General features: G+C 44.7%; 6 protein-coding genes, 1 long non-coding RNA gene and 4 pseudogenes across 17 annotated transcripts in view; 2 read left to right on the top strand and 9 right to left on the bottom strand.

The window, feature by feature from the left end:
- LOC139561881 (ephrin-B2-like) overlaps positions 1-19,822 on the bottom strand; it is a 103,813-nt gene extending 83,991 nt beyond the window's left edge. The window contains exon 1 of the mRNA XM_071379268.1: positions 18,216-19,822. Within this exon, the coding sequence (XP_071235369.1) occupies positions 18,216-18,364 (149 nt within the window). The 5' untranslated portion in view covers positions 18,365-19,822. The remainder of the gene's footprint in view (positions 1-18,215) is intronic.
- Positions 19,823-20,692: 870 nt separating this feature from the next.
- LOC139561248 (arginine and glutamate-rich protein 1) lies at positions 20,693-26,704 on the bottom strand. 2 transcript variants are annotated; one of them, XM_071378223.1, is made up of 6 exons: positions 26,322-26,689; positions 25,220-25,413; positions 23,905-24,150; positions 22,389-22,516; positions 21,662-21,731; positions 20,693-21,124 (listed from the first exon to the last, which is right to left on the bottom strand). In XM_071378223.1, the coding sequence occupies exons 1-6, from the start codon at positions 26,401-26,403 to the stop codon at positions 20,969-20,971; spliced, it is 876 nt and encodes a 291-aa protein (XP_071234324.1). In that variant the 5' UTR covers positions 26,404-26,689; the 3' UTR covers positions 20,693-20,968. The 2 variants fall into 2 exon arrangements, with proteins under 2 accessions (XP_071234324.1, XP_071234325.1); XM_071378224.1 differs by lacking the exon at positions 20,693-21,124 and adding an exon at positions 21,134-21,514 and having other exon boundaries at positions 26,322-26,704.
- Positions 26,705-27,362: 658 nt separating this feature from the next.
- Positions 27,363-39,441, bottom strand: LOC139561045 (telomerase Cajal body protein 1-like; annotated as a pseudogene).
- A 204-nt stretch (positions 39,442-39,645) lies between these two features.
- LOC139561890 (uncharacterized) lies at positions 39,646-46,046 on the bottom strand. The gene is made up of 2 exons (XR_011672238.1): positions 42,809-46,046; positions 39,646-42,628 (listed from the first exon to the last, which is right to left on the bottom strand). It is a non-coding gene; the product is annotated as an uncharacterized lncRNA (long non-coding RNA).
- A 119-nt stretch (positions 46,047-46,165) lies between these two features.
- On the bottom strand, positions 46,166-74,803 carry LOC139560974 (GRB10-interacting GYF protein 1-like). Of its 7 annotated transcripts, none has more exons than XM_071377737.1 (25): positions 74,663-74,803; positions 70,272-70,831; positions 70,022-70,085; positions 69,309-69,438; positions 64,759-64,854; positions 64,436-64,553; positions 62,210-62,321; positions 60,082-60,299; positions 59,732-59,943; positions 59,446-59,548; positions 59,075-59,287; positions 58,739-58,896; positions 58,331-58,490; positions 57,845-58,062; positions 57,288-57,391; positions 57,001-57,101; positions 55,260-55,333; positions 54,915-55,052; positions 54,524-54,721; positions 53,943-54,145; positions 52,929-53,095; positions 46,969-47,132; positions 46,822-46,869; positions 46,589-46,733; positions 46,166-46,328 (listed from the first exon to the last, which is right to left on the bottom strand). In XM_071377737.1, the coding sequence occupies exons 3-25, from the start codon at positions 70,054-70,056 to the stop codon at positions 46,261-46,263; spliced, it is 3,183 nt and encodes a 1,060-aa protein (XP_071233838.1). In that variant the 5' UTR covers positions 70,057-70,085; positions 70,272-70,831; positions 74,663-74,803; the 3' UTR covers positions 46,166-46,260. The 7 variants fall into 7 exon arrangements, with proteins under 7 accessions (XP_071233838.1, XP_071233839.1, XP_071233834.1 ...); XM_071377738.1 differs by having other exon boundaries at positions 70,272-70,828; positions 74,663-74,797; XM_071377733.1 differs by lacking the exons at positions 70,272-70,831; positions 74,663-74,803 and having other exon boundaries at positions 70,022-70,239.
- Positions 74,314-77,148, top strand: LOC139560976 (ribonuclease P protein subunit p20-like). Of its 3 annotated transcripts, none has more exons than XM_071377745.1 (2): positions 74,314-74,490; positions 75,857-77,148. In XM_071377745.1, the coding sequence occupies exons 1-2, from the start codon at positions 74,488-74,490 to the stop codon at positions 76,361-76,363; spliced, it is 510 nt and encodes a 169-aa protein (XP_071233846.1). In that variant the 5' UTR covers positions 74,314-74,487; the 3' UTR covers positions 76,364-77,148. The 3 variants fall into 3 exon arrangements, with proteins under 3 accessions (XP_071233846.1, XP_071233845.1, XP_071233844.1); XM_071377744.1 differs by lacking the exon at positions 74,314-74,490 and adding an exon at positions 74,800-74,913; XM_071377743.1 differs by lacking the exon at positions 74,314-74,490 and adding an exon at positions 75,324-75,440.
- A 383-nt stretch (positions 77,149-77,531) lies between these two features.
- Positions 77,532-87,606, bottom strand: LOC139560975 (erythropoietin-like). 2 transcript variants are annotated; one of them, XM_071377742.1, is made up of 5 exons: positions 87,489-87,606; positions 81,376-81,506; positions 80,764-80,850; positions 80,397-80,561; positions 77,532-78,953 (listed from the first exon to the last, which is right to left on the bottom strand). In XM_071377742.1, the coding sequence occupies exons 1-5, from the start codon at positions 87,502-87,504 to the stop codon at positions 78,810-78,812; spliced, it is 543 nt and encodes a 180-aa protein (XP_071233843.1). In that variant the 5' UTR covers positions 87,505-87,606; the 3' UTR covers positions 77,532-78,809. The 2 variants fall into 2 exon arrangements, with proteins under 2 accessions (XP_071233843.1, XP_071233842.1); XM_071377741.1 differs by lacking the exon at positions 87,489-87,606 and adding an exon at positions 87,016-87,428.
- A 16,285-nt stretch (positions 87,607-103,891) lies between these two features.
- Positions 103,892-105,828, bottom strand: LOC139561044 (endonuclease domain-containing 1 protein-like; annotated as a pseudogene).
- Positions 105,829-118,856: 13,028 nt separating this feature from the next.
- LOC139561043 (endonuclease domain-containing 1 protein-like) lies at positions 118,857-120,457 on the bottom strand (annotated as a pseudogene).
- Positions 120,458-122,807: 2,350 nt separating this feature from the next.
- LOC139561419 (perforin-1-like) lies at positions 122,808-128,106 on the top strand. Its single transcript, XM_071378487.1, has 7 exons — positions 122,808-122,938; positions 123,183-123,553; positions 125,107-125,270; positions 125,383-125,602; positions 125,718-125,857; positions 125,982-126,405; positions 127,000-128,106. Exons 1-7 carry the CDS (start codon positions 122,932-122,934, stop codon positions 127,465-127,467), a joined length of 1,794 nt encoding a protein of 597 aa, XP_071234588.1. The 5' UTR covers positions 122,808-122,931; the 3' UTR covers positions 127,468-128,106.
- Positions 128,107-129,074: 968 nt separating this feature from the next.
- Positions 129,075-135,928, bottom strand: LOC139561042 (uncharacterized; annotated as a pseudogene).
- Between the last annotated feature and the right edge of the window lie 3,141 nt (positions 135,929-139,069).

The following is a 139,069-nucleotide window of genomic DNA, read 5'->3' as shown; positions in this document are numbered from 1 at the left end:
AAAGCGGGACGGAGCGAGGGAGAGAGAGGGAGGTGGAGAATGAAGTAGCTGTAATTGGTAGGTTTTTGAAAAGGGAAGAGAAAGGAAAGACAGAATTAGTTTTCCATCTGCGGCCTCTCTGGGGAGTGCGTGTGTGTGTGTGTGTGTGTGTGTGTGTGTGTGTGTGTGTGTGTGTGTGTGTGTGTGTGTGTGTGTGTGTGTGTGTGTGAGGCCAAAGCGGGTCAGAATGACATGTTGGATTTTCTAAGGGTTCTACAGGTCACACTCATCTATCAATCAACAGGACTAGAGGGAGAGACCCACTCCATCACCCTGTCTCTCACACACACACACACACACACACACACACACACACACACACACACACACACACACACACACACACACACACACACACACACACACACACACACACACACACACACACACACACACACACACACACACACACACACACATCCAGACACAAACATACAGACACACACACACACATACAGACACAAACATACAGACACACACACATCCAGACACAAACATCCAGACACACACACATCCAGACACAAACATACAGACACACACACACATCCAGACACAAACATACAGACACACACACATCCAGACACAAACATACAGACACACACACATCCAGACACAAACATACAGACACACACACATCCAGACACAAACATACAGACACACACACATCCAGACACAAACATACAGACACACACACACATCCAGACACAAACATACAGACACACACACATCCAACCACAAACATACAGACACACACACACATCCAGACACAAACATACAGACACACACACATCCAGACACAAACATACAGACACACACATACAGACACAAACATACAGACACACACACATCCAGACACAAACATACAGACACACACACGTCCAGACACAAACATACAGACACACACACACATCCAGACACAAACATACAGACACACACACGTCCAGACACAAACATACAGACACACACACATCCAGACACAAACATACAGACACACACACACACACATCCAGACACAAACATACACACACACACACACACACACATCCAGACACAAACATACAGACACACACACATACAGACACACACACACATCCAGACACAAACATACAGACACACACACACACAACCAGACACACACATACACATCCAGACACACATCCACACACACACATCCAGACACACATCCACACACACACACACACGCACGCACGCACGCACGCACGCACGCACGCACGCACGCACGCACACGCACGCACGCACGCACTCACACACACACACACACACACACACACACACACACACACACACACACACACACACACACACACACACACACACACATACAGACACACACACATACAGACACACATCCAGACACACACACATCCAGACACACACACACATCCAGACACACACACACATCCAGACACACACACACATCTAGACACACACACACACACACACAGGCATGGGTTGGTGTGGGCTGGGCAGGTTGATTATAGTGTAGGTCGAGAGAACTGTGCAGGGATTAGGAAGAATGCCTATGGAGAGGTAGAGAGAGAGAGGTAGTGAGAGAGAGCGCGAGAGAGAGAGAGTGAGGGGAGAGAGAGAGAGTGGGGGGAGAGAGAGAGGCTGCACAAAGACGCACAGCCGGCGGCGTGATGTGATGCGGCACTATGAAACGGTTAACGACGTGGTTTACATACAGCGCGATGGATTATCTCTCCCTCTCCTCTTTTCATTCCCTCTCCCCCTCTCATTCTTTATCCCCCCTCCATTGTGACATTGTGTGTCGGACTATAGAACAGCAGTGTAGCGGATTGAATGGAATTCTTCCCTTCTTTCTGGAGAGAAAATTAATAATATAAAAACTCCCCCGATCCCCTTTCAGTCCTCCTTATCCCCTCCGTTTCCCTCATCCCTCATCCGCTCCTCATCCGCTCCCTTGTTCTTGGTGGAAGGAATGAAGAAGTGCACGGTGGTCAAGCTAGAGAGAAGAGTCTAGTTGAGCAAACTAAGAAAAGTGCCATCATTTACTTTAGTATTGTCCTCAAGGACTGGGAAGAGAACACAAGACAAGAAGATGGCGCATCATTGGTTGTGTAACAGAGGTGTAGGGAGAGAGAGAGAGAGAGAGAGAGAGAGAGAAAGAGAGAGAGAGAGGTTTGTGAGAGAACTAGGTGAGAAGAAGAGAGAGGGAGAGGGTGTGAAAGAGAGGTGTGAGATGGAGGGAGCGCTGTGGGGAAGGTTGAGGATGACAGCGGCAGGTTCTCTTTCTCTCTCTCGCCCTCGTGTATTCGTCTCTAACCTCGATCTCATTCTCTCCCCCATTTCTCCAGTCAGATGAGATTACCTCCCTAGATTTCTCCCAGAGATTGGAGCAGATTACCAGTAAGAAGAACCTGACCCACACATTTGATTCATTTAGCATATGCACGCACACAAACAGATGAACATTCTACATTAGAGACGGAGAGAAAGCGAGAGGAGGAGGAGATGAGCGGAGTGGTGGAAAACCAGTTAGAGGAGGGGAGTGATGACAGAAGAGAGAGAGAGAGAGATGGAGAGATGAAAGGAAAGGTAGACAGAGTCCTCCTAATTGAGAAGGATAGAAAAGGAGGGGTCGGACAACCACGTCTGTCAGTGTTACTGTGTGAAACAGAGGTGACAACAACAACCAGAGTATATTGGCTTAAAACACTGATGCTATCAAGGGATATACAGTATACACCAAATCTGTTTTAAGCATTTGATTTTGTGAGAGAAAATGTGTGTGTATGCAAATGATTGTGAATGTGTATGTGTGTGTTAGGTGATATCTCTGTGCACTGCAGGGACACGCCTTGGCTTCTCTCTCTGTCTCTCAGTGTGACATTGTCGGACGCCTGTCACTGGCGCCCTGGCACGGCACACTGGGGGACGAGCCACACACACACACACACACACACACACACACACACACACACACACACACACACACACACACACACACACACACACACACACACACACACACACACACACACACACACACACACACACACTATGACTCTCCTCCAGGAAGGAGAGAACACACGGGTTGGACAGAGAGATAGAGGAGGAGAGAGAGAAGGGTTTAGAGACCAGAAGGCGGAAACCCGGCTTATGGGGTGCTATAAAAGGAGGAGAGAGGGATGGAGAGGGGAAGATGAATTCAGCTATACTGAGCTTCTCTGAGACAGGAGGGTGAAAGATGAGGAATGAAAGTCAAGAAATGTCTGAACTTTGAGAAGGAAGGAACATGTAAGAAAGTAAGAGAGCGAAAAGAAGAGTTATGAGGGAATCAGTGGTAGAGAAGAGTTGGAGAGAGGAGATCTGGATAGAAAGTGTATGACAGAGCTACTAGAGAGAGAGAGAGAGCTACTAGAGAGAGAGACAGAGCTACTAGATAGAGAGAGCTACTAGATAGAGAGAGCTACTAGATAGAGAGAGAGAGAAAGAGAGCTACTAGAGAGAGAGAGAGCTACTAGAGAGAGAGAGCTACTAGAGAGAGAGCTACTAGAGAGAGAGAGAGAGAGAGAGAGAGAGAGAGAGAGAGAGAGAAAGAGAGCTACTAGAGAGAGAGCTACTAGACAGAAAGAGAGAGAGAGAGAGAGCTACTAGAGAGAGAGAGAGAGAAAGGAGAAGGAAGGAACATGTAAGAAAGTAAGAGAGCGAAAAGAAGAGTTATGAGGGAATCAGTGGTAGAGAAGAGTTGGAGAGAGGAGATCTGGATAGAAAGTGTATGACAGAGCTACTAGAGAGAGAGAGAGAGAGATACTAGAGAGAGAGAGAGCTACTAGAGCGAGAGCTACTAGAGAGAGAGAGCTACTAGAGAGAGAGAGCTACTAAATAGAGAGAGAGCTACTAGAGAGAGAGAGAGCTACTTGAGATAGAGAGAGCTACTAGAGAGAGAGAGAGCTACTAGAGAGAGAGAGAGCTACTAGAGAGAGAGAGAGCTACTAGAGAGAGAGAGAGCTACTAGAGAGAGAGAGAGAGCTACTAGAGAGAGAGAGCTACTAGAGAGAGAAAGAGAGCTACTAGATAAAGAGAGAGCTACTAGGTAGAGAGAGCGCTACTAGAGAGAGAGAGAGAGCTACTAGAGAGAGAGAGAGTTACTAGAGAGAGAGCTACTAGAGAGAGAGCAACTAGATATAGAGAGAGCTACTAGAGAGAGAGAGAGAGAGAGCTACTAGAGATAGAGAGAGCTACTAGAGTGAGAGCGAGAGCGAGAGCTACTAGAGAGAGCGAGAGAGAGAGCTACTAGAGAGAGAGCTACTAGATAGAGAGAGCTACTAGAGAGAGAGAGAGAGCTACTAGATAGAGAGAGAGCTACTAGAGAGAGAGCTACTAGAGAGAGAGAGAGAGCTACTAGAGAGAGAGAGAGCTACTAGAGAGAGAGAGCTACTAGAGAGAGAGAGAGCTACTAGAGAGAGAGCTACTAGAGACAGAGAGAGAGCTACTAGAGAGAGAGCGAGAGAGAGAGCTACTAGAGATAGAGAGCTACTAGATATAGAGAGAGCTACTAGAGATAGAGAGAGCTACTAGAGTGAGAGAGAGCGAGAGCTATTAGAGAGAGCGAGAGAGAGAGCTACTAAAGTGAGAGAGAGCGAGAGCTACTAGAGAGAGCGAGAGAGAGCTACTAGAGAGAGAGAGCTATAGATAGAGAGAGCTACTAGAGAGAGAGAGAGCTACTAGAGAGAGAGAGCTACTAGAGAGAGAGAGAGAGCTACTGGAGAGAGAGAGAGAGAGAGCTACTGGAAAGAGAGATACTAGATAGAGAGCGAGCTACTAGAGAGAGAGAGAGAGAGAGCTACTAGAGATAGAGAGCTACTAGAGAGAAAGAGAGAGAGAAAGAGAGAGAGCTACTAGAGAGAGAGCTACTAGAGAGAGAGAGCGAGTGCTACTAGAGAGAGAGAGAGAGCTACTAGAAAGAGAGAGCTACTAGAGAGAGAGAGCTACTAGAGAGAGAGAGAGCTACTAGAGAGAGAGAGCTACCAGAGAGAGAGAGAGCTACTAGAGAGAGATAGCTACTAGAGAGAGAGAGCTACTAGAGAGAGAGAGAGAGCTACTAGAGAGAGAGAGAGAGCTACTAGAGAGAGAGAGAGCTACTAGAGAGAGAGAGCTACTAGAGAGAGAGCTACTAGAGACAGAGACAGAGCTACTAGAGATAGAGAGCTACTAGAGAGAAAGAGAGAGAGAAAGAGAGAGAGCTACTAGAGAGAGAGAGACAGCTACTAGAGAGAGAGAGACAGCTACTAGAGTGAGAGAGAGCGAGAGCTACTAGAAAGAGCGAGAGAGAGAGCTACTAGAGAGAGAGAGCTACTAGAGAGAGAGAGACAGCTACTAGAGTGAGAGAGAGCGAGATCTACTAGAGAGAGCGAGAGAGAGAGCTACTAGAAAGAGAGAGAGTTGAAGAGAGAGACACATTTGTGAGAAGACATAGGGGCATAAAGAGTAGATGAGAGAGCTACTAGAGAGAAAGAGGACCAGAACTGGAGAGGAGGGTGGTGGTCTTTAATCCCCTTACAGACTGCTTTGTTGAGTGATTGACAGCTGAGCGTGCCACGTTTGAGGCGAAGTGGGGGGAGCCCGAGGATTATCCTCCCCTCTCTCACACCCCCCCTAAGACCAGGTCAAGTGTTACATGCTATTTTCTGTTATTTTCAACACTCTTTCACACTCCCCGAGAAAACAATCATTGTCTTGTTTTTATTGTTTTGTAAATAATGCTTAATATGACATGGGTAAATCTGGGCAACAGGCAGGGAAGCAAGGAGGCATGACATTCACACACACACACACACACACACACACACACACACACACACACACACACACACACACACACACACACACACACACACACACACACACACACACACACACACACACACACACACACACACACAGAGCAATAGAGGCCCTTCCATTCTCTTTCCAATGTGAAGGATTTTAAATAAAGGAATAACAGCACTCAGACTGTCAAAAAGACAGACAAGAGAAACTATTGTCTTTATTGTCAGTACTGTGACACTGACAAGTAGAAGGAGTTGACTGTACTGTCGCATGAATGATGGGTGATTGAATTGTGAGCAATTTAAAGTGAATAAACTAACTTTGTATAAAAGAGATAGGGTTGACATCCAATTGAATTACTGCACATTCTTCATCAGACACTTCTAGTTTAGATCAAATTAGATCTGAGTATGGGATTCAACCAAAGCTAACATAAGCACACAACTCTAAACTGAGAATACAAAATATCAGGAACACAATCATAATATTGAGTTGCACCCCCTTTTTTCCCTCAGAACAGCCTCAATTCGTCGGGGCATGGCCTCTACAAGGTGTGTTAAGCATTCCACAGGGATGCTGGCCGATGTTGACGCCAATGCTTCCCACAGTTGTGTCAAGTTGGCTGGTTGTCCTTTGGGTGGTGGACCATTCTTGATACACACAGGAAACTGTTGAGCGTGAGAAACCCAGGAGCATTGCAGTTCTTGAAACAAACCGGTGCGTCTGGCACCTACTACCATACCCCGTTCAAAGGCACTTAAAGAAGTATGTTCACCCTCTGAATGGCACACTTACACAATCCATGTATATTGTCTCAAGGCTTAAAAGTCCTTATTTAACCTGTCTCCTCCCCTTCATCTACACTGATTGAAGTGGTTTTAACAGGTGACATTTACATTTGACATGTTATTCATTTAGCAGATGCTCGTATCCAGAGCGACTTACAGTAGTGAGTCCATACATTTTCATACCTTTTCCCTTATTGACATCAATAAGGGACCATAGCATTCACCTGGTCAGTCTCTGTCATGGAAAGAGCAGGTGTTCATAATGTTTTGTACACTCAGTGCAGATCCTTGAATGTATGTGCACTGTTGAGCTGCGTACACACACACACACTGACGCACACAAACCAGTAGCAACACTACAGACCACATACATCTAGAGAGGTTACAGGGCTCAATCAATGACTATGATCCATATGCATACACCACACACACATCCATCAAGTAAACATTCTCAACGAGCTCCAGAGATGGAGAGGGGCTGGAGCGCTAAAGAAATACAGGAAAGGGATCTTTTGTCCCCCTTTCCCCCTCGCCTCTCCCCCAATGACTAGCATTCTTCTGGCCCTCTTTACTCTGCACACAGAGAGAGAGAGAGAGAGAGAGAGAGAGAGAGAGAGAGAGAGAGAGAGAGAGAGAGAGAGAGAGAGAGAGAGAGAGAGAAAGAGAGAGAGAGGGAAAGAGAGAGAGAGAGAGAGAAAGAGAGAGAGAGGGAAAGAGAGAGAGCGAGAGAGAGAGAAAGAGAGAAAGAGAGAGAGAGAGAGAGAGAGAGAGAGAGAGAGAGAGAGAGAGAGAGAGAGAGAGAGAGAGAGAGAGAGAGAGAGAGAGAGAGAGAGAGAGAGAGAGGAAAAGAGAGACCATTCCATCTGTTTTCTCTCCTGTGGTTCCTGTACTGCAGCTTGACTCCAGTGGAGGGAAAGAAAGAGGGACGGAGAGAGAGGGATGAAAGAATAGAACATCCCTCCTCCGTGTGTGTGTGTGTGTGTGTGTGTGTGTGTGTGTGTGTGTGTGTGTGTGTGTGTGTGTGTGTGTGTGTGTGGGTGTGTGGCCCTAGCACCAGATGCAGGACAGGTTCAGGTCTCTCTCGTTCTCAGGAAGTCCCAAATTGCTTTGACACCACTTTGATAGACAATCATGACTATTCATCCTGCCTTTTGAAATGTTTATTATTTACTAGAGGGAGGGGAGAATAAGGGGAAGAGAGAGAGAGAGATTGGCAAAAACCAGTTAAACCACCCACAAAGGGTGAGAGAGAGAACAAAGAAAAAGAACAGAGCAATTTAAAACGTATAAACCTTATCGGCTGCCAACTCCGTGTAACGTGATAGAGGGGAGGATATGGAAAGATGGACATTTCCACTGGCCTGGTGTGGTGGAGGAAGGGGGGAAGACAGACAGAAGGAAGAGGGAAGGAGAAGTGAAGGGGGAATAGTAAGTAGAGGCGGACTAATTTAGCAGAAGAGAGAGGTTAAGAATAAGTTATAAGTGTATGCGTGTGAGAAAGTGTGTTGGTCTGTGTGTGTGTGTGCGTGTGTGAGTGTGTGTGTCTGTGAGTGTGTGTGTGTGTGTGTGTGTGTGTGTGTGTGTGTGTGTGTGTGTGTGTGTGTGTGTGTGTGTGTGTGTGTGTGTGTGTGTGTGTGTGTGTGTGAGGCCTTTCAGCAAGGCACTGAAGGGGAGCTCTTTTGTTGATGAGGAGGGGGGGGGGGGGGAGAAGGGAAAGAAAGGAGGGAGTGAAAGGTAGAAAAAGAAGTGAGCGATACGCTACTGAAGGAGAGGGGTGCGCCTCCAAGGAAATGTAACTCCTCCAGTTGGACTTTGGCCAGCACTGGGAGCAATAAAAAAAATCATCTGTGTGTGTGTGTGTGTGTGTGTGTGTGTGTGTGTGTGTGTGTGTGTGTGTGTGTGTGTGTGTGTGTGTGTGTGTGTGTGTGTGTGTGTGTGTGTGTGTGTGTGTGTGTGTGTGTGTGTGTGTGTGTTAGTGCTTACCACAACACAGGCGGACAAAGAGAAAGAGAGAAAACGTCAAAAAAGAAAAACCAGCTCGCTCCATACCTCCAGGCATGCATAGTAAGATGTGGGTGTAAGTTTGTGCGTCTGTGTCTGCATGTGTGTGTGTGTGTGTGTGTGTAAGCAGCCAGAGGATCCGATTTAATCCTGTTGGTGGAGCAACCTCTATACAAGACGGATCTTGTTATGGAGTTGACGTGGACAACAAAGACTGTGTTCACAGTCTATGGCAATGTCTTCTTTTCCCATTCCAATGTGTTGTACACAGAGACCTAACATCCTGGTCACCGGCGCTACTATGCAGAGTGGAGAACCACTGTCCTTTCATTATTCTCTCCCTCTTTCACTCGATTATCTTCATAGCCGACTAACAACAACCGTGAGATAAGTGCTCTCTCTTTTCTCGTTCCCTACAACATTTTGTACACAGACACCTTGCATCCAGGGTCATATTCATTAGTGCACACCAAACAAAAATGTTTTGCAACAGAAAAAGGAAACACCTAGTCAGGTAGTTCAGATACCATAAAGCTTAAATTAATAGCCCAGCGTTTATTTTCTTAAATCACTGAACACAAAAGGTTCTCATGAGAGTCAGGCGTCCCTTTCCTTAATGCACACAGCCTTTGCTCATTTTCATAGTTAATTGTTAATTCCAGCATTCACTTCCAGCATTTTAATCAATTTCTTAATTTCCTGCACTAATGTGTTATCATTGATACACTGGCACCTTTTTTCTGTTTATGTATGCCTCTATAAAAAAAATAAGAAGAATTCCTTGACAATAATTATTCTCTTCTTTGACTGCATTTTCTGCTGTTCTTATTCCTTACCGCTCGCTAGAGGGCGAGCGGTCAATTTCTGGGGTTCTGTACTCCCGAAGTTGTTGACTTGTTTTGTGCTTGCCAGTTAGCTAGCAGTTCTCAGCTGTTAGACGCCAACGGCTAGCAGTGTCTTGCTAGCGATGAAAATGGATGATTGACATAATTTTTGTTGAGTAGTTACTGAATTATTTAAAGATGCACTATTCAGAAATTGCTCTGCCATTTCCTAATTTTAGTTTGTGACAAAACAAGCAAGTATAGTGTAGAGAATCATTTTACCATCTAAACCTTGGTGAAATATATTTTCCATAACCAACATGTTGTATTTTCAACTGTTTGTAGCTGATGCAAGATGCAAAAATTTAACTTAAAAACAGGAAGCATAGAAATAGTGCACATAGAACAGATCTACCACTTTTTAGATGTGCTTTCAATGAGAATGACAGATCTATTACTCACATTTCTATGTTACATACTGCCGCTTTAATGTAACAAATTAAACATTAAACCTCGTAAACAATTCATGTAGATTCATGATAACCTCGTAAACAATTCATTTAGGCTATTTGAGACTCCGTGCTTAATTGAAGTTTCATGGTAGTCCCTCCCTGTTTCAGTCTGTTTTCTTCTGTTTGGTGCCTAATGAACACAACCCTGATCACTAAGGATACTATACTGAGTGGAGTTTGTGTAGTCTAAGCTCTAAGAAATCGGCTAGCTAGCTAGACAAGGTCATGGTTTCCCTTCAAAGTGCTTTAGATGTGGTCTAATGGTCTGGCCAGATGGACTGAAGGGAACTGAATTCATACAGTCTGTTCTTATGGCTGACAGTGTTTTTGGGGGGGAGAAGGGAACTGAATTCATACAGGCTGTCTCTATGCCAGTGGGTTCTAGTTACGAACACACGGACACAGAGACAGTGGTATGAAGTAGTATTGAAGATGCAGTCCGGGATCTTAAGTAATTCGGAACATATCGTACAAACTGGAATCCGTAACATATCGTACAAACTGGAATCCGTAACATATCGTACAAACTGGAATCCGTAACATATCGTACAAACTGGAATCCGTAACATATCGTACAAACTGGAATCCGTAACATATCGTACAAACTGGAATCCGTAACATATCGTACAAACTGGAATCCGTAACATATCGTACAAACTGGAATCCGTAACATATCATACAAACTGGAATCCGTAACATATCGTACAAACTGGAATCCGTAACATATCGTACAAACTGGAATCCGTAACATATCGTACAAACTGGAATCCGTAACATATCGTACAAACTGGAATCCGTAACATATCGTACAAACTGGAATCCGTAACATATCGTACAAACTGGAATCCGTAACATATCATACAAACTGGAATCCGTAACATATCGTACAAACTGGAATCCGTAACATATCGTACAAACTGGAATCCGTAACATATCGTACAAACTGGAATCCGTAACATATCATACAAACTGGAATCCGTAACATATCGTACAAACTGGAATCCGTAACATATCATACAAACTGGAATCCGTAACATATCATACAAACTGGAATCCGTAACATATCATACAAACTGGAATCCGTAACATATCATACAAATTTGCAAAAAAAAACGTAGTGTACAATTGTTCACAATTTCCAGGGACCCGTTTGGGCTCGTGAGCACCACTTTGAAAACTACTGGCTGACATGATACAAAAGCCCTGGAGGATCACATGAACCTGTATGAATAGCAGTAAGTAGAGTATGAATCAGGAAGAAGTATTATGAGGGTTATAAGATAACAACAGTAATACCATAGAAGTATTGTATGAATGGTGAATAAAGGCATGAGAAGGTTGGGGTAGTATGGCCAAGCAGTATCATAGCCTCTTCTCATATTATAGCTGTGTGCTGTGGTCAACTCTGTGCGTGTGTGTGAGAGATATTGTGAAGAATGTGTCTTCGGCGGTGTTAATGGCACACAGGAAGAAGCTCTCAGGGTGATGATGATCAATTGGCCATCACTCACTATCTGGGTCACGACACATCAGACCACAGCCCCGTCACCCCTCTGCTAACTCTCCTCTACTCCCACTTTCTCCATCCCTTTCTCCCTCCCCAGTCAATCACCGGCCTCTCCTCCTCTCTCTCTCGCCATCAGTGCCAGACCTCATGTCATCATCCACCCCTCTCTCTCTCTCTCCCGCCTCCTCCTCCCCAAAGAGTCAGTAAGCACTGTCAGTTACTGTGTTACTGTGACATGATTCAGCTGGCTAGGTCAGGATAAACATTCCCATTGCTCTCTGACACACAAACGTGTGCGTGCACACACACACACACACACACACACACACACACACACACACACACACACACACACACACACACACACACACACACACACACACACACACACACACACACACACACACACACACACACACACACACACACACGCACACAGTTGCCAAAAGAGAAAAACATAAAACATGTTTGACTAAAACTGACATGAATAAACACAGAACTGAGCACTTCTGTTAGGAACAGACAAAGGTGTCTCTCAAATGGCACCCTATTCCCTATATAGTGAACAACAATTCCCTATGGGCCTTGGACAAAAGTAGTGCACTAAATAGGGAATAGGGTGCCATTTCAAACACACGCTAAGTTTGTCGGTGAAAAGAGACCATTTGACGCCACTAGCTCAAAGACAGACAGGAACTGTTTTGAATAGATCTAGTTTCTCAGGAATGGGAGATAACAGAATAACTGTGGCTTTATCCATTGCTTTGTGTTTATATGCTTTTATGCATAACGTTGAGCCAGGCATGCAAATGAAGGCCTCGCCTCACCAACCTGAGGGGGATAGGAACACCTTGGTTGGAACACACACACAAGCAGGTACTGATACACACACACACGGAGGTGATAATTGTAATCCAGGCCACAGGTCTGTGGGGCCAGGTCTGTGCATCTTAGCATCTGTAGGAGGAGGAAGAGCAAGAGGGAGGAGGAGAGGAAGGAGTAGGAGGAGACGGGTGAGGAGGAGTAGGAGGAGGATTGCCCTGTGAGGTCAATCCCAGACCAGCTCAGCCCAGCCGTGGTGAGACCAGGCCACTCATTAGCTTGGTTCACAGTCCCCTCTAAGCAGGATCATCCCCCCCTCACGGAGGCATTTGGTCTGGCCCAGAGAGGACCGGAGGACTGGGAGGCTGGGGTGGGGTTGACAGAGGGGCCACGTGCTGAGAGCGGATCCTAGATCAGAGGAAACCTGGGGGATTTGGGGGGCACCACCCCTTGCCCCTGTCTCCCCATCTCTCCTACACACACCCAGGCCAAGGCCGATTAGCTTTGTTTAACCAGTGGATCAGGAGGATGAGAATCACAGATCTCAGTGGGCCAGCCTGCTGATCTATAGGCCATGTGGATGGACATTATTGTGTTGCACCCCAGGGCACTGCTCTCATCCAGATGTACTGGAGAGCAGAGAGAGCCCCCATTGCTTTTCACTGTGTGTGTGTGTGAGCGCGCAGTCCACCAGTCCCCTATAAATGTAGAGAGACCATTCTGCCAGTCTGTTACAGGTGGAGATCTTCTCATATTGTGATTTTGACAGTTACTCAGCTATGTACCCGGGGACTGAAACCTATACAACTAGTGACCCTAAAGAACCACAAAGTATCAGACTACCATTCATTCCTGAAACCTCATGTGGTGTGTGTGTGTGTCTGGGCTTCTGACATGCTGTCTGGACATGGTGTGTGTTGGACTCTCACATCACACACAAAGTGACTGTGATATATGAAGCCCACACACTCACACGCTTCAAAGGGGTAGTTAAGTCAGGTCGTCTGAGTATTCAGTGTAACGCAGTGTGTGTGTGTGTTTTGTGCGTTTGTGTGTGTGAGAGACATGTCCATGTGTGTGTCTGTCTGCTTGATCTCATACCCCAGGGAGCAGAGAGACAGAAAAGGACACCCCACTACTACCCTGCCTACCTGCCCTCCCTGAGTGGCGACCCGCCTGGGTGGCTACCCGCCTGGCTGGCTACCTTACTAGTTTCTCCGTCAGTGAGCCAGCTGTGTAGTGTAGTGGCTAGCCTGTTCTTTTCTGCCACATCAGCTTAAAGCTCTATTCATATCTCCCGACGCTTTCGGCTCGTAAACTCTCTCTCACACACAACTTGGCCTTTTCAGTTAGAGGAGCAAAAACAAGTGCCTGCTGCTGAGGATGCTTCACCGTGCAGCTAGGAGACAAGAAGCTCCCCATACTCTCCCTATCTCTCTCTCTATCTCTCTCTCCCCCTCTCCCTATCTCTCTCTCTATCTCTCTCTCTATCCGTCTCTCCTCCCTCCAGTGCACTCCAAGCTCCTACTCTTTTCTTTATCCCCCTAATAAACTTAACAGTAGATATTCGCTAATCATTTTTGCCCCAGGATCCGTGTGACTAAGCTTACTGCTTCTCATACACTCCTATCCACACAACAGAAATCCCTCAATGGAAAATACATAATTCATATATAGGGAAACATAAGGGTGGATTTATGGTTGAATTAAGGTTTGATTGTACCCATACAAATAGTCACTAATTAACCATAAATTACACTGCATTAATAATATAACCTACAGTAACACCCCCCACCCCCCCCACCCCCCTCTTCTTCTCACCCTCCTCCCGATTACATTTTCATAACCTTTCTGTTTTGAGACCCTGTTGTGCTCTGTTTTGTTTTTATTTTTCTACTTGAAACACTTAGCCTAGTTAACCAGCCTTTTATCCGGCGTTAAATTAGCAGACGATTAATTCATTATTGAGAATCTGGAAGGGGTACAAGTCACCGCGAGCAGTCGAGGGGAGACACCCACCCACCCCCCACCCCCCCCCCCCACACACACACACGTTTACAATAACCTACACTCTTTGAAAAGGTTCCAAAAGGGGTCTTCGGCTGTCCCCAAAGGAGAACCTTTTTCAGTGCCAGGGAGAACCCTTTTTTTACACCCTCTGTTGAAATGGTTCTACATGGAACCCAAAAGGGTTTTACCTGGAACCAAAAAGGGTTCTGGTATGGGGACAGCTGAAGAACCCTTTTAGGTTAGAGAGACAGGGAGAGAGAGACAGGGAGAGAGAGACAGGGAGAGAGAGACAGGGAGAGAGAGACAAGGAGAGAGAGAGGGAGAGAGAGACAGGGAGAGAGAGACAAGGAGAGAGAGAGGGAGAGAGAGACAAGGAGAGAGAGACAGGGAGAGAGAGACAAGGAGAGAGAGAGGGAGAGAGAGACAAGGAGAGAGAGAGGGAGAGAGAGACATGGAGAGAGAGACAGGGAGAGAGAGACAAGGAGAGAGAGAGGGAGAGAGCAGACTTATTTAGGCTGATAGACCAGACCAGCTCGAGAGGCATGCAACCCTCAAACCCTTTAACAACTCCCAATCTGATCGTACACACTGGAGCATCCAAAACCCTAGCATAGGCTAAAATCATATCACATCTAATGAAGCCATTTATCTTCTACTGTGTGTGTGTGTGCCTGTGTGTGTGTGCCTGTGTGCGTGTGCGTGTGCGTGTGTGTGTGTGTGTGTGTGTGTGTGTGCAGACACATGCATCTCCAAGGGTGGTGCACTCTCTGTACAGAGACCCAGCCAATGTGACCCAACGCCATCGGCCTGATGTGTGTGTGCGTGTGTGTGTGTGTGTGTGTGTGTGTGTGTGTGTGTGTGTGTGTGTGTGTGTGTGTGTGTGTGTGTGTGTGTGTGTGTGTGTTGGCTGTACAGCATTAGCGACCAGCTTTCCTTCCAGTCCCCCTCCTAACTCACAGAGAGTAATAACAGATTCGATCTTTCATTAGCCCAGCGTGTAGTTGATAATGGGAGATGCTGAGATAACAATAAAGGTGTGTATGTGTGTATGTGTGTGTGTGTGTTAAGTGTGTCTGGGATAAGGATAATGTATGTCTCGGGGAGATTCTCCCAAGGTGATCGTTCTGGTTCAATTCCTGTTCCTTAAAGTATAACGTGTACTGGCACTTGTGTCTTAACGCGTATCGATTCACGTACATTTTGAGTCATTCCACCTTTAATCCTCCTGACTCCATCCTCCTCTCTGTTGTTCCCTCCACCTCTCATTCACTCACCCTTTTTCTGTCTCTAACCTTTCCCTATGTTCCATCCATCATATTCTTCCCCTTCCCTCACTCTCTTCTTTCACCTACCTTTTCCTATGTTGTAACCATTCCACCTTTTTCAATCCATCCATCCAGCACCCCTCCCTCTCTCTCTCCCTCATTCCCCAGCTCCTTTCTCTGACCTACCTTTAGTCACCGAGTGTCCCCTGCTGTGTAGCTGTATAATTAGCGCCTGAATGTGACACGTTTTTAATTTGCCACGTCTAGTCACTGCGCTCTGAGAGGAGTGAGAGAGCGAGACAGAGAATGACAGGAAGAGAGAGAGGCTTGAAAAAGTGTGAGAGGAGAGAGAGACAGAAGGTAAGAGGGAGAGCGGTGAGAGAGGAATGGACAAGAGGATGGAAATAGACAAGAGACTGGGAGAGAAAGAAAGAGGTAGAGAATGAGAGAGAGAGTGATAGGTGGAATGGTAGAGAGAGAGTGAGGCAGCGAGGGAGAGAGGCAACGAGTCCATGAAAAGTCCGTGAAAAAAACAGGCCAATGTAACTTGAAGAAGAGATTGACAAGTGGAGAGATGGAGGAGGGCAGCGAGGGAGTTGGATAATGTAGAGGTGAACACCCTAAACATCAAAGCAGCGAAATGAGGGATGGTCTTCAGGATAACTCCTCATCACAGTCACCAGTACATTTGCTACAAAGCCAAAATGTGGACCATGCATGCACTTCATGTGAATGTAATATTTTATTCAGGCTTTACATGGCAGTACGTGATCATTTTGACAGTATACAGGAAATATAGTGTGTGTGTTCGGAAAGTGGGGGTTCTTCTTCTCTTAAACACTTGTCAACGTGTAATAACTTGTGTAATCACCATGTTTCAAACATGTAACAACATGAGTTACAGAGCAATTATTTTGTGCGATGAAGTCAACCGTTGGGTCTATTTCTCCTGTGACTGTCTCTTTCCACTCCGTGGCACTTAAGGAAGTGTGAAAGGGTAGCGAGTGTGAACGTCGCCACGGTTTCCCATTACTTACATTTTACATTAGTTCTAGACATAGGCCTACTTACCTCACAAATGAAGGTAACAGAACTTAGAAGTGACAAGTCAATTAAATTAGAACCCAATCGCATACTGTTAATTAACCAAACATTAGGCCCACTCACAAAGTACTTCCATTGCTACCCCTCCACTCCTTCGGTGAAAACCACCCTCCATTGTCCAAGGCTGATGTACCCATCAGATTACTACGCCCACTGCGACGAAGACTCTGTGTGCATCTCAAGTGCCACCCTATTCCCTATGTAGTGGACTACAAAGTGAATAGGGAGATATTCGGGACGCAGTGCCTCATTAGGGGCTTCTGCCAAGAGCTACAACGGCAGAGCCGTGCAGAATTAGATCTCTCCTCGCTGTAGCATCTGTTGAAGGAAAAAGAGGCCCCGGAGTAGCCCAGTCCACGGACCACATGGACGCATTAAAAACCTATTCATCTTAAAAACAGCCCTCGGCATCTGTAGCTGGGCCTAATAGCCGCGCATAACCTACATTCCGTTCCAGACTGAGACCAGCTATGGAGTCTTTGAGTAGGCTACCTACCACACACGCCATCGCCACCGGGTGTCAATTCAGACGCACGGAAATTGGCGGAGGTGTGAGGAAACTGATGGAAGGTGGTCTCGGTTGTTAGGCAGAGTAGCTAATGGGAGGTGTTTAAAATGACATTTCTCACCTAATGGACTTTCCCTTTTCCAGAGGGAAAAATGCAAATGACTTGAATGTGTTCAGGGCAGGCAGCCTCTATTGTTAATCAATGTCAACTTGGCCTACAAGGCTGCACCATTTCTAGACCACTAAGATGAATATGGTTTTATTATTCAAAGTCTATTTATATAGCTATAGCCTATATAGTTGAATCTCACCCAGAAATGACATAGGCCTAGATGACAGTAGCCAAAAGAAACAAAGTTTATGCACATTAACTACAATGTAACAACCAAACAAATGCAACTAGATAATTGACACAGAATTTTGATTACAATGCCTGATTGCAATAGATAGGCTTGATCACAGTTTCCCAAACTTGGTCCTGGGGCTCTCCCTGGGTGCAAATTTAGGTTTTCGCCCTACCATTACACAGCTGATTAAAATAAACTCATCATCAATCTTTGATTATTTTAATCAGCTGTTTAGTGCTAGGGCAATAACCAAAACATGAACGCTATTGGGGAACCAGGACGGAGTTTAGGAAACACTGCTCTAGATGAGGGAAACGAATTTCATGCCTGGAAAGGGAAAATCGTTTTCGAAATGATGTCGTAAAATCCCTCAACACACACACACACACAATACAAACTGGCATTTACGAGCCTGGGCCACATAAAAGCCCATAACTTCTTTAGCCTTAGATAACTCGAGAGAGAGAGAGAGAGAGAGAGAGAGAGAGAGAGAGAGAGAGAGAGAGAGATACAGTTGTATAGGCCTGGAGTTATTGCACACCCTTCTCCAAACTTCGTTGAGAGCTTTAAACTTCCACATAATAAAGATAGGCCTGTAATTATCGTTTACAAAAGACTAGAAGGTAAACATCACATAGTCTGCACCGCAAGGCTTTACTTTCCACTCTTACCTTTTGTTCAATGAATTCCAATAGATAGGCTCCATGTTGCTCGCCGCCGTCCCCAGTAAATCCATTAAGATTATCAGCAGAAAGCCCAGTCTACTCCCACTTCTCCGACGCGCCATTGCAACCACACTAACCCGATTATTTACCCCCATTTAAAAAATAAATGTGATATTTTCTATGATGTTGGAGATGGGGGACTTTCAAAACAAAGACTATAGCCGTGAAGGCTATAGGTGAGTCACTCAATGCGTGAATATGAGATATCGTGCCTTGGGCAACCTCATGGATATAAACCGAAAATAGAACACAAAAACGCGTAATTGACACTGAACTATGACAGATAAAAGTTGCTCTATCCGTGACCGTTGGACGACAATATAGGCTGCGTCCTGCGTAAATCGACAATATTTTCTGTGCGTGTCCAGGAGAAATACTATGCAAATCCCATGACTTTCTGATTATTTTGTCATTAGTCCCTATTTTTTCTCCTCAATGCGATGTCCACTGGTTCGTGCACAACTCCCCTTCTTCCTCAAAAAGAAATCCCGTGGATCGATTTCTAGTGGTATTTATGTTGCGTGTTGGTCTTGGCTATAATTGTTTTTTCCCAAACAATGTTCCCTTGTTGTCTGCGCCGATTCTGTTCGGCTTCTCTCCCATTCCTTCTTTTTTTAACGGATTTTCCACCAATATAGAAAGGGTACTTTATTTATTTTTTTAAATCGAGATAGAAGCGCTAATGCTGTGTTTAAAAATGGAAGAGGATTTTCTCTCGTTTAGAACAGAAGCTCCATCCCCATAAAGACGCGTTGATGCTTGCTGGTCGGTGGATTTGTCATTGCGCGGTCTGGTCCCCACTCACTCCTTGTTCTTTCTCTTCTCTTCCAATTAGTAAATCCGAGATCCTATCCCAAATGATTTGTAAATGCGACTGGCAAATAAACCTCGGTTAATTTTGACATCCAAGAACCAACTTATCACAGAACAAATAAAAACACTTGACTAGAAAGAGAACTGAAGACAAGAACATCTCCAGCCTATTCAACTTCAACTAACCAGACGAATATGAACAAAATAAAACTTGGAATAATAAATATACGTTTAACATAGGCTATATCCTTATGTTATAGACTAGCCGGTCTGGTGTGGCGAGTCATTTGGAATATAAATAGCTTCCCTTCTCCGTCAATGTTTTCCATTCGATAGCCTATCTCCCCCGTCTCACTAGTTCAAATTCCCACTCGTTTGACTTGCCTAACGCTCGGAGCGTATTGACAGACTGCCTGCTTGTTTGGGAAAAGGGGAGGGCAAATGGGAGGTGTATGCTCGAATGAAAAAAAAGACCCATCTCCCGACTGGCAGGCGCACTAAAGGAGCGGAAAACTCCTTTCGTTTTTTTTTTTGGGGGGGGGGGGTCGAGTCGGTTTTACTCAATGTATATATCACCCTCCTTCCCCTCTCCTTGTGGGGGGGTGGCAGCCGCTCTGGACCCCGAGCCGAGACACGCAGGACGAACTCGGACTCCTCCAGTCTCTCCTTTCGGTCTTTTCTGCCTCTTTCAAAGAAAGCTTCCCCTTTCTCTGCTTCATCTGTTCGCAGACTCCAGCAAACAGTCGCTCACGCTGACCATCATGCACGACAAATGCTGCGATTCCTTGGTGAGCCAATTTGTTAAAGATTGGTGAAAGGCCTCGAGCGCCCCCAGTGTGTATTTCTTATTGTTCACAAAGTGGTAGCCTATTCTAGACATAGCCTATTTGGGATTTTATGAAAGAAAATGACAGGTCTCTCTCTAATTATTCATGTATAATAAATGTTCATTGACAGCCAAATTGGGAAAATGTGTTCAGAAACGTATTATGTTAGTTGAATGTCATTCTAATTCGGACAAGTGTCCCAAGGCCTATGACCCTGGTCTTTCCCCAGACTCCCAGCCATATTTCTCTCTCTCTCTTTGCTTTGACATTGTTGAAAAATTATAGCCTAAGCAATAACTTCCAATACTAACAGTTGAAAGAGCCGTTTGATTTGACGATGTGCAGAGCACTGCGGGCGACAGGCACCTCGGTGGCCGCACACTATTGTTTACAGTGGGGCCCTGCTCGCCAAGAGAACAGACGGGGCTACATGCCATCTGACTGTCAAGTAGGGACCAAAACCTTGCCTGCACTGCCGCCCCGTGGTTAGATATGTAACTGCATGACATTACTGTGGAATTACATGCACTTTTTAAAATGTAACTAAACAAGTTAAGAACAAAATGCTTATTTACAATGACGACCCACACCGGCCAAACCCTGACGACGCTCGGCCAATTGTGCGCCGCCCTATGGGACTCCCAATCACAGCCGGTTGTGATACAGCCTGGATGACGATATGAACATGATCTAACAAAAGGTATGCTGATTTCTTGGTTCTGAAATAAGCTTGCATACATTCTCCGTGCAGATTAAACTAAGATGATAAGATAAGACAGCATATTAAAATGGTATCAGTTTATTGCTGAATACATAGGGATATGACCTTCATACCCTATATGGACACATTCCTGATGATGACAGACCAGAGAGGCATCTGTGAGTTCAACTGGTAAGGAGTTGGATGAAGTTACTCCTAAACATTGATCTAATGTCAGTGTTGAATTCTTCCCCATAATAGTTAAGATCAGGATTGGGAAGAATAATCTGATCCTAGATCTGTGCACACAAGCAACAGCAATGTTGTAGCTGTAGTAGCAAGTAGATGTCTGTGCATCATCAGGTAAAGTCTTGTGTGTTGATGACATCATCCGTCTGGACCGCCACGTCTGTATAGCCAGGTTCTCTGCCCAGGCGACGGAGCTTCAACAGGTAGTCAGAGTGGAGGGAGGACTCGGTCAGATCCACAAACTGTCTGTAACTACACTGTAACCTCTGACAGAGAGAGAGAACGGGAGACGGAAAGAGGTAGAAAGAGATGGAGGGATAGAGAGAGCGAGTAGGAGAGAGCGTGAGAGTGAAAGATAGAGGGAGAGAGAGAGAGAGAGATGGTGAAAAAGAGACGGTAGGTGTTCAAATCTATGGTTTTATATTTTATATGAGAAGGTCAAACTGAGAAAAACTAGGGAGATCTAATGAGAGAACGGATGGCTTGAGATTCACAAATACAACCCAAAATGAACATAGTGGACGTGGTCACAATTAAAGGGCAAAGAGACAAAATGTTTAACACAAAACAAAAGTCAGGGGATGAGCTGGCACGGAACACAAAGCTTCTGCTCTGGCTCAGAGAGAGAGGGAAGGAGGGCTGGAGCTCACATGTGCCTGTTATGGATGGAGAGAGGGGAGAGTGTGTGAGAGAGAGAGAGAGAGAGAGAGAGGACTGCAGCTAGCTCATGTGGCCCATTATGGTTGTGGGTGGTAGTTTAGTGGTGTTCATTTATTCATGATGACCTCATTAAGTGTGCTGACCTTAAACTCTGTCTCATATCTCATCCTCTCCCCTGTGACTCTGGCCAGACCCTGCTCCAGCTGCCTGTACCTAACACCGCACACAGAGACAGACAGGGAGGGAAGGAGACAAGGCCAAACACATGAGAGGGAGTACACAGAGAGAGAGAGAGAGAGAGAGGAATAGAGAGAGACAGAGAGCGAGAGATACATTGCCAAAAACATGGACACACATACACACATTGCAAAACATGACGCAGACAAACACCGCAAGGCAAGACACACAACGGCACGCATACACACACATTCATATTACCAAGGCATGAGAAACACACAATAACAGACATCACAGGAGGTTGGTGGTACCTTAATTGGGGAGGACGGCTCATGGTAATGACTGGAGCGGAATGAGTGGAAAGGCATCAACAACATCAAACACAAGGTTTCCATCTGTTTGAAGCTATTCCATTTGTTCCGTTCCAGCCATTATTATGAGCCGTCCTCCCCTCAGCAGCCTCCACTGACACACTTACACAATGTGTGAAGAGAGGGCACGCAAGGGCATACACACTATGGAGAATGACAGAGAAGTAGTCATGTAGGCAGGTATGCAGGAGGGAGAGGAATGCATACAGGGAATGCAGAGAGATGGAGAGATAGGGATGGAGGAGGAGGAGGAGGAGGAGGAATGGCTCAGCGTCAGTGAGTCCCATGCACATTGTGTGTGTGTATGTGTAGACATTCTTGCCGGCTTTGCATGAGAGCGAGTTCCACGGTATGTCTGTCCTGGAGAATCTGTAGGTCCTTCTGTGCCTCTCTTTCACACTGCTGTCGCACACACACCTCTGTTTCCCGAACAAGCCTCTTCACATTCTCCTGAAAAAGAGAGAGAGAGAGAGAGACTGCATGCAGAATTCTGCAATAATATCCTCCGTGTACAAAGTAAAACACCAAACAATGCATGCAGAGCAGAATTAGGCCGATACCCACTAATTATCAAAATCCAGAAAAGAGCTGTTAAATTCTACAACCACCTAAAAGGAAGCGATTCCCAAACCTTCCATAACAAAGCCATCTCCTACAGAGATATGAACCTGGAGAAGAGTCCCCTAAGCAAGCTGGTCCTGGGGCTCCGTTCACAAACAGACCCCACAGAGGCCCAGGACAGCAACACAATTAGACCCAACCAAATCACGAGAAAACAAAAAGATAATTACTTGACACATTGGAAAGAATTAACAAAAAAAACTGAGTAAACTAGAATGCTATTTGGCCCTAAACAGAGAGTACACAGTGGCAGAATACATGACCACTGTGACTGAACAAAACTTAAGGAAAGCTTTGACTATGTACAGACTCAGTGAGCATAGCCTTGCTATTGAGAAAGGCCGCCATAGGCAGACCTGGCTCTCAAGAGAAGACAGGTTATGTACACAGTGCCCACAAAATGAGGTGGAAACTGAGCTGCACTTCCTAACCTCCTGCCAAATGTATGACCATATTAGAGAAACATATTTCCCTCAGATTACACAGATCCACAAAGAATTTGAAAACAAACCCAATTTTGATAAACTCTCATATCTACTGGGTGAAATACCAGTGTGCAATCACAGCAGCAAGATTTGTGACTTATTGCCACAAGAAAAGGGCAACCAGTGAAGAACAAACACCATTGTAAATACAACCCATATTTATGTTTATTTATTTTCCCTTTTGTACTTTCACTATTTGCACATCGTTACAACACTGTATATAGACATAATACGACATTTATAATGTCTTTATTCTTTTGGAATTTCTGTGAGTGTAATGTTTACTGTTCATTTTTATTGTTTCTTATTTCACTTTTGTATATTATCTACTTCACTTGCTTTGGCAATGTTAACATATGTTTCCCATGCCGATAAAGCCCCTTGAATTGAATTGAATTGAGAGAGAGGAGTGAAATATTACAAGCTGTAGTACAAACACACACACAGAGTCTGGACAACTAACCTTGTGGGGACACACAATTCAGTCCCATTCAAAATCCTATTTTCCCTAACCTTAACCCTAACCCTAGCTCCTAACCCTTAATGTAATTCTAACCCTAATACTAATTCTAACCTTAACCCCCTAGAAATAGCATTTGACCTCGTGGGGACTAACAAAATGTCCCCAGTTGGTCCAATTTTTGTTTGTTTACTATTCTTGTGTTGACTTCTGGTCCCCACAAGAATAGTTAAACAGGTCCACACACCCTCACACTTTTTGATATCTCCCACCTGTACTTTTGCCTCCATGGCCTCTACTTCTCTCCGTCTCTCCTCTTCCACCTCTCTCTGTATCTCAGCCCTCATCCTTCCGCAGGTCTCCTCCACCGCCAGCCTCATCTCCCTCTCGATCTCCTCTCGCAGCCCCACACAGCGCTCCTCAAACTGGGCCTGCTGCTCTACCCGCTCCCCCTGCCTCTCCTCGGCCTCCAGCCTCTCCCTTGCCAATAAGGCCTCTTTGAAGCACACCTGCAGACACTTGGGAGGGAATAAGGGAGAGGGAGGGAGAGAAGAAGGGAGGAAAATATAAAGCGATGGTGGTCAAAAGGAAGGAAAGGAGGAATGGAGTGAGGGAGGGAAAGAAAGATGAAAGGAGGAAGGGATGGATGGAGAGAGAGGGAAATAAAGAGAGACTGATGGTGGTCAGAATTGGCACTGTGCTCAGTGGTTTGTGGTAGTACGCCTCAGGGCTGGTGAGGAAGAGTGTGATCTTAGGGTTGGCTGCTGTACCTTTCCCTAAAGTGCAATTATAGAATCCATTACTCCAGCTAGGGCCTCTAAACTTCCAGCCATACGTCCTATCTGCCAGACCTCACCTGCATACAGGAGACTCCACAGCCACTTCAAAAGGCCCTGTTTATCATAACTATATATTGCCAGAGGGAATAGAGAGAGCGGGGAGCGGAGAGAGGGAGGGGGAATTTGGGGAGAGAGAGATGGGCAGAGGGAGGGGGAATTTGGGGATATGGGTAGAGAGGGAGGGGGAGATAGAGAGAGAGGGGGAGAGACTGAGGCAGAGAGAGGGAGAGAGGGAGGGGGAGATGAAGCGAAGCGCGCTGAATTACTTATTCTTTATGTATGAGAACATATTGGAAATTCAAATCTGGTGCAGTAGGATCCTGGTCTGAGTTAGTGTATGATGTAGTTTAATGTGTGGGTTATAGTGATCCCTTACATCTATACGGTATGTTAATCAAGGTGGGTGTTTCACAGGGATATCCAACACATCTGGATTGAATGAGGTGAGATCAGAGTAGTGCTGATGAGAGAGAAACCTTGTGTGTGTCATGTTTTCCTGGATTCTCACAGTGTATAGCAGGATATAGAGCTAACACGTGCCATTTACCCTCATCTCCAGTGTAAGCAAGAGGAAATGTGTACATCAATCATATCTAAAGCCTTGGACATGGAAGAAAGAGAGAGGAGAGAACATTTAGGTAGATGAAAAATGCCATTGAGGAGCTATGAAATGTGCTGTGCAAAGATGACTTGACCATTGAAACATTTATTTTTCAACTATGGTTTGTCTTCTTAGTGTGCTTTTCACCTCTTCCTGTTGTTTCAGTGACTTCTCTTTATCCTCCTCTGCCCTCTGCAGAAATACTGCCATCCAGGGGGACTCCCCCTGTGTGGCCCCCACCTCTGGCTGCTCGGAGTGGGGGGAGAACGAGGATGGCCCTGGGTCCTGGCTGGTGCTTGTGGAGGTAGAGGTGGAAGGAGGGAGAAAATACTCTCCCAGACCTGTTAGGACCAATAACCAACAGCAGTCTCAGTACTCCCATAGAACAAGGTCCGACAACTCCGGTCTGGCAGGGCCACTGTTAGTGCAGGGTGTTGTTCCAGCCCAGCATTAACACACCAAGCCTGTTAACATTACAACCCTCCAGGACCATATATCCCACCCCTGCCATTGAATCAAACTTGGATATTCTCAATCTGAGGAAAATTACTTTTAAATATGACATCAATGTCACAAGCCCTCAGTGACAGGAAATCTATTCCCTCCATTGCCCTGAAAACATGTTCCTTAAAAGAGAGGAGCAGAGCAATGAGAGAAACACCATACAAGTGTCGCTAGACATTTACAATTCCGCCTCCAGATATGCGTCAACCTCTTTCTCCATGTGGAATTACCCTGTGTCAAACTGAAGTGTATGTGTGTGTTCTCTGAGTACTTTCTACCTAGGATTAGCTGCTCCGACAGAGGGCGGCCATTTGAATAATTGTTTTCAAATGTCTTTCTCAACGTCAAAATGCCATTTCACATTACGTTGCTACTTGCCTGATATTCCCCACTTGGACGACAAGCGTTTCTGACTATAGACTGTGGAGGCAGGCAGAGTGGGGGGGAGTGCGAGAACAGATTTCTCAAAATCGGAACCAAAGCCTCGGTGTATTTGCAAATAAACTGACTGCTCTCAAGCAAATACACTAACAAAAGTGTCATGAAGGTAGAACATGTCCCTCATTGTTTGCACTGTTTTTATGGAGGCTGCCTAGAAGTGAAAGAGAAAGTGAGAGAAGAAATCAAGAAAGAGAGAGGAACAACACGTCTCATCTTGGACTGAAGTAGCCCATTTTACACTGTATTGTTAGTTGAGTGTTGCGTACATAAAGCATGGTTTGAGTGTTGCATTGCTGAGTCTCACCCAGGATGTGTGTGTGGAGGAGCCTCTGTGTGGAGAGGGTGGTCCGGTTCAGCATCCTCTGTAGAGGCCCCATGTCAGACATGCTCCTACCCCACTAACAAGAGCACAGACCCCTTAGACTGGATAGAAGCCTACCCCCTTCTTATTCACTACCTTTGGCTGGATAGATGAACATACCCTCCCTATTCACTGTTTGACTGCTACTGAAATACCCACTGTTCGACACTGAAGACCACAGATTCACTCCTCTCTTTCTGCACTAACGCCCGCTCACCATTTCTGTTTCACACTCTCTTTCTCTGTCTCGCACCCCACTTCTCTCGCTAGGCTCTTCCCTTATTCTAAAATGGTCGCTTAGCAACGCTCACAACAAAAAAGTGGCGCTCTTCAACTTGGCACTTAGCTCTACTTATACCCGAGGTTTTACTGTGCGCATTTGTAATGAGGGTATGCTCGAAAGGCATTTCACTAAGATCTTTTTCAGAAATGTAAAATCTATATAGTCTTCTCACTTTGCCAAAAGAGCTTACATTAAATACCTATGAAGAAAAATAAATAAAAAACATTTGAAGACATTAATTCAGCATAATACTGACAGAAGAAAAGGAACCATAATGAGACTGGTTGAGTGAACAGAACCTTATTCAATCCAATTCTTGGACAGACAGCAAATCCACCCGTAAGAGTCCGTTTGCCCTCTAGTGGCCTCTTCCTAAACTTGCAGACGAACTAGACAGCAACATGCAATGGATAACTTTAAAAAAAAAATACTATATCTATCAAATTAACTTATACAAACTTAAGTTGTGCTACAACACAAAAGCAGCATAGCAGGCATTCTACATATACAAATATTGTCGATAATTTTATCCACACTGCCACAAGAAATCACAGGACTGTAAAGGAACACCGGCCGTGCGCAGTAAATCCTCTACTGAGTGTCATGTTGAATCGCTGGGAAAATCAAATAAAAGGAACAATGTTGATGTGTCATCTCTCACGGACTTTGCATTCACTATAAAAAGACGATTGCAGTATCCATTTGTTTGTGGTTACAGCAATTATGCCAACTGCTTACCGATTTTAATACATTCAGAAACTAAATATTCATCATGGCTATAGAAAAATATACATTTACTTGGCACTTAGAACAATAAAAATAATATTCACAAATCAAAGCTCTGAATTGCACTTAAACTAGCTGTATTGGGTTATTCTGGGCAGGACTGTAGACAATAGCCTGATCCCAGATCTGTTTGATTGAAATGCTAAATATTGACCATAAAACAACACCGACATATCTGGGACAAGGCTATACAGACTAACACAAGGTAAACAACGGAACACTCCCGTGGAGAAACATGAGTGGAAAATAGACACAACACAATGTACACTGTGCTCCTCCAAAACAGTGGGCCTGGTCTGGCTGTGGTTTTACAATTACATGTAGTTTGAAATGGGGAAGAACTCAGTTAGCTTAGTAGCATGTTACCAAAAATTCCTAATAACACGTTAGCATTCACCATAGTTTGTACCTTGGCTTCGAGACCGGGGAAACTGTTGTTCGCTGAATCCAAGGGACTCAACACACTGGTTTGCATACTCAACAGAAAAAGTACTCCCAATATTGTAGTAAACTTTACTCAGTGGCAGTTTGAAGTTACATTTGGTTCAGTCCTGAGGAGAGGGGTTTGACTTGGGCTACTCCACCATCAATCAATCACCACCATAGGTGCTGGTTCCTCCTGCCCCTCCTCGCTGGCTGGGCTGAGTGGTCCGACCCACCACAGAGTCAGGGCGTTGTCCTGTCTGACCTCTGGGGTTGGTGATATCATAACATCACCCTCTGAACCCGAGTCGGAGGAGTCTCCGTCGCTACTGTCCCCCGGGTCGAGGAACTGGCGCTGCCCGCTGGTTGGCACCAGCAACGGCATGAAGGGGTGGACACTGGAGGAGAGAGAGAGCGAATGGGAGGGAGAGGGGGATGAAAGAGAAAGAAATGTAGTTAAATATCAGAAAGTGGCAAATATGACTAAAATACACTTCTGCAAAGTCAGAAGACAACCAAATAAATCATATGGGAGGCCCATCAACAACCATCTGGTATACCTGATGCCGTTGGTGCAGTCCCCATGAGCCTGGAACTGGAGGTGAGGCTGCAGTACCTCCTCATTCCCATCGGGGGGAGCTGTGAGGGTGTCCCACACTGACACCATCCCCCCTGTATCGCCACTCAACAGGTACCGGGCAGACCTACAGAGACAGCAATCACCATCAAATGAAAAGAGTGGAGTGAAGAAACCTTGTGCTTTTGGGACGCCCCAGTCTAGCACATAGTCAGTCTAGAAGGAACAGGTTTAGACTTACGCATCCAGGTCAAAGTTGATACGTTGGTTGGTGGCTACTTTCTCTTCAGAGAGAACAGAACCTTGCCCGGGTCTCTCAGATCCCAGCACAGAATCTCTGGGTCCTACACACACACACAATCATCATTCGAAACACCTCGACACATACAAGAGCAACAATAACACTGATCATGAATGTGGGCATGTGTTTGCATGTTGAGAACCACCACGTTCTCCACTGTGACACTGTGTTCCTCTTCCCCAATCTCTCTCTGTGAGCGGACAACTTTTTGAGGCCCGTGTCTCTCTTTGTGTTGTCCTACCTTGCGCCCGCCAGTGTACAGGTAGTGTCCGTCGGGTGAGAAGGCGAGGTGTGTGATGCCCCTGTGGTGCCTGGGTGGCAGCAGGGCCAGCAGAGAGCCGTCCTGGCAGGAGTAGAGGCCTGCGGTGCGGGAGTACGAGCCACAGGCGTACACAGACTGGCACGGGCTGAACGCCATGCAGGAGATGATGCCACACTGACCCTGCTTCTTCACTGGAGAGGAGGGAACACACTCAGCATCTATAGAATCGGGTTAGGGTTAAGAATAGGGTTAGGGGATAGTTAGTTGAGATTTAATAGCACTTCTATAAACCCTCTATCTCTATCTCCCCAAATAAAGATGTACCCAGTATCGTTTCTGTTGCTACTGGACTCTACTCCACACCTATAGTGGGCCTCTCCTCACGGTCCCGTCCAGGCCTGTCTGTGTAAAACACCCTGACAGTCTTGTCGAAGCCGCAGTAGACCTGTGACCCGTCTGGGGAGAAGCAGAGGGAGTGGGCTGTGGTCAGCTCATCCAGATGGTTGTAGGGTCTGAAGCTGGTCCCCGTTGAACGCATCCCAGATATGGACCGGGTTATCACGACTGCTGCCGGCTATACTGGTGGAGAGAGAGACAGCGGTGGTGAGAGACGGAGGGACAGAGGGAAGAAGGATGGAATATGATGCGAGGGAGGTTAGAGAAGGAAGGGAACGATGGAAGGAGAAAGGAATGGAAAGACAGTGAGGAAAGGGAAGGATGTAGAAAGGAGAGAGAAGGATGGAGAGTGGTGGTGACAACTGGAAGAGCAGTAATGGACACACACTCATTTCATCTCCGTTGAAAAATAACTGACACACACTGACACTGCTTTGTGCCAGATTCATCTGGCCTCATCAGTGAAACACCCCACTGAGGCCATTTCAGGACTTCACTATGCATTTCACTTTTAATATCATTCCTCCCCTCTATCTATTCAAAAACAAAGGCAGTTTGTTGTCGCATTGGGGTTTATAATGGACAAAAACGATCCATTAACAGACATGCCGCATGGCTATGGCTTTTCAACTAACATAATTGCAGGGGTCCACAGCCAAACAGCGAACCTAACAAACCAAACGCCGAAACATCACTGTCTGAACTGAAGCTCAATTAGCCAAGAGGAAATTAACCTGGGCGGCTCAGTGCTGTTATGGCACTGTGTCTTTGTTCTGGCTGTTGGGAATCACCCCATTATAATGGTACACCACAGCTAGCCTGGATGCCGGCCCAGAAAGCAATACAAAGGAGGAACACCAGCAACTATTCTACACTCTCTACAGGACAGTACAGCACATGGCTGTTGGCAGAGAGAGGGGGAGAGATGGAGAGAGGGGGAGAGATGGAGAGAAAGGGAAAGACAGGGAGAGAAAGAGTGAACATACAGAGTGTACAAAACATTAGGAACACCTGCTCTTTCCATGACATAGACTAACCAGGTGAATCCAGGTCAAAGCTATAATCCCTTATTGATGTCACCTGTTAAATCCACTTCAATCAGTGTAGATGAAGGGGGGAGACATGTTAAATAACGACTTTTAAGCCTTGAGACATGGATTGTGTAAGTGTGCCATTCAGAGGGTGAATTGGCAAGACAAAATATTAAAGTATCTTTGAATGGGGTATGGTAGTAGGTGCCAGGCGCACCGGTTTGAGTGTGTCAAGAATTGCAATGCTGCTGTTTTTTCCCCCACACAACCTTTTCCCGTGTGTATCAAGAATGGACCACCACCCAAAGGACATCCAGCCAACTTGACACAAGTGTGGGAAGCATTGGAGTCAACATGGGCCAGCATCCCTGTGGAATGCTTAACACCTTGTAGAGTCCATGCTCTGACAAATTGAGGCTGTTCTGAGGGAAAAAAGGGGTGCAACTCAATATTAGGAAGGTGTTCTTAATGTTTTGTACACTCAGTGTATATGTCCATGGTTCATTTGACGCCCTGAACTGATGTTTAGGAAACGCTAAGGCCACGTCATTCCACCTGACTCCACTCTGTAACCCTTAACACCAGGTGAACAGGTCCAAAACAACATTGTGCCGCCTGAACACGAACACAGATGAAGGATAACAGAGTTGACATGGGCTGTCAGCTCCGACTAGCCCCCTCATCCCTGGCTCCTCTCAGGGCCCAGCTCTCAAGTGGTTCATCCCTCAGATAAATCATCTCCTCGGGTTGTTTATGCTCTCATCCTCCACCCTGTTTGACTCCTGTCTCTCTCTCCCTCTTAAACTCCCTTTCTTTTTCCTTATTCCCCCTCTTTTCTTGCCATGGAGAGATATTTACATGTGGTTTATGGTTTGATCCTCCTGTATTGACTATGGTGTGCACCTCTCTCTCTTACACACACACACCCTTTTTATATTTTCTCATTCCCTTTCATCTAGAGATGTTGTTTCCCTCGCTCCGTGGGGTGGACCACGGCCCACGCTGGGCACTGATCAGAGAGGAACCATGGGAGGAGGGGGGTGCTGTTGTTAAGGAGGCCTCGTTAGTAGGCCCTACCAGCGTTGCCCGTAACAACGGCATTCTCCACAGTAACGGCTGGGCGCCATTGATCTCAGCTTCCCACAGCACAGACGTCTTAATAATTTCCGCGCTTTTGTACGGCTAGAAAAAAAACACGCAAAGACACACACACACATACACAGAGAGAGAGAGCCAGGAGAAAACCAAAAGTCTGGAAATCATGAGGCCCTTTAAAAAGCGTCTGGAGTTGTTAGTTCTTCTGTTCGTTCTGTTAAAGGGTGAGTCATCACCCAGAGCACCACAGGTCTCGGACAAACAAACAGACAGACAGCACTGGGGTTCAAGGGGAAAAGGCCAAGACTCCTCAAATAGAGAGAGAAATAATGATGATTTTACGGATTAGCAACTAGGTGCAAAACAACGACTCCATTTTCACTGTCAACAGTCTAATATGGAACTCAGTACAGCGCATACAATGTAGCATGGCTTAGTTAAGTCAGCAACCAAGGTTGTGGGTTCAATTACCGCAAGGTAGAAGTCTTCACGTGTCCAACAGACCTGAAATTCCGAAATCCAACCTGGGACCGTAGCGGGTCCGGGTCCCTAATTCTGACTTTGGTCTAGGATCGGAGTCGGGTCTGATAATTGCCACAGATCTCAGGTATGTGCAACTACAATTTATTTACCGATTGGACCGGTACTCTGTTAATTTAATGTGTGTGAGGATGAGAACTGTGCAAGCTTGTTATCTGTGTCAGCCAATTGCAACTCAATAAAATGTATAGCTTATGTCCAGCTGAAACTGGTTCTGGCAGCTCACCTCACGTACGCCTGCTGCTGAGGAGAGAGACAGAGCGAGAAAGGAGCCTTGGCCTAGTCTACTGTTGATTGACAAGATGGAGGCCTTTTTCATTGAAGTGACAACAAAAGTTAGAGGAGAAAGAGTGAAAAGAAGCCGACAAGGGGAATGTCCCCAGGGACAAGTTTTAATATTGTAGTGGACAAAGATGAGAGAAAAGTTGGTGCGGCCAAATGGACTGTGTGCAAATCGTTTTTGAGGTTTAATGCAACTTAAACGCATTTGTTTTTGTATTCATTATAATGTGTTTTATCATTATAGGCCTATTTAAGAAACCAAACCAGTTCTTTAAATAAGCAAGTTTGTTTATTGCATTTTCACTGGCTAATTTAAGATCGAACTGTCTTTTAAATTTTGTGCTACGTGTTTAGTTGAAGGTTAAAAGTTGGCCTGTTGTAAAATAAATATCATTAGCCTATTGCCGTCATTTGTTGGGTAGGCCTACAGTAGGCACTCACCTTTGTTGGTAGGCCTAATTGCTGCATTATCCTAGCCTGTTTTAAACTTTTGTGAAGGTTTAAACCAGTGCTTTAAAAAATGTCATTCTGTTGAGACATTTTCTTTGACCAAATTAAGTTCCAACTATAATGTTGTGTTTTCCGCAATATAATAGAATTACCGGTAGGACTACTATACGGCTACTCGCACTTAAACCATGAAAAGCAAAAACCAAAGGCGGTGAGATGCAAAACTTAATTTAATGCCTCAATATAAGAACATGTTCATATTTTCCCTATAAACAATGACTTGCCTTTATAATGGGAATATCAAAAGTAAGAAACTCTTGTGAAGGTTTGGTGTGGTATGGCTATTATTAGGCTTAGCTACTGCAGGCCTATGAAGTCAGTGGGCACCAGCACACCAACGGACTCCGACGGTTGAACTTGAGGTGAAGAACAATGTTTTAGGCCTGTCAGTTACTCCTTTAATCTAACAATATAATAATGCTTATCTTTCTAAAAAAAATGTCCTGATGGAAAATGTACATAGTAGCCTCCTGTACGCCAGTATCTGTATAGCAGTAGTAGCCTGACAAGTATAAAGAAATGCATTTCGGTGTTGGGAACATGACGCCGGCATATCTTCATCTTACTCTCCATCTCTCTAGGGCTAAGCTTCTTTTCCTTTATATAATGTTTTTAAATATTATTATCATACAGTGGGCTCATACTCATGCAATGCCCTAATGCATTTAGTGCTCAAATCTCTGACAGTAAAAAAAAATAATAATAATAAAACAATAGGCTATACAGTTTTGAATATGCTACACATCGAAATGTAACAAATCGTTTTTTTGGTCATTTTTATAGGCAGTTAACTGTGGATCATTTAGCCAATATCACTCGTTTATTGATGGAGCTGGCAGCGTTTCCTTCTCTCTCGGAGCTGAACTGGTCTCTCGTATCCGAACCAACACGGGCCTTTTCGTAACATGTCTGACTGGCCTCGGGTCCATTCAGAACAGGTCTCCGTTTCTTTAAAAAAAAGAATATCAAGTCAGGTGGGAAAGCCACGGATCCATTTCGGAATGGATCCAACTTTTCGGGAACCGTCAAAGACTGGGTCACATACTATAAACCGCTTTGATACAGGATATAGGGCGGCAGGTAGCCTAGCGGTTAGAGCGTTGGGCCTGTAACTGAAAGGTCACTGGTTTGATTCCATGAGCTGATAAGGCGCAGAAATCTGTCAAGGTGCCCTTGAGCAAGGCACTTAACCCTAATTTGCTCCAAGGGGCGCTATACTACTATGGTTGATCCTGTAAAACGACACATTTCCCTGTACCTGTAAAACGACACATTTCCCTGTACCTGTAAAATGACACATTTCCCTGTACTTGTAAAGTGACACATTTCCCTGTACCTGTAAAACGACACATTTCCCTGTACCTGTAAAATGACACATTTCCCTGTACCTGTAAAACGACACATTTCCCTGTACCTGTAAAACGACACATTTCCCTGTACCTGTAAAATGACACATTTCCCTGTACCTGTAAAATGACACATTTCCCTGTACTTGTAAAACGACACATTTCCCTGTACCTGTAAAACGACACATTTCCCTGTACCTGTAAAACGACACATTTCCCTGTACTTGTAAAGTGACACATTTCCCTGTACCTGTAAAACGACACATTTCCCTGTACCTGTAAAACGACACATTTCCCTGTACCTGTAAAACGACACATTTCCCTGTACCTGTAAAACGACACATTTCCCTGTACCTGTAAAATGACACATTTCCCTGTACCTGTAAAATGACACATTTCCCTGTACCTGTAAAACGACACATTTCCCTGTACCTGTAAAACGACACATTTCCCTGTACCTGTAAAATGACACATTTCCCTGTACCTGTAAAATGACACATTTCCCTGTACCTGTAAAACGACACATTTCCCTGTACCTGTTAAACGACACATTTCCCTGTACCTGTTAAACGACACATTTCCCTGTACCTGTAAAATGACACATTTCCCTGTACCTGTAAAACGACACATTTCCCTGTACCTGTTAAACGACACATTTCCCTGTACCTGTAAAACGACACATTTCCCTGTACCTGTTAAACGACACATTTCCCTGTACCTGTTAAAACACATTTCCCTGTACCTGTAAAATGACACATTTCCCTGTACCTGTCCGATGTACAGTATGTGACAATAAAACATCTCTTTATAAGCGAATGCTAAGTGGCATATCTCTGATATGAGTGGTGGTAGTAGTAGAGGAGGGCTGCTGAACTCACAAGCAGGAGTCTGGATCCAGAGAGCTCATCTTGGGATACCAGCAGTAGTCATAGATGGTTTCCCCCTCTGCCATCTTCAACACTGGACTCTGTAGGGCAGGGAGACCATTAGAGAGAGGAGGGGTCAAGTCCTCAATCTAGGTCTATACAGGATAGGACAGCTGATGTTGCTAGTTCAGTGCAGAAACGTGGTAATTAATTACAATGACCATAATCCATTGCACCCATTTTTTCTGTCTCAGACAGAGACAGATATACTTTTACGCCTGCTATGTTAGGTTAGATACACAAAGACCGAATCGACCGCAATGAGCGAGGAATGTACACAACACATCAACAAGAAGGATAGAAACAGTTCAAAGTATGCCTTATCTACTTTGAAGAATTAGTCAAATGACTTTGTCAGACAGCTCTGCAGCCTACTTAGGCAGGCTGGCCTAGCTAAATAGAATGACTAAAGACAGTACAGTATGGGAAGCACAGAGACAACGTTAGATGGTTAGGCTGGCTGGCTGCTACTACCTGAGCAGAGATGAGATGATGACTAAGGAATGAAAAATAACAAAGTTCTCAAATATAAACGAACATACACAACTGAAACATTGTATTATTTCGTAGTAATTAACGATTTTTCTATTGATGTCTACCCAATGTGGACCTGACAGAGACAATGGAATATTTTCAATGTTTTGGCAATTGATTGTTCAATATGTTTCCATTAAAAAGCTCTTATTCATTTTAATATCATAATTTCATAACGCATTTAATGTTTTTTTTTTAAATGATTGAAAACTAAATGGAGAATAGTGATTTTTTTTTTTTTTTAAATCAGACCGACATCAAAAAGCACTAATCGCTCAGCACTAACCAGGAGTGAAGATCAGTGATGTAGTGAGTTAGTGGCACCCTCTCCGTGAGCAGGTCCCAGTTGTAGCTGTAGATCTCAGGGGGGAGGTTGTAGACACGCAGCACGTTGTCTGCACTGTTGGTCAGGAAGCACGAGCCGTCTGGGGCCCTGGGAGAATTACAGTGCCTTCAGAATGTATTCATACCCCTTGATTTATTCCACATTTTGTTGTGTTACATCCTAAATTAAAACATGGCTAAAGCAAAAAAAGATACATTTTGCTAATTTATAGGAAATAAAACACTAAAAAATCAGATTTACATAAGTATTCACACCTCCGAGTCTATACATGTCAAAATCACCTTTGGCGGCGATTACAGCTGTGAGTCTTTCTGGGAAAGTCTAAGAGCGGATTGTACAATATTTGCACATAATTGTTGAAAAAAAATATTCAAGCTCTGTCAAGACAGCCATAGATATTCAAGCCAATTTAAGTCAAAACTGTAACCAGGCCCCTCAGAAACATTCAATGTCATCTTGGTAAGATACTCCAGTGTATATTTGGCCTTGTGTTTAGGTCATTGTCCTGCTGAAAGGTGAATTTGTCTCCCAGTGTCTGTTGGAAAGCAGACTGAACCAGGTTTTCCTCTAGGACTTTGCCTGTGCTTAGCTCTATTCCATTTATTTCCATCCTAAAAAAACTCCCTAGTCCTTGCCGATGACAAGCATACCCATATACCCATAACATGATGCAGACACCACCATGCTTGAAAATATGAAGAGTGGTACTCAGTGATGTGTTGTTTGATTTACTCCAAACATAACACTTTGTATTCAGGACATAGAGTTTGTTTTTGCCACATTTTGTGCAGTTTTACTTCAGTGCCTTATTACAAACATTATATATATTTTGGAATACTTTTATTCTGTACAGGCTTCCTTTTTCATTTAGGTTAGTATTGTGGAGTAACTACAATGTTGTTGCTCCATCCTCAGTTCTCTCCTATGACAGCCATTAAACTCTGTAACTGTTTTAAAGTCACCATTGGCCTAATGGTGAAATCCCTGAGCGGTTTCCTTCCTCTCCAGCAACTGAGTTAGGAAGGACTCCTGTATCTTTGTAGTGACTGGGTGTATTGATACACCATCCAAAGTGTAATTGATAACTTCACCATGTTCAAAGGGATATTCGATGTCTGCTTTTTTTATTTATTTGTACCCATCTACCAATAAGTACCCTTCTTTGCAAGGCATTGGAAAACCACCCTGGACTTTGTGGTAGAATATGTGTTAGAAATTCACTGCTCTACTGAGGGACCTTACAGATAATTGTATGTGTCAGTGACAGAGGTAGTCATAAAACAATTATGTTAAGACACTATGGCGTCAGCGCAACATATGTGTCAGAAAACGTACCTAGATGCAGGGATGGGATATACCACTGTACTCCAACTTTTACCTTTATCCACACTGATACTTCGAGAAGGTGAAATACTGTCCTTGTCATCCTCATGCTAGCTAGCAGTAGCCACCGCAGCAATTTTGGAATGGCAGACAATCAGCTCATTTGTTGTTCAAGCAATGTGCCATTCCACAATGGCTGATGTGGCCACTGCTAGCTTGTACGGGGACAAAAAGGGCATTTTTCCATTAAAACTGGTAGTATTTTTCATCTTCTCGATGGCGCAGTGTGGACAAAGGTAACATTTGGAGTACTGTACAGTGGCATATCCCATCCCTGCATTGGGGGTACGTTTTCCGACTAATATCTCACTCCTACTCCAGTGTCTAAATGTAACCATGATTGCCTTCCGATCCCAGGGCAGCTTAGTGTAAACAAGCGTAACGGTAGACAAGCTATCTAGCAAACTAACTACAAAACATGAGTTAACTACTGATGGACAGTTAGCTAGCAAGTTACCAATTTGGTCTGCCTCACGATTTCTCTATTAGGTTTTACCAGCCTCCTCCGCAAAGTAATCACTGTTCTTCGAATGACTAGAGGTCTGGTTACAACGTAGCCGTACACTGGAGTTTCTAGCAGCCGTCAAGAATTTAAGTCATGCTGCGAATTTGTAAACACGGGTGGCTGCCTTGAGGGGAACTATCGCGAGACTTCAGGCTATCCATAGCCCGCCCTCCTCCTTCTTCTTCGATGGGGTTTAACGGCGGTTGGCATCCAATGTTAATGGTGCATTACCGCCACCAGCTGTACGGGGTATTGAATGCCCCCCCTCCTCCAAACTAGGATGTTCATGTTGTTGTTCATGTTGTTGTTCATGGTGTTGTTCATGTTGTTATTCGTCTTCTATGGTATATTGGCGATTGCACAATTTAATGTGCATCCCACCATCCACTGTGCCGGATGGAAACAGGATTCCCAAAAAACGGAACAAACTACCAAAAAATGTATTCAATAAACAACTTTTCTGTAAAAAAATTAAACCAATCTGATCCCTACACAGGCTCTAGGGGAACCAGGGAGAACGGGTCCTCCGGCACCAGTCCAAAACTTTTTTGCCACAGCCACAATAATGCCAGTTTCTTAGAAGTCTTTGAGACTTGTACCATACACTTTATAACTGTGGCAATGAACGCCACAAAATCAAATCTTTCGACTGGCAGCAAACATTTACTACAGGCTGTGGTGCATCCACTACCATATCTTCACTAGCATCACTTGTTTTCTAAACTCTATTAATAGCCTTTGTTTGACCGCCCTAACTTTTACCACCTCAATCTCCTTCACCCTTACAGGGTACTCCAGGAACTCAGGATCATGATCCACACCACAGTTATGATCCCCACCGTCAGCCTCCTGTTCTTCAGCATGTGTCTGTCTGCACACACTTGAAACATGGCCAAACCCTTGACAATACTTACAGTGCAGTGGTTTGGGTACGAAAGCTCTTACAGCGTATATTGTGGCAACCCGGGGGCCAGCAGGGAGCTACAAAGAAAGGAGCAGGGCCTTGGTCAGCTCCAGAGGGCTAGAGAGCCAAGGTGAGGCAGCACCATGGACAGGCACCAACTGGGGCTGTTGATTCAACACAAATACTACTCAGTCCAGGTGCTGCAACCAATTGGCACCTGGAATTGGTCCCACCAAATGAGTATAAGTAGAGGTGTAGTCACTCGGGCAGACAGGCAGAGGGTACGCCTAGACTTCAGAAGAACCGGAGTGAGTATGATAAGCACCTCGATCAGACGCCAAAGAAGATACTAGGCAATGTTTGACTCACCTGTCTCCCTTTATTTGCCCCGAAAGGAAGAGGACCCATTCCCGTGCAGTACACTACCCGGCGCAAGTTGAGAACAAGTATTGAAAGACCGGAATCATCGCTCTCTCTCTTTTGTTGTTCATTACCCTAGGCGGTCCGAGGAGCTGCCACAGGACACCAAGTGACCCACCCGTTACCCGAGAGGCCTTTGTCGTATTCCTCCCCGTTCCCCCCAACCTTAAAGAACAACTTTTGTTTGAGCACCTCAAAATGGTCTCCCGCCATCTTATTTTGTGAGTTTCACCTCTGACTCCCCTGGGCTGCCACAATATGAACTGTAACTCAGTCAAATCTTTTGAATCGCTACATGTTGCTTTTATATTTTTGTTCAGTATAGTTAGGTATGTTCCATTTCATGAGTTTGTCTGAGTAAAATGAATGACAATTGATAGTAAAAATAGGAACATAGCAGAAACAGTCAGTCAAATCCATTGTTAAATGCATTTTATTTAATAATTATTTGTTCTCTTCAAACCAACAAAACCCAAACTATTTACACTTTAGGTTATTTTTCTGAATGCATTTGTTTTTATGTTACTTATCTCTAAAATATTCAAAAACTTTAAGGAATGGAACTGAGCCAACCATTTGGGTGAAAAAGAAAATGGATATAATTTGATCAAAATCTGTTTGTTGATGAATCATACATTTTTATGGAATTCATATATCAAAGGCATGGCAATCTCACCCAGGGTCATCACAGTGCCAAAACATTAATAACTTTGAACTTCAATGATTAACAGAAAGACAGAACAGAACCACTGTTCTCCTACAGGTGACCAACAATTACTCCAACAAAGACCATGCTAACTTTAAAAAATGAAACACCCAAATATAACTCAGAGAATAATCATTTAGAGATGGCTACATATTAACAGTTCACTGCAAACCAGCTTATGAACGGCATTCTTATCCCACACTGATGGAGTTGAAAGATTGAAGTCAAAATCCACAGTATTCATAAAATACTTCAGTGACATTTTAGATAATCCTCCAGTTGCATTAACTAATAGATCAACTGATCCAAACTATATCTCATATATATATATTTTTTCATTTAAAGTAGAGGGTCTCATCTCCCAAAGTTAATATTCGTTTGTCTGACCAACCGAAGCGGATTCTAAATAGGAAAACACTTACAAAACAATTAATCCATTCAACCTGACTGACAGTGTATGAATTGAGTTTCTCCATTGAAAACCTGGTTTCTATTAAAGAGACAGACAAAACCATTATCAACTGCATAGATGGCAGACATACAAGTAACATACACAGCCATTCAATAACGTCAGTAAGATGCTTCTAATATACGAGGACATCATCTGTACAATGGTCAGTAATCAAAGTGTCAAATAGACAATCTCCAAAGATAATCTACTCAGAGGACCACCAAGAAGAGGTACAGTGCCCTCTAATTATTGGAACAGTGAAGCATTTTTTGTTCTTATGGCTCTATACTCCAAAAGTTTGGATTTGAAATCGAACAATTACTACAAGGTTAAACTATACATTCTCAGATTTTATTTGAGGGTATTTGTGTACATATTGGTTTCACCATTTACAAATGACAACACTTTTTATACATCGTCCCCCCCATTTAAGTAGACCAAAATAATTGGGACAAATTCACTTACGTGTGTATTAAAGTAGTAAAAAGTGAAATATTTGGTCCCATATTCATAGCACACAATGGCTACATCAAGCTTGTGACTAAACAAAATAGTTGGATGCATTTGCTGTTTGTTTTGGTTGTGTTTCAGATTATTTTGTGCCCAAAAGAAATTCATGGTAAATGTGTTGGGTCATTTTAGAAATCACTTTTATTGTTAATAAGAATGTTTATAAACACTTAATGAATGTGGATGCTAACACGAATACCAATAATTCTGAATGAATCGTGAATAATGATGAGTGAGAAAGTTAAACGCACAAATATCGTACCTCCCAAAAATGCTAACCTCCTGTTATTGTAATGGTGAGCGTGTATTGGGGGTATGATCTCACTCATCATTATTCATGACTCATTCAGGATTATCTGTAATCATGGTAGCATCCACATTAATGTATAAGTGTTTAGAAACATATTCTATTCTTATTTACAATAAAAGTGATTCCAAATGACAACACATTTACCATTAATTTCTATCGGGCACAAATTAATCTGAAACAACCAAAACAAACAGCAAATGCATCCAACAAGTTTGTAGTCATATTGCTGATGTAGCCATCGCGTGCTATGAATATGGGACAAAATGTTTAACTTTTCACTACACATAGGTGAATTTGTCCCAATACTTTTGGTCCCTTGAAATGGGGGTGACTATGCATAAAGAGTGTTGTCGTTTCTAAATGGTGGAACCAATATGTACACAAATACCCTCAAATAAAAGCAGAGAACCTATGCTTTAACCTCAATTGTTTGATTTAAAATCAAAACTTGTGGAGTGCAGAGCCAAAATAAGAAAAAAATGCTTCAACGTCCCATTAACTACAGAGGGCACTGTATCCTTCATTTTAAAGGCCCTCAATAGGATCAAACACTTCTTTCAAATCAAGTCTCAAACTGTCAAAATCATTGGGTCAAAATCCATTGTCAAAAAATGACTACAGTGATGGGGTACACAGTAATATGTAGTGGGGCACCGTGTAGAACTGTAAAGGAACATATGGATTTATTTAACACACTCTTCCTGGTCAGCTCAGCTCCATAATACACAGGCTTCAGATTCCTCAGCCTGCATCTTCAGCTACATGTCTGGGCATTTAAAACTGGATAACAGAACAGTCACTCTTGCTTTGAAAAAAGGCAAACCATCAGTCTTAATCATCGTTGTCAGGGATTGCCTTCCGTTCTACTTTGTTGCCATAGATGCTGGACAGAAATAACGTAACATACAACAGTATTGTTCGCCAATAAGACGCCGTCCCAGTAGGTAGAACATTGACACCACCCCCCTTATTCAAATGCTATAGTCCTTATCAGGTTCTCCAACTGGCTTTCACTCTTACTGTTAATATATGTTTTAGAGTTTGCCATACAAAGGCGGATCTCCACAGTTAAGGCATGTTGAACAGAAAAAAGAAAATACTTTTATATTATTTACATAGCAGTCAGAACTCAAGTGTATGGTATTGAGCCTTTCTGCTTGTGTGTGTGTGTGTGTGTGAAATGTCGTCTTCAAGAATGTGGTTCTTGAAAAGAGAGTATTTGAGAATGCTGCATGGACATGTATGTAAAGCTCTGTGTGTGTGTGGTCAGTTTCTCCACTGTTCCAGGTCCTCTGCTACTGCAGCTGATGTGGTTCCTGCTCTTTCACCACCAGGGGTGCAGAGAGGAGTAGTGGAAGAAGAAAGGGCTGAGGAGCTTCTCCATCTCCTCTCCAGCAGAGGGCAGCTAAGAACAGTGAGGACCCTGTGGAATGAGAGACAGTGAGAATGATGGGAGATCGGGAGAGAGCAAGAGACAGAAGAGAGGAATGAAGATCTCCAAATGAAACAATACTGAAAACATAATTTCCATAAAGACAGTTCCCAACATTACACAGTCCATAGATTCACTATAAACATTAAATAGATAGAAATACACTCTTACCCATATGATGGTTGTCTTCTTGCAGTCAGCTCGTGATCGATCTCCAGGCAGTGGCTAGGTGACAGAAGGTTGGGGGGGGGCATCTGGGAAGCAGGTCCCCTGGTACATCCGCCTGACTCTCTCCCCTGCCTTCTCCATTGGTTGGTGCCAGTTGGTCAAACACTCTGGGCTGGGCTCTGCAGCAGCGATCATCATTCAGTCTTGGGAGTCCCTGCAGTCCCCAGCTCCAACCATGTTAAGTCTTTTCTTTCCCCATCCCTGAAGACATACAGGGCTACTGGCAAAGTTTGGGGAATTTCCAGGTAATTCATTTACCACAGGACTATTCACTCTGTAAATCAATGTCTCATGAATTTCCTTATTCTGTTAGTTTGTATATCAAGCCTTGCAGTTTTGTCCAAGTGATCTTCTTTAAAGTTAGGCCTAATACAAAAATATGGTTATGTACAGGAGGAAGAAGGCGTGTTCCTGTCTTTCGTTTCGAAAATCTTGTTTTCAGTGAGACGGTATTAACTCAGTCAAAGTTATTTTTAGTTTATTTTAAACCCTCCCTTTGTACTACAATATTTCTGTGCTCCTATCTCAAATGTGATGGCACCTCACAGTTTGAATGAACCAAAGTGCATAGTGAGAGTGGTTGGGGCAGCCCTCGTCAACAGTAAGTGTTGACGAGGGCTGATGGGTGTTCCCCAGAGATCAGTACTAGTATCCTTTCATTTCCCCTCATCGCAGGGTTAAAATACCCCCACTGCACACCCTGAGACCCCTTTTAAACAAAAAAGGAAAAAGAATTCTGCCTGCACACGGTCCAATTGAATGCAATGGTAGATTGAGGTCAATGTCATTTGTATGTACGGTTTTACAAAATCTTCTTACATTTCCTTTATTCTCAACCACTCCTCACGGGTTTGTCCATCTTTGTTTCATTTACATGTTCAAGGAGCAAAAAAAATGTACTCCATATTTTTACTCCAGGAGACTTATGTATTAAAGCGATGATATTGTTGTTTCCTTTATGCATGTTCTAAGTACCAAAAAGTCCTCTGCTGTTTCTCTTTTTGATTAAGCTTTCTACTCCACGAACAGAAACACTTAGTCCTTGAGTTCAAATACAGGCAGTAAAAAGAAGAAGACAATCTTAGATTTTTCACCTGCACTCCTTGATGATCAGTCAGTTACAAAAAAACACATCCACTAAAGGGTCACATTGTGATGTCCTCCTTCCTTCCCGCCAAAACAACGTAGGCCATTGAATGTCCATTTTGCAGAAGCGCACTTGCAAAACCCTGCCCTTACCCACTATCCACCCTAACCCCCAAAAAACTGCACCCACAGAAATCCGTGTGTTTTGTAAACAACCAAAACTCCAGTAAGGAATAGTAAAGAGTCTGTTCTTGATTTTTTCATAGTAATATTTTTTTGTACGAACAGGATTGCAGAGGCAGTGTGTTCAACTGTAGCCTTCCCGAGTTCTTCCTCTTTTGTGTAAAAAAAGAAAGAGTAAAGAACTCGCCGACCTCTTCAATCTTAGATTTTTAGTTTTTTTTTTAGATTCCATTTTTAGACATTTTGTGGAGCAAAAAAATCCTGTATCACATTTTTTTGACTTTTTTGGGAATACATTCAATGTTTTCTTAAGAAAGAAATAACAAACGCACTTCACATGGCAGTAATGCAACAAAAACTAAATTATGAAAATAAAAAAAAAGAGAAAAAATAGCAGTGCTCATAATCGTAGTCCAAATACTTTTTTTTTTTTTTTTTTACTTTGATTATTCATGTATGTATTTTCATTTATATTCCTAAAAAAGAAACGTCATCATCAACAATAGCAACAACAATGAGTAAGTAACACAAGAATATGCTAACATTTTGTGCACCATCCTGTACGTGAACAGTTTGATGCTAATTGTTTTGAGCAGAATCTGAAACCGCACACCTTTCACACGCAAGTTAAAGAGAACTGACAAGGCAACGTGATCACATCCCAGGAAAACTAAACTGGACTAACCTTCCAATCAATCATCATCCCCAGACTAAACCTGAAATATTAGGATATATGATTGACATACACAGGCTATACAGAGCGCTTAACATAACCATAACACACTCAAGAAGTAAATGTCTCAATGGCCATTGAACATTCCCTCCATCCCATTCACCCTTTCAGAGTTCTTAGGCACAAATGTGCATGCATGCATATGCGCACACACACACACACACACACACAAACACACACACACACACACACAGGCTCAGAGGCCGTGGCTGAGAGAAGACAGCGGGGAGGGGCACTGCTCCATCAGCCCGTACCCCAAAACACCCCAGAAACAAGTGGTGCTTTAACAACATATGAAGGAGCGCAAAGCCATAATCCCCCTCTACAAATGTCTGTCATTCTATTACGTTTCTCTGGGGATGAAGAGCTGGTGAGAAAGGATGTGTTGTGCCATTGCCCCCTTTCTGTCATACACATGCACACACACACGTAGATACAAAGAAAGTCCCTCTGTACAAGAGGACACATTCTACTCATGGAAAATACAACAACTCTTATTTGAACAAAATGACATAATGGCCTGGTATGTGTTCATACATCTTGGTAAGCAATGGAGAAAAAAATAACACAGACATTAGAAACATACTAGTCTGCACAATGCGCACGCACACGCACGCACACACACAGAGAAATATTAATCTCTAACCCCATTTGTTTTTCTATTTTTTTATCTTTGTTTTTTTAACACAAGTGCAAATCTTCAAGTTTTTTTAATGTATTTTTTTGTAATAGCTTTACTTTTCATATAAATGTATTGTAAAAAAAACAACAGTGTTTGTCTTTCAAGAAAGGATTTGTTTTTCTGATAAGGTTTCAAAATAAAAAGGTCCCCTCTATCTTTGAGTTCCCCCTCCCAGTGAATCTATCCCATCAACACCTCACCTTACCCTTCCAGTTCAGATTTTCACGTGTATACGTACAGCATCTTGTGTAGATTCAATACACACACACCGTACGTACACTGACAACAAAAACCATATTCAAATCCCCTCTTAATAATAAAGTGCATTAGTTCAGTTTAAGGTGCTTAGTCTTATAAGTGCCAAGGGATATTCCTCTTTCCCCCAACACATCACTCTCCCTACTAAAGTGAACGATTGAAAGCAGGGGAGCCTTTCTCTTTTCAAGGGAAGGGACATAGAACACAATCCTCTCCTCCTCTCCCCATACAAGTCCCCCCCCTTCTCTCTCACCCCCCCATTATCTCCATCCCCCTCTCTGACCCCACATCCCTCTCCCCCTTTCGGCCCCCCTCTCTGTTCCCCATTCCCCTCCCCCTCTTTCTCCCCCATCCCCCTCCCTCCCTTCAAGCAGTGCACATTCGTCATCAGATTTGTCTGATTAGTAGACAGAAGGCCTCAGGTAGTAGCTATTGCCGCTGATCAGATCTGGATCAGTAATCCTCCACCATCTCCATCTCATTCAGGCTCAGACGCTCGCCCGCGTTGTGGTATGAGTACCCTGGAGTCAGGAGGGGAGAGAGATGGAGGGAAAGAGAAAAGTAGGAGGATGGAAAAGGAGAGGGTAGAGATGGATGTGGGAAGGCATAGAGCAGTTCAATCAGTTAGAGCTATGACCAGCCTCCCAGCAGCCGATGAGAACATCCATCAGGTGTGCAGTTTCCCTGAGTTGGGTGGTCACAGGTCATATTCAGGTACATGTAAGGAAGTAATAAGTACACTATGTAACAGGTGTCAATAGGCTGAAGATGCCAGTCCTACCTAAGATGCTGGGGTCTGAGTGCAGCACCACAGGCTGTTTCTTCTTCTTCATAGCCCCCTGGGTGTCGTACAGCCCTCCCTTCCCCATCTGGGCGGCCTGGAACATGGACTGCAGGGTGCTGGGGCTCACTCCCCGCATGGAGTCCTGGAGACAGATGGGAGGAGGAGTTACGAGGGATCCACTAAGGTGAGTGTCACGCATAGCAGGGAGACTTGTGAGAAACAAGTCTTACCGGCAGAGGGAAGTTGTTCATGGCCAGCCCTGCTACTTCCTTTGATAGCTGGGTGAAGACGAGAGGACAGGGCGAACGGCAGATCATAATATGAACCAAGGCATCCTCAAAGCTATTAGTTCACACACACAAACACAGAATACGTACCTGCTGCTGCTGCCGCTGCAGGTTCTGTTTCTGTTTGGCACGGCGCTCCAGGAAGTGCTTGGCGAACTCTTTGGCTTCCATGGTGTCTCCCAGGTAGGAGCGGATAAAGTCATGGACCTCGTAGGGAGACTCCACCTCCTTCAGGTACGCCACGATGGTGGACACTGGACACACATGGTGATAAGATAAGCATAGATCCCATGGGGACAAGACAGACAGAAGAGAGGGAATGGAAAGCCTCAAATCTGGAAAGAAAAAAACTTAATGGGGCTATAGACAAGGGCCCGGTTTCCCAAAACATCTTAAGCAATGTTTCCTCTAAGCTCCGCGCAGGTGCGCAGTAGCCCAGAGACTGCCGCGCAGCTCTCCCGGGACGAGAAACACAGTATCAACCCATGGAGAGAAGCATAAGCTTGAACTTCAACTTTCTAGAGTTTTCCCTGTAAGTTAACACTATCAATGTTTCCCTTTACTGTGGCAATTGTGATCGAATCAAGGCAATATTAATAACCACTTTCAATGCAACATGCCGAAACAAAAACTAACTACGCAAGAGATTCTGTTGTAGGCAGAACGCATCAAAGTAGGATTCTGTTGCACTGACACGCTCGACACAGACTGGTGCGGCATAACCAATCAGAGCTGTAGATGGCCTATGAGCAGTCGTGAGTAGGTACGCTTGTTTTGAGATCAAAGCAAGAGGTGATTGTAGCCACGTGTGCACATTTTGTTCATATCCTTTGCTAGTTAGTGAGTTATTAGCCCAGTTATAGATCATTTGTAGTCAGTAAAAGGGAGTGATTACTTCCTACAAGAGCACAAAACGTATACATTTCTAGACATCTTTGAAAAGAGAGTCAGGTAAAGAGATTTCTTTGTCTTAAACGGGCAGTGTTGTATTTTGAGACAGGCTTGAATAAGCTTAGTAGCCAATGGGCAGAGGGTAGCATAATTTGTCTCACTATCTGTAATAAGGGCATGGGAATAATAGTGCTTTTTATTTTTCAATGTGGTTTCTTGCATCAAATAACATTTTCAGTTACCTCCTCTGAAGGGCAAGTGGATAAAAAAAACTAATGTCAAGCCCCGCATGTTTTTTTCAAAAGTCTCATGGAACGTAGGTCTACATTGAACATCACACATTGGCTGCTACTGTAGGCTGAATGATAGAACAGATATTTCCATGTTAACTTCTTATGGCTGCAGGGGCAGTATTGAGTAGCTTAAATGAAAGGTGCACAGAGGTGCCCATAGTAAACTGCCTGCTCCTCAGTCCCAGTTGCTAATATATGCATATTATTATTCGTATTGGATAGAAAACACTCTGAAGGTTCTAAAACGGTTTGAATTATGTCTGTGAGTATAACAGAACTCATATGGCAGGCAAAAACCTGAGAAGTTCCACTTCCTGTTTGGATATTTTCTGAGGTGGCAGATTTTCAACTAAGCTCTCATTGAAATTACAGCGAGATATGAGTTTTCACTTCCTACGGCTTCTACTAGATGTCAACAGTCAATAAAACTTTGTCTGATGACTCTAATGTGAAGGGGGGCCGAAGGAGACAGGAATTAGTCACCACTGCCACGAGCTGACCATGCTTTCACCATGCGCGTTCACAAAGTAACAGCCTTGGTTTCTCAAATGACTGTCTCGCCTGGTTCACCAACTACATCTCAGATAGAGTTCAGTGTGTTAAATCGGAGAGCCTGTTGTCCGGATCTCTGTCAGTCTCTATGGGGGTGCCACAGTGTTCAATCCTTGGGCTGACTCTTTTCTCTGTATATATATCAATGATGTCGCTCTTGCTGCTGGTGATTCTCTGATCCACCTCTACGCAGACGACACCATTCTGTATACATCTGGCCCTTCTTTGGACACTGTGTTAAAAAACCTCCAAACGAGCTTCAATGCCATACAACACTCCTTCCGTGGCCTCCAACTGCTCGTAAACGCTAGTAAAACTAAATGCATGCTTTTCAACCAATTTCTGCCCGCACCCGCCCGCCCGACTAGCATCACTACTCTGGACGGTTCGGACGTAGAATATGTGGACAACTACAAATACCTAGGTGTCTGGCTAGACTGTAAACTCTCCTTCCAGACTCATATTAAACATCTCCAAACCAAAATTAAATCTAGAATCGGCTTCCTATTTCGCAACAAAGCCTCCTTCACTCACGCCGCCAAACATACCCTTGTAAAACTGACTATCCTACCGATCCTCGACTTGGGCAATGTCATTTACAAAATAGCCTCCAACACTCTACTCAGCAAACTGGATGCAGTTTATAACAGTGCCATCCGTTTTGTCACCAAAGCCCCATATACCACCCACCACTGCGACCTGTATGCTCTTGTCGGCTGGACCTCGCTACATATTCGTCGCCAGACCCACTGGCTCCAGGTCATCGATAAGTCTTTGCTAGGTAAAGCTCCACCTTCTCAGCTCACTGGTCACCATAACAACACCCACCCGTAGCATGCGCTCCAGCAGGTATATCTCACTGGTCATCCCCAAATCCAACACCTCCTTTGGCCGCCTTTCTTTCCAGTTCTCTGCTGCCAATGACTGGAACGAATTGCAAAAAAAAGAAAAAATGCTGAAGTTGGAGACTTTATATCTCCCTCACTAACTTTAAACATCAGCTATCTGAGCAGCTAACCGATCGCTGCAGTTGTACACAGCCCATCTGTAAACAGCCCATCCAACCTACCTACCTCATCCCCATATTGTTTTTATTTACTTTTTTGCACCAGTATTTCAACTTGCACATCTATCACTCCAGTGTTAATTTGCTAAATTGTAATTACTTCGCTACAATGGCCAATTTATTGCCTTACCTCCACACGCCATTTGCAGACACTGTATATAGACTTTTTTTCTATTGTGTTATTGACTGTACGTTTGTTTATTCCATGTGTAACTCTGTGTTGTTTGTGTCACACTACTTTGCTTTATCTTGGCCAGGTCGCAGTTGTAAATGAGAACTTGTTCTCAACTTGCCTACCTACCTGGTTAAATATATATATATATTTTTTTATAAATAGACGGTCATTTCTCTTTGCTTATTTGAGCTGTTCTTGCCATAATATGGACTTGGTCTTTTTTTACCAAATAGGGCTATCTTCTGTATACCAACCCTACCTTATCACAACTTCTGATTGGCTCAAACAGATTAAGGAAAGAAATTCCACAAATTAACTTTTAACAAGGCACACCTGTTAATTGAAAAGCATTCCAGGTGACTAAGTCATGAAGCTGGTTGAGAGAATGCCAAGAGTGTGCAAAGCTGTCAAGGCAAAGGGTGGCTACTTTGAAGAATCTCAAATCTCAATGTTTTGTTTTGTTTAACACTTTAGGTTACTACATATGTTATTTCATAGTTATATGTCTTCACTATTATTCCACAATGTAGAAAATAGTAAAAAATTAAGAAAAACCCTGGAATAAGTAGGTGTGTCCAAACTTCGACTGGTACAGTATGTGCAATCGATAGACCTACAGTTGGAGTCAGAGGTTTACATACACCTTAGCCAAAAACATTTGAAAAACTGAGTTTAATTTTCCTGACAATTAAATCCAAGGAAAAATTCCCTGTCTTAGGTCAGTTAGGATCACCAGTTTATTTTAAGAATGTGAAATGTCAGAATAATAGTAGAGAGAATGATTTATTTCAACTTTTATTTATTTCATTACATCCCCAGTGGGTCAGAAGTTTACATGCACTCAATTAGTATTTGGTAGCATTGCCTTTAAATTGTTTAACTTGAGTCAAACGTTTTGGGTAGCCTTCCACAAGCTTCCCACAATAAGTTGGGTGAATTTTGGCCCACTCCTCCTGACAGAGCTGGTGTAACTGAGTCAGGCGTGTAGGCCTCCTTGCTCGCACACGCTTTTTCAGTTCTGCCCACAAATTTTCTATAGGATTGAGGTCAGGACTTTGTGATGGCCTCTCCAATACCTTGACTTTGTTGTCCTTAAGCCATTTTGCCACAACTTTGGAAGTATGCTTGGGGTCATTGTCCATTTGGAAGACCCATTTACGACCAAGCTTTAACTTCCTGACTGATGTCTTGAGATGTTGCTTCAATATATCCACATAATTTTCCCCTCCTCATGATGCCATCTATTTTGTGAAGTGCACCAGTCGATCCTGCAGCAAAGCACCCCCACAACTTGATGCTGCCACCCCCATGCTTCACGGTTAGGATGGTGTTCTTCGGTTTGCAAGCCTCCCAATTTTCCTCCAAACATAACAAGGGTCATTATGGCAAAACAGTTCTATTTTTGTTTCATTAGACCAGAGGACTTCTCTCCAAAAAGTACAATCTTTGTCCCCATGTGCAGTTGCAAATCGTAGTCTGACTTTTTTATGGCGGTTTTGGAGCAGTGGCTTCTTCCTTGCTGAGAGGCCTTTCAGGTTATGTCGATATAGGACTCGTTCTTCCTGTGGATATGGATACTTTTTTACCGGTTTCCTCCAGCATCTTCACACGGTCATTTGCTGTTATTCTGGGATTGATTTGCACTTTTCGCACCAAAGTACATTCATCTCAAGGAGACAGAACACGTCACCTTCCTGAGCGGTATGACGGCTGTGTGGTCCCATGGTGTTTATACTTGTGTACTATTGTTTAAACAGATGAAAGTGGTACCTTCAGGCATTGGAAATTGCTCCCAAGGATGAACCAGACTTGTGGAGGTCTACATTTTTTTTTCTGAGGTCTTGGCTGATTTCCCCATGATGTCAAGCAAAGAGGCACTGAGTGTGAAGGTAGGCCTTGAAATACATCCACAGGTACACCTCCAATTGACTCAAATGACGTCTATTAGCCTATAAGAAGCTTCTAAAGCCATGACATCATTTTCTGGAATTTTCCAAGGTGTTTAAAGGCACAGTCAGCTTAGTGTATGCAAACTTCTGACCCACTGGAATTGTGATACAGTGAATTACAAGTGAAATAATCTGTCTGTAAACAATTGTTGGAAAAATTACTTTTGTCATGCACAAAGTAAATGTCCTAACAGACTTGCCAAAACTATAGTTTGTCAACAAGAAATGTGTAGAGTGGTTGTAAAATTAGTTTTAATGACTCCAACCTAAGTGTATGTAAACTTCCGACTTCAACTGTACCTAGTATTAAGCCATTAGGCTACATCTGAGCCGCTTCAATATTCGTATCTATTAGGACAAAATTATTATCGTTTCACTGTAGCCTAACCAATAACCTGAAGGTCAACATATTAGGTCTATGGCAATGTCGCTTAACTTGCTCCTTCATGTTTAATAATTGTAATTATTTTAATAATTTAATTGTACTTGAAGCTCAATTCCAGCCTTCCATTAGGCTACAATGATTTGTTGTGCAATTACGAAAACCGTTGTCATCCTGTCCTAAATTTTAGGTCACGTTGATATTTTCTATAGTTTACACATAACGAAAGGAAATGCAGAACTTAGATAAACATTGCATGCACAATAGCATGAGAAGACACTTATGATCGTATCATGGCGAACATTAAAAACACAATAGGCTACAGAACACTTCTTCTCTCGAAAGGAAAAATGTATTGTGTAACAATTGTATTTTTTCCCCAAGATGACTTTGAAAAGCCATAAATCATTTAAGAGCTACAGTGAGCTCTTCATGGCTATATTCTGGAATCTTTTTCAGCACAAGGCAACTCCTGTAACAACACAGTTAAGTTTCACTTTGTAACAATTGCACTGCGTGGCGTTTTGGGAAAACAGGTGCGATGTCGTTGACCATTATTTACACGTTCAAAACGCTCGTAAGCGTACTTTCGATCGCTCATCGGGAAACCGGGCCCAGGGTGGGGGATTGAGTGATATAGGAGGAGCGCTGAACTATTGATTGTTCTATAGGGACAGCGGGTGTGGAGAAGGAAGCGAGTTAATATCCAGAGAGAGGAACTCTGACAAACAGCATAGACTACCGTCCAGTGGAGAAGAGGTGTTGTTGGCTTGGGTGTTGAGGGCGTGCAGCATCTGTTCACACCAGGTGGTGAACCCATCCTGAGGCGTCTTGATGCCCTGCAGCAGCTTCAGCAGCTTGTCCTCCTCATCCGTACGCTGCTTCCTACAGCTCAGCATATACTGCTCACTACAGGGAGGGAAGAGAGGGACACAAGACACAGAAAAGGGAGAGGTTTAACATTTAAATATACAGACACATACCTGGACACACACTCAACATGTACTGCTCACTGCAGTGAGAGGGAAAGGGGTACAGGTTAAATAAACACTTTACACAATAAGGGCGGGATCCCCTTGGACTAAAAAGCATTTTCAATAGAGAATCTCAACTGAGCAACCCTTTATGTAAACACACCAAGACCATTTACTGTTTATAGGGACAGGTGAGTGAACGTTTTACACTCAAAACCCACACACCTAATATGTAGCTAGTATAGACAGACAGAACACCAAACATTAGGAACACCTCGAGTTGCACCCCCTTCTGCCCTCAGAACAGCCTCCATTCGTCAGGGCATGTACTCTACAAGGTGTCAAAGCGTTCCTCAGGGATGCTGGCCCATGTTGACTCCAATGTTTCCTACAGTTGTGTCAAGTTGGCTCGATGTCCTTTGGGTGGTGGACCATTCTTGACACAAACAGGAAACTGGTGAGTGTGGGGGAAACCCAGCAGCTTTGCAGTTCTTGACACACTCAAACCGGTGCGCCATGCCTCGTTAAAAGGCACTTAAATCTGTTGCCAAGGCCATTCACCCTCTGAATGGCACATACACAATCCATGTCTCAATTGTCTCAAAGCTTAAAAGTCCTTATTTAACATATCTCCTCCCCTTCATCTACACTGATTAAAGTGGATTTAACAAGTGACATCAATAAGGGATCATAGCATTCACCTGGATTCCCGTGGTCAGTCTGTCATGGAAGGAGCAGGTGTTCTTAATGTTTCGTACAGTCAGTGTGTCTGTTGTCAGTACCTGAGTGAGGGGCTGCTGCGGCTGTTCTTCAGTCCCTGCATGCTGCTACTTCTGGTCTGGTTCTTCACCGCCTCGTCCCACAGACCCATGCCGCCCCCAGCCTTACCCTCCATCCCCCCTCCGCCTCCCCACAGGCCCCCCGTGACAGCACCTCCATCCCCCCACTGACCCATGGAGGAACCCCCCATTGACAGGCCTTGGTGCTGAGGAGAGAGAAAGGAGACGGAACATCAATATTAGAACAGAGTGGATAGGAAACCAACAGAGAATCATCAAATGTAATACACTAATGCATTGTATCGTGTCTACAAGCATTTTCACAGCCACTCACTGTGAGTGCTGCGTGGGAGTGTCAGCACTCTGTCTCATTTTCCCCCATTTGTGGATGACGTGTCTGTGCTCACACAGTCCCTCTCTTGCTATTTGAGTAGGCTTTCTTAGGCAGAGTGAACATGGGGAATCCCATAAATCCTGAAGAACACGTACATGTGTGTGTATGCTATTACGTATGCTATTTTGCCGTCTGTGTGTGTGTGTGTGTGTGTGTGTGTGTGCGTGCGTGTCTTTTAGTAACTACTTACACGTTCTCTCTGCTGCTGCTGGGCTCTCTGCTGCTGTTTAAGAAGCCTCTCTGCCTCCTGCATGTCAAGCAGACTGAGGCCCTTGGCCCCTGACTTGTTGAGACCCCCAGTGCCCCAGCCAGACCCAACCCCAGAGCCTGAGCCCTGCTGGGGGGCCTGCTGGAGCAGCTTCATGATCAGCTCCTGCTGCTGGCGACACTGGAGGAAGACGCACACAGTATGAGGGTACGGTACAACATAAGACGGAAACACACTTGCCATAACACACACACGTCAGATACACACAGCCAACACTCGCCGAGACAGCAATCAAACTACCGCCCCATCACAATTGCCCTTTGTGAGATAAATAAAGTTAGATAAAGTAATTTGCCTCCTCTGTCTCGCTCACCTGTTTGCGTCTGAAGATCTCCTCCTCCTCCCTCCTCTTCTGCTCCTCCTGCTGCCTCCTCTTCTCTTCCCTCCTCTTGCGCTGTTCCTCCTCCTCGCGCTTCGCCCTGAGTTCAGCTTCTCTCGTCTCCTGCTGGAGCTGCCCAGGGGTCAGGGGGCAAAGGTCATGGGGGTCAGGGTGGAATACAGATTGCTTTGTTTTCAAAGAGCGAGTTCAAAATGAAAAAGGGGCAAAAGGGATGTTTCGGGCTGTACTGTCCTTATGGGTTCTACTCTACTAGACAAGAGTTTATCCATTTTGACAAGCGCTACTAGTATCCCACAGCCAGAGGGTGCCAGCACTCACCTTCTGAAGCTGTTCGAGAGTTGGACCCTGAGTTGAAGAATTCATTGTTAAGTCCCATAAACTGGCTTCACCGCCTGATTGGACAGAAGAGAGTGTTACAGTCATTCCACACTATAGTGTAGCATATATAGTAGAGGTCGAACGATTATGATGCTAATTAATTACTTAAAAATCATACAATGTGATTTTCTGGATTTTTGTTTTAGATTCCGTCTCACACAGTTGAAGTGTACCTATGATAAAAATTACAGACCTCTACATGCTTTGTAAGTAGGAAAACCTGCAAAATCGGCAGTGTATCAAATACTTGTTCTCCCCACTGTGTATATATATATATAAATTATGACAATAACAACAATACTGAATGAACACCATTTTAACTTAATATAATATAGAAATAAAATCTATTTAGTCTCAAATAAATAATGAAACATGTTCAATTTGGTTTAAATAATACAAAAACAGAGTGTTGGAGAAGAAAGTAACAGTGCAATATGTGCCATGTAAAAAAGCTAACGTTTAAGTTCCTTGCTCAGAATATGAAAGCTGGTGGTTCAATATTCCCAGTTAAGAAGTTTTAGGTTGTAGATATTATAGGAATTATGACGCGTCGACTATTTCTCTCTATACCATTTGTATTTCATATACCTTTGACTATTGGATGTTCTTATAGGCACTTTAGTATTGCCAGCCTAATCTCAGGAGTTGATAGGCTTGAAGTCATAAATAGAGCTGTGCTACAAGCATTGCTAAGACCTCTGGCAAATGCAGTAAAGTGCTGTTTGAATGAATGCTTACGAGCATGCTGCTGCCTACCACCGCTCAGTCAGACTGCTCTATCAAATATCAAATAATAGACTTAATTATAATAAACACACAGAAATACGAGCCTTTAGTCATTAATATGGTCAAATCCGGAAACTATCATTTCGAAAACAAAATGTTTATTCTGTCAGTGAAATACGGAACCATTCCGTATCGTACAGGTGGCAACCCTAAGTCAAAATATTGCTGTTACATTGCACAACCTTCAATGTTATGTCATAATTATGTAAAATTCTGGCAAATTAATTACGGTCTTGTTAGGAAGAAACACAGTTCGCACCGAGCCAGGCGGCCCAAACTGCTGCATATACCCTGACTCTGCTTGCACTGAACGCAAGAGAAGTGACACAATTTCCCTAGTTAATATTGCCTGCTAACATGCATTTATTTTAACTAAATATGCAGGTTTAAAAAATATACTTCTGTGTATTGATTTTAAGAAAGGCATTGATGTTTATGGTGAGGTACATTTGTGCTTTTTTCGCAAATGCGCTTTTGTTAAATCACCACCCGTTTGGCGATGTTGAAGTAGGCTGTGATTCGATGATAAATTAACAGGCACTGCATTGATTATATGCAACGCAGGAAATGCTAGTTAACCTGGTAATATCATCAACCATGTGTAGTTAACTAGTGATTATGTGAAGATTGATTGTTTTTTATAAGATAAGTTTCATGCTAGCTAGCAACTTACCGTGGCTTCTTGAAGCCACAAGGTCCTTTTGACGCCTTACTCGCGTAACAGGTGGTCAGCCTGCCACGCAGTTTCCTCATGGATTGCAATGTAATCGGTCATACTCGGCGTCCAAAAAGACTGATTACCGATTGTTACGAAAACTTGAAATTGGCCCTAATTAAATCGGCCATGCTGATTTAAATCGGTCGACCTCTAATATATACGGGTGTGTGTGTGTACCTGATTGCTGTGAAGCTGAGGTATGCATGTCCCACATGGACCCTGTATCTGGCACTGACATCGACCTGTTCACCGAAGGCAAAATACCCTGCTCTCCGCACCTAGGACAGAAAAGCAAGAGACTTAAAAGACATGGAAACTTCTAGAAAAATAAAGAGAAAAGATGGAGGAGACATTCCTGTGCGCATAGATCAACCCAGCTCTCACGCAATCATTTTCACTTTTTTTGTTGTTGTTTCTTAGTTTCAAATTCCATCTTCCACACAAACTTCATGTGTAATTCACACCTGCTGATGAGCTGGAATAGCTGCTGCTGCTGCTGGAGCTGTTGATAGAGAACTGCTGCTGCCTGCTCCTGCTGCTTCTTCAGACGGTCCTGATCCATGCTACCCTGAGAGGAGAAGGTAAGGAACACACAGGATAAACACAGGGGCAATCACACACACGTAGGAGCTGCATACACAGATTGGAATTGAAAAACACACCAGCGTACGCAACAGTAAATCTCATACAACAAAACTAGAGCAAACCCTACAATTCTACACACACACACGCACAAGAACTGGCTTCCAGGTTCCACAGTTGCGTTTGAGGGCACTAGAGCATTGAGAACGCATGACTAAGTCGCTTTGGAGAAAAGCGTCTGCTGAAGGGCTTAGATTATTACTATAACAGCACTACTCTAAAAATAAACACGCAACTCATTCAAGGCAGTAAACCATCACTACTCTACATTCCACACTCCATAAACCACAACAACATTGTGTTTCCCCTCCAGCAAACGCCACATACACCCCCCCCCCCCCCCCCTCCACACCCCCCTATGTACAGCTCTTTCACTCACAGCAGACCCCCGGGGCGGTAGAGGCTGAGGGCGTGGCGGTGGAGGTCTCACCAGCAGGGGCGGCGGGGAGGGCCCGGGGGCGAAAGGCACGCGTCCCCACATCTTGATGACGTCACCCAGCGGCTGGAAGCCCTCGTCACAGCCCCTCTTCACCAGCAGAGACATGGAGAAGTAGCCTGCCTGGAACCACTCGCACATCTCCAGGGTGGTGAATGGACCTGGGGGGAGAGGTGGTGGGAGAGCCGGGGGAGTGGGGGGAGACGTAACAAAAAAAGAAAGTGAACGAAAGAAGATAAAGGAGAAAAAAAAGAGGGCGAGACAGAGGATGATGTGAGGAGAAAGAGGCTGAGAAGAGGTAGCAGAGTTGAGAGGTTGCATCTTGTTGCCTAGGTATGTGCCATTTCCTGTGTGTGTGGTTTTGTACGTGGCCATGTGATTGTGTGTCTGCCCACATGTAGACCTATGCATCTCTGTGTGTGTGTGTACCCTGGATCTCTGCCTGGGGGTCCTTGTAGAACCACTTCATGGCAGCGTCGTGGGAGAGGGGCAGGGCGGAGGCTGTGTTTCTGCTCTCCTGCAGCGTCTGAGTGAAACTCTCCTCCTCCAGAGACGTGTCCTGCAGGGACGCCACCATCTTCTCTGCCTCCTGCACACAGAGGAAGACACAGGATGGTTCATTAAACATCGGCAACACTTATCTAGGCTGTGCTCTTACCAAGGGTTCTTCCAAAACGACTAGCACCTTAACCAGAAATATTACTACGTACTGAGACTAGAGTGTTTCAGACCATCAATTGTCTTACACCAAACAAAAGAGGAGATTCTCAATTAGCATTTTAGTCCAGAGCTAGGCTTAACATGTGTCCAGGAAACCAGCCCCAGTACTGTTCGTACCTGTTGCAGGTGCTTCATGCCCTCGTCGTCCTCGGTGTCACCCCCCGGTGGCAGGGAGAGATGGTTAGCAGCAGAGGAGGGAGGGGGTGAAGGCAGACTGGAGGTGGTGCTGGGGCTCTGTTGGGTGGTGGAGGACCCTGCTGGAGAGCCCTCGAGAACTGCAACAAAATCAGAGCATGTCGGTGAAGAGCACTTGATGTGCTCACGGCTTATATATGCATCTGTATGGTTTTGGTTTTTTCATGTACTGCTAAAATAAATGTACATGTTACTTAAATTACATTTCATTAGAGATAGTCTTATGACTGTCTCTCTATCACAGTGTGTATGTAGTACCTTCACTTGGCATCTTGCTGGCCTTGACAGGGACAGGAACAGAGACAGGGTGGCTGTTGGCCATTTGAGAGGCCTCCAGCTCAGCCACGGTGAGGGACAGCTGGGGCATGGGGGGGTTGAGAGCCAGAGCTGGAGGGGCAGAGAGGGGGCCGGGGGGAGAGGAGGAGGAGGAGGAGGAAGAGGGACTGGTACCAGCGGATTCCTTTACATCGACTGGAGAGAGAGAAAAAGTCCAGTAAATATAATATGTTGTTTTTTTTTTTAAATTCTTTTCAGAAAGAATAGACATTAATATGTAAAAACAATCGTAAACCTTGATACCATGACGCGATTGAGTTAATTAAGGTAAGAAAGAGTGCAGTTCCCCTCACCTCTCTGTCCTCCATTCATGATCCTCTTCATGTCAGAAAGACTCTCCCCCCCTTCTTCCTCCTCTTCTATTCCCTGGAAGTCAAATTCATCCTCCTTTCCTCCCTTCCGACGGGGAAAGAGAGAGAGAAGACAGAGACACGGAGAGAGTGAGAGTTACGATTTTCTAAACAATCATTAGGTGTCAACGACCAACTGAATTCAGAGAATAACTAGATGACGGAGAAACAGAAAGATGGGCATATTTGTAGACAACAACCTTGCACGCATGCACTTAACACACACTACCTTGGATATGGGTAGGAAGGCTCCGGAAGCGTCGAAGGTGCCCATCTCTCCTTCTTCATCAGTGCACCACTCAGGCAGTCCGTCTCTGTCGTCCTCTAACCCCTCGCTGCCGGCCCGCCTGCGACCCCCGCCGAAGTCAAACTCAAACTTCCTGCGACGCCCCTCAACCTGACCGTCGTGCTCCCGCCAGCCTGCTGACTTTGGACCTCCATCTGAGAGAAAGAGGGAGAGAAATAGACAGAGAGAGAGGGGGGGGGGGGATTCCATGAGCGATACAATCAGCAACATCAACATTTTCTCTTACAGCTAAACTGACATGAAAAATAATGTGTTTGCATAGAACTTCCTACCATCTAATCTCCGTGCTCCGGCCAGTCTCCAGCTGCCCCCAGGGTCGGCCCCCTCCTCCTCCTCCTCCTGCTCCTCTCGGAGGCTACGCCAGTTCTCACTGTCCGACCGTGTGTAGTCCTTCCTCGGTACCCCAGGCACAGGGACACCGGTCGCCTCCTCGAAGCCAACACGTACCCCCTCCCTGGCACGCACAGGCTTCTCAAAACGCCTCTCGCCCCTGGGGAAAGAGGGAGGGAGACAAGGGAGGGAGACAAGGGAGGAAAGAGAGGTCAGGAATGATGACTGGCTCGACTCACTTGCCTCTACAGAAGTGGTTACTTTTCCATTCCGGGTACCACCAAATCACCATCAAAAGCTCGAGGACCACCATTGACCAAGTTCTAGATATTTTGTATTTATTATTAAATATCTTGATGGTCAAATTGAGTCCATTTTAGCAGTGAATGTAATAAATTAAAGGCCTATTATTATTAAACTATTTGCATTGTGAAAAGTAAAATTCCTTATAATACCATTAATACTCCCAACTGTTATTTCATTGTTTAAAACATATTCTTTTTTTGGACCACCCGAGGTACCCTCACAGATGGTTCGCGGACCACAGGTTGGAAACCACTAGTCTACAGTGTTTAACTTGTTTGGGATAGGGGGCAGCATTTTCACTTTTGGATGAATAGCATGCCCAGATTGAACTTTCTCCTACTCAGTCCCAGATGCTAATATATGCATATTATTATTAGTATTGGATAAAAAAACTCTGAAGTTTCTAAAACTGTTTGAATGATGTCTGTGAGTATAACAGAACTCATATTGCAGGCAAGAACCTGAGAAAAAATCCAAAAAGGAAGTGGGAAATCTGAGGTTTGTAGTTTTTGAACTCACCCCTATCGAATACACAGTGGGATATGGGTTATTTTTCACTTCCTAAGGCTTCCACTAGATGTCAACCGTCTTTAGAACGTAGTTTCAGGCTGCTCATGTGAAGGGGGCCGGATGGGAGCTGTTTTACTAGGGGGTCTGCCTACAGCCTCGTTCTCAGTCACGCGCTTTCACTTGAGGTTGCTCTCGTTCCAGGGCAATTCTACAGACAATGGAATTCTCCGGTTGGAACAGTATTGAACTTTTATGATTAAAACATCCTAAAGATTGATTCTATACTTAGTTTGACAAGTTTCTTCGACCTGTAATACAACTTTTTGAACGTTTCGTCCGAATCGACCAGATCGCGCTTTTGGATTGTTTACCAAACGCCCTAACAAAAGAAGCTATTGGACATAAATGGAAATAAATGATGGACATTATCGAACAAAACAAGCATTTATTGTGGAACTACGATTCCTGGGAGCGCATTCTGATGAAGATCATCAAAGGTAAGTGAATATTTATATATGAATAATATGAATAATGTTGACTAACCAACATGGCGTATATTTCTCTGGCTGGTTTGGGCTCTGAGCGCCGTTCTCAGATTATGCTTTTTCCGTAAAGTTTCTTTGAAATCTGACACAGCGGTTGCATTAAGGAGAAGTATATCTGAAGTGTCATGTATAATAGCTGTATTTTCATCAACATTTATTATGAGTATTTCTGTGAATTCATGTGGCTCTCTGCAGTATCACTGCATGTTTTGGAACTACTGAATCTAACACGCCAATGTAAAATAAGATTTTTGGATATAAATATGAACTTTACCGAACAAAACATACATGTATTGTGTAACATGAAGTCCTATGAGTGTCATCTGATGAAGATCATCAAAGGTTAGTGATTCATTTTATCTCTATTTGTGCCTTTTGTGACTCCTCTCTTTGGCGGGAAAAATGGCTGGGTTTATCTGTGACTTGGTGGTGACTGAAACTAATCGTTTGTGGAGCTTTCGCTGTAAAGCATTTTTGAAATCAGGCACTGTGGCTGGATTAACAAGTATTTTTTTTTTTTTTAAATGGTGCCTAATACTTGTACGTTTGATAAATTTGATTTATGAGATTTCTGTTGTTTTGTATTTGGCGCCCTGCAATTTTATTGGCTGTTGGCGAGCAGTCCTAGACAGGTTAATTACAAATATCTATGTTCACATCCTCAAACCTAACTAATTCAGACTTAAAAGCAATAATAAGTGTTTTTTACCTATCGTCCCAGCTCTGGCTGCGGTGGATCTCTCTGGCTCCACGGCCGAAGCCTACCTCTCCCTCCTCAATACTTCTTTGGTAGAATCCTCCACTCTCGCCTCGACCTCGCCCTGGAAAAAGAACACACACCATGAAAATCACACAAACATTCCAAATGTAACTTCCTCCACTGCACCAGACTGGACACACAAGATTCATATGCAAACAATGCTGTGTAAGTACATAAGTACTGTGCGTTTAACAAGGTAAAGTACATAAAGTGCATTCAGGAAGTATTCAAACCCCTTGACTTTCTCAACATTTTGTTACGTTACAGCTTTATTTTAAAACTGATAAAATTGTTTTTTTTGCTTCATCAATCTACACACAATACCCTATATTGACAAAGCAAAAACAGGCAAATGTATTTAAAATAAAAAAAACTGAAATATCACATTTGCGTAAGTATTCAGACCCTTTCCTCAGTGGTTTGTTGAAGCACCTTTGGCAGCGATCAAAGCCTTGAGTCTTCTTGGGTATGACGCAACAAGCTTAGCACACTTGTATTTGGGGAGTTTCTTCCATTCTTCTCTGCAAATCCTCTCAAGCTCTGTCAGGTTGGATGTGTGCACAGCTATTTTCAGGTCTCTCCAGAGATGTTTGATCGAGTTAAAGACCAGGCAATGGCTGGCCCACAAAAACATTCAGAGCTTTGTTCCGAAGCCACTCCGGCTTTGTCTTGGCTGTGTGCTTAGGGTCATTGTCCTGTTGGAAGGTGAACCTTCGCCCCAGTCTCAGGTCCTGAGCAGGTTATCATCTTTAGCATCTTTCCCTCGATCCTGATTAGTCTCCCACTCCCTGTTGCTGAAAAATATCCCCACAGCATGATGCTGCCACCACCATGCTTCACCGTAGGGATGGTGCCAGGTTTACTCCAGACGTGACGCATGGCATTCAGGCCAAAGAGTTGGTTGGTTTCATCAGACCAGAGAATCTCGTTTCTCATGGTCAGAGTCCTTTAGGTGCCTTTTGGCAAACTCCAAGCAGGCTGTCATGTGCCTTTTACTGAGGCGTGGCTTCCGTCTTGCCACTCTACCATAAAGGCCTGATTGGTGGCGTGCTGCAGAGATGTTTGTCCTTCTGGAAGGTTCTCCCATCTCCACACGGGGACTCCAGAGCTCTGTCAGAGTGACCATCAGGTTCTTGGTCACCTCCCTGACCAAGGCCCTTCTCCCCAGATTGCTCAGGTTGGCTGGGCGGCCAGCTCTAGGAAGAGTCTTGGTGGTTCCAAACTTCTTCCATTTAAGAACGATGGAGGCCACGGTGTTCCTGGGGACCTTCAATTCTGCAGACATTTTTGCTAACCTTCCCCAGATCTCTGCCGACACAATCCTGTCTCAGAGCTCTACGGACAATTCCTTTGACGTCTTGGCTTGGTTTTTGCTCTGACATGCACGGTCAACTTTGGGACCTTACATAGACAGGTTTGTGCCTTTCCAAGTCATGTCCTATCAATTGAATTTACCACAGGTGGCCTTCAATCAAGTTGTAGAAACATCTCAAGGATGATCAATGGAAACAGGATCCACCTGTGTTAAAGGGTCTGAATACTTGTAAATGTTGTTAATTCTTAATACATTTCCCCGAAATTCTAAAAACCTGTTTTTGCTTTGTCATTATGAGGTAGTGTGTGTAGATTGATGAGGATTTTAATTTTTAATTAATCCATTTTAGAATAAGGCTGTAATGTAACAAAAAAAAGGGAAAATTCAAGGACTCTGAACACTTTCCGAATGCACTGTAAGTACTGTGCGTTTAACAAGGTTACATAAGCAAGGCAGTCTAAGACAGGTGTGTCCTGACAAATTGACTATTTGGACAGGGCCAAGAGGAATCACAGATATCAGATGAGGTCACACAAGCAAAAGTCTGGCTTTTCCTTTCCCTAGACTGAAATTGTTATAGCTTGAGCTCACTGCTCCTGTGATCATGTGTTCTGGGTAAAAGTTGCCCTTAGGCACAGATCTAGGATCAGCTTACCCTCCTGTACTTCTACATCTGCATTGCTTGCTGTTTGGGGTTTTAGGCTGGGTTTCTGTATAAGCACATTGTGACATCTGCTGATGTAAAAAGGGGTTTTATAATTACATTTGATTGATAAATCCTAACCTTAATCATTAGTGTCAAATCTCAGAACTGCTCTTCGATCAGTGTCTAGCGAGCAATTATTGATATTGTCTCTCACCTCGGCCTCCTCCTCGCGTGGTGCCTCTGCCCCGTGCCACGCCCGCTGGGGCAACTCCCCCTCCTTTACCCATGAGCCTCAGCACAGCCACACTGTTCACAGACATTGAGAAGTTCCTCTGGTAGGAGAGAATGAAAGAATGTCAGCAGAATGTCAGTTGAATGTCAGATCAAGTATGTGTCTCTCAGACGGAGATAAAATAGATTTGTGTGTTTAGCAGCTTGTATGACCAGCAGTTTGAGACAGGTGTGTGTGTGTGTGTGTGTGTGTGTGTGTGTGTGTGTGTGTGTGTGTGTGTGTGTGTGTGTGTGTGTGTGTCCAACCTGCTCCTCCTCAGTGAGAGGCTCCAGTGCCAGCGGCTGCATGGGCTCATCTTGCAGAATAGAAGCAAACTCCTTATCCTGCATGTCCTCCGGGGCCTGGACACAACAAGAGAACACAAAAGCAACAGAATGTAAACAAACTACTTAATATGGGGAAGTCTACAACACAAAACACTTTAGAAATGTAGCATAACCTCACATGAATCAGTCATACCACCATTACATGTCATATTTCACAATTACGGCAGGTTGCAGGGCCCAAGTTATGCGTACTCCTGGACTTAAATGCATAAGTAGAAGTAGCAGCAGTAGTAATAATAGCAGTAGCAGCAATAGTAGCAGCAGTAGAAGTCGTAGTAGCAGAAGTAGTAGCAATAGTAGCAACAGTAGAAGTAGTAGTTGCAGAAGTAGTAGTAGTAGAAGTAGTAGCAGCAGTAGCAGAAGTAGTAGCAATAGTAGAAGCAGAAGTAGTAGTAGCAGCAGTAGAAGTAGTAGTAGCAGCAGTAGAAGTAGTAGTAGCAGAAGTAGTAGTAGCAGAAGTAGTAGTAGCAGAAATAGTAGTAGCAGAAATAGTAGCAATAGTAGCAGCAGCAGAAGTAGTAGTAGCAGAAGTAGTAGTAGCAGAAATAGTAGCAATAGTAGCAGCAGAAGAAGCAGTAGTAGCAATAGTAGCAGCAGTAGAAGTAGTAGAAGCAGAAGTAGCAGCAGTAGAAGTAGTAGTAGCAGAAGTAGTAGTAGCAGAAATAGTAGCAGAAAGTAGCAATAGTAGCAGAAGTAGTAGTAGCAGAAATAGTAGCAATAGTAGCAGCAGAAGAAGCAGTAGTAGCAATAGTAGCAGCAGTAGTAGTAGTAGTAGTAGCAGCAGTAGAAGTAGTAGTAGCAGAAGTAGTAGCAATAGTAGCAGCAGTAGAAGTAGTAGTAGCAGAAGTAGTAGCAATAGTAGCAGCAGTAGAAGTAGTAGTAGCAGAAGTAGTAGCAATAGTAGCAGCAGTAGAAGTAGCAGTAGCAGCAGTAGAAGTAGTAGTAGCAGAAGTAGTAGCAATAGCAGCAGTAGAAGTAGTAGTAGCAGAAGTAGTAGCAATAGTAGCAGAAGTAGTAGTAGCAGAAATAGTAGCAATAGTAGCAGCAGAAGTAGTAGTAGCAGAAGTAGTAGCAATAGTAGCAGCAGTAGAAGTAGTAGTAGCAGCAGTAGAAGTAGTAGTAGAAGATACACCAGATAGGTGCAGTGAAATGTGTTGTTTTACAGGGCCAGCCATAGTAGTACAACGCCCTGGTGTTAATTTGGATTAAGTGCCTTTCTCAAGGGCACATCGACAAAATGTTCACCTTCTTGGCTCAAGTATTTGAACCAGCTACCGTTTGATTACTGACTCAATGCTCTAACTGCTAAGTTACCTGACACCCTAATAGCAGTAGTAGAAACCGCAGCAACAGCAGTAGTATCAGTAGTAGCAACAGCAGCAGCAGTAGTAGCTGCATTAGCAATAGCACCAGTAGTAGCAATACCACAACAGAAGCAGCAGTAGTAGCAATACCGCAACAGAAGCAGCAGTAGTAGCTGTAGTAACAGCAGCAGTAGTAGAAGCAACTATTTGAACCGGCTACCTTTCGGTTACTTGTCCAACGCTCTAAGCGCTAAGCTAATAGTAGTAGTTGCAACAGCAAAAAAGTAGCAGCAGCAGTAGTAGTATTTTGGTATTTCATTAGGATTCCCATTAGCTGTTGCAAAAGCAGCAGCTACTCTTCCTGGGGTCCACACAAAACAGAACATTAATAGACAAGAACAGCTCAAGGACAGAACTACATAAAAAAAAATTAAAGACACACGCAGCCTACATATCAATGCATACAAACTATCTAGGTCAAATAGGGGAAGAGGCGCTGTGTGGTGAGGTGTAGTAGCAACAGTAGTAAAAAAGTAGTAGTAGCAGCAGCAGCAACAGCAGTAGTAGTACAACTAGTAGTAGAAGCAGTAGAAGCAATATTCGAACCAGCTACCTTTCGGTTTCTGGTACAATGCTCTAACTGCTAAGCTAACTGACACCCTAATAATAATAATAATAATAGTAGTAGTATGAGTAGCAGCAGCACCAACTACAGGAGTAGCAGAAGCAACAGGAAGAGTAGTAGAAAAGTAGTAGTAGCAACAGCAGCAGTAGTAGTAGAAAAGTAGTAGCAGCAACAACAGCAGTAGTAGTAGTAGTAGTAGTAGAAAAGTAGTAGCAGCAACAGCAGCAGTAGTAGTAGTAGAAAAGTAGTAGCAGCAACAGCAGCAGTAGTAGTAGTAGAAAAGTAGTAGCAGCAACAGCAGCAGTAGTAGTAGTAGTAGTAGAAAAGTAGTAGCAGCAACAGCAGCAGTAGTAGTAGTAGTAGAAAAGTAGTAGCAGCAACAGCAGCAGTAGTAGTAGTAGTAGAAAAGTAGTAGCAGCAACAGCAGCAGTAGTAGAAAAGTAGTAGCAGCAACAGCAGCAGTAGTAATAGTAGGAAAGTAGCAGTTGCAATAGTAGTAGCAATAGAAGCAACAGCTGCAGTAGCAACAAAAGCAGCAGCAACAGCAGCAGCAACAAGAGTAGTAGTAGTAGCAACAGTAGTAGTAGTAGTAGTAGCTGCAACAGTAGTAGTCGCAACAGTAGCAACAGAGTAGTCGCAACAGTAGCAACAGTACTAGTAGTAGTAGCAACAACAGTAGTAGTAGCAACAGTAGTAGTAGTAGCAGCAACAGTAGCAATAGTAGTAGTAGCAATAGTAGTAGTAGCAACAGTAGTAGTAGCAACAGTAGTAGTAGCAACAGTAGTAGTAGCAATAGCAGCAAGAGTAGTAGTAGTAGCAACAGTAGTAGCAGCAGCAGCAGCAGCAACAAGAGTAGTAGTAGTAGCAACAGTAGAAGTAGCAACAGTAGCAATAGTAGTAGTAGCAACAGTAGTTGATGACGATAAACCATGGTATTACCGTTTCAAATTTTAATTATCATTAAAACCATGTTTGATTACCACAGTTTGAAAAATTCACAGTGTAAACTGTCCAGCATCAACCAAAGTTAGCGACAGTCTGACGCAGGCGCAGCATGCAACGTGGGTTTTGTTTTGTGTGAAAGCATGGTGGAAGGCAGTGACAGCGCTCGGGAGATTTTTCAGCCTTCTAAGAGGACCAAATCTAAAGTGTGGTCGTATTTTGGGTTTTACAAGAGTGCTGAGGGAAACTTAAATCGAAGATGCTCACCCTGTCTGCAGAACATGCAACAACAACAAAATCGCTGCGAAAGGGGGCAACCACCACCCACTACTTTATAGCAAATGCAAGATAAGTTAACTTTTAGCTCAATGCATGATGTGGTTTGTCAGTCTAACTTGCTTATAGCTTGTCAATAATGTAAACTGAAGCTTTCAGTGTTACCTACTCTTGTAAAAACACTACAAGTTGTTCTGCTGCTGAATGGGTCGTGTGTCTGCTGACTCTATTCGCCCATTGCACACGATAACACGTTATGTAGATTAGTCACCCAACCAACACATTTTGTTCATTTAAAATCCGTCAAGACGTGGACTTGGTTGTAAAGGTGTTCCAACAGGAGAAACACTATAGACACCTATATACTCATTTGTATTTATGTAAATTGTGCACATCATTGCATATACTCAAATGCAACCCAGAAGATAGACTGTGTGTGTGTGTGTGACAGTGAATAATAATAATAATAAATTATAATGTAACACCAATAATAATAATACATTTGCTATTCCCTTGTTTACAGAGTGCAGCAGGCAAACCCAGTGATGCTACTGGTCACTCCTCATCTACAGTTGTGACACAGACACTCGAGGGAGCATTTAAAAGGCAGGCTGCTTATGCACCCACATCAAAAAATGCCCATGCCCTCACTGCAGCCCTTTCCTAATAAATTGCAAAGGACATGATGCCATTTCTTTTCATACCATTTCATCTCTAAGCAGCAGCAGTAGCAGCAGCCGCAGTAGCAACAGTAGCCGCAGCAGCAACAGTAGCCGCAGCAGCAGCAGCAACAGTAGCCGCAGCAGCAACAGTAGCCGCAGCAGTAGCCGCAGCAGTAGTAGCCGCAGCAGCAGCAGTAGCCACAGTAGCAGCAGCCGCAGTAGCAACAGTAGCCGCAGCAGCAACAGTAGCCGCAGCAGTAGCCGCAGCAGTAGTAGCCGCAGCAGCAGCAGTAGCCACAGTAGCAGCAGCCGCAGTAGCAACAGTAGCCGCAGCAGCAACAGTAGCCGCAGCAGTAGCCGCAGCAGTAGTAGCCGCAGCAGCAGCAGTAGCCACAGTAGCAGCAGCCGCAGTAGCAACAGTAGCCGCAGCAGCAACAGTAGCCGCAGCAGTAGCCGCAGCAGTAGTAGCCACAGTAGCAGCAGCCGCAGTAGCAACAGTAGCCGCAGCAGCAACAGTAGCCGCAGCAGTAGCCGCAGCAGTAGTAGCCGCAGCAGCAGCAGTAGCCACAGTAGCAGCAGCCACAGTAGCAACAGACTTCATCTTGACCTTTGTAACCACCCATTTCATAAGACTGAGCAGTGTGGCTTCCTCCTGCTCACCTTGTTCTCTTTGATATAAAGTGCTAACATCTCCTCTCGGCCGTAGCGATACTCGGCCAGCTTGTACTTTGGCATGGCGGGGGAAGGAGGGGGGGACGTCACACTCCCCCCACTGGATAGTGCACGGAGCCTGGGGGGGACAGTCAACACACATTCACACTCAGATTACGTCACAACTCACTTCTTGGCAAACACCACAAACGTTTATTAGTAACCTCATTTACAATCTGAGCATTTAATTGAAGAACGTCTTAAATCAGGCTAGATTCTAAGACCTGCTGTCACAAACAATAGCTCTATTTTACAAACTTTCGGCATACAAAGCCACCACACCATATCCAGCCAGTACTATTTGAAGAAAAGGGAAGGAAAGTGGAAAAAGGCATCGAATGTGTGTGTGCGCCGCTGCATGCAAACGTTACGGAGGTGGGAGGAGTGATCTGGTGGTTGGCGAAGCACCAAGATGAACACGGCACAGCAGCCAGCAGTCCATTAGAGGTGACCAGCCACTGGCCGCCTACCAATCCAAGGCCTACGCCTCACTCCCGCCGCAAATTAATCTCTACACAAACATTTACTGAGGGCTCAGCACCCAGGAGAGGAAATGGACAGAATAGAAGGAGAAGAGGACGAGGAGGGTAAGGGAAGGATCAACAGTGGTAAGGACGGAGTAGCAAGAGCGGTGAGAGAGGAAGAGAAGTAGAATGAGTTACCATTCGGGGCCGAAGTTAAGTGTCTCAGCAGTCATATTCCTTACGTCTTTACAGAGCTGAGTATCTGGAGAAAAGTGCAAGAAAATGATGCACCTGTCAGTGACACACCAACTAACACAGAGCATGCATGCTTGGTCGCACTGACAAACACGTGTGCACACACGCATACAGGCAGTATAACCACACCAACTAGGCGTAGCATTTTCCAGATCCCCCCCCACCCCACCACACACACGCACTTTGCTCTTACCCTGTCCAGAAGAGCGGACCAGGCTGGATCAGGCTAGGACTGGCTTAGTTAGGCTTAGGTGAGAAGGCTGAGTGGTGCTTATTTAGCTGTGATCACAGAGCTCCCCAAAACACACAGAGATAGAGAATAGCTGCCTGTTTCAAGTGTGTATAGGGGATAGAGTTCTGGTTCGGGTAAGAGAACAGTTTGGAAGAAGCCTCTGCTCACAGCCGAAAAAAGTAGTACAAATAAAAAACAAGAACAAAGAAATTAGAATAAACTGTCAAGTCAATAACGACGAAAAAAACTAAATAAAACACTGTCGATAGTAACAATAATGATTGGACGACAACAGCAGTAATATCACACTTAAAAAAATAAAGATCCTTCTCGATTTAAATCTAAACGCAGAGAAGAAAACAGGCTGCTGGAACAGCTGCCAGGAACAGACGTGACTCTCTCCCTCCTCCTCTCCCTCTCTTCTCTCTCCTTCTGTCGTTCTCTCTCCAACTGAAACGTGGCTTGACCGAGACTCTCCAGGTGAGGACACCTTTGATTCCTGACCACCTCCCTTCAAACTGCTGCAAAAGAAGAAAAAAGTGAAACAAGAAAAAGAAGTGAATAATAGCAAGTGCTGTTACTCTTATTATCTATGCATAGTCACTTTAATAACTCTACCTACATGTACATATTACCTCAATTACCTGGACGCCGATGCCCCCTCACATTGACTCTGTACCGGTACCCCGTTTCTAGCCCCGCTATTGTTATTTACTGATGCTCTTTAATAATTTGTTATTCTTATCTCTTACTTTTTTGGGGGTATTTTCTTGAAACTGCATTGTTGGTTAAGGGCTGTAAGTAAGCATTTCACTGTAAGGTCTACTACACCTGTTGTAATCGGCGCATGTGACAAATACAATTTGATTGGAAAATAAATTAACCCACACACAGAGACAGAAGAGTAAGAAACACACACCCAGTCACTGTTTGGCAGACAGCCTTGTAATTGGATTCTGTTTTGCCTTAAAACTCGTGATGCACAAATTACATTTTTGTCCGATATCCGATATTTTCCTTGCCAAAAAACCTGAATTAAACATTTTTGCAGCCTTTTAAGCATTCTAGTAAAGTTAAATAGTTAACACACACACATGGACGCAGCGGTCTAAGGCACTGCATCTCAGTGCAAGAGGCGTCACTACAGTCCCTGGTTCGAATCCAGGCTGTATCACATGCGGCCATGATTGGGAGTCCCATAGGGCGGCACACAATTGGCCCAGCGTCGCCCAGGTTTGGCCGTCATTGTAAATAAGAATTTGTTCTTAAATTACTTGCCTGGTTAAATAACGGTTACACACTGACCAAAAAGTTATTTTGTCTGCATTTACGTATGTCCCCATTACCAGTAAAACATAATCAAAACCTATTTCTTTCACTTAATTGCTGTGCTGTTTAGTTGTTCATTTGTTCAGTCGTTCCATTCTCAACCAGGATTTCTATGGAACGCCGTTTGGTTCTTTGCATGTCAAAAAAATATACTATTTAACACTATTTGACGTGTCAAATAAGCTGGTTGACCAATCAGGACCTGAATGACTGCACGTCACATAATAATTTAAACACATTCATACATTTTTTTACCTAGTTATTACACATTGATTACACTATCACTCGTATTTCATATGTCACAACGATTCATCGATACGTCTGCTATGATGCTGGTAAAGTTGCCACGCGCACCTACAGTGCTGGTCATAAAAATAAAAAAGCTAGCTAGCTCATGGATGCAAACAATGTTCTTCCCCAAAAACATAGCAAAATGACATCTGTTTCAGTAGCTATAGTTAGCTAGCTATATAGCTAGGTGTCATCATCTTATTTGAATAATGGTGGTCGGAACCATCTATGTGAAGCTGGCCACAATAAGGATTAGCCACAATAGTGGACTTTGCGGTGAGCCCACAAAATAAAAGTATTCCATAATTATACAATTTGTATTCATTCGCATCACTGTCAATGACATAATTTTATTTTGAAAGCAAACTGCAAATCCCACTATTGTGCCTAATCCTTAATGTGGCTAGCTTCACAACACATAACCAGGTCCGGTTGAGGCTCACTAGCCAGATGAAGCTAGCTGGCGGCTTATAACGTTAGCGTTGGGCAACAGGGTTAAGTAGCTGGCTAGCTATTTATTTTCACGAAGAACTGAATTTCAAATTCAATAGGCGAACAACAAGTGGCAACCTAGCTAATACTTACTCACAAGGATTCCTAAATCATTGCAAAGAATAATGAAAATGACTGCAGTTTTTACTGGTCATTGTTTCAGGCTGGTTGTATTGGTGCTAGCTAGGTACCAAGCTAAAGATAGCTACCCCAGAAGTTGCGGTCAAACAAATGATGCTTTATTACCAACACAGTTTTGTAAACACATACTTCGTGGCTGGTGTTTGCTGACCTTTTGTACAGCTTTGACAATGCTACTGTATCTTTTTTGACACGCAAAGACCCAAACAGCGTTCCATAGCACGTATGTCGTGACGCTAAAAGCAGTGACGCAAATACTGTGTAACTCAGGTAGGACAACATTGGAAAAATTCCGATATGTTCACCGATATATCGTGCATCCCTACTTAAAACATTTTTAAAGCAGCTTGGAATGCTTAGTGAGTGTTGATTGTTAAACTTCTTAAAGCATTTGGAATTTTCAGAATGTCTTTTTCTGTATAATATGACAGCTACTGTACTCTGGCTGAAGAACATACGCATATCTAGGTACTTTCCGCAGGTGCGGGAGTTGTAGGCAAACTCATGGAAAACGATGCACAGATACTGTACGCCCCAGCTAGTGTACTCTAGCCTTCCACCCTGAGCATGCATCTGTGTTCCTTTGTACATTTTTTCCTCACAAATTAATAATCAACAGTGCAAGACCTTTGCCGTCAATAATAATTAACTTGGTCAAAAAGGTTCAATTTTCACAGAAATTGAGCCCCAGCGACCAATACAACTATGATGTAACACTCTTACAAAAAAACTGCACCAGTTGGAGACAGAACCTGAAAACACAATGGCAACAACAATATCCAAAGAACAGAATGCCAACCCCAGGCTTTGCGGTAAAAACAGACAACCAACAGTCAGACACCTAGGCTATGGGCTTGTAGTGCTGTCCGCATAGAATTAGAATTTATAGAATGTGCTACGCCCCTCAGACTATGGCATTCTGATCAGGTGATTCTAATTCTATGGCTTCTCCTCTTCCTAGAGATGCCCAGTTATGCATCGGTGGACTTTTGCACATGAACACAGAATCATATTAATTACTACACTCGCTTAATTACCTCGGTTTCGTTTTGAGCAGATTTCGACATGGGCTTTGATAGGGGCACCTGGCTCACCCCCAGGAGGCAGCCAGGTTCCAAATCGAACTTAATCAGCTTTCAGCCGATGCAAAACATGCCTCCTGCGCGGCCACCCCGGCGAGATTAATCGAACCCCCTCACTGTTTGAGTTAAGAGGGCGCTCCTCCCACACCGCGTTTGCCCGTTCAAGTCACGGACCATATTCTAGTGCCCCGCGGCTCAGAATAATCGAATCGGTCCAATATTAGCCTACAGTAAATAACATGGCCAACCGGTGTCCGATTGGTCGGTTCTGTAACGACAATTACCTTGCAGGATTCCGGTGTTATTTTAAGCAAAATAAAGTGATAATATCAGTTTTCTACTGCCTTTAATGTCAGATAATGTATAAATAGTTGTCCTTAAAGTTTAACCATTGTGGAAATTACTTGATTGAGTACTATAGTATCCCGCTTGTTTGGAATTCGAATAGCAACTAACGTTAGTTAGCTAACATTACCGGCGTTGTTGGGCCATGTAGCAAGGCTAACAAGGCTCGAGTCAAAAACGCCATTTGAAAATGAACAGGACAATCGCTTTTAGCTAAAATGTTAACTACCTGGGTAACTTATCAATATACACTGATTTCTCCAGCTAATCATATTTAGATTAAATAACACTTACAATGTGTATCTTTAGCCGTGTAAGGCCTTGGGTTTACATCCAAGGTTCAAATGACACGAGATATGGCGAAGATGGGCGGAGTGCCCGCCGAGTGTTAATCGCGCTCCCCCTTCGCCAATCCGCCGCCCAAGCTACAACTAACGTTACCTCGCTGCTTACTTTGGCCTTCCACAACCTGAGCAAAACAACCCAATAAAACAGCAATGGTAACCGATAAAAACATTGTACAACGGCTCGCTCACAGCCCTATCTTCTTAAACAAGATAATTTAGCTAGACTTTCGACTCGTGTTTGCATGTGCCCTCTCACATTTAAGTGATTTGCTAGCAAACTAGCTAGCTACTATAGCTATATGTGACAATAACAACCATAGCTTACCTTACTGAAGCAATGTTGTTTATTTTTCAAATACGTTATTTGTGTGTACAATCTTCATTCATTCAATATTTTGTGAATGATTAAAAATATTGTATTTATTATTTCCCCCCTCTCCTACGGTCACTGCGTGTTGATGTCTTGTCGGCTCGCTACTCTTGTTGTTTGTGTTTTCAGAGAAAGATGGCCGTTCTACTCGCACCACGTGACTATACATTGACTTGCGTTACTAGTGGTTGTTGGCCAGTGTTTAGGTATATCGGTATACTATTTTAAGATGATACACCCCGTTTGCACAGCATGTATAATTCTTAGCAATTTGGTTGAAGCTAATAATGCATTTTTTGAGTGCTCGCAAGTGGTTGTAGTGGGTCTGTAATCGATCCACATACGAAAGACCGCACTGTGCATAGCCTAGGCAGCCGACAGTAAGCGTTAGATCTGCTGCACTATCCGCTGCCTAGGCTATACTGCACGCGAGTTGTTTACATGGGGGGCTGCGCCTGCACGTTTGTAACAGATACTGTCGCGGCGATTCAGTCGAACCATTTGATTTGAAAAGTCACTCTGGTCAGACTGCAACGTTGTTTTAATTTCTCGAGCAGTCAAAAGGTGGCGCAATATTACTTTTAATAATTCCCTGTTGGAGGAGAACGTTGTCATTATCAAATGATTACTTCCGGGGCACCTCTGTGTTTCCCGGACAATCATAGTCAGGTTGAAAGTCTCCAGCACGATAGACAAAAAATAAGAATAATTTGGTTGCAAACAGTAGTTGGAGGTACAGTCGGATTGCTTTCACTTTCTAATATTGTCAGAATGTTAAATAAATTGGTTTAGAGTGACACATTTTTGCAAAGAGAGTGTGGCGGCTAAATTACATTAAATTCTAATCTAGCTAGCTAGCTACCTAACTTTAAATCCATATAGACCTCCCCCCGGTAGTGGTATTTCATGACGTCAGTGGCATAGCTGTGTTAATTTATTTTAATTTTACTATTATATACATTATTTGAACCTTCAGTAGTGTGGCTAAGCAGTATATGTGCTGTATGAAAGATGATTGTGTAGGCCGTCAATGTAAATAAGATTTTGTTCTTAACTGACTTGCCTAGTTAAATAAAGGATAACAATTTGTGTTTGTTGTCCATTCTTGTCATTGACATTTCCTTTCCTGTTGTTTTTGCTTTACTGCAGTGCTCCATCCCACCCTTCCCTGTCTCTGACTCACTTGTAATGGCAGAACCACGCAGCATTATCTCCGCCTCCATCCCCCAGACACCCCCTGGCATCATCATGCCCCCAGCTGACGGCAGCGGCACGGCGGTGATGATGGACCCCATAGAGTACACCCTACGCAAGCGTCTCCCCAGGAAGCTGCCCAAGCGCCGCAATGACGTGTATGTCAACATGAAGACAGACTTCCGGGCCCAGCTGGCCCGCTGCCAGAAGCTGCTGGAGGGAGGAGGCCACAGAGAGATCTGTGTCCACGGTCTGGGCCTGGCCATCAACAGGGCCATCAACATCGCCCTGCAGCTCCAGGCCAGTAGACAGGGGGCGCTACAGTTGGCAGCCAACACGTCTACAGTGGAGCTGGTGGACGATATAGAGCCTGAGGACCCTGACGAGGCGGGGGAACCCATGGCGCGCTCCCGGAATAACTCTGCTATTCATATCAAAGTGTTCTACCCAGACCCACAGTGACCCAAAACACAACTATCGTCCCTAGCTTGGATATGGCTAACTACCTCCATTGATGTGGTGTCTGTAATATCGTACTGATGGAGTCTAGTCATATCAGGGGTACACCTATTCCATCCACCTGCAGTGGCTAAAACTGACAGTGTTGTTCAGATGCAGGGAGAATTATCTATGAACTATTGGAATCTCTTTCTCATTTTTGTTACATATTTTGTCATGCATGATGTCAGTCAGAGCAGTGTATTTGTCAGTATCAAGAGTGTGTTGTTTCATGGCATCGTCATTCCCAGACAATCCCTTACTGCCTGAAACAAACTCCCATAGGAAATGGGACAGACCACTCTAAGACCAACTCATGCAAGCTACAATACACCTGTTCCACATGTGGGAATATGTTTAATCTCTGAAAAGGATGTGGATTTGAATCTTTCATAAAATGTATTTGTTACACGTTTTTTGTTTCTTGTAACACTGAATATTATTTGACCATGGGAAATAAGTAATATTTCAGTAATTTCTGGTCAAATTTAAGTTTACAAACTAAGTCTGGGCATGAGACATGCCAATCATGTGTTTTACATACCGATTCCATACATTGAAATCTAGCTCTGTCGAAGAGTCAATAAATGTAAATTTTTTATTTGACTTTGGCCACATTTTGTTTTTTAGCTTCAGTATTTGAACATGTATATACAGTATTTATTGTATATTTTCAATCTCATTTTTTTATGTGCCATAAAATAGAGAAAAGTACTGGAGTTTGTTTAATAAAACATTAAAGTGCAAAACTATAATCCAGTCATTTTTTCAGGTATAATAACAGTGAATTTCCACTAGGTGACAATAGAATGCTTCATTTGCACAATGCATGTTTTAGGTATGTGAAACTATTGAACCATGATTTGAGTTTGAAATGTAATACACATGTTTTCTACCTGAATTAATTTGAACTGTTGCTAAGTATGCAACCCCAAAACAAGGCTTTCTTTCAACACCAGATATATCTGGACTTCAAAAGAGAGGCACTTATCACACAGACAAACTTCCTCTTACGTTGTTTTCATCCATCCTTTTAATCTAAGAATAATATTTTGTATTTAAATACCAAATGGCAGTGTAATAGAAGGGACAAAACATCTGAAACAAACAGGAAAAAACATGTACAAACAGCTGCACTGTGACTGCAAGACTTTTAATACGGGAAACAAAACAACACAGGAGAAAAAAACTAATCCCGAAATTGGAAGAATCCCCAACGTCAGCGACTCCAAAGGTTCCCAGGATTGCGTGTGATTGGCTGCTGCTTGAATGAAGGCGAGAGAGAGGCATGCAGGATGTTCATCATGAGAACCAATCAATATTTTTCCTGGCAGTCATGCTATCTGCGTCGAAGCTCTATTTGAGTGCTGGTCTGCATTAACCAGACACTGATAATCACAGCATAGCTTCGGAGTTCTCACGTAAGCCCCCTCTCCCTCTTCCGCCCAATCTTTTCCTCCTTCAACCGACTGAAACTCTGCTTTTTCCCTCTCTAGTCCATTCAATAGGGTTATAAGGAGTCGTATAAAACTCATTCATACAGGTACTCTCTCACACATACAGTACATACAAACACACAGATAATTTCTTCTACAAAGGGTAACAGACAGTGAACAGTTGGATATTGACTTGTACAAATATCTTAACAACAATGTTCAGTGGTGGTATACAGTAATTATGGTCAATCGTTAGAGCTCAACTGTGGTCTCTAGCTCCTAGTTACAGTATATCTCTCATAATACTATAGTCATGACAGTAACTGGAGCTTAAAAGTAAAAATATAAATCTCTATAAATAAGTAATTACATAAGCAATACAAAATACATATAAGGACACTGATAGACAGCAGTTGGAAAAGTGTTGTGTGTTAAGAACGAGGCAGGTGGTGTTTGAAGAGTTTGTGGTACAGGCTAGGTCCCCTCATTCTGGTATTTGATAGGCAGTCAATGACAGTTGAGTAGAACTCCAACAAGGTGTCACCATGTGCAATCTGCGTCGATAACGCAGGCTTGGCGATGAGAACTCACATTCCATTGCAGTAAGGGCCACAGAATCACACTCATGCTAAAAGACATACAGACACACACAAAGTGCTGAAGAGTGCCCATTAAAGAGCTGTGGAGGCTGTGTATTCTGTAGGCCCCATTCCTTTTCGGTGTGTGATTTCTTAACCACATACTTCCCTCATCTCCATGTTCAAGGTGCTACCTGCTCTTTTCCTTTTAAAGTCCAATAGGAACTGTTCTGTCCATATAGCTTCATTCTCTCCTGTGAAGATCTGGTCCACACACTCATCTTTTAGAGTTCTACCTGGCAACAAGCAGGGTCAATAGTGTCAGATCCCACCCCCTGCCTCGGGAAGCTCCAATCAACTCGGCCCCGCCTCGGAGAGCCCCAATCAGCTGCCGCCCTAGTGGCAGACGGGCGCGTTGGACAGCAAGAGCTGCAGCTTGCCTCGCAGGAAGTTGACGTGGACCTGGAGCAGCTCTGAAGCAGACGACACCCGCCATGTCTCCTCTCCTCTAGACACTTCTCCTGCTGGAGGGGTGCACTCCTGACAGGAAGACAGGAGAAGAAATATGTCAGTATTAGGGTTGAACGGTATCTAGATGTTCCTACCATCATATTGTTTCTGTACCATACCGTGGTATATGGTATTACCGGATGTGCACACAAGGGGCGCTCTTTCTTAAAAAATATATATATTATTTTTTTACACACAAAATGTATTTCGGCAACATGGATCTTAATCCAGGAGGGGATTGATGGTCTCTGCTGTAACCAATAACCTTGATCTTGCCATCTAGCCACTTAGCTAGCAAGTTAGCAAACCAAATGCATAGCTGGAGCCCTGAGTTGGATGTAATTTATTTGGCATATCTTAGATAGTTAATTTAGTTATAAGCAGTGGCATAACACGCACTACCAGAGCCCCCCGTCGGTATGTCTAAATACCCCAGTATACGGTATATCGCCCAAGCCTGGTCAGCATACACAAAATGGAGTAGCCTACTGGGTTTTGTTCACTTGGCAAAAACCAGAAGAAAACTGTCCGAAACGGCGTGAAACGGGAGATTCCATCAGAACTTGTCCAAGATGCGCTTGTTTTCTTTTTCCGTTGTACAACATTTTGCTATGGTGTACCCTGATGAACACAACCATGAAATCAATATTTTAAAAATGACACACTACACTAGACACTAGACTGGATGGAAAGATCCAAAAAATATATTCTCATGATGAAGGAATAGCAGTATTTCACCAGGGTACAAGCCTAGGGAGCTGTTTGTTTGATGTCTATACTATGAAAGCTCTGCAGTAACCCTTGAGCCTGAAAGCACAGATGGAATGACTGGAGCTCATTTAGTCTTTCCATGGCCTTGGCGTATACCCGGTAAACTCTGCCTGCCTGTTAGTGCCCCACCTCACTGGTGGATGTGAGTGTGGTTGTAAGAACCACCGCCCCCGAGGGGATTCTCTGAATTTCTCTACCTAACAGTCCCTTACGCTCTTAGAAAAACAGGTTCCAAAACGGTTCTTTGGCTGTCCCCATAGGAGAACCCTTTTTGGTTCCAGTAAGAACCCTTTTGGGTTCCAGGTAGAACCCTTTTGGGTTCCATGTGGAACCCTCTGTGGAAAGGGTTCTACAGTAGATGGAACCCAAAAGAGTTCTACCTGGAACCAAAAGGGGATCTTCAAAGAAATATCCTATGGGGACAGCCGGAGAACCCTTTTAGGTTCTAGATAACACCTTTTTTCCCCGAAGAGCGTACAGTCAGCATAACACAACTATCCATCAGCAGCAAGCTCCAACCACTGTGTGGGAATAGTAGTAACTGGGTCATTCAGGTTAAACATAGCGTGTCTCTAGGAATGCATCTGGACAGGGCCCAAAAATAACTTAAGATAGTGACCATTCATTCCTATGCATTCCTATGCTTGTCTGCAATAGCAACTTCCACAAGCCCTTGCACTTTGATTCCCTGACCTGGCTCACCTGGATGTTGAGGCTGCGCAGCACCTTTCCTATTCTGAAGATGTTTATGAGGCTGTTGTCTATGTGGCTGTGCAGCGCTGTGTTGGTGACGGAGGCTCGTAGCGAGCCAATGGCCTGGTTTAACAGCCACAGGCCAGACTGTACCTCCTGAGCTTGCTCCAGTGCCTACAAAAACACACAGAGACAGACATAGTTGCCCAGTTGACCAGAGCCATGTGATTTAGATTGAAACCTCAATGGCCAAACTCTCTCTATGTGGCTCTGCAATGAGTTAACAGGATATATTGCTGATCTGATAGCGGTAGAGCACATTCTTAGGTAGACTGGTTCTTCTTCTTGGAGAGAGAGGGAGACTGTTGTTACTTACATTTTTCCTCTCCCAGACGCTGAAGTCTACTTTGGTTTGGGGAACAGTGACGGGCTCTGGAAGACCACATCCTTCTTTACAAGTCAGCTGAGGGAGGGAGCGGGGGATGGATGGAGAAAAGAAACGGGGCAAGGAAAAATGTATAGAAAATGAGAGATGTGTGAGATGAAATGTAACTATCACTATGACTATCACTGTAAATAGCACCAGTTCATGGCCAGGCCCCGTATTAATAAAGGGTGAATATGAATGCTGATCAAGGATCAGTTTTCCTCTTAAAGCTCGCACAAATCACACCGGATGTGGATCTCGCGTTCGTCTGCCTAGCGCCTGCGCTGTGTTTTATGGAGCACCTGCTGTAGAAGTCCGACTGCCGTTATTCTTCATGCGACTCTACATGTAAAATCGGTGCACACTCAGTTCACAAATGATATTCAGAGTACTCTCGGCCAGCAAACGCTATTGGTGTGTCTGAGCCATAAGATTATAAAGAATTGAAAAGGGGGGAGGGGGCCGTGATCTCAGATAAGCACTCCTACTTTTAGACGATTTATCAATAAGGGCTCAGACCAGACCAGACTAGACCAGACATGGATGTGGTGTGTCTCTCACCATGGCTGCTTGGGCATCTCTGGCCTCTTCAATAAAGTGTTTTAGGACCCGCAGGTCACAGATCGGCCGCAGGGGGGACGGTAGGCCTGGTCTGGTCCACTCCAACAGCATCAGCAGCAACGTAAAGAGTCCTACACACACACACACACACACAGAGGGGCTTCAGCAAACATACTATCAACACTCCATACCATTATCAGCCATAACCAATTAAACAATCTGTAGCTTAACCCATAAGCAATATGGAAAACATGTTATCTAAGGGGTAGGGGTGGATTTGAGCAAGGCTGACTAATTACGTATAGACTACATGTGTCTGTATTTGGGTGAGTCAAATGCAATCATGCTCTGGCACTAGTTTTGACCACAAGGGGGACTCTGGATGTTATTTAACCTGTATTTTAGCAGGGAGTCATATTGCATGTTGTATCACTACACAAGGAGCTCCAACACTACTAATACTGATGCAAATAATGTCTTTCTTCATATATATATGCCAATGAATGAATAGTTGTGTTCAGGCTTTTAAACTCTCATTAAATACATGCCATTGGCTTGGAGCTATGTATGCTAGCCTATGCATGTAGGTGTCAACCTCTCTCTACCCAGACCTCTCTGGTTCTATTAGTCTCTCCCAATTCCGTTTACATCCATCTGTCCCAAGTTGAATCCCTTTTCCCTGCCTCCCATCCTCTGTAGCATCCCCTCCTCCATCTCCTTGCCCCATATTTTGAGCCCATCCCCTGGTCCTTTGCAAACCCCCTGTGAAGCTAGGAGCAACATACTAACCACCCAGTCACAGGAGCTAACCCTAAGTCAAACCCATACTCTGACAACTGAACTGTTCTTTCTAGCTCTGACCGTGCTGCTGTAGCACGGGCTGGGCCTCTCAGCACACTACTGTAACTATGTTCTCCACTGCTTGCCTCTTCACTCAAGACAAACTAGTGTTGTTCTATTCAGGCCAAGATTATTTCATTTACACTGTAGAAGAATAACTGTTTGAATTGGGTGTTACTTGGTATTCTTGACCTGCAAGCAACGCAATGGATCAAGGTTACTTGTGATCCGTCCTCCAGAACATGAGATCAGACATGGTCCTGGACACACAGAGTGGCTAGTATTCCAGCACAATGCTACTGTACACAGCACATAACAGTGCTTTTGTGGAAATCTGCCGTCTATGTATTCCTGAACTTCACGCATATTGGCTCATGTGTGTTCTTAGAGTGTATGCGTTTTGTGGTATTTCTAGTGACAGCCTGGTAAAAATGGGCTCAACAGTGATGTATGCATTATGGAAATCGTTTACCGTTTAAGAACCAAATGGAAGCAAACAGAGGAAAACAAGAGTTTTTTATTTGGCAAATCAGTTAAGTCCCTCCCCGTTTCATTCTGTTTGCTTACGTTTAAGAAATGTTTAGCAACATAATCGGCGGAATGAATACACCCCCGGCCTTTCCACGTGTTCAGTCTTGCACGCACCTCTCCTAGTGAAAACTGTTCCATAATAATTGTGGTAAACCCTATGTGTTACACATGACAGTTCAATGGAGTTGTTCAGGTCATATAACTGCCTTCATTTTGCTGGACCCCAGGAAGAGTAGCTGCTGCCAAAGCAGCAGCTAATGGAGATCCATAATAAATAGGAATATGGACATCATGCTGAATGAGCTCTTTCACTGCAGCCTGACTGTATGACACAGTAAAATGCTACAGATTACAGACAGCTCTCCAAGGCTGCCTCGTGTCAGGCTGAGCACTGGTAGCCTCTGCAGCCGTTTCCCCAAAACGATTCTACAAGGTTGAGTAAAATGTTTGCCAATTATTTGGGTTTAGCCTTTAGTTGTCTAAACATAGAAAGTTGGCTTATCAACCAAGATTTTTTTTTTAAACTCAGATAACAAAAGATTTTCTTAGGCCATTGATGTTTTTTAAAAACAATGTTGGCTGTGGGGAGGACAAAGAGGACTCACAGAGATCCCTTTTAAGGGTCAAAGAGGAAATGCCCCCTCTAACCCTAACCCTCTCTCAGGGTCTTCACCCTGTGTGTACATAAAACCCCTTTATGTTATCTGTCTGTGTTGTCCCCTGTGTCATACTTAGGGAGGGTATATTACTGGGAACTTTCTACGTTTACCAGTAAACTACCAGAATTTTGGCATTTTTCAAGGATTTATGTAATCTATCACAAGACATCTAGTGGCTCTTTTGGGTACTTCCAATTTTTTATAGATGTCTGTAATTGTCTCTGGCTCTTTGTGTGGCCTCATCACATGTAAAATATACTGAACAAAAATATAAACGTACCATGAACATTTCAACAATTTTACTGCGTTACAGTTCATATCAGGAAATCAGTCAATTGAAATAAATGCATTAGGCCCTAATCTATGGATTTCACATGACTGGGAATACAGATATGCATCTCTTGGTCACAGAGACCTTAAAAAAAATAGGTAGAGGTGTGGATCAGAAAACCAGTCAGTATCTGGTGTGACCACCATTTGCCTCATGCAGCGCGACACCTCTCCTTCACATAGAGTTGATCAGACTGTTGATTGTGGCGTGTGGAATGTTGTCCCACTCCTCTTCGATGGCTGTGCGAAGTTGCTGGATATTGGCGGGAACTGGAACACACTGGCGTACACGTCGATCCAGAGCATCTCAAACATGCTCAATGGGTGACATGTCTGGTGAGTATGCAGGCCATGGAAAAACTAGGACATTTTCAGCTTCCAGGAATTGTGTACAGATCCTTGCGACGTGGGGCAGTGCATTAGGCCGGGCACTTGTCCACAACGTTGACATCAGTAAGCCGCTCGCCGACATGACACCATACACGTGGTCGGCGGTTGTAAGGCTGGTTGGACGTACTGCCAAATTCTCTAAAACTATGTTGGAGGCGGCTTATGGTAGATAAATTAACATTCAATTATCTGGCAACAGCTCTGGTAGATATTCCTGCAGTCAGCATGCCAATTGCGTGCTCCCTCAAAACTTTGTGTTGTGTGACAAAAACGCACAGTTTAGAGTGGCCTTTTATTGTCCCCAGCACAAGGTGCACCTGTGTAATGATCATGCTGTTTAATCAGCTTTGTGATATGCCACACCTGTCAGGTGAATGGATTATCTTGGCAAAGGAGAAATGCTCACCAACAAGGATGTAAACAAATGTGCACAACATTTTAGAGAAATATGCTTTTTGTGCGTATGGAACATTTCTGGAATATTTTATTTCAGCTCATTAAACATGGGTCCAACACGATACATTTATATTTTTGTTCAGTGTATATGGAATAATTATATAAGATGATTTTCAAACAACTTGAATGACAAAGCTATAAAACATTATCCCATCAACTTAGTGAATACCATTGGTGTCTAATATGAGGGTTTTAGCGTATTATTTTTTTTAATTTCCTGATTTGGACAATGTGAAAAAAATGGTTATTCATAAAACATATAAAAACACACTTTTGTTTTTATATGTTTTATGAATAACCACATTGTCCATCTATTAGAAACTCATTGGAAACATGGTCTGATATTAAAAAAATGAATGCTTTATATGTTTTTTTGTTTTTTTTAAGTAAATCAAGTATAAATGACCAAAGTTACAATAAATTGCTATATATTTTCTGTTAATTACCAAAACTACTAAAGGTTCCGGTAACTTTGGTAAACTACCGGTAGCTTTGCAACCCTAGTCATAACTAAGTCAGCTATAAGCACTGGCTGCGGTGATATGGTCGCATGCTTCTAAAGTAATGCTGATTATCTGTGTCACATACTGGAACCCCACGCTGGCCTTTGGAGACAAAGAAATTAGGCCAGCAACAGTGTGTGTGTGTGTGTGTGTGTGTGTGTGTGTGTGTGTGTGTGTGTGTGTGTGTGTGTGTGTGTGTGTGTGTGTGTGTGTGTGTGTGTGGGACGCAATGTAATGACAAGACAAACAAAAGTATGGATTACACTCATATCACCTTACACCCCATTCCAGTATGAGAGGTTGTAGGTGGTTTGGAAAGAGCAGCATAGCCAACCTCATAACTGACCTCCTCTAGGGTTGAATGTCTGAATTCCACACTTTTCAATCACTATGTTGATTAGTGTGACCCTCCGACCTTTGCCCTTTGCCATGGCCTACGTGTGAGACTGATTGCGTGTCCTCCCTATGCCCCCACACTCACTCCCAGACTCCCTCACTGACTGACTCTGCAATGCTGACCCATAGACTACTCTGCCTGCCTGCCAGTCACGTGCTGAGCACAGGGACTCTGGAGTCCAGGAAGTTGGCCAAAGTGAAAGGTAACAGAACCAGTGCCAGCAGCACCAAATGCCAAGATTTGACTTCTATTTTTTGCCATTCCAGGGTCTAGTTCTGTGCTGTGCACTGATGGTGAACCTTGGCAAGCACCAGACACAGTGTGGCAGATTAATCTCTCAAAGGTTACCTAGCTGTCAGTGATGCTCTCTTTTGAGACGATTTCATTCCTACGCTTGACGTTTAATAAATCAAATTACTTCTACATGACATTGGTTCATTCTCAAGGTGAACTCAACACTTCATTTGGGAAGAGTGACAGATATATGATGTATAACAACATACTACACTGCCAGCCTGTCTCTTAGACTGAAAGTGCAAAGTTGTGAGTAATCAGCAAGCAGGTCACACTGATATGACATCGTTTCCTGTGAGGAATCCCAATGTAATGCAAAGTCAAAGGGTGGAATCCTTAACTTCCTCTGTGGAAATCCTTTTTCTGTTAAATCATCCTTTGAGAAATGTAAAGTCATCCCATTCACCCACATTAATCAGCATTAACTCGAAGCCTGTCACTTCCTTGCTGCCTCAACATTGCAGTCATGCTACAGTTAACTAACAGGAAACACATCCATCCCCTTACTCATGATAAGTAAGAAGTAGCATTGTCAGAGCCGGAACGGCACATAGGGCAGGAGCCTCTCTCCTGTTTCTGTCTGTAGCTTGAGGCAGCTGGATGTACAAGTATACCCCCTGGACAGGATACTGAGCAGTCTATCGCAGGGCAGGGCTTTACCCCCAATCCATCAGTTCAACCATCCAATCTCAGGGATGACACTAACCACAAGGCCACTGAGTTGGTACTCATGGAAAGGTCATGGGTAAAAAGTACTGTGCATATGTCAACCATGAGTACCTTCTGATTAAATCAACCGATCAATCAATAAAATGTGTTTTTAAAAACGACACAAAATCCAAAACTGTTTGAGCTGGAACCACGGAGATATTGCGCGTCCACGCTTCGCCTCACTAGACTATTGATATAGGGGACTTTACGCACGTAGTTGACCCATTCTCTGTCAAAACCTAGATGTGAAAATAAACGACTTTTACTGTAAGAAAGTTCCCGTAGGAAAGCATCATTTGAAAGCCAAAATTAAAACGTGGTTGAAATGCTGATATTTACATTTAGCAGACGCTCTTATTCAGAGCGACTATGGTTACGTTTCTTGCCCGAGGGCACATCGACAGAATGTAGGCTCCACATTATTTGGGCTGTATAATATGTATAGCCTCCTTATTAGTCGTATCAGAAAATGTGACTATAGCAGCCTATTTCGTTTATAGCATACAAAGTAATTAGAAAACGGTCTTACCTCGACTTGAATTGTGGAACATTCGCAAAGCAGTGATGTGTCGTTTAAACACATTGCGCGAAATAATAACATCTGTTCACCCACTCCTCAACATGCAAAAGCCATCCGTCCATTAAAAATTCCCAACCATGCCCAGTGTACTGGTCCTCATTCTCCAGGTGCTGAATGTGAGGAGCTTAGTGCTGTAGGTGCGTCTACCAGTCAGAGCCAAATATAGGCTACAGTAGCCTCCTCTACGGAGCAACGATCTATCAGGCTTTTCATCACTGCTTTGGCAAGTCACTAAAACGCGTATTTACCTCCCCTCAGCAAAGCGATAAGGCCATACAGCCGATTGGGATGAGCGCACGCTCTTCAGGCCTACGCATCAACACAGACAAGAGCTATAAAACGTCAACTCAGGTCGTCCTTTGCCAAACCATGAAAATATTCAACTTCAGTAGAATAAAACTAAAGCATTACTAGTTACTCACTGGGTGGCAACTCCATATCGGAATCTGCATAGTCCCTCACAGGATCCTCGCCGTTTCGCACATTGGCCCGTCTATTGCCCACTAATTGCAACCCGAAGCTCTTTTATGGATTGTCCCTGGGCTATCCGGTAGGTGTTTCTACAACTGAGATTTTTTTTAAATTGATGACAATGAAAATAAAGTTACATTGTCCTGTGATGACTATCTGAACGACTTCCTTTGTTTTGGGACATTTATTTCTATTATATTGTCATCCAAATAATATCCATGTTTTCAAACAATAGTCCCCAAATGTAAATAATGTTATAAAAAAGCAAGCAGGGACTTCCCATTCACAAATGTTCTGATCCCCTGTACACATTTTTCACTTGGCTGACTACAATTTCTACAGAAATAACATTGTAAACAATAGATCAAAATATTCCTCACTTTTGATTCACTGGACACAGTGACATTCTTTGTAATCCTGTAATGCAAGTGTGCCAGAAGTGCCGGTGCGCCATGGTGCGCTGACAGCCTAGAACATTACCAAATGAAATAGCCTTGTCCTAGATTGTTACTTTAATAATGCCGTTATTTGCCTGTTGATGGCATTCCTCAGAGGCCTTTAGCGTCAACATCTTAGAGCTTTGTTGAGACGCAAACACCCCCCACCCAGTTTTGTTGACGCAAGTCGCTAGCGGTTGTCTCCCCGACCTGTAGCTTGCTGTCTAGGAGACACAGCCACGCGTGGCGGGGGTGGGGAGGCTTGGAGCCCTCCGAGGTTCCTGTCCAAATACACTATATATACAAAAGTATGTGGACACCCCTACACATTAGTGGATTCGGCTATTTCAGCCAGACCGTGGCTGACAGGTGTATAAAATCGAGCACACAGCCATGCAATCTTCATAAACATACATAGGCAGTCAAATTATTTTCAACGTGGAACCTTCATAGGATGCCACATTCCCAACAAGTCAGTTGTTCACATTTCTGCCCTGCTAGAGTTGCCCCAGTCAACTGTAAGTGCTGTTATTGTGAAGTGGAGACGTCTTGGAGAAACAATGGCTCAACACCCAAGTGGTAGGCCACAAAAGCTCACAGAATAGGACCGGCGAGTGCTGAAGTGCGTAAAAATTGTCTGTCCTCGGCTGCAACATTCACTACGAGTTCCAAACTGCTTCTGGAAGTAAAGTCAGCACAAGAACTGTTTGTCAGGAGCTTCCTGAAATGGGTTTCCATGGCCGAGCAGCTGCACACAAGCCTAATATCACCATGTGCAATGCCAAGGGTCAGCTGGAGTGGTTTAAAGCTCCCCACCATTGGACTCTGGAGCAGTGGAAACGCGTTCCCTGGAGTGACGAATCACGCTTCACCATCTGCCAATCTGACAGACGAATCTGAGTTTGGCGGATGCCAAGAGAACACTAACTGCCCAAATCCACAGTGCCAACTGTAAAGATTGGTGGAGGAGGAATAATGGTCTCGGGCAGTTGTTCATGGTTCCGGCTAGGCCCCTAGGTTCCAGTGAAGGGAAATCTTAACAGTACAGCATACAATGACATTCTAGACGATTCTGTGCTTCCAACTTTGTGGCAGTTTGGGGAAGGCCCTTTCCTGTTTCAGCATGACAATGCCCCTGTGCACAAAGCGAGGTCCATACAGAAATGGTTTGTCGAGATCAGTGTGGAAGAACTTGACTGGCCTGCACAGAGCCCTGACCTCAACCACATCGAACACCTTTGGGATGAAATAGAAGGCCTGACCTCATTAATGTTCTTGTGGCTGAATGGAAGCAAGCCCCCACAGCAATGTTCCAACATCTAGTGGAAAGCCTCGAAAGAGTAGAGGCTGTTATAGCAGCAGAGGGGAGATCAACTCCATATTAATGCTCGTGATTTTGTAATGAGATGTTCGGCGAGCAAGTGTCCACATACTTTTGGTCATGTAGTGTATGTTGGTCACTGTCCTGCACGTTCACAGAAACAGGTGACATATTAGCACAATAGGGGGACCAATGTCAATTTCTTTGCTCTCAGATGTAGGAGCTGATCCCCTTCTCATTCAACATCAACATGTTAGATATTGGGGGGTGGTGGGGGTTAAAAAAAAACATATTCATGGTCAAACAAGAAGACCTAATTTGGTAGTGTGCACTGTAAAACACTATTTAATATTCTCTCACGTGATGTAAGACCTGAGGTCCTGTGTTGGCTCCCCTAGATAAATGTCTAGGCTTTAGCTCAATGGGCTAACATCGTTTTCATTTGGATATAGACCAAAACCCTGATTTGATATACAGCCAATCACAGAAGGAGGTCCAAATAGTTTCCTTCTGGTTTGGACTTGGGTTATTGAATAAAGCCTTGTACATAAGCCCTACATTTTATAAGACTATATATGGTTTCATTAAGAAACCGTAATGACATGGTTGTTGCTCAGAACGCCGCCAAATCGTTTGACATATAGTATGCATAGTTTTTGACGTATAGTACGTATAGTATTTGATGCATGTTTGCAGATGGCATTCTTAGAAACGTTTCCTGCTGGTATAGTTCCCTTGTGTTAGTTACAATGAAACAAGTACTCCGCCCTAGTAGTTCTGTACACTCTGAAGGTAGTTTTTGTAGGATGACTGAATCACTCCTCTTCATTCCTAGAATAATAGAAGGCCTATTAAAGAGTTCCCCTTTTAGCGGACTATGAGATCCTTTTACGTCACAGAGGAAGTAGTGGTATGTTTGAATGTGCCTTATCAGGTGTCACTGACGCTTAGCGGATCATACTGCCTTACTTAAAGAAATACAGGGAAACCCGATACTGTAGACACATACATGTTCACATACATTCTATACAAACGTACTGTAAATGCACCCCCACACGCATACATGCACGTACACACACAGCCACTATGCTCGGGCACCACGGGCCCAGTGTTCTGTGAAACATCTTCTGGGTAAATTACTCAAACTACACAAGTCATTTAAGGGTAAATCCCTTTGAATTCAATCACTTTTTGATAGCACCCCTTTTGATCTGAACTAAACCTTCCATTCTTATTTGCCCATTGTAGAAGTGTTCAGAAAGTGACTTTTGGAACTGAATGCCAAAACATTAAAGTGATAAAGGTGCTCAAAGTTGAGCTGTTTTGCTTATCCCACCATACCATGAGACATCCATGCCTTCAAAACTAAACGGTTGACATTGACATCATTTAAAAACTAACAAACAGGGTTGTCAAACTATTAGAAAATTTGTTTATAAAAAAAAATGTTTGTTAAAAAAAAATTGTTGTCATTTTTTACCATTAAACGTCAATTATCTAAAAACTAATAAATTCAGATTTTTTCTTTTTTGCATACATTGTAGCTTAGACCTTATTTTTGATCATCTGATGTTTTGGTGTTGGAGACAACATGTTCTTGAATACAGGGTTGGTGTTGTGTTTTGGCTAATAAATGTACTAAAATGGGAATCAAATGGAAATTTCAACTTTCAAATGGTACCACAAAGATGGTTGGAGATCTACACATCAGAGAATGTTGACTTGAATGGGAACATCTGCTCTTTTACATGATACTATCAAGCCTCAATATGAAACCTGTTGAAATCATATAAATATAAATAATAGAATACACATTTAAGTTGATGTTCGGACAGTTAGGTGGACTGGTGGCGATCTTTGTGGTAGTAATTAGAAGTTAACATTTGAATTACATTTCAATGGTGTACCAGCTCAATTGCAGTGGTATGAAGGGATAGGCCCATTCTATTAACTATTTTTCTATATAATACCCTGTAGTCAAGAACTTGTTGTGTCAGAAACCTTAGATGATGTAAAGTAAGGTCTAAGCTACATCTGCGAATATGAAAAAAATCTGACTACACTTTTTTAGATATATGACGTTAAATGTTAATTAAACTTCTCTGGGATATGTGGGACGCTAACGTCCCACTTGGCCAAAATCCAGTAAAAATGCAGAGCGTCAAATTCAAATAAATTACTATAAAAATCAAACTTTCATGAAATCACACATGAAAGATACCAAATTAAAGCTACACTTGTTGTGAATCCAGCCAACATGTCAGAATTCAAATAGGCTTTACGACGAAAGCACACCAAATGATTATGTTAGGTCAGAGCCAAGTCACTGAAAAACACAGCCATTTTTCCAGCCAAAGAGAGGAGTAACAAAAAGCAGAAATATAGATAAAATTAATCACTAACCTTTGATGATCTTCATCAGATGACACTCATAGGACTTCATGTTACACAATACATGTATGTTTTGTTCGGTAAAGTTCATATTTATATCCAAAAATCTATCTGAGTTTAGGCCGGACGCTACTGTCTCACTTGGCCATTAGCCAGAGAAAATGCAGAGCGCCAAATTCAAATAAATTACTATAAAAATCAAACTTTCATTAAATCACACATGAAATATACCAAATTAAAGCTACACTGGTTGCGAATCCAGCCAACATGTCAGAATTCAAATAAGCTTTTCGGCGAAAGCAAACAATGCTGTTATCTGAGGATAGCACCATAGCAAACAAAGAGAGAGAAGCTTATTTCAACCCTGCAGGCGCGACACAAAACGCAGAAATAAAAATATAATTCATGCCTTACCTTTGACGAGCTTCTGTTGTTGGCACTCCAATATGTCCCATAAACATCACAAAGGGTCCTTTTGTTCGATTAATTCCCGTCGATATATATCCAAAATGTCCATTTATTTGGCGCGTTTGATCCAGAAAAACACCAGTTCCAACTTGTGAAACGTGACTACAAAATATCTCAAAAGTTACCTGTAAACTTTGCCAAAACATTTCAAACTACTTTTGTAATACAACTTTAGGTTCTGTAGCTAGCTTTCTGGTCACGCGCCTCTAACAAACAGTACACAACAAGTGACCCTCGTTCAAAATGGCCGTACTTCTTCATTACACAAAGGAAAAAACCTCAACCAATTTCTAAAGACTGTTGACATCCAGTGGAAGCGGTAGGAACTGCAAGAAGGTCAATTAGAAATCTGGATTCCCAATGAAAATCCATTGAAAAGAGAGTGACCTCAAAAAAATGAATCTGAATGGTTTGTCCTCGGGGTTTCGCCTGCTAAATAAGTTCTGTTATACTCACAGGCATGATTCAAACAGTTTTAGAAACTCCAGAGTGTTTTCTATCGTAATCTACTAACAATATGCATATCTTATCTTCTGGGGATGAGTAACTGGCAGTTGAATTTGGGTATGCTTTTCATCCAAACATGAAAATGCTCCCCCCTATCCTAGAGAAGTTTAAAAAAACTTTCCCCCAAGATATTATAAAATAGTTTGACAACCCTGTTTGTAAATGAAAAACTTAACCGTTCATCTTTTCCAGTGCCAAAGACATGGATGTCTGATTGGGGTATGCAAAATTGGTAAACTTTGAGCACCTTTATCTCCTGAATATCTTGGCATTCAGGTCCAATCAAATAGATTGAATCAAATAGATTTACCCTTAAAGCTGAAATTTGTAACTTTTTGGGGCAACCTGACCAAATTCACATAGAAATTTGAGTTACAGTAATCCCTCGTTTATCGCGGGGGTTACGTTCCGAAAATGACCCGCGATAAGTGAAATCCGCGAAATAGAAAACTTTTTTTTTTTTTTCAATTAGCAACTATTACATGTATACAAATACAGTGACTCACGTGTAGGCCGTTTCGTCGACATTATGGGTTTAGGAGATGTTCGAAATTACAAGATAATTTGGCCAACTTAATGTAAATTTGCCAAGCTGTTTTATGTACGTACACATAACTGCACGAGACGACAAAATGATAGCACAATTCGTAGCATGTTTTGATACAAGAAGCGGGAGTGAGTTTTTAGCGAATCAGAATGCAGAGCACAATGCACCAAAAAAAAAAAAAAAATGCATTATGAAAATCCGCGAAATAGCGAATCCGCGATAAGTGAACCGCGAAGTGGCGAGGGATCACTGTATACATCTGCCATTCTCATTAAACGCAAGTCTAAGAAGCAGTAGATCTGTTCTATGTGCACTCTTTCTATGCTTCCCATGCTTAAAGATGCACTATGCAGAAATCAATCCACCATTTCCTGGTTGCTAAAATTCTAATAGTTCGCATAATTTCAGTTTATGTCACAACTTGTAGACTTGTTTACGTGCTGCTGTGCGTTTTGTTGCTAACCTTACTTTGCTACCTGCCAACTTTACGGTTTAAACTTTTTAATGACCATTTATACTTTTAGTTTTTCCCTTGCTCGACTTTTTTCATTCAACTTTTTCACTCCGAACACTTTATCTGGACGTGGTTCGTCAGGACCTCCACCAGCCGAAGCTAAGTAGTAACATTAACATGATGCCTTCTAATTGCAGTCGCTATACTCATAATGTACAGGAGAACGATCGCTTTACGGCGAGATAGCTGTGCTGCAAGCCCAGCTTCAGATGCAATCATTAGGCAAGGGTAATTTAAGTGTGGGAAAGGATGAAACAGCGTCTGTGCCACCAGTAAGTACAGATATTAGTTTAAATCCCCTCACACAGTCCCCGCAGCCGGACAACTTTCTCATGGCTTCTGGAAGGAAATGCTGTAGGAATGCTTAACCCGTGTCGCTCATTCAGCCGACATAAACTTTCAACCAGTTCTCCCCATTAAGCAGTTCCACTCTTCTCCCTCTCTGATGCGGACAAGGTGGTAGGCATTCTGGAGGTCGAGTTTAGTGTACACTGTGGCACCATGGAGGGGGGCAAAAGGAGAACTGATGAGTGGCAAGGAATACTTGTTCCTAACAGTGATACTATTCAGCCCACGGAAGTCTATGCATGGCCTCAGTGACTCATTTTTTTCTTGACAAAGAAAAATCCAGCCCCTACTGGAGAGGAAGAAGGCCTGACATGTCCTGCAGCCAGGGAATCCTGGATGTACCCCTCCATAGCCCCTTGCTGGGGTGAGAGAGGTTATACAACCGGCTACAGGGGAGAGGAGCTCCAGGCTAGAGGTCAATAGCGCAGTCGTACGGCCGATGAGTCGGCAGAGACAGAGACAGGCGGCAGGCTTGCTGAACACAGGAGCTAGATCATGATACTCTGGAGGAACTGATGACAGGTCCGGGGGTTCTGGAATGGACTGGGGCACAGACCAGGCAGGGGGAAGGGTAGAATGTACACAATTAGAGTGACAAAATGTACTCCAAGTGGTGACCCTTCCAGCAGTCCAGTCGATCTGTGGGTTGTGCAGCTTTAACAAAGGATGGCCAAGAACCAGGGGAGAGCAAGGGTAGTCGATTATGTGGAGACTGATCCTTTCCTGGTGATTCCCAGAGAGACGCGGGATGACCGGCACGGTTCTCTCACTGACACTGAATCGAGTGGAACAGTGTCCAGACCCAACTGCGTTACAACACCTCGGTCCAGGAAACTCTTGTCGGCACCCGAGTCGATGAGGGCAGGTAGAGAAAAAGCCTAGCTTTGCCATAAAAGAGTGCCATCTAGCAAGGGTCTGGGGGAAGATGGACAGGCGCTTTGACTCAACAGTATATCCCCCACAACAGCCGAGCCACCCCCTTTGACTGGCCTCAGTGAACAAGTGGAGACAAATTGACCAACCTGGCCACAGTATAGGCAGCTCCTAGTTCTGACTCACCGATGCCTCTCCTCAGGAGAGAGACGGGCCCGGTCGAGCCGTGTGGGTTCGGGTTCTGCCCTCTCTCTCTGACGCTCACGGAGACGGTTGTCGATGCGGATGGCGAGAGAGATGAGCTCGTCGAGTCCACCAGACTCATCCCTGGACACCAACTCATCCTTGATGGTATCGGTGAGAGCGTTCTGGAATGCTCCCTGAAAGGCCTCCTCATTCCAGCCACTCTCAGCGGCGAGGGAGCGAAACTCGATTGCCATCTCAGCGACACTATGGGACACCGGATGAGCACTAGAGGGCGTGGCAGGATCAGATGTGACACTTATAGGACCAGGGCACAAATAATAATATTATAATAATAATCAATCATTTTGCTCTTTATTTAGCCATCTTACATATAAAACCTTAATTGTTCATCGGAAATTGTGAATAACTCACCACAGGTTAATTCATGTGAACAGTGTGCTTGAAGGGATGCACATAACTCTGCAATATTGGGTTGTATTGGAGAGAGTCTCAGTCTTAAATAAGTTCCCGCACACAGTCTGTGCCTGTATTTAGTTTTCATGCTAGTGAGGGCCGAGAATCCACTCTCACATAGGTCCATGGTTGCAAAGGGCATCCGTGTCTTAACAGCTCGATTTTCCAAGGCAGCACACTCTGATCGCAGCCCAATCCAGAAATCTGGCAGTAGCTTCTGATTAAATTAAATTTTCACAGAACCGCTTGTTGCAATTTCGATTAGGCTCTCTTGTTCAGATATCAGTAAGTGGACTGGAGGCAGGGCATGAAAGGGATAACGAATCCAGTTGTTTGTGTCATCCGTTTCGGAAAAGTACCTGTGTAATTGCGCACCCAACTCCCTCAGGTGCTTCGCTATATCACATTTGACATTGTCCATAAGCTTGAGTTCCTTCGCACACAAAAAATCATACAATGATGGAAAGACCTGTGTGTTGTCCTTGTTAATACAGACAGAGAAGAGCTCCAACTTCTTAACCATTGCCCCAAATTTGTATAGTTGCGGAGAGTCCCTGTAATCCTAGATTCAGATCATTCAGGCGAGAAAAAACATCACCCAGATAGGCCAGTCGTGTGAGAAACTCGTCATCACTTAAGCGGTCAGACAAGTGAAAATGATGGTCAGTAAAGAAAACTTTAAGCTCATCTCTCAATTTAAAAAACGTGTCAATACTTTGCCCCTTGATAACCAGCGCACTTCTGTACGTTGTAAAAGCGTTACATGGTCGCTGCCCATATCATTGCATAATGCAGAAAATACACGAGAGTTCAGGGACCCAGTGTACCCAAATAGCGTCGGGATCCCCTGTCATGGCTTTTGCGCCATCGGTACAAATAAACACATCTTGACCACCAAAGTCCATTTGATGTCACTAAACTGTCTAGTACTTAAAAATATAATCTCCTGTTGTCCTGGTTTCCAGTGGTTTGCAGTAGAGGTTGTCTTCCTTAATTGACCCTCCAAAAACATAACAGACATATACCAGGAGCTGTGGCAGGCCCGCCACGTCTGTTGACTCATCCAGCTGTAACGCATAGAATTCACTGGCTTGTATGCGAAGCAGTAATTGTTTCAAAACATCTCCTGCCATGTCACTGATGCTTTGTGAAATGGTGTTGTTTGATGAAGACATTGTCTGTATAGTTTTTTGGGCCTTTTCCCCCAGCATTGTCCCAGCCATATCCACGGCAGCAGGAAGAATTAAGTCCTCCACAATAGTATGGGGGTTGCCTGTCCTAGCCACTCGGTAGCTCACCATATAAGACGCTTCTAGCCCCTTCTTATTAATGGTATCTGTTGCTTTTATACATGTCTTACTACTCGAAAGTTGTCTTCATTCTTGCTCAAAAAACTCCCGTGGCTTATTTTTCAAATTGGTATCTTTTGTTTCTAAATGTCTGCGCAAGAGTGAAGGTTTCATCGAGTTGTGAAATAGTACTTTTGCACATATAACACACTGTGGCTGAGGAAAGGCACTACTCCCAATATAAGTGAACCCCAAATCAATGTAGTTCTCATCATCTTTGCGCCTCTTACCCCTGGGAATACCTGGTGTAGAGCATCATTGTACCATCTAAACCGCTTTGAAATACAGCATCTTTTACATAGCCAAAAATATTGTATTTTCAGTTATTTTAAGCTGAAAATACAAGAATTATAAAAAATAATGCACATAGAACGCTTCTTAAACTTGCTTTCAATGAGAATGACAGATCTATAACTCACATTTCTATGTGAATTTGTTCAGGTCGCCCAAGAAGTTATATATTGCAGCTTTAAGTTTAGTTTTTGGGTCTTTTACTTTTGGTTTTGTACACCAGCTTCAAACAGCTGAAAATACTATATTTTTGTTTAGGGAAAATATATTTCTCAGCGGTTTAGATGGTACAGTGATTCTCTACACTGTACTTGCTTGTTTTGTCAAATAAACTGAAATTAGGCGAACTATTAGAATTTTAGCAACCAGAAAATGGCAGAGCAATTTCTACACAGGTCAACTTTAAATAAGTTTGGAACACATTATATAAACTGATAGAATTTTAGGAAAAATCTTAAACTTGCTAAGAAACAAAGTTCAATGGTGAAGTGAAACACTACAGACCAAGTTCAAATTCAAACAATAATGGCATAATTTCTGACTTTCTATAAATAGTTGTTCAAAACCATGGAAGACAGAAGGTGTGGGTTTCTAACCAATTATTGCTGTAAAATATTGCATTTCAAATAACGTGTGGGCACCTTGAAAAGGTAGACTACAAAGGACAGGTGGACTACAAAGGACACCTTCACAAAGACACGCAGTGAGGCGTCAAAGACAACCCACATGTGACTGGCTGTCCAGTCCCACTGGCTCTTAACATCGTCATGGTTCTCAGTCTGTCTGGGACCATGGCTTGCTGTACTGTTTGCTCAAATAAAACCCTGGGCTGTTTGCTTATGTCTGAGCCAAAATGAGAGAGGGGACAGAGAGACAAGGTACGTGCTGCAAGCCATGTATCGGGGCTGGGTGCGGGGGCGTCCCGTCATAATGACTCCGTGGGTAGAACCGATGTTGTCGTTGAATTAGGGATGATTTAAAAGGGAAAGTGGGATGAACCCAAGGACACCCTCCTGCCCTTTTTGATAATAAACAAAGAAAGCCAGGAGTCGGAGGGGGGAGAGAGAGAGAGAGAGAGAGAGAATCCACAACATAGTAAACAGCACTAGTGAAAGTTCATGGCGGCAGTGTTTCTCCCTACTGCTGGGAAGAGAGCCAGATAGATCTACTTTCTGCGAGTCAGTCCACTGGCGCGACACAAGACAGGATATTCACATGAAAGAATGGGTAGACCAGAGAGGCAGGAGCCAGGACAGTAGCCTGTCGGAAGTTATTGTTTTGGACCAACACAGGCGTCTGTCCGCGGAGGAAGAGTAATCTTCCAGTCGTGTCTGGCATGGGACAGGTTCCACTAATGTCGTGACCTCTACAGCACTCTGGTCACTTGTGATACTGTTCACGTCCAATAGGGCTTTTCTGGGACAGGAAGCCCCGAAGCTCGTCACCACAAGGCTAGGTAGGGAGCCCCTCCCCTGAGTCTTTTGTATTGTGTCCTGCCCATAATAACAGTAGCAAGTAGCCACTTGCTAATACATTTTATGAACTTCCTGGCCTTATGGATGTAAACAATTCTTATGATTACCATCACAACTACCTCCCCACTCTAAGTCATTATCTGGATGCCAGACACACTTGAACTGCATTGTATACGACAATCTCACTTTTGGCAGGCTCCACACACTGCCTGTCTCTGTGGCCTAGCCGACCCCCCCCCCCCCCCCCCCTCGACCCCGAGTCACCCCTGCTGATTGTTTTAGGAAGACCAGGCGACTCTTCAGCAGGAAGATTTTAATAGACTGAGAAGAGCCTCCTCTACTGATAAACAACAACTTGGTCTGGGACAGGTTCCACGTCGCTAGAATAACCTTTTTACACTGGCAGGAAACAGCAGAGATATGTTCGGTATTTAACCTTGTCACTCCTCCATAGATCTTTTCTGTAATCATTTGAATGAATAATAAACAGTTATATTACCGTATACTTCTGTACGGGGAAAGGTCAGCCTACTTTTAAATTCTTCTTAGGGTGGGAAATGATCCAAGTTGATCCATGTAAGACCCCTGACAAATGATAATTGGACTAATTTGCGGTAGTTCTATTGGAGGCTTCCGTTTATTGTTTGTCCTGTCAGGTTGTTTAGAAAGCTGTCTACCAGTACATTGGCGGGCCCTACTCTGGTAGGTCCATTGACATTTTAACTTGTGGCAGGTGAGCAATCAAAACACTGTGGCCCTATTTAAATGCTACAACCTCATCAAACAAAACCAAAACATTGTAACATCTATTATGCTCCTGAACTGTGCCAAAAGAGAGATCCCTATGACTATGAGCAGTGCAGGGCTGAGGGCTCACACAGCTGTTCAAACTTAGGGAGCAGAAGCCAATTACATTCTCAGAAGCCCCAATCCCATTGTGTAACATTGCATAATAGAAAACACACTCCAAATTACCCAATACAACAGCTGTTTTAGTGCCAATTCAACGTGTGGCAGGCGAGGCGCAAATCCAACAATTGTAACAAACTAATAAAAATGCATGGATTTTTTCTTGCAGGTGCTGTGGTTCTGTGGTTGAAAACGCTTGATGCTCTCCTTAGCTATTGGGCCACAGAGTTCCCTATCTGAATAATCTGTTATCTATGAAATCATTGAGGCCCCTGTTCATTGACTGAGCCCTGAGCTTCCTAATGCCTAAAGTTGGCTCTATCATGGGAAAGGTTCATGATGTAATGTGGTTTAATTCTTTGTAATTATTGATTCAGATGCAACGGTCAGGTCCTAGATCTAGAGCCGGACTAAACAGTCAGGTCTTGACCATAAGAGATTCTCATAAGACCGTGGCATTGACCTTGTAAGTAAGACTACAGTCGCCAATACGGACTGCCTCGTTTCCTGTGATGGGAAAATCAAATCAAATCACATTTTATTTGTCACATGTGTCAAATACAACCGTACAGTGAAATGCTTACTTACAAGCCCTTAACCAACAATGCAGTTTTAAGAAAATCACCTAAAAAAAATGTAACAGTGAGTTTCTCCAGCAGATAGGGATGCAGAGCACATACGAAGCTATAGAGGGGAAGAAATGTTAAGCCTCTCAGTTGTCTATGTTAACGTGAGTGTTTTCCTTTCTTTTCACATTGGGGATATGTTGGTGCTCGTTGAAATGGCAGGCTATTTCTGAAAGCACAGATTGGGATTTTATGGGTATGTTCAGTTAATCATAGGTAGAAACATAACATCCATTATGCCATGATGGGGGTAGGTACATAATATTTGGTCTATTTAGAGAAAATGGTACATATCACAAAAAACACATGCATTCCCATCCTGATGTAGGCTATGTTTAACCCACTATGTTACATCTTGATCCCAGTTGGAGGGATACTATATCTCTGAACGTGTTTGATTTGTAGGGGAAAAAGAGTGAGGAGCCATTGACCCTATGACCTCCACTATCATATCAAATCAAGCTTTATTTATACAGCACGTTTCAGACATGGAATGCAATGCAATGTGCATCACGGGGAAACAATGAAAATAAATACTGAAGTTTAGTACACAACAAACATAAGGAGATACAAAACTAAAGAATAATAAAAACTGAATGACTAAAAAGCACCTCAAGGAAAAGCAAAGCTAAAAAGGTGTGTTTTAACATCTCTTTTAAATATGTCCACAGTTTCGGCCCTCAGGTTCTCTGGCAGGCTATTCCAGAGGCTGGGGGCATAGTAACTAAAGGCTGCCTCCATGCCTCTTGGTCCCCCTCAGGTTCTCTGGCAGGCTATTCCAGAGGCTGGGGGCATAATCACTAAAGGCTGCCTCTCCATGCCTCTTGGTCCTAGGCTTTAAGCTCCCGCCTATTCCTCTCTTTGGATTGGTGTATACATCTCAATATTTCAATACTTTTTTGAATATTGGATGAGGGGCGTTGATGTCAACCGCTTGTATTCAATGGACAGATATGCTATGCTACTAGCCTCATATCATGAATAGGCATAGCTATCTCGAGACAACTCCGATATAAAGTGTTTTTTCTCAAAGTTGCCCGAGATGTCACGTGTCCTACTTATATCAGTACACTCGTCTCATTGACCTCCATACCAAAACTCCTTGCTTGGTGAGCGAAAGAAGCAAAACAACACCACCTGCTGGAGAATAAATTTTTGGCCCAGTTTATTTTATTTAACTAGGCAAGTCAGTTATGAACAAATTATTTTTTACAATGACGGCTAACCAGGGAACTGAAACGGCCCAATACTCTAACCACTAGGCTACCTGCTGCCCCAAGGGGTAACAACAGTTGTATCATTTCGCCTCTTCCTCTCTGGTGGCACTCAACAGGTAAGAACCCCTCTGACTATCAGGCTGCCACTGAGGGTGGGGAATATTCCAGGAGATAACAGCAGCTTGTTGGAATAGATCAGCCATTATCCATTCAGCTGCAAGGGTGAGGAGAATAACCCTCAATAGGCCTAAAGTCATTATCCTATAACTCTCCCTACAGATTTTTGAATTCCAACGGTCATCTCGAGATGCCTCCAACTCTGCCGGTTTGATCCACCGGTTCTCATTCAAGCCAAAAACCTGTCTCAATTGTGTCTCCAAGTACCCTAAAATCAGAACAACATTGGGATAAAGACGAACTACAGGTAAAATGTGAAGAAATAAATGTGGGAATTGCAGTGGAGGTAATTATTCGAAAGCAGAGGCATCCTTTTCTCACCATCACATTTTCGTCTTGGTGACGATCCAACGGCCACTAAATTCCTGCACACCTTTTTCAGAACATGGTGTCTCTAGGCTACATCTGAAATGGTCCTATATTCAGGATTACACTACTATGGGAGTGAGTCCAGAGGAAGTAAATGGTCCTAGCTACCATGTTTACAATTAAAGGGAGAAAACACTTTTTAAATGGTAAAACATAGGATTGTTGGCAGTGCCATAGCCGCGGGAAGCAGGGGTGCTGAAGGTGCTACAGCATCCCCTGAAGAATCTGAATAAAAATAAAATGTTAATAAAATATATATATAATAAAAAATAAAATAAAAGTATTGCGCTGAGCCTTTTAATAGTCCTGATATAGCTGTTTTCCAGCCCCCCCCCCAACATACTTCCCACGGCTATGGGCAGTGCTTGACTTGGGCAGGAGCTCACCCTTGTACTTCTTGAGCTCCTGTTCCTGTTATAGAATATGAACTCAAAACTATTGTGGAGCTCCTGCACCTAAATATAAACTGTGCTAGCACCCAAAATGAGTACCAGCACCTATTTCAGTCCAAGTCAAGCACTGAGGGAGATCATCTGAGAACAATATCCAATTTAGTAAGAAAAACAGATCTATTCGACTATTAAAACGGTAAGACTGATAGGTTATTAATAGAATGCATACATGCAGACTGATCATCACTGACAGCCAGGTGTCAATCAATAATTTAGGCTACAGGTGTGCGCTTGATGCAAAATGAGGGGGAGGGTGTTAGAGAAGAAGGAAACTTAATATATAATATAATAATATAGAGAATCTGTAATGCTTTAAAGGTTTCCCATTTTCCAATGACAAGCCAAGCGCCCTCTTTATGAAATTGCGCACACGCATGTTGCTCCCGCTAAAGCAAGCCCAGATAGGAACACAATCATCAGCTTTTGCTGATAAGGGGAACCATTTCAGTGATGAACTGAGTTGCAATTTTACGGTTGTCTATATATTTTTGGGCTATTTTGTAAAAATCCTTGAAAAAATAATTAACTTAATAATGAACTTAATTTAAGTTTAGGGTTAGGCGTAAGGTTTAGGGTTAGGCGTACGGTTATCAGTGTGGTTAAGGTTAGGATGAGGCCTCCACTGGAGAGGGCATCAGTGCAGGGTGGGTGTCGTGGAAAAAGTGGGGTCACTGGATGATAGCTTATTCTTTTACCTGTCTGCCTCAGACTCCAAGGAAATGAAAGGGAGAAGGACAGATCAGCCCGGAAATGAAGATTCATTGTGTTGTGAACTATTTGACAGAGAGAGAATTCTTGTAAGGTCTTAATTGGATAATCACTTCATTAAATGACTGTTGTAAACATATTCGCAAATATCTGTTAAATATAGCCTACTTGTATTGTCCTGTGCAGCAGTAGGGAGTAATGCATGAGTAGGACACTATTGCCCTCTTGTGGATGACTGCAGTTGCAGACTCTTCATACAGTGTGAGGCAATAACTAAACCTTTAAAGGCCAATTGCAGTCCCTGTGTTTTGTATTATATTGTACAACACCTGATGAAACTAACACTTTAAAAGTGGTAAAAAAAATGTTCAGTGTTATTTCCTGATAGTTGCTTGTTGAAAATACAATCTACACAGGACCTTCTAATCAGCAGGTTTTGCATGGGTGTTGATTCAGCTTTCCTGGTGACATGATCAATATATGTAATAGGTATAATAGACCAATAACAAAGTGAGAGTGTGTTCCAAATCTCTCAGCCAATAACAGCTACTTTTCCGTTTCCCCCTCCCCAATCAGACCACTCCCAGACAGTCCTAGCTAAATTATTGCTTGAGAAATAGGTTTTTGTAATAAAAAAGCAATTTTTGTTTCTTTTTTACTATTTTAATGGAACACTATTCCAGATATTGATATAAAAATGGCTGCATTGGGCCTTTTAAAGATGACCGTCTACAAGCCTGGTGAATATCACATGTGAATACAGTAATTCTCCAACAGTAATTCTTATGATCTGAAAGTTCTTGTCCACATCTATCCTTCCTCTGAGTAAATTCTCCAGGATCTTCACTGGAACCTCCACCAGGTGGTTGTTGACACGGTCGTTCAGCCCGTAGGCCCCGAACACCGGGAACTTGTACAGTGCGATGTAGGGCTCGTTCTGGTCATAGTCGGTGCAGCAGTATGCCAACCACATGTACTCGGGGACGGCCACACGGTCCCAGCGGATCATGTCCCCGGAGGTCGTGACCCCGGTGACCACGAAGGCTTTGCCACGGCAGTAGGCAAAGATGTTTGTTGAGACGTTTGCGGATGAGGTCCTCCTGCTCGGCCCAGGGCCCGATCTTGAACTTGTGGATCTGCGGCAAGAGGCAAGAACATGACTTATATTCCCCATACGTCTTCTGATTATTATTCATCTTCCACCCTCTCCAGCACTGAAACGGTTTAAGGTAGACACACCAAACCGACTTTAAAATGTGCAGACTGAACCAACGTACCTGGGGCACCACGTTGATCATTGTGTAGGTGAAGGCCTTGTCCAGGGGGTCGGACTGGTGCTCATCAGGGTTGAGGAGGCCTCTCTCGTACTGGGCCACGTCAGCATAGTCTTCCAGCAAGGCTGTCCTCGAAGTTCATGTACATGTGGGAGGACTGGGGGAACGGCTCCGTGTTGCTGCTGCCGTTCTCTGACGCCAACTACAGAGGGAGAGAGGGGAAGGGATGGAGAGAGAGTGGAAGGGAAGGAGGGCGAGAGGAAGGGATGGAGAGAGAGTGGAAGGGAAGGAGGGCGAGTGGAAGGGAAGGAGGGCGAGAGGAAGGGATGGAGAGAGAGTGGAAGGGAAGGAGGGCGAGAGGAAGGGATGGAGAGAGAGTGGAAGGGATGGAGAGAGAGTGGAAGGGAAGGAGGGCGAGTGGAAGGGAAGGAGGGCGAGAGGAAGGGATGGAGAGAGAGTGGAAGGGAAGGAGGGCGAGAGGAAGGGATGGAGAGAGAGTGGAAGGGATGGAGAGAGAGTGGAAGGGAAGGAGGGCGAGAGGAAGGGATGGAGAGAGAGTGGAAGGGAAGGAGGGTGAGGGAGGGAGGGATGGAGGGAGAGAGGGGGTAGAGACAGATACAGGTAGAAAGAGGGAGGTGGAGAGGTGGGGAGAGATCGAGACAGAGGAAGAAAAAGAGGGGATTTTAATGAAGAGTTGAAGATGGAAAATGAGGGGAGGATCAATTCATTTTGCATATGCACAACACCTGCTTCCTACATGAACGGCTATCACAACAATATCCTATTGTAACACCCATTTACACAACCTATAAAGCTGCTTATCTCCAGTGTTTCATTTTGCGTAGAGCAGCAGAATTGTCCTCACAGCTCAGCAAGCCTTTCCAACTAGTGTATGGGTGTTAGTCATCTGCATCCATGAGAGAACATGTTTGAAATGACATAGGGTTTCTAACTCGCTATCTAGAGCATACAACCATCTTGGCCTATGTTCATTCAAAATACAACACACACACACACACACACCTGTGGCTCGAACATCCAGGGAAAATCCACCCTCTTCCCGCCGTCAAACTTCTTGAAGGTATAGGCCGAGTAGACGGGGATGTGTTTGTGGGGGTCGCAGAGGGTGACGAAGCGCGGCTTGTCCTCGTAGCGCTGGAAGATCTTCTTCAGGGAGCCCCGCGGTGGGGTTCCCATGTACAGGGAGTCCTTACAGCGCTCCACGTGGTTAAAGTCCTCCACCACCCCTGTCTGGGTCTCCCGCATACAGCCCAGCACGATCAGCACCACAGCCAGGGACAGAGAAGAGTAGATGGATAGGTGTCTCATGATGACCATGTCGCTCTCTCTTTTCTCTCTCTTTCGCTCTCTCTTTTACTCTCTCTCTTATTCTCTCTCTCTCTCTCTCTCTCTCTCTCTCTCTCTCTCTCTCTCTCTCTCTCTCTCTCTCTCTCTCTCTCTCTCTCTCTCTCTCTCTCTCTCTCTCTCTCTCTCTCTCTCTCTCTCTCTCTCTCTCTCTCTCTCTCTCTCTCTCTCTCTCTCTCTCTCTCTCATTGTCATTGCACCTATCTTCTTTAGTGGTCTTGTCTGCCTCTTTCAGTTAACACTCTCTCAGCATGTGTTCCCCTCTCTCCTTATGACCTTCACACAGTATTCTGTGTTTGAGTCGTCTCTCTCCCTCCCGCCTTTCTACATTTCCCAGATAGAGCATCATCATCAGATAGACGTATTTTACTGTCTGACACTATCGTATCCTCTCTTTCATGCTCTGCAGCCTCTGTTAGGCCCTGAAAGGCTGCGTTTTTCTTATCAATCTCATGCTTTCTGCTCAGTAGAGAGGAACTCAAGGTCCCTTGTGTGTTGGGGTCCATCGATGCAGAACGTGGTTTGAGCTGACGGTCATTCTTCCACGCTGCCTCTCATTCCCTGAAGTGGAGATATGAAAAGTGTGTGTGTAGATCTGTGCCTTCGCAGCTCTTTCATGTAAAGACTGAGGTGTGAGCAGAACAAGGCTTTGTGCAGTGGTAGATTGGGAGGGAGACTTGAGGAAGGCTCTGAAACAAAATGGAGACCTAGCTGTGCTATGATTATTTCAAATCACAGACATGTTGTGGATTCATTGATTGTCACTGGAATTATTATGATGGGCTTCTAGTGAATAAGCTTGTAGATGTACAGAAAAACAACATTCCATCCAGGATCGTCAGTTAAATCAGTAGCAATGACTTTGACTTTTTATTTCTACTCATTATTGTTATTTGTACCAATAACTGTTTGTCAGGTTTTGGCCAGGACTGTTCTGTTTTTTTGTCACTAGATGTCCCCATTGCACCTTTTTTGTACCTTTTGTTTTTCCCTTGCTCTATTATTGTTTGCACCTGTATGTCGTTCCCTTGTTAGTATTTAATCCCTGTGTGTTCCTTAGTTCCTTGCTCAGTGTTTGTATGTTAGCACCCAGCCCCAGCCCAAGCCTTGTTGTGAACATATATTTTTCTCTTGTTGGATTTTCCAGAGGTTCTCTGGTTTTGTTCTTTTGTATTTTGGATTAGTCTTTTAGGTTTGTTTTTTCCCTTGCTGTTTTTACCACTTTGTGGATTTTCTTTGTATTTTGGAAGTTATCTATTTTTTATTAAACCACCATCTCTAGTACTGCTGTGTCTGCCTCATCTTCTGGGTTCTGCCGATTTAGTGACTGTTTCTCGCACCGGGTCCTGACAGAAACACTGAGCCATTAAAATGAACCCAGAGGCAGCCAGTACCCAGGACTTTTTTCCCATGCTGTCCCACCACGAGGGGACTGTCCAACGTCACGAAGCTGCTCTGGTTCAGCAAGAGGCCTTAATGGCTGGACATTCTCAACTTCTGTCGGAGATGATGACTTCCATAAAGCAGATTTCTGATCAACTTTCTCCTGCAACCGCTTCTGCTCCAGTTCATCAGATTCAAGTGCCCGTGGCAGTTAACCCCCTGGCTGAACCTCGTCTGCCACCTCCCCAACGGTTCTCAGGTGATCCGAGTGGTTGTAAGGGGTTTTTCACCCAATGTTCTCTCTCCTTCGAGCTGCAACCCTCGTCATTTCCCACCGACCGGTCCAAGATAGCATATATCATCACCCTGCTGTCGGAAAAAGCCCTAGCCTGGGCTACTGCTGTGTGGGATGCCCAAAGTCCCTGCTGTGCCAGCTACTCTACCTTTGCTGATGAATTCAAGCGAGTGTTTCAAGGTCCTACCAGCGGTCCTGACTCAGCCAAACAGCTCCTGACTCTCCGCCAAGGTCGGCGCAGCGTGACGGACTATGCCATCCAGTTCCGCACGGTGGCAGCAGCGAGTGGCTGGAATGACGAGGCGCTCACAGTGTGCTTTTTGAAGGGTCTTTCCGACACCATCCAAGATGAACTGGCCACTCGGGAACCACCGGACAACCTCGAGTCCCTGATCAAGTTGGCTTCACGCATAGACCAGCGTCTGAGAGAGAGAGAGCTCAACCGTAGATCTCTCACCCTAGCTCCTATCGATCCCAGCTCCGAGTCTCCACCTTTATCCCCGCTGACTCCACCGGAACCCATGCAGGTTGGACGCATCTCCCAGGCTGAGAGAGACCGCCGGATGAGGGAGCGATGCTGTCTATATTGCGGCAAACCGGGCCATTTCCTCTCCACGTGTCCCGGGCTCCAGGGAAAACGCACTCTCCCGTGCAGGCCTGGGAGGACTGTAACGGGAAACATAACCTCCTCCCATCCATCCAACTCCCGCCTGCTCATTCCAGTTACCCTTTCCTGGGACAACCACGAGCTTCCCCTTCAAGCCTTGGTAGACTCTGGAGCCGCAGGTAACTTCATGGATGGTGTCTGGGCGAAGGAGAATGGCGTTCCCTCTGAACCTCTAAGTGGTTAAGGGTTACTACGTTGGATGGAAGCCCTTTGGGATCTGGACTTGTCACTCGTGTCACTACCCCCTTGCGTCTTTCAGTTTCCCAACACCAGGAAGTGATGAACTTTCATCTGACCTCGTGTTCCGAGTTCCCTCTCGTCCTTGGATACCCCTGGCTTCACAGCCATAACCCTCACATCGACTGGTCTGTGGGCACTATCAAGCAGTGGGGTCCTACGTGCCAAGCCACTTGTATCTTCCCAAGTTCCCCGAGTTCCCCTCTCGAGTCTCTAGAATCCATCGACCTGTCCCGAGTTCCCGAGTGTTACCATGACCTCAAACCGGTATTTAGCAAACAGAGGGCCACCAAACTACCACCCCATAGACCTTACGATTGCCCCATCGACCTGTTTCCGGGCACCTGCCCCCCCAGGGGTCGGATCTTTTCCCTATCTCCTCCCGAACGAGCTGCTATGGATACCTACATCAAGGACGCTCTGGCAGCAGGCCTCATGCGTCCATCCACCTCGCCGGCGGGAGCAGGGTTTTTCTTTGTGGCCAAAAAAGACGGGGGATTACGTCCTTGCATCGACTACCGGGGACTTAATGCCATAACCGTCCGTAACCGCTACCCGCTACCCCTTATGGCCACAGCCTTTGAGCTGCTCCAGGAAGCAGTGGTCTTCACTAAGCTTGACCTGCGGAACGCATACCATCTTGTGCGGATCAAACCCGGTGACGAGTGGAAGACCGCTTTCAACACGCCTACTGGTCACTACAAATACTTGGTGATGCCCTTCGGCCTGACCAACGCCCCGGCTGTGTTCCAAGCGCTCATAAACGATGTGCTTAGGGATATGCTTAACATTTTCGTGTTTGTTTACTTGGATGACATCCTCATCTTTTCGAGCTCCCTTCAAGAACACACTAAGCATGTCAGACAAGTGCTCAAACGCCTCCTAGACAGCCATTTGTACGTTAAGCCGGAAAAGTGTGAATTCCATTCCTCTCGAGTACAGTTCCTGGGATTTGTAGTGGAACCCGGTCGAGTCCAGATGGACCCCAAGAAGGTAGGGGCGGTAGCAGATTGGCCCACCCCCAAGTCCGTTAAGGAAGTTCAGCGTTTCCTGGGCTTCACTAACTTCTACCGCAAGTTCATCAAGAACTTCAGCTCGGTGGCAGCCCCTCTCTCAGCTTTAACCAAGGGTGGCAACACAAGGTTTCTGTGGGGAAGAGAAGCTGAGACGGCCTTCCAAGGACTCAAGCAGCGCATCCTCTCTGCTCCCATCCTGACACTACCGACGGCGGATGAACCTTTTGTGGTGGAGGTAGACGCATCAGAGGTTGGTGTTGGAGCTGTCCTGTCTCAGAGGGGTGAAGACAAGAGGCTTCATCCTTGCGCCTTCTTCTCTCACCGGCTTACCCCGGCCGAGAGGAATTACGATGTGGGGGATCGTGAACTCCTAGCGGTTAAGATGGCATTGAAGGAATGGAGACACTGGCTCGAGGGGGCTTCTCAACCGTTTCAAGTGCTTACGGACCACAAAAATCTGGAGTATATCCAGCAGGCGAAGCGGTTGAACTCCAGACAAGCTCGATGGTCTCTTTTCTTCAGCCGATTCCAGTTTATTCTCACCTATAGACCCGGGTCGAAGAATCTCAAACCGGATGCCTTGTCACGAGTCTACTCTCCTGCCATTCGAGAAGATACTGACATGACTGTTCTTCCTGCCGCTAAGATCGTGGCTCCGATCTCGTGGCAAGTGGAGGATACCGTGAAACAAGCTCAAGCCATCGAACCGGGCCCTGGAGGAGGTCCTGCTAATCGGTTGTTTGTTCCCAAGGCAGCAAGGTCCCAAGTCCTTCTGTGGGGGCACTCCTCTCGCCTCACCTGTCACCCGGGCGTAGGTCGCACCTTGGAGTTCATCCAGCGTAAGTTCTGGTGGCCCACCATAAAAGAAGACGTTGCCACTTTCGTCAAGGCCTGTCCCGTGTGCTGCCAGGGCAAATCTTCTCACCTCCGCCCTCAAGGACTCCTTCACCCTTTATCTATTCCCCACCGACCCTGGTCCCATATCTCGCTGGACTTTATTACTGGCCTTCCTCCGTCCCATGGTAATACTACGATCCTAGTCATCATCGACAGGTTTTCTAAGGCGGCCAGGTTTGTTCCCTTGACCAAATTACCTTCTGCCAAGGAAACAGCTGAGTTGGTGATTAACCATGTGTTCCGAGTCTTTGGCATCCCGCAAGATATGGTTTCCGACAGAGGTCCCCAGTTCGCCTCAAGGTTTTGGAAGGCCTTCTGCCAACTCATAGGGGCCACGGCCAGTTTATCTTCAGGGTACCATCCGGAGTCCAACGGCCAAACTGAGAGGATGAATCAGGAGCTGGAAACCACCCTCAGATGTATGGTTTCCAACAACCCGTCCACATGGTCATCCTTCATTGTTTGGGCTGAGTACGCGCACAACACCTTGTGCTCCTCCTCCACTGGTATATCCCCGCACGAGTGTCAGTTTGGCTATGCTCCTCTATTGTTCCCGGACCAGGAGGCAGAAGTCAGAGTGCCTTCAGCCTCGAGGTTCATCAGACGCTGTCGGCTTACGTGGAAGAAGGCCCGTCTTAATCTTCTGCGTTCCTCTCAGCAGTACCAACGACAAGCCAACAGACGTCGCCGTCCCGGTCCTACCCTGTACCCCGGCCAGAGAGTATGGCTCTCAACAAAAAACTTACCGCTACGGGTGGAGTCTCGCAAGCTGTCCCAGAGATTCATCGGACCCTTTAAGATTGCCAGGAGAGTCAATCCCGTTACTTTTCGCCTGCACTTACCCAGATCCCTTAAAATCAATCCCACATTTCACATTTCTTTATTAAAACCTGTTGTTTTTTCTCCCCTTATTCCGGCAGGCAGACCTCCCCCTCCGCCCCGTGTCATCGGAGGCCAGTCGGCTTATACCGTCCACCGGATACTGGACTCCCGCCGGGTGCAGCGGTCCTGGCAGTATCTGGTGGACTGGGAAGGCTATGGTCCCGAGGAGCGCTCCTGGGTTCCTGCCAAGGACATACTGGACCCTGACCTCATTCGTCAGTTCAGGGCCCTCCACCCTGAGAAGGCTGGTAGGAACGTCAGGAGCCGTTCCTAGGAGGGGGATTCTGTCAGGTTTTGGCCAGGACTGTTCTGGTTTTTTGTCACTAGATGTCCCCATTGCACCTTTTTTGTACCTTTTGTTTTTCCCTTGCTCTATTATTGTTTGCACCTGTATGTCGTTCCCTTGTTAGTATTTAATCCCTGTGTGTTCCTTGCTCAGTGTTTGTATGTTAGCACCCAGCCCCAGCCCAAGCCTTGTTGTGAACATATATTTTTCTCTTGTTGGATTTTCCAGAGGTTCTCTGGTTTTGTTCTTTTGTATTTTGGATTAGTCTTTTAGGTTTGTTTTTTCCCTTGCTGTTTTTACCACTTTGTGGATTTTCTTTGTATTTTGGAAGTTATCTATTTTTTATTAAACCACCATCTCTAGTACTGCTGTGTCTGCCTCATCTTCTGGGTTCTGCCGATTTAGTGACTGTTTCTCGCACCGGGTCCTGACACTGTTGTTGTTTGACATATTTTCTGTTTCCAAACCACATGAGGGGGGAGGAAGGTTTTTAATTTCCCCCTGAGGGCTTGTAAACCACATTCTCATATCTTCTGTGTGTATGTATAGCAACAGGACTAGACTATATCCTCTATTTCCTATTGTATGTTTTAGCTGGTGAGCTGTTCACAAGTTGCATGACACCCCCTCCCACACACCAGCTGAATGTTGCTCTGAATAAGCAGGCAGGTCCCCTGTGGTACAAGTCAGTATTCAACGTCCATCCATGTCTAATGACGTGGAAACCGGCCACTACGGGCATCAGTGAGCGCTGTTACCTTCAAGCAAGTTGTATTGTTGTGGACGGGGATGGAGGCTTGGCATAAGTATCTGCTGCTTTGAGACACGGTTCGACCCCACCTTGGGGCACTACTTGTTGAGTAAATAAAACACTAAACAATCACAATACAGTAACTATTGGTCACTACTATGTATTATAATTCTAATATGTATTCATTATAGAATTGTGTCAGTTATTAATGATTGTAATAATGGAAATAGAGGTTACAGGAAGCATTACAGGAAATAGAGGATATAGTCTAGTACTGTTGCTGTACATACACACAGAAGATATGAGAATTGTGGTTTACAAGCCCTCAGGGGGAAATGAAAAATCTTGCTCCCCTCATGTAGTGTGGAAACAGAAAATTTGTAAAACAACTGTTATTGGTACAAATAACAATGAGTAGAAATAATTGCTCATCCATTCCTTTACTTAGATGTATGTATTAGGGTGTTGTGAAATTGTTAGATTACATGTTAGATATTGCTGACTCTTGGAACTAGAAGCACAAGCATTTCACTACACCCACATTAACATCTGCTAACCATGTGAATGTGACCAATACAATTTTATTTGAATCATAACCTTTTTTTAACTGCACTCTCCAGTTGTAGGCCTAGATATGTGAGAGAGGAGAGAATGTGGGTTTGGTGGGTTTGTGCCCATAGGTAACGTTGTTGCCAGTGATGTCTGTTGAGGACCTGCCTTATAACAGGCCTACAAGCCCTCAGTCCAGCCTCTCTCAGCCTATTGCAGACAGTCTGAGCACCAATGGAGGGATTGTGCGTTCCTGGTGTAACTCGGGCAGTTGCTGTTGCCATCCTGTACCTGTCCCTTAGGTGAGATGTTCGGATGTACCGATCCTGTGCAGTTGTTGTTACACGTGGTCTGCCACTGCGAGGATGACCAGCTGTCGTCCTGTCTCCCTGTAGTGCTGTCTTAGGCGTTTCACCATACGGACATTGCAATTTATTGCCCTGGCCACATCTGCAGTCCTCATGCCTAAGGCATGTTCACGCAGATGAGCAGGGACCCTGGGCATCTTTCTTTTTTTGTATTTTTCAGAGTCAATAGAAAGGCCTCTTTTTAGTATCCTCAGTTTTCATAACTGTGACTTTAATTGCCTACCATCTGTAAGCGGTTAGTGTCTTAGCGACCGTTCCACGGGTGCATGGTCATTAATTGTTTATGGTTCATTGAACACGCATGGGAAACAGTGTTTAACCCTTTACAATCAAGATTTGTGAAGTTATTTGGATTTTTACGAATCATCTTTGAAAGACAGGGTCCTGAAAAAGGGACAAGTTTTGATGAGTTTATATATATACAGTATATATATATATATATATGTAAAACACACATCACGACAAGAGACAACACTACACAAAGAGAGACCTAAGACAACAATATAGCAAGGCAGCAACACATGACAACACAGCATGGTAGCAACACAACATGGTAGCAGCACAAAGCATGGTACAAACGTTATTGGGCACAGACAGCAGCACAAAGGTCAAGAAGGGAGAGACAACAATGCATCACATAAAGCAGCCACAACTGTCAGTAAGAGTGTCAATGATTGAGTTTTTGAATGAAGAAATTGAAATAAAACTGTCCAGTTTGAGTGTTTGTTGTTTGTCCCAGTTGCTAGCTGCAGCGAACTGATGTGTTTGCTTTTGTGACCTTTATCAGAATGTGACTGGCAGAACGGGTGTTGTATGTGGAGGATGAGGGCTGCAATAGATATTTCAGATAGGGGCGAGTGAGGCCGTCTTGCGACGGGTATACAGAGATGACCAGTTTACAGAGGAGTATAGAGGGCAGTGATGTGTCCTATAAGGACCATTGGTGGCAAATCTGATGGCCGAATGGTAAAGAACATCTAGCCGCTCGAGAGCACCCTTACCTGCCGATCTATAAATTATTTCTCCGTAATCTAGCATGGCAGGAAGGTTAGAGGAAACCAAGTCTATATTTAACGTTAGCCTGCAGCTTTGATATGTGCTGAGAGAAGGACAGTGTACCATGTAGCCATACTCCCAAGTACTTGTATGCGGTGACTACGTCAAGCTCTAAACCCTCAGAGGTAGTAATCACACCTGTGGGGAGAGGGGCATTCTTCTTACCAAACCACATGACCTTTGTTTTGGAGGTGTTTAGAACAAGGTTAAGGGTAGAGAAAGCTGGACACTAAAAACGCTTTGTTGTAGAGCATTTAACACCAAATCCAGGGAGGGGCCAGCTGAGTATAAGACTGTATCATCTGCAAATATATGGATGAGAGAGCCTCTTACTGCATGAACTATGTTGTTGATGTAAATTGAGAAGAGCGTGGGGCCTAGGATTGAGCCTTGGGGTACTCCCTTGGTGTCAGGCAGTTGCTGAAACCCCAGATTTTCTGACTTTTTACACTGCACTCTTTGATAGAGGTAGTTAGCAAACCAGGCCAAAGACCCCTCAGACACCAACACTCCTTAGCCAGCCCACAAGAATGGAATGGTCTACCGTATCAAAAGCGTAAGCCAAGTCAATAAAAATAGCAGCACAACATTTCTTAGAATCAAGGGCAATGGTGACATCATTGAGGACCTTTAAGGTTGCAGTGACACATCCATAACCTGATCGGAAACCAGATTGCATACCAGAGAGAATACTATAGACATCAAGTAAGCCAGTTAGTTGATTATTGACAAGTTTTTCCAACACTTTTGATAAACAGGGCAAAAAAGAAATAGACCTATAAACAGTTAAGATGAGCTTGATCTCCCCTTTACAAAATGGACGAACCATGGCTGCCATCCAAGCAATGGGAACCTCCCCAGGGCAGGAAAGACAGGTTAAAAAGGTCGGAGATAGGCTTAGTGATGATAGGGGCAGCTACCTCGGAGGGGCAGCAACCTCGGGGCGGCAGCAACCTCGGGGCGGCAGCAACCTGGGGGCGACAGCAACATCGGGGCGGCAGCAACATCGGGGCGGCAGCAACCTCGGGGCGGCAGCAACATCGGGGCGGCAGCAACCTCGGGGCGGCAGCAACTTCGGGGCGGCAGCAACTTCGGGGCGGCAGCAACCTCGGGGCGGCAGCAACCTCGGGGCGGCAGCAACATCGGGGCGGCAGCAACATCGGGGCGGCAGCAACCTCGGGGCGGCAGCAACATCGGGGCGGCAGCAACATCGGGGCGGCAGCAACCTCGGGGCGGCAGCAACATCGGGGCGGCAGCAACATCGGGGCGGCAGCAACATCGGGGCGGCAGCAACCTCGGGGCGGCAGCAACCTCGGGGCGGCAGCAACCTGGGGGCGACAGCAACCTGGGGGCGGCAGCAACCTGGGGGCGACAGCAACCTTCCTCTGTTTGCAATTGTAAGAAATTGTATTAGATACTAGTAACTTGTTTTAACCACTTCTCAACATAAGCTATTCTTGGCACAACATGCACCCATTCCCACTACTTTGTCAGACCCACACACACATCCCCTCCCCCATGAATAGGGCCTGTGAAAACAAACGCACATGCAGGACGCCTTTGGATGTGACTAGGACAAAGGACTGTGGGAAGGGCCAATGGAAACGTCGACATCAGGCCGAACAGGATTACCCACGTCCCAGATCGACCAATCGGAAGGCCAGACGACAAGATCAACCTACTTTGCTAGTTGCCTATATAATCTGTATGTACTGTTTAGAGCGGGCTCTTCTCCGACGATTTCATAAGAATCTGACAGAAAGGGGCCGTGCACGTTTTTGCCTGATATCTTTACACTTGAATAAAACGGCCTTATTATAAAATTATCCACCTCGTCCTATGTCTCCACTTGTTCTCCTGTCTCAAGTAAACGTTTTATCAACACAATCCCAATGGTCCCAGATACAACATGAATGGTCGTTTTGTTAGATAAAATCCTTGTTTTTATATCCCAAAAAGTCTGTTTAGTTGGTGCCATTAATTTCAGTAATCCACTCCTTCAACTTGCAGACAAAGGAGTCCAAAAAGCTACCGCTAAACTTCGTCCTAACAAGTCAAACAACGTTTATATTTAATCCTCAGGTACTCTAAAATGTAAATAAACTATAATATTTAATATGGAAAGTAGTATGTTCAATAGGAAAGCAGAATTACTACGCGCGTGCCAAAAGACTGATATTGTTCCGGTGCTCTCTTCACCAAAACTCCAAATTCTTGCTCGTTTTTCAAAAAACAAGCATGAAACCTTGATTTACATTTGTTGACATCTAGTGGAAGCCATAGGAATTGCAATCTGGGAGACGGAATTACATAGGATGCGTAGCTTTCCATTGTAAGAGCCTGGGACCTGAATCTTTTTTTCCTGGTCGTTGCTTTTTTCTTCGGATTTTCGCCTGCCATATCAATTCTGTTATAGTCTTATATGAACAGTTTTAGATACTTCAAAGTGTTTTCTATCCAATGCTACCAATTATACGCATTTCCTGGCTTCTGGGCCTGAATAACAGGCAGTTTACTTTGGGCACGTCAGTCAGGCGGAAATTCAGGAAACCCCATCCCTAACAACTTTTAAAGTTGTTTTAGCAAGCGTCTATAACAAATCAGGACAGGTCGTTTCTCTGAGCAGCCATTACGAACACTAAGGTCATTACAGAAAACACCACACTGATACATGTCAGGGTTATTTGTGAGGATAACATCAAGGAGAGTAGCTATTTCTGGGTGTTTGGAGTCATACGTTGTGGGATTGGTAATAATCTGAAAAAGATTTAGGGAGTCCCATTGCTTTAGGACTTGGTCAGGTAGTTTAAGCATGTCCCAGTTTATGTCAACTAGCAGGACAAATTCAGACTTAGTGTAAGGGGCCAGGAGAGTGCTTAAGGCAGGTAGGGCACAGGCCGGTGCTGATGGAGGACGATAGCACCCAGCAACAGTCAACAAAGAGCAATTTGAAAGTTTAATGCTTGAAACCAGCAAATCAAATTGTTTGGGGACAGACTTGGTGGAGACAACCGAGCACTGAAGGTGATTGCCACTCCCCCACCTTTGGAAGATCTGTCTTGCTAAAAAAGGTTATAACCAGAAAGGTTAACATCAGTATTCAAAACACTCTTCCTTAACCATGTCTCAGTAATGACCAACACATCTGGATTGGAGCTGTGAACCCATCATTTCAATTGATCCATTTTAGGTAATAAGCTTCTAGTGTTAACGTGCAGAAAACCCAAGCTTTTACGAGAGCAGAAATCAGTGAAGCAGATATCAGAGCACAAGTCAGAATTGGGGCTAGCAACTGTAGATGGGCCAGGGTGTACATGCACATTTCCAGATATCATCAACAGAAATACAATCAAGACACGGCATAGGACACAGAGAGCCTGCAGTGCTGATTCATGACATCTGAACGTATATCAGCTAGCAACAAGATCATATTGTACAGCAATTTCATCAGGTAACTTGAATACAAGGCCAGCGAGAGGTGGTTAGAATAGGATGGCCAAAAGTCTGTGTAACCAATAGAGAGTCAGAGTCCCGAGTGTGGGAACAAACACTGTCCCTAAACAAACACCAAAGAAAGTTAATAATCAACAAAGCATGCAGGAGTCATGAGACAAATAGCAAAACAGCAAAATGCGCAAGAAAAAAGTAAAATATATAACGACTTGGGGCTAGCCATTGTAAGCTCAGAGTCACTCGCCCCAACAGTTTGTGTGTGCTGGAGGCGAGCGAAAGCTCGGGAGAGAGAGGGGAGTGTGATGGGGGTACCTGTACCAGACAGGGGGAGACAGGCCAGGGCAGACGGGGAACAGATCGCCAGATGGAATCCAAGCAGCAGTGCAGCAGGCAACGGGAGCAGGTGTCACACCCACTTGGGAGAAGCTTTTATTTCTGGAGGCAGATTTCTTGTAGAAATGCTAGTGGATGGTCTTTGAACAGCAGGAGGTGACTTCAAAGACTTCTGCCACTTGTTGGACCCAAAGGCCTTGACACCTTTCACTTCACACCTCAGTGCTAATTTAAGTTTTATCTGGTCTGTCCTAGCAAGCCTGGCAGCCTTAACTCAGCATTCAGTCCCCATAAAGTAAAATATATCATTGTAATGTACTTTACATTTTTAAAATGTTTCATTTTTTTCTTGGCTTTCAAATAGCATCAGATCAAACACTAGCATCAGATCAAACACTACTCACTCAGTTCCAGGTTGATCATCTATCATCTAACATTTAAACGGTCTGGTAAAGGATATAACGGCCCTCCACGTCTTCACTGTGGCTTCAGACCCGAAGGCAGACCCACGCAGCCCTTCAGACACAACGGCCGGGCTCTGCCTGGCCAGAGAGGGGGCATACTGGTTGCACTCCAGGCCTGGCTTACTGTTAGGGACCACTGCAGCAAGTGTTGACGTTAGTATTAGCCTGTTCCAGGTGACCAGGTTCCCTGAGCTGTTGAATGCAACAACTAGAGTGAGCAAGCAATAGTTCATGGATGGCAGATAGCCTGGTGGTTAAGAGCATCGGGCCAGTAACTGAAAGGTTGCTGGTTTGAATCCCCGAGCCGACTAGCTGAAAAATCTGTCGATGTGCAATTGAGCAAAGCACTTAACCCTAATTACTCTGGATAACAGCGTCTGCTATATGACTAAAATGTAAACGTCTTGAAGAACAATCTGGCCTAGATGGCTGTACGGTTGATGTTATGATGCCGGATCATGTTCTCCGAGGTGGTAATTCCGGTGATAACGTAGGCGGTGCCACAGCAGTAGTTGTTGAGGCGCTTGCGGATGACGTGCTCCTGTTCCCTCCAGGTGCCGGCACTGAATTCTCAGACCTGAAAGACAGTGCCACATCATACGTGTGCATGTTTATTGGTTGTTAGGGTTTAGGATGTCATTCTAACCACTGGTGTTGCTATTTTATTTATTTGATATAAAATGTTTTATGACCGGATGTTGTTGTTTTTTGTTAAAATCATCCCACTGTTGAGAAATTCTATTTTGTTTGATGCAAATGTGAAATTGTCTTCAAGTATAATGTTAAGTAAATTATTTGAAAACAAAATGGCGGACCTGAGGCACCACGTTGGTCAGTGTTTAGGTGGAGGCCTTGTCGTCTGGGTCAGCCTGGTGGTCGTCAGGGTTGAGGTGGTCATGCTTGTAAAGTTTGGCATTGGTGTAGTTTTCCAGCACGGCCTGGTCATCCTCAAAGTTCCTGTGCATGTACCCATGCGGGAACGCCTGCATCTCGCCAGTGTTAGAGACGGTGGACAGCTGGGTGGGAAACAAACAGAGGCAATATGAGATAATGAATGTTGGATATAAAGTGTGATTGTTATGGATATTGATATGGAGATGAATGAATATGCTACTTCTTCAAACACATGTTTGCTGTGAAAAGGAGACTTTATGGCATGCAGTTTATGATCAGTCAAATATAAGCCCATGAAATTAGGTGCATTTGCCCATGAAATGACATGTAATTTTATCGATTTAAAGAGTCAAGTTAGCACCACATACTTTCAATTTTCAAGAGCTATAGAAAAAAAGATACATTAACAAATAAATAAACAGTCTAGCAGTGAAAGCCAATCAGTATGGAAAAAAACATTGGACTGATGGGCCCTGGTCAAAAGTAGTGCACTAAATAGGGAATAAGGTGCATTTGGGATGTAACCAATGACTTGAAATGTCACCAGGTAACCTGTGGCTCGTACATCCAGGGCATGTCCACCCTCTTCTCCCAGTCAGAGCGCTTGAAGGTGTAGGCTGAGTAAATGGGGACGTTGTCGGACGTGTTGTACAGTGTGACGTAGTGTGGCTTGTTGTTGTAGTGTTGGCAGATCTTCTGGAGCGAGTGGTCCTCTAGTCCCACGGAGGGCATCTCCATGTACAGCAACTCCTTCTCCACCGTCCCCTGAACACCACCCGTCATTGCCATGGTGACCAGTAGTAAGGCCTGTGCCCAGAGTAGGGCCATGATGACTTCAGCTACAAGATCACGATGTAGAAATGGAGTTAAGCTGTCCCAATGGAAGGAAAGGAGAAGTCTGTGTGTGAGTCTGAGGAGCTTCAATGAGGTGATATGTCCTTTGCGTTCCTGTGCATGTCTCTCTCTCTGTTACTATCTGTCTGTCTGTCTTTCCGTCCGTATTAGTACCTATATGTGTCCCTGAGCTCTTTGTGTCGGCAGCTCTGAAGGAGAGGTACACCTGTGTCTCAGCGTTAGCTCTCCTTAATCTGGGCTCAGTATGCAAAGCCATGCACCTTTTAGCCCAACTTACTCGCCCATCATTGGCTATAAAGAGGAATAAAGAGGTCACTGCTAGCCGGGTCTCAGATGTATTTGTGCTGTACAGGCAATGGCTATGGACTTTGTCATGACAACAACTATAGAAGTTGGCAATACAGCACAAGATCTGGAACCAGGGTAGGCTATTCCCAAACCCTGATGGGTTTTTCCATTGGTTCCATTGGTGGTTGGAGGAAGTGAATTAACTCGGCTGGACTGAAACCTCTAAAGACTGAAAACAGACTGATTGACAGGTGACTGTTTGGTCACTTTAGAACAAGCGGTTCCTGTCACTTGTCAGGAGCTTTTTTCCCTGAGTACTTGAGGTTGGACGATAGTGCATGGAAAACGAAACTCAGATCGCTCCGAGGGGCCAGTTCCTGTCACTTTTTTTATGTGTTGGTGGTTCATATGTCATATCATATGTGATATGTTTCAGTCTCTTCCTGGAAGGCTGTGGTGGCTAGACTCATAGATGGTCTTGTATATGGTTTTGCTGCATGACCATGTAAGGTTGTGTTGGTGTCATGTGTACTCAGGCATGACTTGATGGGAAATCAAAGAAAGCCCTTCCAGCAAACCCTTATCTTCCTTTAAAGGGGAAACAAGTGTCATGTACCTCAATGACATGAGTGATTCAGTTGATCCATTTCCTTGTCAAGGCCATAACAGTTTATGTTTCTGTACGTGTGTATTGGGCATAGGAACAAATGATGGGGAATGAAAATTGTACCCCCACCCGGTTAACGATACCTCTCCGAATGGTGTTACTGGCGGTGGTGAGGCCGGTGATAACATAGACGGTTCCATGGCAGTAGTTGTTGCGGCATGGTGGGGAGCCAGTTGTGTTGGAGGAACTCCTTGGCCTGGGGCATCACATTGGTCAGGCTGTAGGTGGAGACCTTGTCCCCGGGCCTGGTGCTGGTCGGGGTTCAGCTGGCCATGCCTGGCTCTGCTCCATGGCTAGAAGTCTGGATGTAGACCGGGGGAACGGCTGCATGTTTTCTGTCCTAGAGCCACTGGACAGCTGGAGTAGATAGAGAGGGGTAGAGCAATGTGTGATTACACAGACAGAACATAGATGCTACACAGTATAGGCACCGCTGGAGAGGAGAGAGAGAGAGTGAGGAGTAGAGTGCAACAGATGAATGCATATAAAAATGAGTTATTATACAAATTGCAAACAGGAATATCAATAGTACTATGTAACAATGTGTACCATTTACCAGCACTTTGTTCACAGTGAAACCTGTTCATCATGAGGGAAGTGTCATGTGATGCTGTGCTTATCAAGACTTCTAACCACCATGACAGAGTACCAGAGGAAGGGTTTCAACTGTGCTCAGCGCCACCATAAAGCCCTCTTCTCACCACTGTAGCAGACGGTCTATTCTTTGAATGACTCATCATTCAGGTCCAAAAGACTCCTTATCAGCTTCTACCCCAAAGCCATAAGACTGCTGAAAAGTTCATCAAATGGCTACCTGGACTATTTGCATTGACCCCCCCCCCCCCCCCCCTTTTTTTTTACACTGCTGCTACTGGCTGTTTATTATCTATGCATAGTCACTTTACCCCTACCTACATGTACATATTACCCCCTGTATATAGCCTCGTTATTGTTATTTTATTTATGTATTTTTTTACTTTAGTTTATTTAGTAAATATTTTCTTAACTCTTATCTTTCTTAAAACTGCGTTGTTGGTTAAGGGCTTGTAAGCATTTGAGTTGAGTTTATTTTTACAGGGACAGTGCACATTAATCAACGTTTCAGTAAAAGTGCCGGTTTTAGCCAGCCGGCTAATTTTCAACCGCAGTCCCTGGGCAGGTTATTATTTCACAGTAAGGTCTACACCTTTTGTATTCGGCGCATGTGACAACTAAAATGTGATTTGATTATCTCTTCTTCAGTTTGATTTGACCATATCGCCCAGCCCTATCCACAAATCTCAGAGGGAGAATGACTGCCTAAGCAGTCAAATGGCTCTGTATGTAAAGTGGCAGTGCCAGGGATCGGTTTGATTGGGTGCCTGGTTGACTATTTATGGAGAGCAGTAGCAGACAGGTAAAAGTGTGTGCAATTAGAGTTAGGAAACTGCTGGGTCAAGTCTTGTTTTTCTGCTGCCATGAAACATTCACTCATGCACAGATATTAATTATCTGTATGTCTGCAAAGGCTTTCTTATAAGTGAACACCCACCCCCACACCAAAACACACATAGCAACAGCATGTGGTGGTTCATAACCAAAGGAAACTGCAGGCCCCATCTATATAAACAAAGCCTTGACCACAACTAACGACGCCGCCTCCAGGATGGAACCCACAGACATCTTGCTGTTTGTTTCCCTGTAGTCAGTTAGTCAGTCACACACAGAATGCTCCATTGTTCCATGATCCTCTTCATCAAACCCATCATCATCACCAAGAGATTGTGATTGATATTATGTCAGGTAAGAGGCTATATGTATCTACACTTACTCTCTATGCATGTCTCCAAAACGCGTGCATATGTATCCTGGAATTAAGTGTTTTTCCGCCAGACAAATCAAATTACGCCACAATATCTTAACATTAGAGTTCTGAAAACATCTGACAAACGTTGATATTGGAATGTAATATCCCGTTAAGTTTACCATTTGAATTTACCTTGAATGAAATGTAATGTAATATCTACCTTCTCCTCCTCCTCTCCAGGCACACAGACTTCTCTGGTTGCCCTGCTGTGGCTGTGGGGAGCGTGGCTGTCCCCTGTCCTGTCCTCGTGCACCACGGGCCGGCCAGCAGAGTGCAAGGCTGCGCTGTCAGCTCCCGGTACCAACCTGGCGGGCGAGGGTTTCGACGTCGTCACCATGGAACGTAAGCAGGCCTATGTCATCGACGTGGACACCTGGAGGAAGACCAATAACGGGACCTGTACCCTCTGTGTTAACCCTTTCATGGATGGCCAGACTCAGAGGCTGCCTGCGGCTGTGGTGGACTGGCGTCCCTCGCATAAGTGCCAGATGAAGTTAGCCAGCATGGTCTACGACTCTAGCGAGGAGTTTGTGAGCAACAGCCAGACAGAGGTAATACTACTCAACTCAACATGTCAGGTGTTGGTTTCATGAGCTGAAATAAAAGATACCAGACATGTTCCATACGCATAAAACGCGTATTTCTCGAACATTTTGCAAACAAATTTGTTTACATCCCTGTTAGTGACCATTTCTCATTTGCCAAAATAATCCATCCACTTGACAGGTGTGTCATATCAATGAGCTGATTGTGCTGGGGACAGTAAAAGACCACTCTAAATGTGCAGTTTTGTCACACAACACAATGCCGCAGATGTCTCAAGATTTGAGAGAGCGTGGAATTGGCATGCTGACTGAAGGAATGTCCGCCAGAGCTGTTGCCAGAGAATTTAATGTTAATTTCTCTACCATAAGCGGCCTCTGTTGTTTTAGAGAATTTGTCAGTACGTCCAACCAGCCTTCCAAACACAGAACAAATATGTGGGCGAGCGGTTTGCTAATGTCAACTTTGTGAACAGAGTGCCCCATGGTGGTGGTGGGGTTATGGTATGGGCAGGCATAAGCTACCGACAACGAACACAATTGCCTTTTATCGATGGAAATTTGAATACACAGAAATACCATGCAGAGATCCTGAAGCTGTCGTGGAAAAATTTGGTCAGTCATATTTCACAAATACCAGAGCATGTGAGTTCAAACAGACTTTCATTACCACTTAACAAAAGCCAAGCTGGTTCATACATACAACTGCCTTCCAGTCTTGGCACACACATTTTATATATTTGTCCTCCTTTCGTCACACTCAAAGTAACTCCTCTTAATGGCTCATCCCCTCAGGCATTTAGCCACCGTTATCTTATTGGTTTAAAATTAGGGCATGGAAACCGTAGAGCCACAGAAATAGACACAAATAGACCTGCACTCGCCTTAAGCCAGGTTCATGCATGTAGGCCCATAGTAACAGACCTTGGCACTTTACAGGAATAACAATGCATGTCATGCTGCTAACTCCTCTGAAAGGGACACCCCTGTTCTGGAAAAGACCCAAGAGGTTTAACCATAGCAACAGTACATAGTTGGCCATAACACAGTTACAGGAAAAGCCAGTCGTGTCCACACCCCAGAGAGGTGCATGTTTAATGGTGTCTAATGACCCGAAGCACACAGAGTGCACTAGTTTTGCTGGCTCCTTCTGAAATAAATTATTGACACATATGTACTGAAAAATTCACAATGAAGCCCATTGTGAAGCCCATTTTTTAAAAAGGTTTCTGTGACCAAGAGATACATATCTGTATTCCCAGTCATGTGAAATCCATAGATTAGGGCCTAATGAATTGATTTAAATTGACAGATTTCCTCACATGAACTGTAACTGAGTAAAATCTTTGAAAGTGTTACATGTTGCATTCATATTTTTGTTCAGTATATAATATATATATATATAGAGAGAGCGAGAGAGAGCTTTATAATAATAATAATCATAAGTATAATAATAATATAAATAAGAATAACTGATTCAATATATATTTAAATATAGCGCTTTTCCCAAAACTCAAAGTGCTTTATGTGGGTAAACTCACCTTATCCACCACCATGTGTAGGTAGATGTCAGCTGGAAGATTGGTCTGGACGTTATGACCCCCCAGGCTAAGGGGTCGGTCATGGTGGGGGGCACCCACTCCAGAGCTGCCAAAACGGTGATGAGCCAGTCGAAGAAGGACAAGTACAGCTTCATCAAACAGGATATACACTGCTCTTATTACAGGTGATATACCTTATAAATATAAAATCACTTGTATTGTAGACGTTTAACTTTATAGAACCAACACTGCTCTCTACAGGCTATAAACTCTCCATCTTGTGTGTTTCTTTCTCAGTTACCGCCTGCTAGATGACCCTCCCCTGCACCCTGAGTTCTCTCGCTCCCTGGGCCTCCTGCCCCCCCTCTACACTGACCAGACCAAGGTTGACTACAGACGTTTTCTTGACAACTTTGGCACCCACTTCATCAAGAAGGTTCTCCTGGGGGGGCAGGTGAAGAGCGTGACCTCCCTGCGAGTGTGCCAGGCGGCCCTGAGCGGCTACAATGAGAACGAGGTCAAGTACTTTTTAATCAAAATATATTAGTAAATGTATTTATCTATGTATTTTTATTTATTTATTTAAAGAAAATGTACATTACGTTACAATACAAAACAATATAATAATCCAGGTCAAGGACTGTCTTGAGGCTGAGGCCTCCGTCGCCACCAGTACCGGATCAGCTGAACTCAACACAGAGACCAAGTTCTGCAAGAAGGACCTTCAGAAACGTGACACCAAGGACCGCTTCAGCAGCACCTTCAAAGAGAGGTTCGATTGATTTTGATTTGATAGATTTTGGGGGGTTAATGGGCATTATACAAGACTTATAAAACACATATTTCCATTGTGGTCCTCGTTTAAGACAAAACATGTGATAATGATAAACAAACAGGTTTACCGAGGTGGTGGGGGGACAGACGGACGGGACGCCCGACCTGCTCTTCTCCGAAACGGGTAAAAACTCCAAGGCCTTCGCTGATTGGGCGAGCAGCCTGAAGACCATCCCTGACATCATCAACTACTCCCTCCAGCCCCTCCACCTATTGGAGAAGCAGGCCAGGAAGCGGGCTGGGCTGAAGAAGGCTGTGGAGGACTACATCCTGGAACACGCTCTGGTCAAGCACTGCTCTGGGAAGTGCAAGGGAGGCTCCAGCTCCAGTGCCCACGACTCCTGCCAGTGTGTGTGCCAGGCCAGCAAGGAGATGACCAGCCAGTGCTGCCCGCAGGAGAAGGGCCTGGCCCACATTACCGTCACTGTGAAGAATGCCAGGGGCCTCTGGGGGGACACCACGTCCGAGACCGACGGCTTCGTCAAGGTATTACCTATTTTATTTTACTATTTTAACTTACTATGAAGTTTGTTCTTCAGTGGACTTTAATGTTAAAGTCTAGGATTTTACATTTCCGTAGCCCCATCCCTCAGCTACACAAAAGTATGTGGACACCCTTTCAAATGAATGGATCTGGCTATTTCATCCACACCCCTTGCTGACAGGTGTATAAAATAGAGCGCAGAGCCATGCAATCTCCATAGACAAACATTGGCAGTAGAGCGAGGTCCACACAGAAAGGGTTTGTCGAGATCGGTGTGGAAGAACTGGACTGGCCTACACAGAGCCCTGACCTCAACTACATCGAACACCTTTGGGATGAATGGGATCGCCAACTGCGAGCCAGGAACAGCAATGCTATAACATATAGTGGAAAGCCTCCCCAGAAGACTGGAGGCTGTTATAGCAGCATATTAATGTCCATGATTTTGGAATGAGATGTTCAATGAGCAGGTGTCCACATACTTTTGACCATGTAGTGTGTATACCAAAACAAGTGGCGGGGGGTCCCGTTTTGTTGTTTTTTCTAATAACATACAGTAGCCTTAAATAAAGTTTGATTTGGTTTGATCCGTCAAGGTGTTCGTGGATGACAAAGCTGTGCAGACCAAGGTGATCTACAACAACAACAACCCTGCCTGGAAGTCATTTTTCGACTTCGGATTCATCAAGCTCTCCCTGGCCAGCGAGCTGAAGTTTGAAGTGTACGATGAAGACAAAAACTGGTACAAGTCTTGGAACGACCTCCTAGGGAAGTGCAGTTTCCAGCCAATCGTAGCGGGTCCTCACAACAGCATGTGTCCCATGAATCATGGCAACCTGTACTACGCCTACAATGTTGACTGTGCCCCAGGACTTGGGGGCTCCACCTGTGGTGAGTATGTCCCCTCTGGGATGAACTCTGACCTCTCTGACCTCTACACCTCCCGCAACTCCCTCAACATGACCCAGGATCTTCTGGCTCACATCCGGACGGGCCGGCCCCTAGGAGACCCCCTGGCTTTTATGGTTAAGCAGAAGGCAAATGGTCACGAAAAAACCACATGAATCTCACATCGCATGTGAGGGATAATGGTTACCCTTATATCCTTGCTCTCAGTGAGCTGTGATCAAAACCGCTATGCTATGCATTATAAACCTTATCCTGGCCTATCTAACTTTAAGCCATACCATTTCTAACCTATTGTTCTGAACCATAAATCATTTTACTTTGGTAAAAAAAATGACAATCATCAACAAAAACATCCAAAGTACTGTGTATTTCTGAAGGTATTGGTTTATATACATGTTTTTATGTTTATTTGACAGGGACCATGTACAATTACAACATTAAATATCATGCATTAACTGTGCCATGTTGTTTGTTGTCACATCACTTGTCCCTGCTCTCAAAACCGCTATGCTATGCACTATAAACCTTAGCCTGGCCTGTTTAACCTTAATGCATACCATTTCTAACCTATTGTTCTGAACAAGAAATCATCAACAAAAACATCCAAAGTATATGAATTTCTGAAGGTAATGGTTTATTTGAATTTTAGTATGTTTATTTGATAGAGGCCATGTACAATTACAACATGAAATGTTTTGCATTAAACTTGACTTTTGTTTTTTCATTCTCTCATGACTGTGCCATGTTGTTTGTGCTACCACTGCAATAAAAAGCTACTTGATTTGATACATTCAGCTGGAAGTCCAGTATATCAATTCATTGACCCTCACTTGAAAATCAATGTGCTGCTTTTGTGTTGTATTCAATGGAAGTAATTCTTCTCTAAGTATATAATCATTAAATACATTAAATATTAATATTTACAACAGATGGTGTAGCCTACTTTGTTTAAAGACGTTCACATTCACCTGTCAAACCTGGAATATCTCCACACCGCCAAGCGTCTCAATTCCAGGCAAGCTAGATGGGATCTGCTTTTCACCCAGTTCAACTTCTCCCTCTCACACCGACCGGGATCCAATAATGTCAAGCCGGATGCACTGTCACGTCGCTATAGCCCCACGGCTACAACTCCGGATCCTGAGACCATCCTTCCCACCTCGTGCTTGGCAACGGCACTCAGCTGGGGAATAGGGAAGCAGGTTTGTGAGGTGCAGCGTTCCCAGCTTAACCCCGGGGGGGGCCCAGAAAACCGGATATTTGTTTCTGACGTGGCCCGCTCTTCGGTCCTGGAGTGGGCCCACTCCTCCAGGCTTGCCTGCCACCCGGGCTCCCGTCAGACCCTGGCCTTTGTGAGACAACGCTTTTGGAGTCTACCATGGTTCCTGACATCTCCGCATTCGTCGCCGCATGCACGATCTGTGCGCAGATCCGAACCGGTTTCCCAAAGCCGACCACTTCCTTCCTCTCCCCAAGCTACCCTCTGCCAAAGAGACGGCCCAGCTCATGGTGCGACACATCTTCCGAATCCATGGACTCCCAGTGGACATGGTCTCCGACCGGGGTCCTCAGTTCTCATCCCAGTTCTACACACTCATTGGTTCGTTGGCCAGCCTGTCCTCCGAGTCCCACCCCCAGTCCAACGGCCAGTCTCCACCAACATCATCACCTGGAGCCAGCAACTAGTGTTGGTCAAATACGCCTGCAGCACCCTTCCTTGCTCTGCCACGGGGCTCTCGGCCTTTGAGTGTTCTCTGGGTTATCAGCCGCCGCTCTTCCCTGAGCAAGAGGAAGAGGTCGGCATACCTTCGGCCCAGATGTTTGTCCTCCGCTGTCGTCGTACCTGGAAGAGAGCCCGGTCGTCTCTTCTCAAGACCACCTCCAGGTATCGACGACAAGCGGACCGCCACCAGACCCCTGCTCCCCGGTATCGTGTCAGGCAGAGGGTATGGCAGTCCACCCGGGATCTGCCCCTCCGAGTGGAGTCCCGCAAACCTTCCCCCCAGTTTATCGTCCCTTTTGTTATGTTATGGCGCCAGATCATGTTCTCCGAGGTGGTAATTCCGGTGATAACGTAGGCGGTGCCACGGCAGTAGTTGTTGAGGCGCTTGCGGATGACGTGCTCCTGTTCCCTCCAGGTGCCGGCGCTGAATTCTCAGACCTGAAAGACAGTGCCACATCATACGTTTGCATGTTTATTGGTTGTTAGGGTTTAGGACGTCATTCTAACCACTGGTGTTGCTATTTTATGTATTTGGTATAAAATGCTTTATGACTGGACGTTGTTGTAATGCCCGGGGTGTAGTGGAGGAAGGAGTCAGACGCAGGAGACAGAGAGTTCAGAGTAGCGTTCCAATTTAATTCCCTAAACGGGTGAACACGACGCCACTCTAAATGTAATGCTCCACCACATAAATGAGAACACGAAATAACAAGACACAACGTACACGAACCGTGACACACAAGCATGTACTACCTGTACACAAAACAATCCCACACACCCAGCAGGCCGGGCTGCTGGGTAATAAAGCCCCACTAATCACCCTAACCACAAACAGGTGTAACCACTAAACAAAAAGGGAGGGGGAGGAAAAGTCAGTAGCAGCTAGTAGGCCGGTGACGACGACCGCCGAGCGCCACCCGAACAGGAAGGGGAGCCACCTTCGGTGGGAGTCGTTACAGTACCCCCCCCCCTGACGCGCGGCTCCCGCAGCGCGCCGACACCGGCCTCGAGGACGACCCGGAGGGCGAGGCGCAGGGCGATCCGGATGGAGGCGATGGTAATCCCTCAACATTGAAGGATCCAAAATGTCCCCCACCGGTACCCAGCACCTCTCCTCCGGCCCGTACCCCTCCCAGTCCACGAGGTACTGCAGGCCCCTCACCCGGCGTCTCGAATCCAGAATGGCCCGTATCCTATACGCCGGGGACCCCTCGATGTCCAGAGGGGGAGGAGGGACCTCCGGTACCTCACCGTCCTGCAGGGGACCAGCTACCACCGGCCTGAGGAGAGACACATGAAACGAGGGGTTAATACGATAATAGGAAGGGAGTTGTAATCGATAACACACCTCGTTTATTCTCCTCAGGACTTTGAAGGGCCCTACACACTGCGGACCCAGCTTCCGGCAGGGCAAGCGGAGGGGCAGGTTTCGGGTCGAGAGCCAGACCCTGTCCCCCGGTACAAACACGGGGGCCTCACTGCGGTGGCGGACAGCACTCCCCTTCTGCCGTCCACTAGCTTGTTGAATTGATTCCTGGACGGGCCTCCATGTCTCCTTGGAGCGCTGCACCCATTCCTCCACCGCAGGAGCCTCGGTCTGGCTCGGATGCCATGGTGCCAGGACCGGCTGATACCCCAATACACACTGAAAGGGGGACATGTTAGTAGAGGAGTGGCGTAGTGAGTTCTGGGCCATTTCGGCCCAGGGGATGTATCTCGCCTACTCCCCTGGCCGGTCCTGGCAATACGACCGCAGAAACCTACCCACCTCCTGGTTCACTCTCTCCACCTGCCATTACTCTCGGGGTGATAACCGGAGGTAAGGCTGACCGAGACCCCCAAACGCTCCATAAACGCCCTCCATACTCTGGATGTGAGCTGGGGGCCCCGATCAGAAACGATGTCCTCCGGCACCCCGTAGTGCCGGAAGACGTGGGTGAATAATGCCTCCGCAGTCTGCAGGGCTGTAGGGATACCGGGCAACGGGAGGAGACGGCAGGACTTAGAGAACCGATCCACAATCACCAGAACCGTAGTATTCCCTTGAGACGGGGGAAGGTCGGTCAGGAAATCTACGGATAGATGTGACCAAGGCCGTTGGGGAACGGGGAGGCGTTGTAACTTCCCTCTAGGAAGGTTCCTAGGAGCCTTACTCTGAGCGCATACCGAACAGGAGGAGACATAAACCCTAACGTCCCTAGCAAAGGTAGGCCACCAATACCTCCCCCGAAGGCTCCCCACTGTCCTCTTCACCCCAGGGTGACCCGAGGAGGGTAGGACGTGAGCCCACCGAATCAATTTGTCCCGAACACCAAGCGGCACGTACTTCCGCCCCGCCGGACACTGAGGAGGAGCGGGTTCCGCCCGTAACGCTCGCTCGATGTCCGAGTCCACCTCCCACACCACTGGTGCTATCAGCCTTGAGGCGGGAAGGATGTGGGTAGGTTCGGTGGGCCGATCGTCCGTTTCGAAACAACGGGACAGTGCATCCGCCTTTACGTTTTGGCAGCCCGGTCTATACGATAGAGTAAACTGGAATCGGGTGAAAAACATGGCCCACCTTGCCTGACGTGGGTTCAGTCTCCTAGCTGCCCGAATATACTCCAGATTCTGGTGGTCGGTCCAGATGAGAAAAGGGTGCTTAGCCCCCTCAAGCCAGTGTCTCCACACCTTCAGAGCACTGACCACCGCTAACAACTCCCGGTCCCCCACATCATAGTTACGCTCCGCTGGGCTGAGCTTCTTCGAGAAGAAAGCGCAGGGGTGGAGTTTTGGTGGCGTACCCGAGCGCTGTGATAGCACGGCACCTACCCCAGCCTCGGACACGTCCACCTCCACTATGAATGCTAGAGAGGGGTCCGGATGCGCCAACACGGGCGCATCCGTGAACAGCGCCTTCAACCTGTTGAAAGCTCCGTCCGCTTTTGCTGACCACTGCAAAGGCACCGGACGCACTTCAGCAGTGAGGTAATGGGAGCTGCTACCTGGCCAAAACCCCGGATAAACCTCCGGTAGTAGTTGGCAAAACCGCTGCACCTCTTTTACCGTAGTCGGAGTCGGCCAATTACGCACGGCCTTAATGCAGTAACCCTCCATCACCACCCCCGAGGTGGAAATGCGATAACCCAGAAAGGAGACGGCTCGTTTGGAGAACACACACTTCTCAGCCTTGACATATAGGTCATGCTCCAGCAGTCTACCAAGCACCTTGCGTACCAGAGACACATGCGCGGCGTGAGTGGCTGAGTAGATCAGAATGTCATCGATATAAACAACCACTCCCTGCCCGTGCAGGTCTCTGAGAATATCGTCTACAAAGGATTGGAAAACGGCTGGAGCATTCTTTAACCCATATGGCATGACGCAGTACTCATAATGGCCCGATGTGGTACTAAATGCGGTTTTCCACTCGTCTCCCTTCCGAATACGCACCAGACTATATGCGCTCCTGAGATCCAGTTTTGTGAAGAACTGCGCTCCGTGAAATGATTCCATTGCCGTAGCAATGAGAGGTAGTGGGTAACTAAACCCCACTGTGACGGCATTTAGACCTCTATAATCAATACACGGACGCAAACCTCCCTCCTTTTTCTTCACAAAAAAGAAACTCGAGGAGACGGGTGAGATGGAGGACCGAATGTACCCCGTCCCAGAGACTCAGTGACATATGTCTCCATAGCCACCGTTTCCTCTTGGGACAATGGGTACACGTGACTCTTGGGAAGCGCAGCGTTTACCTGGAGATCTATCGCACAATCCCTTCCCGGTCTATAAGGTGGTAATTTAGTCGCTTTCTTTTTACTAAAAGCGATTGCCAAATCGGCATATTCGGGGGGAATGCGAACCGTGGAAACCTGGTCTGGACTCTCCACCGACGTGGCACCGATGGAAACTCCCAGACACCTTCCAGAACACTCCTCTGACCACCCCTGGAGAACCCCCTGTTTCCACATGTAGTGGTAGTAGGATTGTGACTAGCCAGCCAGGGAATCCCCAGTACCACTGGAAACGCAGGCGAATCGATAATGTAAAGACTTATACGTTCCCTATGATTCCCCTGCGTCACCATGTCCAGTGGAACCGTGGCCTCCCTGACCAACCCTGACCCTAATGGCCGGCTATCTAGGGAGTGCACGGGAAAGGGAGAATCTATCGGCACAAGCGGAACACCTAGCTTGATGGCGAGTCCGCGATCCATAAAGTTCCCAGCTGCACCTGAATCGACCTATGCCTTATGCTGGGAAGAGGGAAAAAACTCAAGAAAAAAAATCAAGACAAACATGTGACCAACAGGGGGTTCTGGGTGAGTCTGGTGCTTACTCACCTGAGGTGACCGAGAAATGTTCCGCCTGCCATCTCGACTCCCAGATGGACCCCCCCAGCACCGATCGGCCGTGTGTCCTCTCCGACCACAGCTGGTGCAGGGGGAGCCTCCTCTTCCGGTACCCCTCGGCACGGCCCCTCCCAACTCCATGGGAATGGAACGCACAGGACCCTCTCCGAACGGCCGCGGGAAGCCAGCAGATTGTCCAGCCGGATGGACATATCAATAAGTTCATCCAGGGAGAGAGCTTCGTCCCGGCACGCTAGCTCCCTGCGGACATCCTCCCGGAGACTACATCGGTAGTGATCTATAAGGGCCATGTCGTTCCACCCAGACCCCGCGGCCAAGGTCCGAAACTCCAATGCGTAGTCCTGGGCGCTCCTCTTCTCCTGCCTAAGATGAAACAGTCGCTCTCCCGCCGCTCGGCCCTCAGGAGGATGGTCGAACACGGCACGAAAGCGGCGGAAAAATTCGGGGTAGTGCTCCTTCGCTGAGTCTGGGCCATTCCAGACAGCGTTCGCCCACTCCAGAGCACGACCCGTTAGGCAGGAGATGAGGACACTCACCCTCTCCGCTCCCGAGGGAGTGGGTCTCACGGTTGCCAGGTACAGTTCTAGTTGTAGTAAGAAACCCTGACATCCCGCTGCCGCTCCATCATACTCCCTCGGGAGCGCAAGACGGAGAGCGCTGGAGCCGGAGGATGGTGAGAGAGGAGAGGAGGAATCCTGAGCTGGAGAAACTGCAGGTGGAGAGAGGAGACCACTCCTCTCCCATCGGTCCATTCTCTCCATCATCTGGTCCATGGCGGAACCGATGCGATGGAGGACGGTAGTGTGGTGGAGAACCCTTTCCTCCATAGATGGGAGTGGGTTGGCCGCTGCTCCTGCTGACTCCATTCTTGAATCAGGTGCGCGATTCTGTAAAGCCCGGGGTGTAGTGGAGGAAGGAGTCAGACGCAGGAGACAGAGAGTTCAGAGTAGCGTTCCAATTTAATTCCCTAAACGGGTGAACACGACGCCACTCTAAATGTAATGCTCCACCACATAAATGAGAACACGAAATAACAAGACACAACGTACACGAACCGTGACACACAAGCATGTACTACCTGTACACAAAACAATCCTGCACACCCAGCAGGCCGGGCTGCTGGGTAATAAAGCCCCACTAATCACCCTAACCACAAACAGGTGTAACCACTAAACAAAAAGGGAGGGGGAGGAAAAGTCAGTAGCAGCTAGTAGGCCGGTGACGACGACCGCCGAGCGCCACCCGAACAGGAAGGGGAGCCACCTTCGGTGGGAGTCGTTACAGTTGTATTTTATTGCTTTAAAAAAAATGTATTAGTAAAGTATCTCAGTACATTATCCCACTTTTGAAAAATCATATTTTGTTCAATACAAATGTGACGTTGTCTTCAAGTAAAATAAAATGGCAGACCTGAGGCACCACGTTGGTCAGTGTTTAGGTGGAGGCCTTGTCGTCTGGGTCAGCCTGGTGGTCGTCAAGGTTGAGGTGGCCATGTTTGTAAAGTTTGGCATTGGTGTAGTTTTCCAGCACGGCCTGGTCATCCTCAAAGTTCCTGTGCATGTACCCATGTGGGAACGCCTGCATCTCGCCAGTGTCAGAGACGGTGGACAGCTGGGTGGGAAACAAACAGAGGCAATATGAGATAATGAATGTTGGATATAAAGTGTGATTGTTATGGACATTGATATGGAGATGAATGAATATGCTACTTCTTCAAACACATGTTTGCTGTGAAAAGGAGACTTTATGGCATGCAGTTTATGATCAGTCAAATATAAGCCCATGAAATTAGGTGCATTTGCCCATGAAATTACATGTACTTTTATTGAGTTAGCACCACATACATTCAAATTCAAAAGCTATAGAAAAAAAACATACATTAAGATAAATAAACAGTCTAGCAGTGAAAGGCAATCATTATGGAAAAAAAACATTGGACTGATGGGCCCTGGTCAAAAGTAGTGCACTAAATAGGGAATAAGGTGCATTTGGGATGTAACCAATGACTTGAAATGTCACCAGGGAATCTGTGGCTCGTACATCCAGGGCATGTCCACCCTCTTCTCCCAGTCAGAGCACTTGAAGGTGTAGGCTGAGTAAATGGGGACGTTGTCGGCCAACAAGTGTGGCTTGTTGTTGTAGTGTTGGCAGATCTTCTGGAGCGAGTGGTTCTCTAGGCCCACGGAGGGCGTCTCCATGTACAGCAACTCCTTCTCCACCGTCCCCTGAACACCATCCGTCATTGCCATGGTGACCAGTAGTAAGGCCTGTGCCCAGAGTAGGGCCATGATGACTTCAGCTACAAGGTCACAATGTAGAAATGGAGTTAAGCTGTCCCAATGGAAGGAAAGGAGAAGTGATATGTGCTTTGCGTTCCTGTGCATGTCTCTCTCTCTGTTACTATCTGTCTGTCTGTCTTTCCGTCCGTCTTAGTACCTATATGTGTCCCTGAGCTCTTTGTGTCGGCAGCTCTGAAGGAGAGGTACACCTGTGTCTCAGCGTTAGCTCTCCCTAATCTGGGCTCAGTATGCAAAGCCATGCACCTTTTACCCCAATTGTCATTGCTAGCCTGGTCCCAGATGTACAGTATTTGTGCTATATAGCCAATGGCTATGGACTTTGTCATGACAACAACTATAGAAGTTGGCAATACAGCACAAGATCTGGAACCAGGGTAGGCTATTCCCAATCCCTGATGGGTTTTTCCATTGGTTCCATTGGTGGTTGAAGGAAGTGAATTAACTCGGCTGGACTGAAACCTCTAAAGATGAAAAACAGACTGATTGACAGGCGACTGTTTGGTCACTTTAGAACAAGCGGTTCCTGTCACTTGTCAGGATGTGTGCTGTTAGTTCATATGTCATATCATATGTGATAGGTTTCAGTCTCTTCCTGGAAGGCTGTGGTGGCTAGACTCAAACAGTGCCTTGCAAAAGTATTCATCCCCCTTGGCGTTTTTCCTACTTTGTTGGATTACAACCTGTAATTGAAATATATTTTTATTTGGATTTCTTGTAATGGACATACACAAAATAGTCCAAATTGGTGAAGTGAAATGAAAAAATCCCTTGTTTCAAAAAAATAAAAAATAAATAAAACAAAAGTGGTGCGTGCATATGTATTCACCCCTTTGCTATGAAGCCCCTAAATAATATATGGTGGAACCAAAAACCTTCAGAAGTCACATAATTAGTTAAATAAAGTCCACCTGTGTGCAATCTAAGTGTCACATGATCTATCCCATGATCTCAGTATATATACACCTGTTCTGAAAGGCCCCGGAGTCTGCATCACCACTAAACAAGGGGAACCATGAAGACCAAGGAGCTCTCCAAACAGGTCAGGGACAAAGTTGTGGAGAACTACTGATCAGGGTTGGGTTATAAAAAAATATCAGAAACTTTGAACATCCCATGGAACACCATTAATTCCATTATTAGAAAATGGAAAGAATATGGCACCACAACAAACCTGCCATGAGAGGGCCGCCCAGCAAAACTCTCCGGCCAGGCAAGGTGTGCATTAATCAGAGAGGCAACAAAGAGACCAAAGATAACCCTGAAGGAGCTGCAAAGCTCCACAGCGGAGATTGGAGTATCTGTCCATAGGACCACTTTAAGCCATACACTCCACAGAGCTGGGTTTTAAGAAAAAAAAATTAAGAAAATAATAAGCAAACACAATTGGTGTTCGCCAAAAGGCATGTGGGAGACTCCCCAAACATATGGAAGAAGGTACTCTGGTCAGATGAGACTAAAATTGAGCTTTTTAGCCATCAAGGAAAATGCTATGTATGGCGCAAACCCAACACCTCTCATCACACCGAGAACATCATCCCCACAGTGAAGCATGGTGGTGGCAGCATCATGCTGTGGGGATGTTTTTCATTGGCAGGGACTCGGATACTGGTCAGAAATGAAGGAATGATGGATGCCGCTAAATACAGGGAAATTCTTGAGGGAAACCTGTTTCAGTCTTCCAGAGATTTGAGACTGGGATGGAGGTTCACCTTCCAGCAGGACAATGACCCTAAGCATACTGCTAAAGCAACACTTGAGTGGTTTTAAATGTCTTGAAATGGCATAGTCAAAGCACAGACCTCAATCCAATTGAGAATCCGTGGTGTGACTTAAAGATTGCTGTACACCAGCGGAACCCATCCAACTTGAAGGAGAGGGAGCAGTTTTGCCTTGAAGAATGGGCAAAAAATCCCAGTGGCTATATGTGCCAAGCTTATAGAGACATACCCCAAGAGACTTGCAGCTGTAATTGCTGCAAAAGGTGGCTCTACAAAGTATTGACTTTGGGGGGGTGAATAGTTATGCACGCTCAAGATTTCAGTTTTTTTGTCTTATTCCTTATTTGTTTCAAACATTTTTTTTGCATCTTCAAAGTGGTAGGCACGTTGTGTAAATCAAATGATACAAACCCACCAAATATCAATTTGAATTCCAAAAAAAAGAAAAATGCCAAGGGGGGTGAATTTTTTCGCAAGCCACTGTAGATGGTCTTGTATATGGTTTTGCTGCATGACCATGTAAGGTTGTGTTGGTGTCATGTGTACTCAGGCATGACTTGATGGGAAATCAAAGAAAGCCCTTCCAGCAAACCCTTATCTTCCTTTAAAGGGGAAACAAGTGTCATGTACCTCAATGACATTTCTGTACGTGTGTATTGGGCATAGCAACAAATTTTGGGAATGAAAATTGTACCCCCACCCGTTAAACGATACCTCTCCGAATGGTGTTACTGGCGGTGGTGAGGCCGGTGATAACATAGACCGTTCCATGGCAGTAGTTGTTGCGGCGTGGTGGGGAGCCAGTTGTGTTGGAGGAACTCCTTGGCCTGGGGCATCACATTGGTCAGGCTGTAGGTGGGCCTGTCCCCGGGCCTGGTGCTGGTCGGGGTTCAGCTGGCCATGCCTGGCTCTGCTCCATGGCTAGAAGTCTGGATGTAGACCGGGGGAACAGCTGCATGTTTCCTGTCCTAGAGCCACTGGACAGCTGGAGTAGATAGAGAGGGGTAGAGCAATGTGTGATTACACAGACAGAACATAGATGCTACACAGTATAGGCACCGCTGGAGAGGAGAGAGAGAGAGTGAGGAGTAGAGTGCAACAGATGAATGCATATAAAAATGAGTTATTATACAAATTGCAAACAGGAATATCAATAGTACTATGTAACAATGTGTACCATTTACCAGCACTTTGTTCACAGTGAAACCTGTTCATCATGAGGGAAGTGTCATGTGATGCTGTGCTTATCAAGACATCTAACCACCAAGCCAGAGTACCAGAGGAAGGGTTTCAACTGTGCTCAGCGCCACCATAAAGCCCTCTTCTCAACACTGTAGCAGACGGTCTATTCTTTGAAGGACTCATCATTCAGGTCCAAAAGGCTCCTTATCAGCTTCTACCCCAAAGCCATAAGACTGCTGAAAAGTTCATCAAATGGCTACCTGGACTATTTGTATTGACCCCCATCTTTTCATGGTGCTGCTACTGGCTGTTTATTATCTATGCATAGTCCCTTTACCCCAACCTACATGTACATATTACCTCAATTACCACGACTAACCTGTACCCCCGCACATTGACTCGTTACTGTATATAGCCTCGTTATTGTTATTTTATTTATGTATTTTTTTACTTTAGTTTATTTAGTAAATATTTTCTTAA

The sequence above is a fragment of the Salvelinus alpinus genome, chromosome 31, assembly GCF_045679555.1.
Source record: "Salvelinus alpinus chromosome 31, SLU_Salpinus.1, whole genome shotgun sequence".
NCBI lineage: Eukaryota > Metazoa > Chordata > Actinopteri > Salmoniformes > Salmonidae > Salvelinus > Salvelinus alpinus.
This window is presented reverse-complemented; position numbering and strand designations above follow the sequence as displayed.

What these genes read in the sequence shown, in the direction of transcription:
- LOC139561248 (XM_071378223.1), bottom strand. Translation starts at nt 26,403, where the DNA reads ATGTCTGACATGGGGCCTCTACAGAGGATGCTGAACCGGACCACCCTC. An exon ending in CACTGAAACAACAGGAAGAG is followed by an intron (nt 24,151 to 25,219) that starts GTGAAAAGCACA and finishes TTCCCTCCCAAG; the next exon opens with TGTCTGCAGGTGTGCTTCAA. An exon ending in CTCGCTCTCATGCAAAGCCG is followed by an intron (nt 21,732 to 22,388) that starts GCAAGAATGTCT and finishes GTGCGGTGTTAG; the next exon opens with GTACAGGCAGCTGGAGCAGG.
- LOC139560974 (XM_071377733.1), bottom strand. Translation starts at nt 70,188, where the DNA reads ATGCGTGTGTGCACACGTGTTTGTCAGTGCGACCAAGCATGCATGCTC. An exon ending in CTCAGCTTCACAGCAATCAG is followed by an intron (nt 55,334 to 57,000) that starts GTACACACACAC and finishes CTGTCCAATCAG; the next exon opens with GCGGTGAAGCCAGTTTATGG. An exon ending in CTCTCGAACAGCTTCAGAAG is followed by an intron (nt 55,053 to 55,259) that starts GTGAGTGCTGGC and finishes ACCCCTGGGCAG; the next exon opens with CTCCAGCAGGAGACGAGAGA.
- LOC139560975 (XM_071377741.1), bottom strand. Translation starts at nt 87,037, where the DNA reads ATGTTCCACAATTCAAGTCGAG. An exon ending in GTTCCACAATTCAAGTCGAG is followed by an intron (nt 81,507 to 87,015) that starts GTAAGACCGTTT and finishes GTGTGTGTGTAG; the next exon opens with GACTCTTTACGTTGCTGCTG. An exon ending in TGCGCAGCCTCAACATCCAG is followed by an intron (nt 78,954 to 80,396) that starts GTGAGCCAGGTC and finishes TCTTCCTGTCAG; the next exon opens with GAGTGCACCCCTCCAGCAGG.
- LOC139561419 (XM_071378487.1), top strand. An exon ending in TGAGCAACAGCCAGACAGAG is followed by an intron (nt 123,554 to 125,106) that starts GTAATACTACTC and finishes CACCATGTGTAG; the next exon opens with GTAGATGTCAGCTGGAAGAT. An exon ending in AGCAGCACCTTCAAAGAGAG is followed by an intron (nt 125,858 to 125,981) that starts GTTCGATTGATT and finishes ATAAACAAACAG; the next exon opens with GTTTACCGAGGTGGTGGGGG.